Source organism: Xenopus laevis, chromosome 2L, assembly GCF_017654675.1.
Source record: "Xenopus laevis strain J_2021 chromosome 2L, Xenopus_laevis_v10.1, whole genome shotgun sequence".
NCBI classification, from domain to species: domain Eukaryota; kingdom Metazoa; phylum Chordata; class Amphibia; order Anura; family Pipidae; genus Xenopus; species Xenopus laevis.
The window spans coordinates 101,776,813-101,892,776 of NC_054373.1; the positions used below are offsets into that span (position 1 = coordinate 101,776,813).

A 115,964-nucleotide genomic window follows, 5' to 3' on the forward strand; every position below is an offset into this window, starting at 1 on the left:
ATTTTCCATGGTTGTGGGGAATCAGAAATTCCAATTCATTCTATAGATTCAGTTGGGTTGTGCAGGCCAGTTAACTTATTCCAATCCAAACTAAGCAACCTAATTATGTACCTTGATCTATGGATGAGGCATTATTATGCCAAATAGGAATAGTGCAGAAAAATTTCAAGCACATTATTATATAGTTAAAATGTAATTTATTGGAACCAAAGACTCCTGCTGAAATCACGATAAAACAGCCCGAGACCATGCTTAACCAATTTTTACAGATGGCTTTACAAAAAAGCTTTTTAGGTTTATATAATCCAGTGCATGGAAACAACTGCTAAAAAAATATTTGTATTTCATTTTACGAAGACATAAATGAGTCCTCGGACTTAGAGGAAACCATGACGGTCTACCTCTGACTCTCATGGACTATTTCCCAATCCCACTTAGACTGGCATTCAATCCTTCTCTCACCTTGTTTGTTGTTGAATTCCCACATTGTGAGGTGATGATCCCTACTGCTATGGAATGTCCAAGTAATAGATACATGCTTAGGAGAAGTTTTCTCTGATCCTGCAATGATTCACTGTTACTAATACAGCCAAAATTTTTATTTATTTTGTAAATGTTACATATTCAAAGGATAGGAGAAGTTTTTATTACCTTTAAAAATTTGTATGACACCAGACTTGAGTTTTTTGTAAACCCAAAGCACAATGTTTTTTTATCAATTGCCAATGAGTATCAGATTCTATATTGTAATAGTTAAATAACGAACATGATTTTGCTATGTTTAAAAAAATAAAGAAAACAAGCTTACAATTTGTAGTTCAAAGTGGTAGATTGTATTATTGTAATAAATAAACTTTATACAATGTTTGTAAAGTAAAAAAAACCATGTCAGAAAGCTGGGGGTTTCAGAAAAGCTTGTTCACCAAATAGTTCCTTGAAGAATGCAACGTGTTCTTCACAGTGTTCTCCTGTATGGTGAAAAGTAGAGAGGCTATTAGATAGATACAAAGGGTACAGCTATAAGGAAAGGGGGGCAATAATAGCACTCTGCATGTTGGAGGAACAGATCCCATAAGAAAATAATGAAAAGATTTGAGTTTAAAGTGGCAGTTCATCTTTAGTATGGTGTAGAGAGTATAATTCTAACCAAAACCTCACAGTCAATTTGTTTTTTGGTTGTTGGGTCAGTGATTTGAACAGCCTAACAATATTTCAGTTGCTTGCTAGAAAAAAAGGCAGAAGGAAAGCAATTCAAAACAAGAAATAATGACCAATTTAATAGTGGTTTAGATGGTGGATAAGAATGAGTCCATCTATGTATTGTGATACCCCTAAGCACTGACATGCTGCATACCTGAGCAGCCACTGCAGTGGAAGAACCTGGAATTGATGTCTGGTTTAGGGCTGCTTGTATTTGGAAGCAGCATATGCTATAATTCTAATAAACCAAGCATTTACTTGAAATGGGAAACCATGGTGTTTCTATGATATAACTCAAAGTCTGAATTTATCTCAATATTTTCTGCTACAAACTACGATCAAATCCGCTCGGGTTTTTTACACTTATTTATTATTACATTTTCCCGAAAATTCGCTTTGCGATTTTTTTCCGATTTTTCACCCGAGTTTCACGGTTTTTTTTGGATTTTTCATCCCGATTTTTCCTATTTTTGCCTGAAAACTCAGAAAACTTTGGGGTATTGCACGAAACCCAGCGCACATAAAAAAAAATCATTGGGACTTCTCCAATTGACTTGTATGCAACCTAGGCAGGTCTGAAATGCTGGGTTTTCTGATTAGGACTTTTCCAAATTCTGAGGTTTAATAAATTCTGAAAAATGTGTGATTTTTTAAAAGTCTGATTGTATTAAAACTTTTTTGCATTCAGAGTTTAGTAAATAACCTCCATAGTGTACGAGATCAATACTGGATTGTCAGCAGTGGATTATAAACAAAAACATATAAGCACCACTGTAAGCACATCCATAAGCATAGCCAAGAGTAGCTGCACAACTACAGCTACAGTAGTGCACAACTACAGCTACAGTTTACTAGAGTTGCAGCACTAACTAGAATTGAAACACGTTAAAGGAATTGTTCAGTTTAAAAATAAAAACTGGGTAAATAGATAGTATGTACAAAATAAAAAATGTTTCTAATTTAGTTAGCCAAAAATTAAATGTATAAAGGCTGGAGTGACTGGATGTCAGAAAACTACTTTCTGCTTTTCAGGTCTATTGGTTTCCACTGACTGGTTTCCCTGGTGACCAAGCAGTAGCCAATCAGTGACTTAAGGGGAGGCCACATGGGCCATAACTTTTGAATTTAAAGCTGAATTGCAAACTCACTGAACAGTTATATTCCATGTGGTTCCCCTTCATGTATCTGACTAACTCAGAGTTAGAGAGATGAAAAATAGTGTTCTGGCTATTATATTAGACATCCAGTCACTCCAGCCTTTATACATTACATTTTTGCCTAACTAACTATATTAGATTTTTTTTTTATTTTGAACAGCCTATTATCCAGTTTTTATTTTTACACTAAACTGTTCCTTTAAAAAGTCTATTTTAAATTGTAAGACCCTACACAGGTCTAATCTAAAAGGGACTTTTCAATGTGTGGCCAAAAGCTCACCAATAATTATTTAGGTCTAGATGCACATGCCCCAAACCTACAGCTCGAGGAGTAAATTCATACAAGGTAAGAACTAACCGATACCTTGAACAGGTGTAATATAATAATTGTAAACTTTGTTATTGGTAAATGTAAGACACATCATCACCTAATGTGTGCTCTGGGCACTTAATCACAGGCTGAACCAATAAAACACAACTTCCTCCTTATTTAGTAAAGTAGACAGGCTACCATCTCTGTTCAGGCACACTTGTTCACTTATTCCACCTTATAGCCGACATATGTTCTCCTATGCATTCTATTAATATTGTAGAAGTCTGGCCCACATACGGTTTGCCACATTTCATACAGGTTAATAAATAAATCACATTCCTGAAATTAATATACTGTCTGATGAGATAGCTCATGCTAGTCACTGTGGACGCAAGTTCATGAGCACAGGTTAGGCACCATGTTGAGCCATACTTGGACATTACCTTATATGCCAACACAAATAAGCATTAGGTATCTCCTTGGAATGTTACCTAAAGTTCTACTTTTTTGTTATAAACCCATAGTCACTCGAAGAGAGTCAATCTGATTTTAAACATGGGTATGGTATTTTTTGAAAAGACCGTATCTAGCGGTTTCAATTGCTTGTCACTTGGGTTAGATCATATACATATATATATATATATATATATATCGTCTAGCGAGCAAGTCACGAGAGTTCACAAAATAATTAAAACTAGAACAAATTCCCCTAGAATGTAAAAAATTGTCCTACTAGTATGTTCCTATTCCCAATTATTGTTTCCTATAAAGAGATGAGAAAACTTTATCCCCTAATCCATTTGAGAAAGGTCCCAATAATGAATAGTATTATTCTGAATAATACATTTTTCAGCACAGGTACAGGGGGAAGGTATCCCACTTGGTGGTCTTGTTGAGGAGTTAGGGAGTGGTATGGTTTCAAACAGGTTTTCCTTCTCCTTTAATTTATATCCACTCTGTGCAATACTAGACTGCAGTTGTTAGCTACAATGAATTATACAAAACTTACCACAAAACTAAGCTAGAGTGCACTACCCAGCCCCCCTGGTTCACTTTTGGATTCCAGAAGCAGAATCAGTTTTTCCGTTTGGTACATTATTAGCCTCTCAAGAAAATACAACATAGAAATATGGGGTGTTGGATTAAAGGTATACATTCCCTTCATACTTGCCTGGTGTAAAATTAGGGTTTCCTCTCAAACGCTGATTTCTTTGTTCAAAGAAACGGAAGACAGTGTAAAAAAGCATGTTGTCAGCAGTCTGTATTGCAGCATCAAGAAATTTTCGAGCTGACGCATTATCTTGACCTCCTATGCTCCTCACAAACCTCATGGCCGCCAATACTTGTTGTTTGGAAAGCAATACCTCAACAATCTCATCATTGGCTGTAGAAAGTCTCTGGAGAGACGTAAGAATTCAGGATTATTACAGTCATTGCAATGATTTAAAAAATGTATGTTTCACGCAGGAAAAGTTGCAGCACTCATTATTCAGGGATACTATACTCATTTATTAGCCTATTTATTATTGTTACATAGTCACCCATGTTAAAAAGTATAATGCAGATATTACCATGATTTTCTAAATTAATGTAAAGCAATGCATACCTTGCACTATATAAATACATGATGATCATTGGAAAGTTGTCCCTTTACAAAATTTACTTTCCATATCAGTGGTGCAAATCGGCTAGCCGTTAAAGTTTCAGCTCCCCTTTAAACTTGAACTTTTAACATAATATTTTGATTCCCATATTTAGTTCAACATTCAGAATTTCATGATTATATGCGTTAGGTCATTTATGGGCAACAATACAGGTATTCAGTTTTTAAATTGTGTTACACACCTATCAGCCTCTTTTGTACAATAGATTATGGGTTTTTTTTTTACCTTCAACATATCCAGTGACAGCTGATGTGCTGGTGGATACACACTCTCTAAGGACAGCAATAGGCAGGCCTGAAAGCAGAGTATTACACATTTTTAAAAGCCAACCTGGAAGTTACCATATAAACCAGACTTCTGATTAAATGCCAATGTGAACAAAAAAGTTTCTGTAAATTGTGAATGCAACATCCTTATAATTATATTAAGTATACGGGGTAAATTTATGAAATAAAATTAAAGGGTTCTAAACCCATGATTTAATTTGTATTACAGCAATAGTGTGCCAATTCCCAGAGCCAACAGCCCTATGCCCGTAAAATTACTGCACCCCCTTCTCAGTTTACACAGGACTGTGGAAAGCAACACTGTCCTAATAACCCAATAACACAGGGCTGTTAAACTGCTATTCATATATTAACATTAAAGTATTAAATGCAAATTCTCCAGATACCAAGTAAGTCTATTAACTATGCAGTAAAATAATGGATGAGGCCACAGAAACAATTGTACATGTAGGCTCCAGCCCAGAGAACCATTATTGCAACATTTGTGTAGTTTGTAAACATAGCATAAGTGCTATCCATTTATATATCTTTGATGGGACTTAAACAGGAAAGTTATACATTACATTAATAGTACATTAGCTGCTTGCTATGGTTAGTCCACTGCTTGCTATGGACTATGAGCAGTGCCAACTGTTGTGAATTGCAGCGAACAATATAATAATATAATCTGTAATTTTCATAAAGCTGCCATTTAAGTGTATATTGTTATTGTAATCAGTGTAGAGCAGTGTAGAGCAATGTAGAGCTATTACAATGTATATATAGTTATCAGTCATTAAGGGCTTTGCTTCAGGATAAGAATGTTACTATATACTGTAGTTGTGTGCTGCAATGGCATTAGACATGAAAATAAAGAGATGCAAATGATGTAAAATCTCATCTCATAAAAATAGACCCTTTAAAAAACCTTTAATGACCCAATTTATCATTTTAATTAGAATTTAAATTGATTTCAGTTTTCAGGAATCACAAACTGTCGTTATGTTTAAGAGAGTTGAAGAGGTGTGTTATTAGTTGCTTAGGCTACTTGGAAATACTGTAGGTAGGTATTATAATCAAGTAGGATGGGAGAGGGAGGTAGGATTTACTCAGGGCCAAGTATGTTACATACTGGGTGAAACAATTCTCATTGCAAGCAAATGTACAGCCTGTTAAGCAATACCACAAGTCACATACTGTATAACAGTGAAGTTGATGTCAACTAGCTCTGCAGAACTTGACCTACAGCTCTTAGAAGTTTAAAAGGGATATTAATGGTCAGTTTGCCCTGAGGGTTATATATAATATAAAATAAATATTTGAAGCACACTGAATTGGTTATATGTGTTAGAAGTGTAAACTCCACTGCCTCATATAAGCCGTGGTTTATTATGAACTTTTAAAAAATATTTGGTACCCCTTTTTGATAAAGGCATATATCTGTCCCATACCTAGAAGGAAATAACTGATGTTTAAAACAATTCTTGTCATCAATTGAGTAGTAGAGTCAATGTGCACACAAAAAGTTGAGCTAAAGAAAAGAGGTTCCTCAGACAGACAAAAATCCTGGTACAGGTTTTAAATATGTGCATGCTTAAAAGTCAAAAACATACCAGAGGCTTGGAGTCACTGAGAACGTGATATTGCAGGAACTGATGTAGCATGTAGAACAGATTGTGCTGTACAAGTGTTTTGATCACCAGTTCATAGAGGTAATGCTAAAATGCAAAATACACAACATAAACATAAGCTCTGTTTCACATGAAACCCAGGTGGATAACCTGTTTGCCTTCCCTACAGCAATAATGTAGAAATGCATACACAAGTATAGTAAGTAAAGGAAGAAACAGGTATAGCAAGTAAAGGAAGATACTATTACAAATGTGTGTGTATATATGTATATGTATATATATATATATATATATATATATATATATATATATATATATAGACAAATACAAGATTCCTCTGCACTCAACCCATTATCAATATATTTAAGACAGCGACATTTTGTGCATACTGCTACTGAAAAATGCCTTACCCTTTAAACAAAACAGGGATTGTTTGTCCATATATTGCAATATATTTAAGCTGGCCAACTACGTCAAAGTCATCCCATATCTGGCCAGTCCTATACTCAATTTTCATCTGATTCATTAAGAATTCTATAGTTGGCCAGCTTAAATATATTGCAATATATGGACAAACAATCCCTGTTTTGTTTAAAGGGTAAGGCATTTTTCAGTAGCAGTATGCACAAAATGTCGCTGTCTTAAATATATTGATAATGGGTTGAGTGCAGAGGAATCTTGTATTTGTCTATATGTTTTTTGTGGTCACACCCTCATTGCACCCCCGCCTAATGATTTTAAAAACTAGTGGTGAGCACAACTTTCCCTTGTTTGTTATAGTTCTACAGAAGCAGTGACCAGCTCCATGTTGTAGCTCCCACCCCCTCCAACTATAGTCAGGTGATCCCTCTGGTGTCTAATAAAAGGGCAGCCAAGTTTGGGAGTTTTACTTTGAAAGCAGCTAGCAAGTTGCAGGTAAAACGTATTCGTCCCTTTTATAAAATGTATAATTAAACCATAGAATTCTTAATGAATCAGATGAAAATTGAGTATAGGACTGGCCAGATATGGGATGACTTTGACGTAGTTGGCCAGCTTAAATATATTGCAATATATGGACAAACAATCCCTGTTTTGTTTAAAGGGTAAGGCATTTTTCAGTAGCAGTATGCACAAAATGTCGCTGTCTTAAATATATTGATAATGGGTTGAGTGCAGAGGAATCTTGTATTTGTCTATATGTTTTTTGTGGTCACACCCTCATTGCACCCCCGCCTAATGATTTTAAAAACTAGTGGTGAGCACAACTTTCCCTTGTTTGTTATATATATATATATATATATATATATATATATATATATATATATATATATATATATATATATATATATATATATATATATATATATATATATATATATATATATATATATATATACATATACACACATAGATAGATAGATAGATATAGAAGGAAGAATTCGTTGCAGAGAATGTGTTGATTCTACATGTTATATTACCATAATCTGTTGCCTTTAAAGGGATACTGTCATGGGGAAAAAAATTTTTTTCAAAATGAATCAGTTAATAGTGCTGCTCCAGCAGAATTCTGCACTGAAATCCATTTCTCAAAAGAGCAAACAGATTTTTTTATATTCCATTTTGAAATCTGACATGGGGCTAGACATATTGTCAATTTCCCAGCTGCCCCAAGTCATGTGACTTGTGCTCTGATAAACTTCAATCACTCTTTACTGCTATACTGCAAGTTAGAGTGATATCACCCCCCTCCCTTTTTCCCCCCAGCAGCCAAACAAAAGAACAATGGGAAGGTAACCAGATAGCAGCTCCCTAACACAAGATAACAGCTGCCTGGTAGATCTAAGAACAACACTCAATAGTAAAAACCCATGTCCCACTGAGACACATTCAGTTACATTGAGAAGGAAAAACAGCAGCCTGCCAGAAAGCATTTCTCTCCTGAAACGCCACATGACTTGGGGCAGCTGGGAAATTGACAAAATGTCTAGCCCCATGTCAGATTTTAAAATTAAATATAAAAAAACTTAACTGATTCATTTTGAAAATTTTATTTTTTCCCATGACAGTATCCCTTTAAGTTAACTTTTAGTATGTTATAGTAAAGTGGCCTGTCACAGTTCTCTCGTTTCATTATCCTACTATGTAACTATCTGAATCTGCGTGATTTTTAGTATATTATGAATTAACATATCTCAAGAAGAAAAATACAAAAAAAAAAAAACCAATAAGAAATTAAGATGTGTTTGACCTGCACAGGTATTTGAAACTGGTTGAGAGAGCGTATATAATCCATCAAAACTGCAATTATGAACTTGTGAGGTGCCTGCTAGATAAAAAATAAAAAATTAGAAGCATATTAATTTACCAAACTTTTCACACAATTTATCAAACTTTGTAATACCAGTTACAAAATAAAATAAAAAAAATATGCTGTAAACAAAAGCCTCTGGTTAAAAGCCTATAATATGCAATTCTAGTTAAATATTGTGGAGTTTTCAGCCACTCGACAACAACTATAATGTGCAAATAAATTAGCCTAGAAATCATTCTAAAAACAAGGTCTCTACTCCATCAGCATGCTTTAGAGGTCCAAGGAATGTATATTTAATAATAATTATTTTTTGGTGAAATCTATGCATTTCATGAGTAATAATAAAAATAATAATAATGCATTGTTATGTCAATTACATAATGTATGTAATGGATAGAAACAGACAGATCACTCACCTTCAAGTCAGTAAAGACAGAGAGAACATGGGTGTACATATCAGACTGGTCTATGACAGCCTGGCCTCGCACAGGCCTTTTCAGAAGAGCATTGCTTCTGCCCTGATTGGTCTCAACCGCCTGCAGAAAACATTATATATTGTGCATTGCAACATTATAAATATTGTACAATAGCATAATACAATTCATACTTGTTACACATGTATACTTACCAAAGTGTAGCTGTGCTCAGCATCCAGGTATTTTTTATATTCACTGTTGAGTTTGTCAAAAACTGTAGCAATAACTGGAAGCAATGCCCTGTCTGACTGAGTTAAAACTGTGTGAAAAAACAAAAAACAGATTATCCTATAAAATTGGCATTTCTTCACTAAAAATACCCATTACAGATGCAAAATGCAGTTTGTGGTTTACAGGTTAGAAACTACTGGATCTTACTTTGCAAACACACAGACAAGATTACGGATTTGCAGTCCTTGCGCTGAAGGAGGAAATCCATTAGTCTTCCTTTGTCTTGAAGCAAATGGACTATTGGCTGAAGTTTTATACGTAGATACCATAGATAACCTGCAGGTATAATAAAAGGAGATTCTTAAATGTAAATATGAGTAAATAAAACCTATTTCTGGGTGAATCATAGAAAAGTAGAAATAGGTAAAAGTAAGAGAAACGCTGGTAGTAGAAATTTTAGTAATGCTAAAAATGTGGAAATATTACAGAATACGTGTATAACAGTCAAGGAATAGTTACAGAAGGTATTAGTTCATCTGTCTAATCAGGCACATTGCAGAGAGCTGACACTGGAAAATGACAATTATAGAAGTCTCCCACATAACCTGTTCAGTTTCATTTGATTGTAAACATGACCCCAAGCATTATGTTGTTTTAAACTCATAACACCAAAGAGCAAGGGCACACAAAGCACTCGTCATTACTATTTAATCAGCATTGCCAGGAAATCTGCATGATTGTTTTGTTGTTTAACTATTAATAATGCAAACAAAATGTAGTGTTGAGATGTATAATTGTTTTACAGCCTTTATTGTTCTAATTAAAAAGTGGCTGGCCTGCTGGCTGATCTAAGTGCTAAGGACACAAGTGTGAGCAAAAGCTTGGGGAAAACTTTCCAGCATCTGAGATATTAGTGGCACAGTCACAGAGACCCTTGAGCATTAACAGTGGGCAAGATTGACTGCTTAGTATAACAATCTATTTGCAGCACGAAAATAGCAACTCGGGGGACACCCCATGTGTGAGTTGCTGGTCTTTGCTATTGAACATACCTATACAGTATATGCTATACTTGCTTTTGCTAAATGTGTAATATAAGGGAGACAGAAATTGTGCTCTACTTTGCCTTGGTGGAAAAGTTCTGTTCTTTTCCCCATGCCTAGGTCTTTATATCATAAGACAAATTCTCTCTTTTTCACTTGTCTATTATAATTAAGACTAAGGAATTTTAAGGAAAACATTTTTAAATAATTTTAAGAATTGATATGAATTACACCATATGAAGTTTTTAGTGATGTGATCATAATTGTATTAATTATTGCGTATGGTTTTATGGAATTAGGTAAGTTGCCCAGACAGTTTTTAATTAGAACAATAAAGGCTGTAAAACAGTAATACATCTTAACACATATATTATGTTTGTTGTATTATTTTGTGGTGGTCCCCATTTATTGTTGTAGCGATTGGTTAATTATAATATGACAAATTGTTAAAAAAAAATCATTATTTACAATTAGAAGTGTACAACTTTTAGATACCAAAATGATAAGCAATGTTTTAAATCAATTACTTCTCTTGTATGGATCCCATTGACATGAATGTGGAGTACCTGACAACTAATGATGCTTTTTAGCCTAACAAGAAGAAGATACCTTACTGGCGTTGTCAAGCATTTGCCATTCAAGTCAATGGGATGTGGCAAGGGCAATTTGGGGTGTTTTTCAGCTGTCTCTAAACATTCATGTGTGTTTTTAAGCCTGTCCAATACAAAAAAAAATATTTAAGCAGTTACAAGGGAACACCAGACTTTAAACAAATATACTGAAAATGAACCCTGGATTTGTTTACCTTCGCTTGCACTAATTATTATATCTGGCTGAAAGACAATCCAAGATGAGGAATCTGATAGTTAAAGAAAATGTGCCATTTGTCAAAATGATGTAATATAAGAGGAACAAAAGAACAAAATAAGGGATGGAGTAAACATCAAGCCTGCATATCAACTCACTCACTGTTCTTAGCTTTTGCTCATTAAAGTAGCGGTACCTATCATCAAACATACTATGTTGTTAACATTTATGTTCATTGTACCAAGACACAAGAGGAATTCAAGGAATTCAAGTGTGCTGCCAATGTGCATGCATTGTGTCGGATACACTGCATGGTAGATGTATCGAAGTGTGAAAAACTCACCCACATTATATTCATTCCTATGTGATTTTTAGAAGCATATTTATCATATTGGGAGCTCTATCTTTCATCCATTTATAAATATGCTTCTAAAAATCCTATAGGAATGATTAAAAAATGGGGTTTTCTGTAGTGAGCTTTAATTTCACACTTCAATACATCCACCCCATGTGTCTTTAATGTGCTCTATTTGGTATGTGGAGTATTTGTGTCCGTATTGGAAAATACTTATGCATATTTCAATTATATAGTTAATATATAAAATATCATATTATTATAATATATAATAATAATTGGTTCATTGCAAGGCACTCCTGACAGGATTATGATATTGTTTGTTCTGTATAGCAGGGCCAGAACTAGGAAAGGCAGGGAAGGCCCAGAGCACAACTAGTGGAAAGTGTGAAAAGCTATACATGGGAGAAAGAGGCTTTACTTTTATATGTGTTTTCCAGTTTTACCGGACTTTTAATTTCCATGCAGATTGTTTTCCCAGTGTGGGGCATAATAGGCTACATGAATTTTTCAATTCATTCTCTATTTGCTTTCAGCTAACATATTGGTAAAAAGGATACAGAGTTTGCAAGGCATGGGAGCCTGTGGTGCCACTGCTGAAGGACCTGCAAAATAAGGAATACAATTAGATAAATAATAATAATATTATATTATTTCCTAGATGGCTTGTAGGAGAATTAACCTAAAAAACAAATTTGTTTAGAAATGCAACATCCTTTGTTTCGGGCTTCTGTACCAGCCAAAGGCTATCAAAGCCATTTAATAATGATGCTCTGAACCTTTGGATATGCCTCAGTTGCTCCCCATCTTCTTTTCTCCTTGTTCACAGCACAAGCTCTGGGCTGCTGTCAGTTGCATGAGCTCATGGGGTGACTTACAACATACACGCAAAATATAAAATAACCAATACAAGGCAGAGTAATCAATTCAGATTCAGATTGCATGGAAGCATGGGAACCAGTGCATTTTGTATCAAAATTAAAAATCAGCCCTGTAGAATCGCTTCTATGAACTCACTTCTATTTATATTTTAATAATAAAAAGAAAGTCTTTCTTCATATATCTTGGTAATGGTAGGATAGATAATTAAACACATAATTAAGTTAAATAAAAGGGATTGCTTAGCGCAAAAGTGGTGTGAATAATGTTCTTGTAATGTTTAAATTAAGGATGCACCGAATCCACTATTTGGAATTCGGCCGAATCCCCGAATAATTGGTGAAAGATTCGGCTGAATACCGAATCGAAACCTAATTTACATATGCAAATTAGGGGCAGGAAAGGAAAAAATATGAAAAAAATCTTCTTTTGTGACGAAAAGTCATGTGATTTCCCTACCCGCCCCTAATTTACATATGCAAATTAGGATTCAGGTTCGGTTCGGCCAGGTACAAGGATTCAGCCGAATCCTGGCCGAATCCCAAACCGAATCCTGGATTCGGTGCATCCCTAGTTTAAAGGCTGGGAGAAAACAATAAAAATATCAAAAAGCACATTATTTCCAGGTATTATGGCACAACAAGAAGTGTTCTACCATTCTCCCAAACCTTATAACAAGCATTCACAAAGTTTTAGTTTATATCCGTCTCTGGTACAAAGCCTCCTCTATTCAAGGCCCCAGTTTAGCTTGCAGCTATATGGATATAGATACAATTGAAAGTAAACGTTTAGGCACCCCTTCCTTGGCAAATTACATGTTTAGTTAATTTTGTAAGTGAAAAGTAGCAAACAACTGTTGCAGGTATCAGTGTGTTAAAAAGCAACATAACTGCAAACACAATTCATTTTACATGCTTTAAACATAGCAACAGAGAAAATATCAATTGCAGCATGTAAAAAGTTTGGGCTTCCTTCTACACTGGTCCCTGGCCCTAATTAACTCATTAGGTCTTGATAGCTTTTAGGAGTGGTCATCTGTTGTCAGTTGCAGAATCTAACAAACCGGACACCCCAAAGTTTGGGCTGCCATTACCAAACATATTATCATTAAACAGTCACTCTGCTACATTACCACATTCACTGCAGCCTCACAGTTTGGGAACCACTACCTTATTACCCTACTTTTGTGAGAAGTTACCACTGTACACAGCTTAACCTTGGTTGGTAAAATAGAAAAATGGTCCATCCCAGCAAGCAAAAGCAAGGGAAATCCCCACTAGACTCCAAACAAGCTCATAATGTGTTGCCACTCTAATGTGGCTTTGTCACTTTCCAGTGAAATGATGCTGTATTCACCAGTCCCTTTAAAGGAGAAGGAATGTCTTTTTCCACTTGGAGGTACCAAATGTTAAGCACCCCAAGTGATTGTATTTACTTACCTGAAACCCCTGCACTGGCCAGGAGTTCTTCCAACGAGCACCACGGAGCGATCCTCTTCCAGCCTCTTCTTTCTTCTAATTTCCCGTGGCAGACGCATGCTCAGTAGAACAAAATAGCCGACTTTTTAGTTCAGCTCTACTGCGCATGTGCAGCTATGAGAAGTAAGAAGAAGCCGGAAGAGGATCACTATGTGGTGCTCACTGGGAGAAACCCGGGCTAGTGCAGTTTTCTGCTGATAGAAGCACCGGCCCAGGGTTTCAGGTTAGAATATTCAATCACTTGGGGGTGTATTTTCACCTCCTCGATATCAGAATATTTAATTGTGAACTAGACAATCTGTACCTGCCACAGACATTTGGTAGGGTTGTATAGAACGAGCAGGAAGCACAGGCTGGTGCAAAGTTACAGTGCCATCACTTTCTCCTTTTAACCGGATGTCAAAGATGACTGATGTCTAAGGAAAAAAAATCAATATTATAAATAACAAGGACACTATCAAAAATAAAACTAGGCTGTACATTCTACTGCATACTGTACATTCCTTACTGTAGGAGTATATAATAAAACCAGTATGTCTGAAGGCCCATTTATCAAAGTTCAAATTTAAGTGGATTTAGAGGTTTTTGAAACCACGATTAAACTCACTTTCTCTAAAATCACGAATGTCATGACATTTAATAAAAGATCAGAATATAAAAGTACAAATGTGGAAAAAATATGCTGAACAATTACAAATACTTCGAAAACCTCTAAAAATTTAAGACAATAGGAAGACAATTTCTAGCAAAAAAAAAAAAAAAAAAAGAGTTGATAATAAATAGGCCCCTTAGAGTTTTTATAGCAACTTTATTTTATTATTCATAAATCTATTGTCTCACAGTGGAACAGGCAGATGTTTTGTAGGCTGTCAAGCATTAATAGCTTCTAATGACAAACTGGTTAGTGTGCCTGGAGTGCAACATTTAGACAATTCTGGTTGACCTTCATCAGCATCTGTCGTGTTGTTAGGAAACCAGCTCGGTTAAAAGCTAAAGCTGGCCATAGATGTAAAGATTTTTAAAAGATTCGATCGTCATCGTGAGACCAGATTGCACTGGGACCGATAAAGATTTTTTAACCTGGCCGATCAATTTTCTGACAGATGTCGGCCGAAAAATTGTAAGATGTACGATCGCTCAAATCCCACTAACCGCACAATAATTTCGAAGGATTGGTCGGACTTCGCTGAAATCGGTCATTCGGCAAGAAAAATCTTTGCGTCTATGGGGACCTTAAGCATTAAAATAAACACATACTTTTGCTTTGCAAAGATCTATATTGCACAAATTCTCACAAATTTTCTGCATCCATTTCATGCACTGAATGTGTCTTACAAATTATTGCAATTGATATTAATTATATCCTACAATTAGTAAAAAACTGCATTAAATGGAGTTTGAATTCAGCGAGGCAAATGTAATGGAGGTCATATCAATCATCCAACTAGTATGCAAGATGTAGCATTATGCAGGACTTTCTGATAAATACATTGTATTCACCTCTGTATCCTGATGATGAACAACTACAAGATTATCTACTACGTTCAGAGCAAACTTTCCTGTCCGGTTAAGTTTCAGGATGTGCATCTTCTTACAAGTGCCTTCCCTGTCAAGAGAGCAAACAGTAAACCAATATATAAATATAGATGATATGTGGATTGGTTTCAGGGTTGTTGCAATATGATTAAAACAAACAAGTTTATGGTTCATTTTTTGGAGACTTTCAAGATGTCTGATAGACTTAACTTTAAATTACCGTATAGCATTTCCTTGTCTTACTTCTCCCAACCATCAGGTATGTTCTAATTTGTCTGCAAACAACCAAATTCTAAGGGGCAGATTTAGGAAAGTGTGAGTTTAGATCTTAATAAATAAAAACTTACCCACATTCGATTCATTCCTGTGGGTTTTTTAGAACCGTATTTATCAAATGTGAGTTCTAACTTTCACCCATAGATAAATACAATTGTAAAAATCCCATATGAATGAATAGAATGTGGGTGAGTTTTTATTTATTAAGATCTAAACACACATTTTGATAAATTTGACCCTAAGTATGCAATTGGGGAAACTGCCAAGTTTTGTTATAATATTACACTTAAGATTACAGCACAAAAAACATCACAGCAAAAAAGGTTAGAGCCTAAATTTAAATACTGAATCCCTATAAGATCAATATGAAAGTGTTATTTGCTATCTACAAAAGGAGAGATTGTAGAGAGGAGATTCTTAAAAAGTTCAGGTGTAACAATTTATAAATTCACCAATTTAGTGTTGCAGACAGTTTGTAGCACATAACTCCTGGAATCATGGGTAGCACATTTTTGTTGTGGGTGCCATCAGAATGTGACTTGCTACATCTAATATGACTGTTCTGGTTGCAAATATCAGTGTTGTATGGCCATTGCCACAAAAGCAACAAATAGGCTGCATGGCACAAAAGGCAATTACCAGTTGACTAGCCCTTTTTAATATCTCAGTTCGGTCAGAGTAAGTTGTCTAAATCTTACATGTTACAAGCTATTTGTAGATCTTTCAAAGAAACAGTCGAAGAGAAATATTACACTTACCGGGGTAAATTGTAAAGTACAACCTCTGCTCCTGCACTACTGGATGATTTGAAATGCCGTAAATACAAAACATAAAGCTGACCATATCTAAGAGAAATATTAGAAATGAAACTATTTTAGAGAAAATACTGCTTTACATAAACCAGTGTTCCCCAAACTGTTGTATTCTTAAAACTGCCAGATTTTGACTATAGCAGAATAGGTTAACATATGCTTAACCTTGCTATGAGCTAAATGTTTAACCATAAAGGTGTGCCTAAGCAAGTCAGGAGATCTCTGAGCTAAATGGACGGGATTATTTGAAAGATCTGGGACACATTAAAACACACAATGCATTAAAGAAGAAGTTCAGAAAATATTGTATAAGTGCCCCTGATTACCTGAGGCAATACATATTAAAGGGGTCCTCTGCTTAAAGAGATACTGACACCAGAAATGAAACCACATCTAGATCAATCATATTAGCTTTGTTTTTTACTGATAATTTTACCATAAAGTATTTGCTCAATGATTTCACATTACCTATCTGACTCCGCATGTTTGTCTATGAGGGAGCTGCCATATTTGTGCAGCAGAAGTCCATTAGCATAAGAAACTTTAACTGACAGGCTGAGATGGGACAGTCAGGTTTGCAAAACAGTCAGGTTTAGGAACTTCAACTAACAATTACTTACAAAAACAGACCTCAAAAACGATCAACATGACCTATAGGTAGCTTTTAATGTACATTCATATTTTAATAGTAATTTTTTAATGTCAGTATCACTTTAAGGAGAGGATGAAGAGAGACAGGCGCTGAGAGGGAAATTATTGCAAACATTCTCAGAATATTACTGTGCACATCATACTTAAAAGTATATGTAAATAAATGTGAACTCTGCTTCATCGTATACACATTTACTGAAGGGATCAAAGACAATTATAATATTCTATTTGGAACAGGATTGTGTCCTGATATACATATTTGTATGCCTCTCTTTGGGTGGTTCTATCTGAAATAGTCAAGCATTTTCTTCTCTCTTTCTCAATACCTAATGACACCATACCATTACAAATACCACAATGAACAGTAAAGGGGGATTGGGATATCTCGAAATCCCAAGCATTTTAATAGTGAAAAATATATGTATATGTTCTTACATAAAGGAGTAGCTTATACATTAGCCATACTTTTTATCAGTTATTTGTCTTTTTTGCAACTCAACATTTTAATATGTAATCTAACATTACATATAGAACTTACATTGTTGCCATTGCTATATCTCGTTCAGAAATTTTTGTTGACTTGGCCAATAATGGCGGCAGCTCAATTTCAAATTTCGTCATCTTTGACACTGTCCCTGCCTGGAAAAAAAACAACAATATATGTGGCAAATATATATATATAGATATATATATATATATATACTTTCCGATATAGGTCACACAACATGAGGTTTTGTGCCAGTGCACAAAATAAGAGTACAGAGCAAAAATGTATGGCTCTATGCTAAAAAAAAAAGTGAGGTGTCTACTAAATTCCTTTTACTGTTGCATTAGTTCACCCTGACCAGAAATGACTTTCATTTTAAGAACTTGTTACCTTCAGGTCTCAGGGACAGCTCTGGGAAGTGCCTTGATACCATCATATGCCAACCTTAATATGCTTGAAACTACATACATTTGACTGAGCAAGTCTACTTTGAATTACTTCTGCTATATAAACAACTTTTCCTTTTTTGGACAGATAATCCTGATACCTTACTGGCTTTCCATCATTGACACAATAGGCTGGACACTCCCATAAAATGTATACTTAGATTAGACATGAGACTAACATTGATTTTTTGAATTTGAACATTTTCAAAATGGATACTAGACTGGATTGTTTTGTTACACCTCCAGTTTTCGAACTGCATCAAACATAATTGGCTCACGATTAATAAGGATAAATCACTAACTCTGCACTTGGTCCCCAAACCAATGATGGACTATAGTAGAGATAAGAGCATAACTTACCATACTTACTTATGAACCTGATTTTAGCAGACCTAGTACAACCAAAACTAATTGGCTGTACTAAAACAAGCTTGGTTGTTACAGATGCCTGGACTGTCAGCTGCAGGTGCCTGCCAGATTTTCAACATCTGCATGCAGGTAGACGGTTCAATATTAATTATAGACTGTATGAGGACGAGTTAGCATTTTTTTTTTGCCTTCCTATTACAGATTCCAGAGGAATTTTTTTTACCTACCTTCTGATCCCTTATTCTACAATTACTTGTATATCTTAATTTGCTTGAACCTTATTCATGTACTTTGTTTTTTTACTTACACAATACACTTTGCAGAACAAGTAGCTACATGAGCAATCATTTTGTTAAATTATAGTTAAATGAAAATTACAACTCACTCGGAAATAGAAAGGTTGCAGCACATTGCACAAATTTGCAGTAGATATTAAGATCACGGTGCTCTCTGGGCAATACATATACCAGTTCACATTGATGCTTTGGCTCTTTAAGAGCTTTACTGTCCGTTTCTCGGGCAATACCTGTAGACAGATATAATATTTTAATATCAGTGTCTAAATGTCAGGAAACATTATAAAATACAATGCATACTTACATATGGTATTTACCACTTACTGTATTAAAAAAATAAATGTCTACATAGAATTGATTCCGTTCAACTGCTAATTTGAACAGCTAACTTATTTATCAAAGTTATACATTATCACAATTTTATGTTTTTTTCTTTCCTGTTTTTTGTCTTACTCCTCATCTATCTTTCAGGAAATGTGTTCCCCTGTTGTATTGTTACAAAATGAAAATAATAATTTTTTTACTATTTCACATCAAAGCTCATGCAGAGCATTTCCCTCTTTTTTTTTGTTCTTGAGTATTTCTCATTTGTAGCTAGAATTGCAGTAAACAAAACTACTGTTTAACTTTTACCCTTGCAATTATTAAATGTGATCTAACCCCCCCCCAAAACATTATTGTAAAATTGCTGAGTTCCTTTTAGCTCTTTTGCAATTTACATTTATTTTTTATACTATTGTTTTATCATAACAGCTATGAACATTCTCTAATTGCTAATATCAGGAAAATTAAGGAATACAGAAATTGAATGTAAAATGCTAAAGAGCTAAAAAAACAGCAATTTTATTTTTGGGTGGTTAAGTCGCCCCTTAGTTATCTTGAATGAAAGATTATAATGTTATTGATTATAAAAGAGAAACATATGAACATGCTATCAGTAGGTGGCCAGACCATTCCATGACTTGTGGAAAAGATAAAGGAAGATATACACTAGCATAAGTAAATCATAACATAAGCAATCAAAATCAGCAGGCATCACATTACCTGGTAGAACTCAATCCCTTGGTCAGTGATAAATACAATTTCTGTAGAGCTAGTCCAACAGAACCCCAAAATCCTTGAATTTTTAGTCTAGGAGACAATTGTGAAGCAAATGATGTTAGTAAAGAAACTATACTTTCAAAACTATAATTCAAATTAACACTGCTAAACGAATAAGGCAACGCCAAATGCTCCAGCAGTCAGATATATCGATCTGATATTTGTACATTGTCACTTTAGAGCAGTTTTGCATACAGTGCTCTCCCTAGGCTATTTTGGCCAGGCATATTGCCCGGCTGTTTTGCCCTGCCCCTCTGCTCCTCTCTGCCCCCGAACCTCCCTGAAGCAGGTAGACACTCTTCACTGTATTTGCTGAAGCGTGCAGTACAGTTGGCATATGTACAAACAAATATTTTTTCCCGCCTGGCCCAATTTTTTCCCCACCTGGTGTTTTTCTGGGGAGAGACATCTCAAAACATTGTTATCTGTGAACATGGCCTGACTCAAACTTACTCACTTATTAGTATCTGCATGAGCCCAGAAAGATGGTAGTGAAAATTGCTCTAAGGAGGAGGAGGAGGAGGAGGAAAGGTACTTGCCTGGATTACTAACAACCAGGCTATAGGTCATTGTTTGAATTACTTGCAGTCTCGCCAGACTAAAGGTTTATTAAATTCAAATAAATTAATTACTTACCTTACATTCCTGAGAATATTCTAACTGTGAATAGTCTTGGATTAAGTTGATAAAATCCTGGAAATGTAAATTGAATGTGGATTAACTAAAAGTAAGTATCATTCACTCGTAATTCTGGTACTATCTGTAATGCCCAAGATCTGTAGTGAACGCCAAAATTTCTATACATAATTGGGGATACTGTATATACAATCAAGAAATCCACATTAGACAGCATGGAAGTTCTCTAAAGCAAGTTGGCAGCTGATTGCCTCCTTAATGGGGCTAACTATCTAGTCAGGGATGTCAATTGGATTGTCTGAAAAATCTTTGATGCAGTTCAGTTTTGACAAGCCTGCATAGGTTTCCCTATATGATTATCAGTGGCCTGGGTGTTCAAACAATCTGCCTGATTTGGCCCACCACCTTAATTCCCCGTTAAGACTCATTCCCTGGTATGATTAAGATGGAAAGTGCACTTCAGTAAAGATAACCTAGCTGTTTGTATGGATGTAAAATAAGATGAGTTAGAATCCAGCTTGAAGGATGACAGGTTGGTATGAAGACAAAGAAAATCATAAAAAATTAGAAGCACAGCACCATAGCAATCATTGCGCATATACCTAACTGGCCAATTCAAATTTGAACAGAAACAATTCTTTGAGCAGCTTGCACCCCCACAAACATTCACCATAATGCAATCATTTTGATGGCCATTGCTAGCACATTCCTTTGTAAAAAAAAAAAAGACTGGCACTCTCCATACACTGGTTGCTATTATTTTCTCTCATATTTTAAACTGAAATTGTATTCATTTTCCCCTCTGTGGAACAACTCTAGGCCCAAAAGTAAACCATGCAGCTGCAACAAAATATATGACTATATTCTGACCCTGTTATGGAACAGTCACAGGTGGCATATGTTCTGCTTTTCCCAGTCTGTGTTTTGTAGGCAGGAGGAGAGAAGCAGCTATATTCCTATACGCTCCTGTGTTTAGCTACACTGATAAGCACAGCTAGCCATGGACAGCCTGAGAAGGCATGCTTTCACATTTTTTCGTGCTAATCTCCACTCCAATATTTTATGTGGACAAAATAATTAAGATTAATGATCACTAACCACAGTTCTACTGGTCCTCTGCACAGCCAGAATTTTGTTTTCAATGGAAAACTTAATACATTTAACTTCTCCTTTATCTTCCATTCTTAAAGGAAAAGAGAAACAATCATAAGCCTTTACAATATAACATATCATAATCTATACAATTTTGACAGTCTAGCAAGTCTAGCAATAAGATATAGCTACAGAGTAAAGCGGCTTTGTCATTTACCACTAAATGAAATAAATAAGAAAAACTGGAGATGGCATAATTTTGGTGTGAAGTCATTATTTATGTACAAAAGTGAACCACTCCAGTTAATTACATGGAACTCATCTGTTTAAAACATATAGAACAATAATTTTGTACAGTACAAGATTTACTTCTACTCCTGACTACATTTAGAGGGGTCGTTCACCTTTGAGATAACTTTTAGTATGATGTAGAGAGTGATATTCTAAGGCAATTTACAATTGGTTTTCATTTTTTATTATTTAAGGTTTTTGAGTTATTTAACGTTTTATTCAGCAGCTCTTCAATTTGCATTTTAATTAATCTGGAAGCTAGGGTTCAAATTACCCTAGCAACCATGCATTTATTTGTATAAGAGACCAGAATATGAATAGGAGAGGCCTGATTAGAAAGATGACTAATAAAAAGTAACAATAACAATACATTTGTAGCCTTACAGAGCAGTTGCTTTTTAGAAGGGGTCAGCGACGCCCATTTGAAAGTTGCAAAGAGTCAGATTAAAAAGGCAAATAATTATAAAACTATAAAAAATAAATAATGAAAACCAATTGAAAAGTTGCTTAGAATTGGCCATCCTACAACATAATAAAAGTTACCTTAAAGGTGAACCACACCTTTAAGATTTCACCCTTGTAAAACTGGTCTAGTTTCACTAGTTTTGTATTTCTAAGTGTAAAATAAATGTAAAACTTCAGTGCAAAACAAGGATCTTAACCACTGATTACTAAATTCAATCACATATTGTACAGTGACTTTGTTTCTCACACTGTAAATGCAGTTACATAACATACATCAAACTCATCAAACATATGCTGTTTTAGCTGAAATCAGAAAGTAAATTAAAATCTGCCAGCTACAAAAACTAATTGCAAAATGCAAGCATTTTATATTGGTCAGTATAGAGACCATATTTATCTATGAATGTTATAACATACTTAGTGGTGATTGTGTCTAAAACTGATATCCATATTCTTTTATTTAATTTAATGTACAGATATGTATAAAGGAGGCCTCCAAATGGTGACTCCCGCCACACCAAGAATGTAATTTTTATATAGAATATTAAACAGCAATAAAAAGTACAATACCTAAAGCAGATCGGACTTTTGTCTTCGGGTCCCTTAACAAAAACACCAGTGGCACCCCCCGAACGAACTGCAAATACCTAACAGAAATTGAATGCAAAGATAATTAAGTAAATGATCATTTCTATAAGGTTAGTTTTAGGTCTAGTTTCCACATTATACAAACTGACAAAGCTAAAGTGAAAATACAAAGATACATTTTTCTGAAATGCCGTTCACTTAAAACTAAACATAAAGTTTTAATATGACTCACATGACATACCGAATGCACAGTTGTGCTAAAGTGAAGGCGCTGATATCAGCTGCTTATTGGTGTGTGTATGGGACCAGACCAACAACTTAAAATCTTGTCAGGTGAAGACCGCATTGGCCTGCTAATCCTCTCCTGAGGAGCCTGCACAGGCCCCTATGATGATCTGATTGTTGGCCTGGGAGCCAACAGATCAAATCTGACCAAATGAGTGGGTTTGAATGTGGCTGGCTGTGGATAGGAATCACACTTAAGGTGGCCATAGACTCAAAGATCCGCTCGTTTGGCGACATTGCGAAATGAGCGGATCTTTCCCCGATATGCCACTAACTGCATGGCTATATCGGGGGTAATTTGAACGTTCGGCCGTATGGCCAAACAATCGAATTACGATGCGCCAAGGGGCTCCGACGGGTCGGTCGGGTAAAAATCCAACCTTCCCGATCGATATCGTGGCCAGATATCGATCGGAAAGACCCGTCGGAAGCCCCGATACACGGCCAGATAAGCTGTCAAATCGGTCCAAACGACCGATATCGGCAGCTTTATCTGCCCGTGTATGGCCACCTTTAATGATATTTTTTAAATCTTGCACAACATACAGCAACTTAGCATATGCTGTAAAAAAACAGGTATTAAAGGGGCAATTTCAACTATTTACACTTTTATTTAACAAGAGCAAAACCAATAGGACTTGTGCAGAATGTTTATTCTATTTTTAAAACTTGTATTGTGAATCAAGGGGCCATTGTTTTGGTTTTTACCCCTACCAGCTCCCCCTTTCAGTTTATTTCAGAAGATTAAAACATTGCAGTCCTGACGCATTTCGTATCAAAGATACATAGTCATGATACCTATGACTAAGTATCTTTGATACGAAATGCATCAGGATTGCAATGTTTTTAAATAAACTTGAATGATTTTACCCGACGAGTGGACTACGGAGTGCTTGCCATTATTTATGGTTTCAAATGCACATCACCTACAGCTACGGGTTCGGGGAGTCACAGGCCACTCGTCTACCTTGGTGAGTGCCGCTTTTCCTAAAACCTCTATGTATTGAATAAAAAGTGTTGTGAGGCTGGGGTATGTACACCCAGGTCATCGGGTGAAAAGGGTGAGCACGTTAACAGCTTTGAGGAGGTTATTGGTTGTTTATATTTTTTTCCAGAAAAGGCGGCAACCCTACAGGTAAGTAAATATAATCACTTGATGGTGCCTAACTTTTGGCACCCCCATGTATAAAATGACTTTCCTTCTCCTTTAGAAAAAATAAATAATGAAGACCAATTGAAAAGTTGCTTAACACTGACCCCCTTTAAGCTTCACTATACGGGAGGTTTGTCAGTGGAATGGGGATTTGATTAATAATGCCTGATCTGATTACTACTGCCTGACCTATACAAATCCCTGCGGCGACCAATCAAAGTTGCCCAGGAAGAAAACAGGGGGGACAACGTATATGGCATCATCATTATACAATACCTGCTTGTTAGCCTCATCGAAAAATACGCTGTTGACGCTGGTGGCTTTCTCAAATACGACCGGCCTGTCGTTGAGTTCCAGGTAATAGTCCTGTTCCATGGCTGTGTTTGTCTAACGAGACAGATATGAAAAAACAGCCACCTTCTCCGCCCTCCAACGCTACTGCACTGTACAGGGGCTCATTTCCACACAGCCTTCAGAGCAATTACGGATATGCAGCCGTACAGCCAGTTCCTACATCCATCAGCCATGGAGCAACCCATGTGACTTGTGACATAAATACGTCACGTGACGGACAGGGCAAAGGAGGAACTGCTGCTTCGCTCACAGGGAAAGTTTGTTATTGTTTACATAAGGTCGGTCGCCATCATGTCTGCAGACACCGAGAGCCTGGCGGTATTCGAGCGCGATCACTACGATGAGTATGACTTCTATAACCTGGAAGAGTACAGCTGTGGGGCCGGGGGCAAGGGCCGCACCAAGCGTGAAATAGAGCAGAACGGGAACCGCCATGTTCCCGCAGGGCACGAGCGAAAAATCGAAGAGAAGCTGCACAACAGCGAGGTGAAGAGGCGGAGAAGCCAAAGTTCCTCAAATTAGTATGCTATGGAGTCTTGCACCCATGCCAGGTGACTATAAATACAGCACAAGAAAGGGAATTGCCATTACAACAAAACAGTACTAAGGCGCAAGTTAGAGGCTTTAACCTGCAAAGTGGTGACCGTGGGCAGCCTGAGAGCAACACATAATATACCTTCATTTATTTTCTGTTTAGTATATATGTTTCCAAGACTATATCATTCCTGAATCTTCTGTAACTTGTATAAGTTTGTGTGAATGTGAAGGTACACTTGTTGAAGTGCCAGGTGCAGGCGTTTACCACAGCTCAGGTGCTCCCTTCTCTAAAGCAATCACTGAGCTTGACGGGATACAGGCATTTTTGAGCAATAATCACCTGATCCAGGCTTGTATTGGCAGGGTCAGTGCAATTACCATTTTAGTGTATGGCCAGGTCTGGATTGGCATTCAAAATAGGCCCTGGCATTTATGGTGTACAGAGGCCCAAACAGCCCACTAGATAATTACTGTCAATAGTATCTTACAGCAGCCCCTCTGGCATTTGCCAGAACCCACAGGTTGCCAGTCCTGGCCTGTGTATGGCTCTGTGTCATTAGCCTAACAGAATGCCACATCATCTTGCATGTTTAGGTCAGTTACTTGATGGTTAATACACAGCAAGTGTAACTTTTGTGCTTCAGGGAAAGGGAGTGGTTTAGGGCTACTGTTGAGCTAATGGAAATAGTTCTGGATTCACCGCGTAATATTTCCCACTTGCTGTAGTATATGGAATACTGTCTCTTCCTGATGCCTCTGTCTTTCCTAAGCTTCCATTATTGTGAAGATATCTGGCAACAACTTTCTTTTATACTGTTCTGTATCCTTCCTATAATGTTATAAATCATCTACAAGAAGCGCTGTGTGCACACAGTCTATCTTAATAATCATGGCAACCCACACAACTGGCACTAAATTTCCCAAAGTGTATATATATATATACACACACACACGAGTTGCTACCTAAGTTTACTCATAACTTGTATAAAGTGGTGTGATGAAACTGTAACATAAATAAATACATCAGCATCATTTTTGAGTATAGATTTTGTGTCATTGACCTGTGACTTGGGAAGGTTTGTAATCAATCAACCCCTAACACTTTATTTTTGAATCTATTTTTACTGTGTGGCACCTCAAATTTTAAAGTCATGTCACAGGATAAAGCATTCTTGACATCTCTTAGTAAGGATATGCTGGAAGGAGGCAACTGTTTTAAACAGTGCCCAATATTGCAGTTAAAGTTATATGGACAGATTGATGAAAACACTATTAAGGGCACACATAGCAATTCCAGGCTTTTTGTCACTGTCAAAAATAGTAGCCCACGAATCACTGTGTGTGCATGTGTGTTGTTCACCTTCCAACACTTTGTTTTTAGTTCAGTTAGTTTCAGATAGTTCACCAGAAATAAAGTTTTTTTTCCAATTACTTTATATTTTCTATTTGTGATAGTTTTTCTAATATTAAAGTGGACCTGTCACCCAGGCACAGAAATATGTATATTAAAAGTCTTTTTCAAATTAAACATGAAATCCAATTTCTATTTTTAATTAAAATATTTATAGCTGTTGTGAGCTCATTTAAAAATCTCAGCTGTCAATCAAATATTGTCTGCCCCTCCTCTATGCCTTAGGTAGCTGTTACAATTAGGGATGCACTGAATCCACAATTTTGGATTTGACCGAATCCTTCACAAAAGAATCGGCCAAATACCGAATCCTAATTTGGGGAAACATTTTTTACTTCCTTGCTTTGTGACAAAAAGTCTTGCGATTTCCCTCCCTGCCCCTAATTTGCAAATGGAAATTCAGATTCCGAATCCTGGATTCGGTGCATCCCTAGTTATTGATAGGTAATTGATACAGTAATTGCTAATTTTTCACAGATACTACTGAGAAATTTAGCAAATTATAACAGTTCGGCATCTGTCAGCATCCGCGCTTAAATTACTGAGCTGCCAGGCTGAAACACCAGAGATAGTTTTCGAAAAACAGTAAAAAAATAAAGATAGAAAGCAATTGAGGAAAGTCTTTGTTTCTGGTGAACAATCTGAAAACAACTCAGCTGAATAAAGTGTTTGGAAAGTGAACAAACCCCTTTAATTGCATTGGTAAGTGGGGACAGACAGGGACTGTCCAACTCAAACTAAATTTTGGATAATTTATGACCAGTAGTTGTTTCTGCATTTATAAAAGCAGTATTCAAATCTTTTCTTCAATGGTTAGACTTCATTCAATTTTAAATTGTATCTAGCTTACTGTGATCTTATTTTATGAAAATCTGCTGAAATTGTTTTGTGATAGACTAACATGTATTTCTTTTACAGGTTAAAAACAATCCTTTACATTTGACTTCAGTTACCTCTGGTGTTTCTGTTCTGCTCCATATGGAAGAATGCACATTTTGGATGGGGAGTGTCAAATGCAAATAGACACTTATTGCTTGTAACTGTGTGTAAAAAATATATATATATTTTTCAACACTCTTTTTGCTTTTAATTAATACAATATTGGTTGACTGGCATTTGATAGTAAATAGGCACCAGATTGTTGGTCTGGTGACCTTTTCGTGCTTTTTACGATTTGTAATTGCATTAGGCTCTGATTGCAATATTGTATATGTTTTCCTTTGGTTGTATGAAGCATCTATGAACTACTTTATACTGTATTTTGTGTTACTGTAGGGTAAACAAAACAAAGCTACAGGGAATCCACAACTCAAAGGAAAGTAAATGTAAATAATCATAGAAACCAATTGGTATTGCTCTGCACTTGTCAATGTGTTTTTATTGCTCTGCACTTGTCAATGTGTTTTTGTCTTTTTAAGCACTTTAAAATGAAATAAAATAAAAACAAGGTGACTTCTTTAAAACACTATAGATCTTTTGTTTGTGTTAACCGAATGATGAAAGACACATGGATCACATTTTCAGTAAAAGTGCTCTGTGAACATTTTATGTTTTATTACCTTCCTTGTTACATTCAATTGATGCTATCCTACCTATTCCCAGAGTGAGATGCAGAGTAATTCAGCAGGGTATGTGGGCACCATCTTCTGACACTTCAGGTCCTCTCCTCTGCAACTGCTGAAATATATCATGCACAGTTGAAGTTGGCACAAGGTGACACATGCCGACCCTGCTGTGTTACTTTGCATTCTTTTAGCCAGCTACAACTATAAGTGAAGACTTGTGATATCCTGGTGGTGTGGAGAGGCCTCTGGATGGGACCTAGGATTGTAGAATTGTTCTCCTTTAAAAGGGTAGCAAACCCTGCTGTACTGCACTACTCAACCAAACTTTACTGGGTTCTTGCTGGACTACAAATCCCAGAATAATGTAAAATGATGAAGGTTAAAGGAACAATGGGGGCAGGCATTCAAAGGTGAAAAGGCTCAGATTACACAGCAGATAAGCTCTGTAGAACATAATGGTGTTATCTGTTATCCACTATTTAACCTGTGCCATCTTGTTTATATGAACTATAGTAGTGTTTCTGAAGCAAACCGATCAGTTTTACAGTGCAGGGCAAATGTATGTGAAATTTTCATGATTTTAAAAACATTCATCTTTAGGTGGTACTGTCCCTTAATGCATGTAGTCCATCAACATAAGGGTTGTATTCTTAAAGCGATTTTGCACAATAAAACGTTTTCAAAATGTTTCTCCAAATCTCCACAGCCAGTGGCTGCATTAAAATACAAAAAATCCTCCAATGAGAATCCCAGCTGATCTGTTCCTGCAATTGGAGTTGGAAGCTTTAAGGGAACAGTAACACCAAAAAATGAAAGTGTTTTAAAGTAATGAAACTATAATGTTCTGTTGCACTGGTACAACTGGTTTGCTTCAGAAAGACTACTATAGCTTATATTTATATTTTTATATATATATATATATTCTGCTGTGTATCCATGGGGGCAGCCATTTAAAGCTGAAAAAGGACACAGAGTACACAGCAGATACCAGATAAGCTCTGTAGTATATAATGGGATTCTTCTGAACTTATCTTTTATCTACTGTGCATCCTGTGCATGAATGGTTGCCCCCATGGCTACACAGCAGTGTCTTTATATAAACTATAGTAAAGTTTCTGAAGCAAAGACCCCAGTTTTACTAGTGCAGGACAAAACTACATTTAATATTGTCATTCTTTGTTGTTACTGTTGCTTTAAGCACAGTTTCCCAGCACTAAACAAGTCTGTCCTTTATCCCCCATGTTTGATTCAGTGTAATATAATGTTGAGAAAAATTACACTAAAATTGCATTCTCATTAGACTGTTCTTTTTACATTTAGAATGAATGAATTTTTTGATCAGTGGAATTTTCTTGCATCTATAGTTAACTTTTTCAGCAACTTCTATAGAAAACTAGGGAGCGATGTGGTGTCATGGTTGTCTTTACAACCCCTTTAAAAGTATGTAGGACCAATAGCTTACCCCCAGCAAGACTTCCATCCCTTACCGAAAGACGCAACAAGAGGTGATATCATATACCAACCCTCCCTAGGTGAAGGCCTAGGTGGTATGTGGGTAGGTGTTATTAAAAAAAAAAAAAAAAAGAGCTGGGCCCTTCAATACTGCTGATTCCTAGATGTTCGCCTACCAACAGGATGGTAACCCAAAACTCCCAACTAAAGCTACACTGCAGTGGTTTAAAACCAAGAACCTGAAAGTCTAAATACACGGGCAGATTAAAGTTGCCGATATTGATTTTTTTTTAGACTGATTCGACAGCTTATCTTTCAGTGTGTGGGGGCTTCCGACGGGTCCCCCCGATCGATATGAGGCCAAAGATCAGCCAAGTTGCTTTTTTATTAAAGGAGACCTATAGAATAAATGAAAAAACCCTAATTTTTTTGTGGGCAATTATGAGTAATATATGGTGTTGCTTTTACATGGTGCTTAAAATTATAGCCCCTTTATTGGAGCTCCCTATAGATGTTCACTGGTCCCTGTTTCAAATGAGGGGTGGGCGTGTCCTAACGGTCCCTGCCAGAAGCACAGTAGGAGGGGGCAGCCAATCACAGCCCTGCAGTCACACAAGCACAGACAGGCTTCAGTTCCCTATCAGGTCCTGCTAGCTGCTGATTGGTTCCTTTCCTACAGTACATTGAGCTGAGTGCCGCTGGCTCCCCTGCACAGCCTGAGAATTCAGGTGCAGGAAGTGGAAGGGAGGGATTATTATGGTTTTGCAGAAATATTCAATAAAACAGCCTGAAACACTACTTTTTTAAGCAGAATTCTGCTATATCTAAAGGAGTATAATGCACTGGTACATTCTTATTTTTTACACAAAATGTCTCCTTTAACAGTATTCTGATTTAGATGAGGTCGCAATAACCAGGGTACTTGTAGGTTGTATCTAATGCTCACTTTAGAGTCACTTATTTTGCTGTCAGACATTTATAGACAAATTGATGTGACTTGACTTCATCCAGGCTGAAATGCAAACTTACTGCTATCCAAGTTACAGATAGAGATCAGCAAACAAGAAACGGATCCGCACACACGCTATGATCAGCAGTTGGGGGGACACCCCTCTTTATTATATCACCTCGTGATCAACGTTTCGGGGGGATAAACCTCCCTTCATCAGGTCCTGATGAAGGGAGGTTTATCCCCCCGAAACGTTGATCACGAGGTGATATAATAAAGAGGGGTGTCCCCCCAACTGCTGATCATAGCGTGTGTGCGGATCCGTTTCTTGTTTGCTGTTGCTAAGGGACCTGGCCGGGGTCAACGGAGAAACCAGCACCACCAACGCAGTGAGAGGAAAGGCGAGTGTGCGGTAGGAACATATATTACAGATAGAGATCAGCACATTGTATATAGCATTTAATAAATGAAAAAACAAACACACAAGATATTGTATTTACAGAAAGGAAAGTATATTGCTATTACAATCTATCCAGGGCAGGGCTGCCATCAGTGGGGGACAGGGGTTACAGTGTCCCGGGCCTGAAGGGGGCCCGGCAGTGCTGCACTTTCGAAAGAGCGCCGAAGCCTGAGGCCATTTTCGAAGTCCTGAACAGCCGAAATGCGGAAGTGTCGAACAGCCGAAGCGCCAAAAAGACTCGAAGCCACGAAAACAGCTGAAGCTAAACTCCCGAAGCGGCGAAAAGACCCGAAGTCACGAAAACAGCCAAAATTGAAGTCCTGAAGTGGCAAAAAGACCCAAGAAAGTCCTGAAGCCATGAGTTCAATTCTACTGATTACCAATTTGTGTTGTTTTTTTTTTTAATCCCCTGGCTACCAATGTATTATTTTAATATTCTATAGGCACCTGCCACCAATGTTGTTTTTAAGAAATATTCTTTGGGGCCCCAAATTTTATTTTTTTCACTTTTAGGTAGGGTTGCCACCCAGCCGGTAAAACACCTTCCAAGGCCGGGGCCGGTATTACAAATTTACGGGCAAATTTGTAATACCCTTCAAAAAGACCCCTCGGCCTGCCCCCAATCCCCTGTAAACTAAAGCTCCACACAGACGCGATGATTCTTCTTGCCATACGACCGATTTTAGGGAAGCCCGACCAATCCTTCGAAATTATCGTGCGGTTAGTGGTATTCGAACGATAGTACATCTTACGATTTTTCGGCCGACATCTGTCGGGAAATTGATCGGCCAGGTCAAAAAATCCCAGTGCAATCTATCTATGTTTGCAGGGCCAAGCAGGCAGCTCCTGGCAAATTGGTATTTTTAGTTGATGGTAAATTCGTACGATTGTTCTGATCTTTTAAAAATCTCAACATCTATGGCCAGCTTTAGCTTTTCTGACTTTGTCCCCATCTGAAAATCTCGGCGACGTGGCCACACCCCTTTTTACGTCACAGTCCCGCCCCTTGGTGGGCCTTGCCCATCGATAGCTTTTCTATAACTTGTGTGGGGGGGTTACCTTTTTTATCATTGATGTCTGTGTGGTTTTGGGGTCCCGAAAGTGTTGTTGTTTTGTTCTACAGGCCGTGATTTCTAATGGCAGCCCTGATCCTGGGTATGAAATGCAGGTGGTGTTTTTGTGGGATGGGTGAAGTCTTGCACCGCAACTCGCAAACACATGGATATTAAATCATAGCACAGTGTCCCAGAAGAAAATGTCACCACAGACAACATAACTTTTACGTTGCGAAACCAACAAAATGTCTGACACCCGCCTAATAGCGACAAACTCCCAGCATTCCTCTGCATTATTGCTGCGTCACTTTGGTGACCTTCATTCACAGAGCCGTAAGGTTCTTATTGGGGGCGGGGCGTGTCCTACTGATCCGAAGGAGATTATATAAGGTGGGGGGCAGCGTTCATGACGTCACCAGAAGTGTGAAGACTTTGAAGGACACAGAACGGTGAATACTGTGTGGAACGATCTTGAGCCATGCCAAGAGGAAGCCGAAGCCGCACATCCAGGGTAGCCCCCCCGGCCAGGTAAGCGTGTACTTAATCATAGCACTGTATTCATGGCACACGCAGCAACTACATGTTAAAAGAAGCAGAGACACACGTTCTGTTCAGGCCCACTAAAGGCTACTGGCTTTTCCTGAAATGAGCTTGTATTCTGCTCGGCCATGCTCTCTCTCCTTCCCTTCTGCTCTCAGACAGCAAACATGAAGCTCCCGTGTTTGGTCAGCACGTGGAAAATAGCGGCCGGCACATATAGAGGCAGTTGTTATAAGCGCCACTATTTGTACGTGTTTGTCTTTGTGGAGCCCTCGCTTATAGATCAGACTCATCATACGTTCCTCTCACAGGCCGTGTTATTGGTATGATGTAACAGAGAAGCAACTGCCAGTGGCATCAGTTATACAATGTATAGGCACAGGGCCTGTTGGGAATAGGAACCTATTTGATATATATAGCTATGATAGACATATATTTTTACTGTTTTCTTTATTATTCTCAAGAAGACACCTCTGCTTTATTTTCCTGCTTTTGCATTTGTACCTTATATGTGGCAGTGGGACATTTAAAGGGGTTGTTCACCTTTGAGAACTTTTGGTATGATGTAGAGAGTGATATTCTAAGACAACTTGCAATTGGTTTTCATTTTTTATTATTTGTGGGTTCATCTTTTTTCTGTTTTTCCTCCTTTTCTGTTTTTTTCTTCTATTTACTTGTTTAAAACTTTTATTGTTTTCTCATTTAGGCTATTTTTTTATTTTCTTATTCCTTTCATATTCTATATTCTATTTTTCTGCCCTTAGAATGATACTCAGTGAGACCCAGTCTGACGGTCCATTCAGAATGGAGCCCTCCAATTAATTTGATTATATTTTGTAGTTGATATGTTGAAGCATATTATATAAACACTTTACCTGGGGGGATGAATCGGTGACCATGCTGATGCCAATTTTTATCCGGGTTTGCCCTTCAATGGGCGAATCCTTGTTTCGGGCCAGTCTTATATTGAAAACGGGCCGCAATTCGCGTGCAGCCCAGAGTTTGGGCATGCCTGCCTTACAGAGCATTTGTTTTTTAGAAGGGAGTTGGCGACACCCATTTGAAAGCTGCAAAGATTCAGAAGAAAAAGGCAAATAACTTTAAAAAATAAATAATGAAAACCAATTGAAAAGTTGCTTAGAATTGACCATTCTATAACATAATAAAAGTCACCTTAAAGGTGAATCACCCCGTTAAAATTCTTAATTGTCAGGAGAGCGAGATCAAAATGAGATTTAACTGTAATGTGTTCTTTTTTTTTTTTTTTCTTACAACAGAGCCCCAGTAATGAGATCTGCGCCCCCTCCTGCAGCTCACCCGCCTGCACCTGTAGCTCCTGCTCCTTCTGCCCTTGGTCCAGCAGCAGCACCTAGACAGCCAGGTCTCATGGCACAAATGGCTACAACTGCTGCAGGGGTGGCTGTGGGCTCTGCAGTGGGACACACAATAGGCCATGCCATTACTGGGGGTTTTGGTGGAGGAAGCAGCGCTGAGCCAGCAAGGGCAGATATCACATACCAGGTAAAATTCTCTTCTGCTTCAAAATATTTTTCAATTAAGTATGTGTTTATAAATGTGGAAGGCAATTTCCCAATTGTAGTTCTGTTTTTTTTTTTTTTTAGAATTTTTATTTTATTGTTAGAATGGAAGTGTATCTTTCCTGCTTATTTCTTGCTATGCTTTCCATGTATTCATACACAAACACACTACAGGTATGGGATAAGGGATCTTTCTGTAAATTGGATCTCCATACCTGAAGTCTACTAAAAAAATCGAATTATAACCAATAGGATTGTTTGGCCTCCAATAAGGATAAATCATCTCTTAGTTGGGATCAAGTACAAGTTACTGTTTTATGTTAAAGAAAAAGAGGAAATTGTTTCTAAAAATTTGAATTATATCATTAAAATTGGGTCTATTGGAGATGGCCTTCCCATAACTCGAAGCTTTCTGGATAACAGGTTTCCGGGTTTACCTATACCATACCTGTACAATTTGTGAGTTTCGAAATAATCAGAAATGTGACTTTGGAAGTTAATGGTTTGGGACAGTGCTGGAAGATGCAGATCCATGCAAATTATCCACCTGTTACTGTCCGTTACATTTAGTTTTCAGAGCTACACTTTACCACCGCTGACAAATTGTAGGCCTGGACTGGCAATCTGTGGATTCTGGCAAATACCAAAGGGGTTGCTGTAAAATGCCATAAACCGTCACTATGACTGTTGGGAGCCTCCCTGTACTTGAAATGCCAGGCACTATTTTGAATCCCAGTCCAGACCTGACATAACTGACGGCTTAGTATTACATAAACATATTTTGAGCACCCTCCGAGCTAATTTTAATATTCCTGCTAATCAACAATCATAAAAAAGTTTATGTGCAACATCTGTCTCTCGGATATTACCTCTGGTCTAAGGCTGACGGTAAGGTGAGTGAGTTTGTTGCCACCTTAAATGAAAGTCTGTGAAAATATGGGGGTGGGGCGAATGTTCAAACTTTTTGGAAAAGTCCCACTGTATTAGAAACAATATATCCATATCGTAATTAGCTAGTAATGTTACTTTGTTGCCATTACAATGCTACAATATATCTATATTATCATTAGATTACATAATTAGATTAATATTACTTTGTTTCCATCATCAGCTGATGACAGTGCACTCCTTTTCATAAATGTCAAACAATTCAAAGTCTAGTGTGTATATTCTTCAGACTCCCAAAAAACTATTAATTCTTCTAATTGTTGAACTATATTTTCCATGGTTAGCTATTTACTGTAAGTCAGTCCTTGCATGTACCAACAATGTTTGTCAGTTTGTTTTTATCAATTAACTTTTTTTTCAGAATGTTACAGTAATAGAAATGGTGTGTCAAAGTAGTAGGTAACATGACTGTAAAGTAAATTGTACTAAGCAGAATACTTTTTTAACCATGGAAATATTTCTGGTATGATTTATCAATTTTGTTTGGGGGCAAAATACACTTATTTACAATATGATAGCTATAGGTCTGAATCAAATATCGTTTTGCCTATAAAGGTTGCTTGCTTTTTCAGTTGTTTTAAATTGTTCACAGGAACCAGCACAGCCTATGTATCCGCAACAGCAGCAATCCCAGTATACACCTTGCCAGTATGAGATGAAGCAATTTCTCGAATGTGCTCAGAATCAAAGTGACCTAAAACTCTGTGAGGGATTTGGGGAAGTTCTTAAACAATGTCGCTTTGCGAATGGTAAGCTTACATTAAAGAACAAAAGCTGGCTGTCGCACACCCAATTTAAGATGCGAAGTCTGGTGCTCAGTGGTAGAGGTTCGGCCACCTCACAATTGAATCAATAAAGAAGAAATCTACGGCACACAGGCTGCTGCAAGCAAGGAACCCCTTTGTCAAAGGGGCATGACCCCGAAATGTTGCTCACTTCCGCATTAAACGTGCAAGGGGTTCCTTGCTTGCAGCAGCCTGTGGATTTCTTCTTTATTAAGCTTACATTAAAACCACATTTCACTTGTTCAGCTACTATATATTTATATATAAAATTGTATCAAATTCTTTAATATACATGTTACATACATTTTTATATTCCTTCTATAACAAGCTATGAAAACAACCAGAAAAAAAAGGTTTTGGCATCGTGCTGGTGGATCACAACAGTCTGCATGCATGTCTTCATCAGCTGAATGCAATTTTGTTAGGCTGACTGTGTCTGTGTTATTTAACACATTCAGATTTTATTATTTTCCATTGTCATTGGTAGGACTTCTGCTTTTGACTACTATACAAAGTAACACATTTATGGTACCAGTAGTTAAGCTGGTTATACTTTTTGATTTTCCTATCTTTACACTCACTCTCATTCAAACTGGTCTATACAGACCTTGATCCAATCATTCTACAGTCGGCTGAATGATTAGGTTGTGTATGAAGCTTTTAGCCATACATCTGATGACTGGGCATACAGGTCAGTATAGTCATTGAGCAAACAAATTGACCAACATGATAATTAGAATTTGCACAGCTTTAATCATGTTTCAGTGAGTAATTCAGCCTTTTGGGTTGGAAAATACAGGCAGAATTCAATCAATGTAGTTAAAATTTGAGTGAATTTATCACTGTGTATCCAGCTTTAGGAAAAAGTATTATAAAAGGGTAGCTACAACTGAATGCTAGAGAATCCAAAATTTATGTTTACAAATAATGTGTTTTTATCTTTTTTAAGGCTTATAACAAACCTGGAACATCAAAATGAAATGTACGTACTTCTGAAAATAAGGAGCATTGCGTTGGAATTGACCTGTGGCGTCTAGGTTTTTGCATGAGGCTTTAGTCTGTTGGAACATGGGCATTTTCCCCAACAGCCAGACAAACTGCACCTGCTACCTCCTATTTCTTAGATGGGAAATGCCTGCCAGAGCCATATATAATGCTTTTCTCTCCCAAGATACAGAAAGCATCCTCAGGTTGTCAGGTGGGCACATTCAAGTGACTGGGAGGCAGCATGAACAGTTTAAACCCCTTCCCTTCCTCAAGCTAAATTATGTTAGTGGAGAAAATTGTCCATATGCCATCAGCCTTAACCTTGTCTTAAATCTCGCCTGCTCAACCATTTTTGACCATAAAAATAACAGCTGGTGGGGAACATCTGGAAATGAAAACTGCACTAGAAGATGGATATGTGGATATGATGACTGCATTGTGGCCAGTGAAATGTTTGTTGCTGTTGATTATAGCATTTCTTATTTTAAAATAAATTGTTTCCATGCTAGAATGTACCTTTGTGCAATCTTGTTTTCATTGTCTGTAGCTTTCTAGTTTAGTGAAACACCATTTATTTAAAATACTGGGTTTAACAGAGTTGTTGTCTTTGCCAATGTTCTGAATTACAGTGTATATGTGTTAATCTGCTAATTTGAGTTTGTGCAAACTCAGGAAACTCTGTTCTACTTGGGAAATTGAAGCAACACATACATTCTCCCACCAGCAATTTACATTATTACCAGTTGAAAAGCATTTGCAGATTAGTTGCCTGCAGTAGAGGAGGATTATCGCAGATGGCGAATCTCCACTTGTGTCAGTACCTTTCCACAACTTCACAAAATATTCTGTAGAAATTAGTCTCACTGACTCGTTCCTATCCACCATTGTGCCAATATCACTAACAAAGATCCTGAAACGTTGATACAGCTCTCCTTGGGCTGCATTAGTAGGCATGACAGCTCTAGGACACTGCTAAGCTTGGGGGGTGGGTTATGAATACATAAAATAACTACATAGGTTCTTGTACTTCTTTTGTACTTTCTATGTACTAGTGGTAATGTACCCCTTCTAAGCATAACTCTCACCCAGTCCTAATTTTAAAAAAAAACAAAAAAAAAAAACTAGTTGGTAAAATACATTTGGGGCGTCTAGAAGTCCTATATAATCACATACCAGGGTGCTTGCTCTGCTCTGGAAATCATGGCCAGCGTTTTGGAAGATGTCCCTTATTGGATACTGTGTTCAGACATAAAAAGAGAGCAAGTTGTAAAACGTCTTATTGATTCTTGCTGGGACAGGGAAATATCTCGTGAAAAGCAGATGTTGTTGAATTACAGGAGTTAAAGTTCTGCAAAAGTTGGAAGGTCAAGTTAAAGAACTGTAGTTCATCAAAAATGGCTTGTGAAGTGATAATCAGTATCCGGTCTAATAACCCAAAGCAGCCTATCAGATCTTTGCTTCTCAAATAGCAATGGGTTCTTCAAATTACCTGGAGCAAACACTGAACCTTTTATTACAATGCTCCAATAGCTTAAAGGTCTGACTATGTAGCATCTAAGGCTAATGCCACACAGTGACTGATTCTGGCCTGTGGAAAAGCGCAGGCCAAGAATCCGCCCCAACGCTGGCATTGGCTTTCTTCTTTGCCTGCACACAAACCATTGTTTCGGGCGGATTGCAGGCATATGTGACAGATCTGCTGCAAAAATGCAAACACTTGTATTTCAGTGCCGAAATCAGCTGTATATGCCTGCACCAGGGCCGATGCAAAATAGAAAGCTAATGTCCAAGTTGGGGCTGATTCTCAGCCTGCACACAAGTTGAGATTAGCCTAAGGAGGTAATGGGGTAAAATAGCTGCAAAGTTTAAATATCAGTATTGCACAAGTAGGCCATTTTGCATTACTAGATCTTGAATTTTGGATTAAATTATTATGCTATGGACTGGTTGGAATTTACCCATCTAAATTAATGATTACCTCCTAAATTCTTGCTTGGAAAAACATTAGGATATTCAATTATAGACAAAAAAAAAGTCGCTGTGTGGGATGCAATTTTTATTAGGCCCCTCCAGGGTGATTTTAATTGCTTCACTTCTTTAAAAATCTTACTGGCCTGGGATAGTTTTCAGAAGACTAGGAATCTGCTGAATTCCCATTCTTGGCCCATGCACCGATCTGAACTGAACACTCTCTAGGCAAGAATAAAGAGAAACAGAGGATGAGAGGAATAGTGAAGATGAACCTATTTCAAAAATGGTACAGAATATTTAATTGGTTGTATTTAGAAAGTTTATTATTTCAGTATGATTAAAGGGATACTGTCATGGGAAAAAAAAATTTTTTCAAAATGAATCAGTTAATAGTGCTGCTCCAGCAGAATTCTGAACTGAAATCCATTTCTCAAAAGAGCAAACAGATTTTTTTATATTAAATTTTGAAATCTGACATGGGGCTAGACATATTGTCAATTTCCCAGCTGCCCCTGGTCATGTGACTTGTGCTCTGATAAACTTCAATCACTCTTTACTGCTGTACTGCAAGTTGGAGTGATATCACCCCCCTCCCTTTTCCCCCCAGCAGCCAAACAAAAGAACAATGGGAAGGTAACCAGATAACAGCTCCCTAACACAAGATAAAAGCTGCCTGGTAGATCTAAGAACAGCACTCAATAGTAAAAACCCATGTCCCACTGAGACACATTCAGTTACATTGAGAAGGAAAAACAGCAGCCTGCCAGAAAGCATTTCTCTCCTGAAGTGCAGGCACACGTCACATGACTTGGGGCAGCTGGGAAATTGACAAAATGTCTAGCCCCATGTCAGATTTTAAAATCAAATATAAAAAAATCTGTTTGCTCATTTGAGAAATGGATTTCAGTGCAGAATTCTGCTGGAACAGCACTATTAACTGATTCATTTTGAAAAAAATTTTTTTCCCATGACAGTATCCCTTTAAGCTTATATTAAATTTTCATTTTTGCAATAGTCCTCTTTAATTTTTACGCTATGGGCATCCATCAGCATCAGCCAAACATTCTTAATTTCCTAATTCTTTGTACAGAGTTCTCTGGCAGGTACCCAGGCTTAGCACAGCCCTTCAAAAGAGCTCAGCCTTGTCTATTATTTATAGATAAGTACTGTAATTAAAAGACAGTCTTGCGCCAAAATCAAGCTGTAGAAGGTGAGGATTTTTCCTCTTGTATAAAAGAGAGTTAAATAAACACCCTGGAGATAACTACTCAATGCCTATTTCATTTTAGCAATATCTAAGGTAACATCAGGATGTTAGTGCCCTTGTCACCAAACGTTACTTAAAATGGAAAATCTGTATATGAGAGGTGATTTTACATTATGTATATATACTGTGATCAGAGGTGTACAGTAAGCAAAGGTTTATATTTATTAATGTTAGTGGTAACTGCAATACTGCCTGTTGTGCTGAGAGAACTGGTATAAGCAAGCCAACCATATGCACCTTGGTGTCATGCAGTTATTGCTGACCTGGTTCCTTGCCGTTTGTTCCCCCATTGACTATAACGTATTGCTTCATATGTGCAGTTTAATGCCAAATGACCCTTTCATTTAGTAAAATAAACCAGACATCCTCACCGTTACCAATAAAACGCTATTTCCAGGATTGATAAGAACCTGCTTAGGGACTGAGCCAGATTTGCCTTTGTCTCACCAGGTTGATTTTTCACCTTGTCTCCATCTAGTGCTCAAGTGAGGACACATGTCCCCAAACCCTGCTTTCTATATGTATGAAATAAACATAAATAATGACATGCACCCTACAAACATTTGATTCTCCATTAAAGACAAGTTAAAGTGTATGAAATCAAAGATGTCTGTCACGATTATTATTTGCAAATGTGGGCCTGCAGAGGGCTCCAAAGAGCTGCGTGTTTTTGATTATAAAAAAACTTATTAAAATGCAAATTTTTTGTAATAACAAAATAGCCCTTTCTCCTAATTTCTCAAAGATTTGTAGTGAAGACAAGTGGCTGCTCTTATGTAGTCAACACCAGACTTCAGAGAGAAAGATTACATACTATTGTGGTTAGTGTTATACATCCCAATGTTACGGATGATGGCCAAATGTTTTTAGCAGCATTAAAAAAAAAAAGTCTAGTACCAGAAGCAGAACTGAAAATCATTGGGCCACACAACTGAATTTATTTTTGGCTCCCCACCTTCCTCTAAACCTTTGGGATTATCAATCTGTTTTGTGCACATGTGCTAAAAATATGCATTAGTCTGCACCAGATTTTGGCCCTCTATACACTTGGGCCTTGGATATGTGTTTTTTAACTCGGTAAAATAATTGTAATACCCAAGTTATTTTTGGTGTGAGGTTCATAGGGCCTCGGTCTTTAAAGGGGTCATTCACCTTTAAATTAACTTAGTATGATGTAGAGAGTGATATTCTGAGATAATTTGCAATTGGTTTTAATTTTTTAATATTTAAGGTTTTTGAATTATTTAGCATTTTATTCAGCAGCTCTCCAGCAATTTCAGTACTTTGGTTGCTTGGGTTCAAATTACCCTAGCAACCTTACCCTCATACTGAGTATGAGAATGGACTATGAAAAGGAGAGGGCCTGAATAGAAAGATGACTAATAAAAAGTAGCAACGGTAACAATAAATTTGTAGCCTTTACAGAGCATTTGTTTTTAGATGGGGTCAGTGACCCCCATTTGAAAGCTTTAAGGAGGCAATAGAGCAAGGCAAATAACTATAAAATATAAATAATGAAGACCAGTTGCAAAGTTTGGACATTCTTAAAGTTATCTCAAAGGTAAACCACCCCTTTAAGTCAGAGACGTAACTACAGAGGAAGCAAACACTGCGGCTGCAGGGGGGGGCCAGAAAATATAAGGGCCCCATGAGGCCCAAATTAATATACAATTTGAATACATATTGCTAAAACAGATCAACCTCTAGACATTTTGATGGCCTGAAGAATAATTTTCTGTGGGGCCCAGCAACATCTAGTTATGCCACATCTTTAAGTGCCATTTTCTTGCTGGATATAGCCTTTTAATACACATGTACAGTTAGCTATAACTACCATTTAATATGCGCTGAACAGGAAGTTATTGACTTTGTTTTCTATCCTGGAGATGCATGCAATACATGTTTGTAGGCCAACTCTCACAGCTATATATTTAGACAGCAACAACAGCAGAAGAAAATGATCTTTTCCCTTTTAGCTCTTCCATAAACCCTGTGTCTTAGCTTGATGGCAGTTTCCCAAAAAAAAAGAAACAAAAAAAAAAAAAACAGATTAATAGATTGGTCTACTTCAAGCCTAGCAATTACTGCAATGCAGCAAAGACAATTCAAACTTCTGGCATTATAAGGAGCAAGAAAATACCAAGTGCCCTTAATTTAGTTTACGGCACTGCATGGGGCACACAACATGCTCTGGGTCCATAACAGGGACACAAGGAGGCTGGACAAGCAGTTACAGACACATAGTGTAGCTTCCAAATACTGATCTTTTCCAGGCTGCATAGCAATGTATTTTTGGCAAGGCATATGCTCATAAATGCAGTGTGCAGAGAGAAGAACACAAGCACAGAGCATCAAGCAGATCTGAAATCAACAGTGCATGGCTGCAACTGAGGTTCTGTTCTGTGGAGTAGTCTCAGCCCACGAGAGCCAACTCCTACATTAGAGGTAAGTGATTCTGAACAAATTGAAACCATAGATAGATTCAGAGCTTCTGATCTCCCAGCAGTCAGGATTAACGGTCATGTTTAATTCCCTCTTGTAAACAGGAAACTATGAAATCAACACAAGATATTTAGTTTTAGACTGAGGTTTCTCTATTCATGGAATATATCGAGATTACTTGGACAATATCTGATGTCACTGAATTTTTGAGACCGAAACCTCTATACACTATGCAGTCTTATGATCACAAGAATGATCTGTGCTTTAAACAGCAGACAACCTACACAAAAGACCAGTCAAAATCAGTATTTATGGGCAAGGTGGGGGAGTCTTAGGAGTGTTTGAAGTTATATTGCATTTGTCGAAAAAAAAATTGTTTTTATTCCAGGAGTCATTGCAGCACTGAACACTATTGGTAGCTGGTCTTGGTTTCACAAAGGTGGTTTGTGCATATAAGCACTAAGTGGTAGAAAATAGATAATTCATAGTGATAGGGGCCTTAAATTGGAAGCTTCACTGGGGTAGGGACTGATGTGATGTATAATGTATAATCTCTTTAATCACCGTAGATTAATTTCATATTTTTGTTCATTGCTCTGTTCCTGTTAAATATTGCTATTATTTAAGAAAATGAGTATACTTCAGTTTGGTGCCAGCAAATACCTAGCGGCTGTTAGGAAATGAATTGCTAGCTCTTTTTAACCCTCAGTGGAAGCTCTGGGTTTAGTCTTGGACTCTACAATGGTAAACAGCAGCTCTGCAACTCTATCACAGAATTCCTTTGCAACCCTGTGTATAGAAAGTTCCTACTTACTAGGTATGATTGTGTATAGTATAGTGAATAATACTGTGGAGCAGGCACTCAAATGAAGGCAATCTTCCACCAAGTAGTTGAAGCAAAGTCCACAGCCTTACGTGTTTCGTGTTACAAACACTTAGTTATAGGCTAAGACTAAGGGGGTTATTTAGCAAAGTCTGATTTTATCTCAACATTTTCTGCTACAAATTCCGATCAAATCCGCTCCGCTTTTTTACGCTTATTTATTATGAAATTTTCCTGAAAAATTTGCTTTGCGGAAAAAAAAGTCAGATTTTCATGATTTTTCTCGGGTTTTTCACCCAAAACTCAAATTTCTTATGCTTTTTTGCTCGGAAACTTTAGGGTATTGCACGAAACCCAGCGCACATCAAAAAATCATTGGGACTTCTCCCATTGACTTATATGCAACTTCGAGAGGTCTGAGATGCCGGATTTTCTAATTTGGACTTTTCCATCCTCGGGTTTAATAAATTCCGAGAAATGTTGTTGATTTTTTAAGTCAGATTTTATTTTTAAAAAATCACAAATTTTTCAGGATTTTTGCATTCTAAGTTTAGTAACTAACCCCCTTAGTGTTTCTAACACTTACTGCTCCACAGTATTTTTCGGTTTATCCGCTCCCTGTGCTGAGGGCTCAGTAACTACTTAGAGACCCTCATTCAAGTTTTATCATACTAGTGTATAGTATAGTATAGTACCAGGAGTTTATGCTTTTTTGTAAGTTATTATCATTATCTGTATATGTACCCAGCATTTACCAGAGATTGTTTATTATTCACACCAGTCCCTGTCCAAGTTGAACTTAAAATGGGCTGTCCCTATCCCATTCACAGTAGGGTCTACTATGTACATATGTGACTTTTATGGTTTGAGTTCTGGGTTTATATCTGCAAACGAAACATGCATGCATTGCAATCAATTCTGCTTCCTCTCTGAAAGCTTTTGTCGGTGCTCGGTAGTGTTACCGATATGATCAGCCCCCCTCCTTACACCTTCTTTCATGAGCTGTCAGGCCGCTTCCATGCTTTTTCCTTTATCCTATGTTGGCTTTCCTGCATTGTCAACCTTAATCTGAACCACCCTGGTCCTTAGCAGGAAGGTTTGAGACAGTTTTAAAAGTATGATTTATGTGCAGAGGCAGCTTCAAATGTCAGATGTTACCAGTGTAGCTTCTCCAGCAAGTTTACAACATGTCATATGTGACTAATATTTCTTTAATACCTTTGATGCCTTTGTAAATTATGTAAAGGTATACAAGGTAATCAATGCAGTGAGATGCAGTGTTTACTGTATACTAGTGGCAAATAATGCAATTCGTTGCCTTTTATGGTATCATTTACATGCCATGTCATTGTTTGCTTGTCACTGAGGCTGCAGTACATGGTCACTCTTAACCTCTAGAATGCCACATCTAATTCACGTGTTTGGAATTATGTAATTATCCATGTATCTCTGTGCGATACAGTGACAGACACTGGAATTTTGATTGCCACGGTTTTCTGCTGATCACTTTAGTGGTCAATATGCTTTATGCTATAGACTTAAATGTAACAACGATTCAATTTCTTAATAAAGAAAGGCATAATATATGGTCAATATAAGCAAAATAAATACAGATAGTGTTTAAAGCCCATTTCCTTAATTTAAAATTTTTACTATACTTGCGCAAACAAGTGGGATGGTCTCGGACAGCCATAAATAATTATTGGGAAGCGGCTGAACATGGTAGTGCAGTGGTGATTGGACAGGGCAATGTTCAGTGAAGATGGTAATCCCCAAGTTGTTTCCACTTTTCTTGTCCTTTAAAAAACGCAGCAAATGTTGCGCTGTCTGCAGTGTTGTCCAGCATAAGTTATTGTTTGTAGCAAAAAAAACAAAACAGCATATATCCGACTAGATGTGATTTAGTTGCTAGCACAGGACCAGGTCTATTTGGTCTGCTTGTCTAGTGTATAGTTCCAAAAAAGTGGTTAAAAAGTACAAGGTATTGTCTACATGTGCTCAATAGGGGGTAATTGGCCTAGGGTAAGTAGAACGTCCACCATTTAGTTTTAGTGAACCTTTAGTAGCAGGACTATGACTTATCTGGGCTGGCTGTGATTGGTGTATTTAGCTCTCCTATCGCCAGTTTTGAACCAAACTGTCAGCTAAGCATAAGTACAATATACACTGCATAAATTATACAACATGATATGGACTTTACATATTATCCACAAATGACACCTGCTGAGTTCTGAATAAGAAGATCTAACCCCTGTATATTGTCAGTGTCAATGATGGCAATCGTTTTTTATTTTGCATTCTTCTCCCTTTGTCCTTACTGAATTTTGTAAGACATACGCACACATATAGTAGAAACCCTATTTTATGTTTTTCAGGGGACCAGGAAATTCGTTAAAGCAATTTATCCTTCAAATCAAGACTGGAACTAGGTGTCGGCATAGGCACCTGCATAGGATAACGATGGGGGGGCTCATGGCAGATACCTCTTCTGCCTACACCTAGTCTGGGCTCTCTTGCTCCTGCTGCTGCTCCTCACCACTTGTCACTGTGCACGCACACACGAGGGGGGGGGGGAGTGAGGTAGCTGGCTGTTTAGCCGAGGGGGCCCTTTTCGGCTTGACCCGTCTGTGATTCAAGTACTCAAAAGAAATAAGAACAGGAGTCCGTTTAACTTTGGGAAATACAGTATTTACTGTATTAATGATAAGGGTTAAGCACTGCAGCAAGACCTCTATGACCTCTCAACAGAGCCAGACCAACCCAGCCAGGTGCCCCAGGCAACCTGGCCGGCCACGGCGCCGGCTAAGTGCGTGCTCTGGTGCGCATGTGCGAAACTGTGATATGGTGCACATGCGCGAAACTGCACTATGGTGTGCATGAGCTAAAGGGAAATTACGAAAAAATATCCACGGCAGTCGGGGAGAGACAGGACCGGACAATGGGGTATGCGACAGAGGCAGAGCAGGACCGTGCCTGGCTCCCCCCGCTTTGCGCCCTAGGCACGTGCCTACTCTGCCTACCCCTAGTTCCGGCCCTGCCTCTCAACTTAAAGCAATAACTGATTTGTGCATGGCTGTATGAGGTGCAGACTTGATTACTTGCAGACTTGATTTACCCCCCACACCCCAAACATACAGGCAGATTAATTGGCTTCTGACAGTGTGTGTCAATTTGATAGTGTCCTTAGAGTATAAGCTTCACTGGGGCAGAGACTGTTTTGAATTATGTATATTCTCTGTAAAGCACAGTATGTCAGCACTATTTAATGAATGAATTGATTAAATAAATAAATGCTTTTTGTGTATAATCATGTTAGCCAGCACTCAGGATACAGTTTACGATGCCCCAGATGCAAGTGCAAGGGTACTTTAAGTGGTAGAAAATACCCTTTAGTACTCATTTACAGTCACCTGTGCCCAGGGCATTGCTGAATTCTGCACTTTGTGCTGGGTTAAAAATATGTCCATAAGCAGCTGGCAGGTACAGTCCTCTGTTAAAAATGTGCACATCTGAATGATGTACATGATCACCAGTGAGATACCCACAGCCCCCATCCCTCATGAATACAGTACAGCCAAATGCAGGCACTTGTGTATTAATTGGAGAAGTCCAGATCTTTGCAGCCCATTCTGAAGCACAAAGGCTATGTGTGTTATGTGTGGGCCAGGGTGCAAAGTGTTAAAGGAGAAACCCTTAAAATGAATACATCTAAAAATGCCATATTTTATATACTTAACTTATTGCACCAGCTTAAAGTTTCAGCTTCTCAATAGCAGCAATGATCCAGGATTTCAAACTTGTCACTGCGGGTCACCATCTTGGAAAGTGTCTTTGACACTCACATGCTCAGTGGGCTCTGAGCAGGGGTCGTCACAAATTATCAAACAGAAAATGAGGTTGTCCTTTCATATAAGCTGATGCTAGAAGGCTGATTATTAAATTCTGATACTAGTTGTACTGGTTTCTGTGCTGCCATGTAGTAATTATTTGTATTAATTACTAGCCTTATATTGTGACATTTCCTTTCTATGTGTACTGTATATTTTGAGTCAGTCCCTAAGCTCAGTGACAGCAGCACAGAGCATGTGCAGTGAATCAGCAGAAAAGAAGATGGGGAGCTACTGGGGCATCTTTGGAGAGACAGATCTTTACTGCTAAAGGACTGTGGTTGCTTTGGCTGGTACAGAAGCCCAAAACATAATGTACAACATTTCTAGTCTACATCTTTAGTTAAGCTTTAGTTCTCCTTTAAAACACGGAGATTGCACTTTGAAATGTGGGCAGTGTCAAAGTTTCTATCATCGATCCTAAATGAGTCCTAGGATCTTAAAAGTAAATACAGCAGGGCCTTGGGCTGTCAGCCCAGGCCTAAATAGTATGTGGTGGATGTGGGTCCTAAATTATGAATATGTGCATGGAACCGATCAGCAAATTCTACATAGGGATGTAATAGTTAAATCGTTTTAATAGTTTAATAGCCAATTGTACTTAAGATGAACTTGTTTTTTATTTAAATTGATGTGTTGTTAATGCTGCAACTGAGAATCTGCAAAATGTTCAGCGACTGCATGTAATCTAGATGCTGATTCGAAACTGGAATGATGTAACATCCTACAAGGAACCAAATTATGTAACAGTTAAACCCAAGCAGCAAAAAAGATACAGCGTAGTCAGCTTCTGCAGGAGGCAAAAGTAGAGGTTTATACAAACAATATGATACGTTGTTGAGGGATCATGAAGGACATTCTCAGTCATTTCAGCCGCTAGAAACACAGAGAATATTCTGCTATAAAAAGGTAATGTACTGTACACAGAAATAGATTTGGTGACTGATTTGGTCAGTGTCTGTATCTGAAATGTCAGCTGTTTTTTTTTTTTAATTTTTTTAAAGATGTAATTATATGAGGTCACCTCAAAAGTTACATGATAATAAGTGCATTTATACAGATAATGACACTCTGAGGAGACGTCTAAAACCCTTTATAACACACTAGAGCCATAAATCGGGTTTAACTGGTGTTCAGTGAACTTTTGTCATTACTGAAACTTGTGTATTACAAGACATAATGGACCCCCTGTTGTAAAATATTAGGACATTAGAAGTTACCTCGGAGTTCCAGGTGGTATGATCATTTGTTTCACTTGGCAATCACATTCTGACCTATGTATTCTCTCTTTGGAAATCTCTGTACCAGGACCTTTTTTCTATCTGATTTCCCTTTTCTGCCCAAGCACTGCTTGAATTTTTTATTTATTTTTCCCTCTATCCCACAGTTCTAGTACAACAGTAAAACTCTTTTTACAATGTTTTCCACAATATCCACAGCATCTGTTTCTCTATGGTTTCTGGGTGGTCTTTCTCTTCTACAATACATGTCCCACAAATCTAAATCACCAGGGCTCACTTAGTAGTCTCTCTAATATTTGGTCTTCTGAATGATATGTCTGTAGCCATGAACCCCCAAAGTCTATATGGCAGTAGAACCGTTCCTAGGGATATATTTCCAAAGTTATACTTGCCTATTTGTCTGTCTTTCCAGCAGTGTTTGTCCCCAACAGTCTAATTTTTCAGCATAATATTCTCTATTTTAACAGGTTGGTCTGTGCAGGAGTGAACACCTTTGTTCAAAAGTAAGTGGGAAACAAAGTGAAGCAACGATTCTAAAGGTAAGGCTCTATTGGAATTTGAACCAGGAATCTCTTGATTATCAACTCCCCTTCCTACTGCGCTAGGAGGGCAGCCAGAAGGCTCATGGTAAATTTGGTCTTTTCACCCGCCTTTCTTATTCTCTCAGTGGCCCTATTGGCTGTTTAGTGCCAGTCAGTCATTAGAGTGGGGGGTGCACCCTATTTGAAAACTTCTCTCACATCATTTTCTGATCTGACCATTGCTGCTTGAGCACTGAGGCATGCCCCAAGTCTCACTTGTTCTGGCTCTTGCCATGCCTGGTCTTGCCCTAGTCCTGTTGTTATACTGCTTCTTTACCTGCTTGGCTCTGCCCCAGTCTGTCTTGCTTATCTGCCTCCTCCATCATGCTCTAGTGCAGAGCTCCCCAACCTTACTTACCCATGAACCACATTGAAATTTAAAAAAATTAAAACGTTTTAGGGAGCAACACCCCCAAAAGCATAAAAAAAGCTACTGGTTAGGGACCACTGCTCTACTGTGTTCTGCCTCTCCTTCCGCTTTGTCCCACTCCAATGGGTCCTGCTTCTCTGCCTGCTCAGGCTGTCCTGCTTCTCCATCCCACTCCAGTCTGTCCTGCATATCCATAAAGTGTTGTTCCTGATCTTTGGTGTCTCCTCTTTGTCTAGTCCAAAACTGGCCCTGAAATACTCCTTGCCTGCAGGACTCACCTCTCCCTTTTCAAGTATTGAGGATTGCCCCATTTATAATCCTTTACAATAATGTGCATTTGGATCTGCATTCAAAGAGGCGGGTTTATGTGTTTATTTCCATAGATATTTTTCTGTCAATCATTACATTTTTTTAAAGTCCACTGTGCTTCTCATGATGGCGCTACAGTGGCTTGGTTGATTCAGCCTGAAGGCCAGGTAGGGCAAAGTTTGGGAAGAATGCCTGTTTGTTTTCCTAAATACTCCTCCTTATAGGTCAGCTGAAGGACATTTAGGTGAGACATAGGATAAACATATTTACTGTCCTAGTTGTTCTTAAAACTATGCACAGGGTTCAAAATGATCATGTATTAAGATTACCCTTCTCATGTTAAGACTGCAACAAAACAGTGCTTCCCCTAAACAAACAATGTTTGAATTCTAGGTCTTATAAACATCTGCTGAAAGAGTACAAATGTGCACAAAACTAATACAGTAACAAGGATACAAAGATGACACGAGAAGAAGAATTACCAGACTGGCAAACATCACAAGACTTCTATGAGAAATATGAGCCAAAAGAGATCTTGGGAAGGTAAGGGACCGTTAGGACATGCCCACCCCTCATTTGAAACAAACAAGGATCAGAGAGCATCTATATGGAGCGCCAATAAAGGGGATATTTTTAAACATAATTTTAATTTTTAGCACCATGTAAAAGCAACACCATATATTACTTATAATTGCCTACATTCATTTATCCTATATGTCTCCTTTAAGAAAAAGCTTAAATCACTGAATTGGGGTTGAAAACAGCCTAGAAACAACTTGAATCGCTCTAATTGAGTTTTCAAGTGAAACCCTCTGAAAAAAACTCGAACATCATGAAGACTATTAACATCTTCAAATGGTTCAAGGGACATCTGCCATTGACTTCTACATGACCTCGACAGGTTTTAGCTGGAGTATTTTCAGATACGGTACAAGCTATTTCCAGTTTCGGGGTATAATAAATCTTGAAAAATTTGAGTCTTTTTTTTACAAGAATTTTTTTTTTTAACCCGAAAATTCAAGTTTTGACTGAAAAACACCCTAGAAAACTCAAATTTTTTGGCTTAAATACAACTCAATCTTTGATAAATCTGACCAAGGCAGACCATTGAGATACTTCATTGGTCTAATTAGAAAATGTTTAATTTACCACAACTCTTTATAATATATCCTTCAGCCAATTCTCTATACAAACACAAATATTATGTTTTAGGCCAATATTACCAAATTTAACTAATAACTTTCCGTGTGGTACTGTATCAAATGCATTAGCAAAGTCTAATAAGATCACATGCACTGCAACCCCAGTATCTAGGCTTCTGCTCACCTCCTCATAGAAGGAAATTAAATTAGTCTGGGAAGATCTATTGCACATAAAACCATGCTGGCACCCTAATGTATCTACGTTAAGATGTATAATAACACATGCTGAGTTCATCTTTCCCACCTTAAAACAAATAAAATATGTATCATAACTTTAGCCAAATTTTCATCTTCAGCAAAGGCCAGTCCCATTCCATGGCTTATGCGGTAGGTGCAGTTTGCAATATTCCGTTGCTTTCTCATTGTACATTTACCAAAAGGGATAATTTTTTTTAGAACCACCTGTGCTCTAATGATATATAGAGTGAAGTGTCATTTGAAGGTCATAGATGCTCACAAAGGACAAATTCTATCTTGCAAACATTTTAAAAAAAATGTGTTAGTAAAGATACAGTATATAGCTGATTAAACACATTTTCTAAGACATAAAATGGTCTTTTGTAATATCAAAACAGCAGGCACAGAAAGCTAACAGTTAATTAGTTGCTTAAGTCAATAAGTTGCTATTTCTGTTATAGTTATAGGACAGGTGCTTGACAGAATTTGGAATAGAAAATCATTTGCCTTTTACAAAGGACACCAAGATAGCTGAAAGAGAAGACTGGGATTGGCTTGTTCAGGTTAAAGTGTAATCTCAGATGCATGTATTTATCCACAGTGCAGCATTTTCCCCATAATTTCTGCATAATAGAGGCGGTGTTTTCTGAGTTGCATCTGCTGCAAATATTCCCGAAGCAATGTATTTTGATGCAAATTTGATGCAACTTTCTGAGTGTGGGTTGCACCACTTCCATGTGACCATTCAAAATAGTATGCATATTGACGCAACCTGCTGTGGCAATCCTGGAGCTACTGCCAGCCTGGACATAGCGTATAGGTCCAGGGTTTAACAGCATCAGTAAACACAACTCTGCAATATTCATCAATGGCAGTATGAACATGTGGAAAAGTTGGAATGTGATTGGATGCAAGTACCTTTTTGTCAATATGTGCTTTCTGTTGCTCTTATTTTAAAGGATAAGTAAACCTTTAAAATAAGTGAATGTAAAACTGACGAGGGTGCTATTCTTAGCACTTTTGCAATGTACATTCTTATTTATTTTCTTTTAATTCCAAGATATTAAGGGATACATGTACTGTTATTTTGAATGAATTTTGTTCCAACAGCGCCACCTGCTGGTCAGTTTCCCACCAGTCTGACCACCAAGTAGTCAAGGAAGTTGTCAGGAGAAAGAAAGAGGCTGCTCTGATGTTCTTCTGTTTAGGAAAGATTTGAGAAAGGTTTCTAATTTTATTCCTAAGCAGAAGAACTTCAGAGCAGCCTCTTTCTTTCTCCTGACAACTTCCTTGACTACTTGGTGGTCAGACTGGTGGGAAACTGACCAGCAGGTGGCGCTGTTAGAACAAAATTCATTCATATTAACAGTATATGTATCCTTTAATATCTTGGAATTAAAAGAAAATAAATAATGAATGTAAATTGCGAAAGTTCTTAGAATAACACTCTCATCAATTTTACATTCACTTGTTTTAAAGGTTTACTTATCCTTTAAGACAACAACATTGTAGGTACATTTGTAAATGTCCCCTAATGCTTTGAATTTTTTCTATTTCCTTAGAGGTGTGAGTAGCGTGGTGCGTCGCTGCATTTTCAAGCCCACTAGAGAAGACTTTGCTGTGAAAATCATAGATATCACTGGAGACCACTTAACGTCAGAGCAGATTGCAGAATTGCGGGAATCAACAATCAAGGAGATTGACATCCTGGAAAAAGTATCAGGGTTCCCTAATGTCAGTAAGTGTTCCATCAATAGCCTTCATACTTTACTAGGTGTAGGTCCAACATCCAGAGTGAAAGGACAACAATTTTTTTTGCAATAGATGTCCAAGTTTATATGACAGAGTTTTGCAATATACACTATACTAAAGTAAAGTTTTGTAGCCATGAATGACGTTTGTTAATCTTCCAGTATAAGAATGAATCCTGAAATAAATCAGGCCAACCATCAGATCATAATGGGGGCCTATGCAGGAGAGAAGACCACATTAATTAATGTGGTCCTCACCTGATGGGATTTTTAAACCTGCCCTTAGATAACTGCATGATTTTCGGGCACTTATCTGTCAGGGAAGGTCCATACACAAACTGCCATCTCAGTCTATAAGGGGCTGAATCAGCAGCTTCTCCCTGTGTATGTTCACCTTTAGACCATATTATTCTACATATTTTACATAATTTTTTTAGTAGACTGACTTTCAGTTATACTGAAACCCCCAGGTCCCAATCATTATGAACAATGGACCCTGCACCTGTAGTGTTTAGAAGCAAACACAGAATTGTTACCACCGCATGCTTTATATTTAAAAGTATTTCTTTTTTTGGATGTTACTCTCTAAAAAAAAGTAAGAAAAAAATATAATAGTTGCTTAAGAAATTAACAATTTGATTTAAAACCACAAAGTTTAAATATCTTACTAGAGGTATTTGCAGATGATCTTCAAGTCACTTCAAGTCTTTGGGGACTAGGTTATAAAAGGCAATGGTTTGTTCCCATTCAGTTAACTATGACCACTAATTAGATGTTTGTTTACAGTTTAAGTCTATTACGAGCTAATTGCTTATAGGCTACTATTCCTTTTAAGTGTTACTAGACTGAGAAAACTTTGCCCCTTTACCATGTAAACACCAATCGATTTAAATCATATCATTCTGTAATACCCATTTGTAGACTGAAATAATATCATAATAATAAACATATCATTGGTATCATGCTGAATAACCCTTAGGGGCAGATTTATTAAAGGTTGAAGTGAAAATTCGAACTTCTAGCTAATTTTTGTGACTTCGAGTTGGAACAGTCCAAATTTGATTCTAATTTGAAAAAGATTTGTAAGTTTGAATTTCGAAATTTATCATATACTGTCTCTTTAAAAAATTTACTTCGACCATTTGCCATCTAAAACCTGCCGAATTGCTGTTTTAGCCTATGGGGGACCTCCTAGAACCTATTTGGAGTCAATTGGTGGAAAAATCGAATGCGCTATTACTTCGATTCGTACAATTTTAATTTGATCGAAAACTGACCTATTTGGCGAAAAAAAATACTTGGATTTAATTTTGGTTGGTCTTTTTGAATTAGAATTTCGAAGTTTTTCAAATTCGAAATTCGACCCTTGATAAATCTGCCCCTTAGCCTAAGAAACAGCTTATTTGCTTGTATAAGCCTTTGTACATGAAATTTGTTAGGCCATTATTAATACCAAAAGATGTCATGACTGTTACATAATATAAATTGTAAATTCTTTTGGGCAGGGTCCTCTGTACCTCTTGTATCAGTTATTGGCTGTTGTTTTTTGTATGAAATCTGTATTTCCTATGTATACATCCATTTATTGTACGGCTGGCACTTGATATATATGATTACTTTATAAATGCATTAGTAATAATGATATAGTCTTACAGATGTACTATCAACTGTAGGGATTTTTACAGGACAATATAACAGTATTATGTTAGCTTAAAACATAGGGAGCAAACAAGAAAGAGAAACTGCTTACAGTGAAACCTTGATTTTACATCTCCTTTTTTAAGGTTTCCTGCATTTTACACTGTTTTTCTGTGGTCCCACCAATAAAACATTTCCCTGGTTTTACATCTTTTACATTTGTTCTGGTTCCCTGAAAAATGAAAAATGGGGGTTCTACTGTATTCCATGTAATTGTACTATTGCATACCTTTTCATTATTATTCCACTATTATTTAAATGTGCTCCTTTCCTTTTTAACAGTCCAGCTCAAGGACAGATATGAGTCCCACACTTTCTTCTTTCTTATATTTGACTTGTAAGTACATTCATTTTGATTCTACAAGTATTTGGATATTCATGTACAGTAGAGCTTGATTTCAGAGATTTTCTCTCAATTAAAAGAGAAAAGAAATACAAAGATTATATATTCTCAAAACAGATTTATAGTTCCCATGTTTAACTAATGAATATGAGGATGGAGAAAGTTGTGTGAAGAATCCATCCCAAGAACTCGCCATCCTATTCAGGTGGACTACTACATGGATGTCAAGTTAACTAGCTAGACCAGCAGAGATGCCCGTAGCAGAGTTTTATAAATACACAACCATACAAGGGGCAGGTTAGCAGGGATGCTTAATTTAGGAATCTCTAACACATGGTTCGGTTTGCAACAATAATCTGGTTTCCAAACTTCACTAGTGTCAGGACACCTGTCATTTTACTGTTATCAGGGGTCAAGTGATGTGACATTTGGCACAACACAGCTCCCTCCAGGAATATTATAAATGTAATATCTTTATAAATATGCAGATGAAAGAAGATACTTTGGACTGGGGTTTTATGAATGGGCTCAATGGAGATACTCAATGCCAACTCAGTGCTTTATTTCCATTGCAGACTTGGAAGTATTGTGTATAGTGTGTATAGTGCTTACCCCCCTGAAGTGACTGTTCGGATGTTTGTGTAGCAGCTGCTCATACAGACTGATTGGGCAGCCCTGACAAGCTCATGTTCCCTGTAACCTTTTCTGTGGCCAGCTAAAGGATATTATTTTTATATTCTGCTCAGGCTGCTTCTAGAAGGTTTTGTAACAGCTCTGGGGGAACATTTTGATCCTGACCTTTTAGGAGACAGTTCAATAAATCAGAATATCTGTTTGTATGTGCACTACATCTTGTATGTTTAAACAGTCTAAGATTTCAAGAAAACCCAAAAAGAGTAAAAAGAAAACCTATATAGTTTGTAATTAAGTATGAGAGACGTGATTGCAACTTTTCATAGAGTATAGCCATTAAATTGCAGAAAAGGATCTTCATTAACCTCATCCACCAATAAAAACAGCGAATATATGGATTTGTTAGACTATTTGGTGTTTGAAATGCTTTTTTTAAATTGTGGTTATTTTACAATTGCAAATATTTATTTAATACAATTTAATTTTTTTTTCTGCTGACTATTTAATGTTTAGTGTGGGACAATTTCCAGTCTGCTCTTTTCTTTTTAAAACTATTTAGGATGAGGAAAGGAGAACTGTTTGATTACCTTACAGAAAAGGTCACGCTGAGCGAGAAGGAAACAAGGTAGGAATTCAAAAATAACTTAAATACAATAAGCAAGAGTAGTGAATGGCCCTGGATCAGGTTAGGGTGTTCTCTTCAAGATGTTGTTACAGTACAGTTCCCAGTGTCCCCCATTATCCATGGGTCTGTATTTCAGAACTAACTGAAACATAACTGCTTGTATGTTAGAAAATGTGAATTGTATCAGGTCTGTAACAAGTGTACATTTGCCGTAGCAGCATCTTAGCAGAGCAGAAAAATTGATGCTTTGATTTAGGTATCAACCAAAGTGCAGGTAGTAAATACATTTCAAGGATCCTAGCTGCATATTGCAAGCACTGAAATTCCCCAGCCTATAGATCCTTATAGGGATCCTTGTTTTGGACAACTTTCCTAAAGCACACTTCAAGCACTGAGCATAAAGCTTGAGCAATGGGGGGTGATTTACCATCGATTTATACTGAGCAATTTCTGTATAGAAAAAAAAGCACATACATTTGTGTGTAGGTGGTCACAACTTTTGCTTCTCTGCTATTATGATATAAAAGTTTAATGAGCAAGGCCATTACTGTCTGCTTCTGCTAGGTATATCATAAGGTCACTGCTGGAAGTTATCTCCAAACTGCATGCCCACAACATTGTCCACAGGGACCTCAAACCAGAGAACATTCTGCTGGACGATGATATGAACATCAAGCTGACTGATTTTGGTTTCTCTTGTCAGATCCAGGAGGGGGAAAAGCTAAAAGGTAAATTTGTGTTTAATCCAATCACACTTTATTGTCCTAAGATATAGTACCATATACAGTGCAGCTAGGGTTGCCACCTGGCTGGTAAAAATGATGCTTGATGCCAATGTTATTAATAGGAAAAAATGGCAAGAATATAGGAAGGCCGCTATTTTTTTTCCAGAAAAGGTGGCAACCTTCAGTGCAGCAGAATGTAGAGTTTAATGGAATGAAATAAGAAAAATACACAAAGTGAACTAATAACCCAAAGATATGTAACACTCAGGGGCTAATTTGTTTTTAAAGGGATTGTTTACCTTTGAGTAAACTTTTAGTATGATGTGGGTAGTGATATTCTGAGAAAATATGGTATTGGTTTTAATTTTTTATTATTTGTGGTTTTTGAGTTATTTAGGTTTTTATTCAGCAGCTCTCCAGTTTGCAATTTCAGCAATTTGGTTGCTAGTGTCCAAATTACCATAGCAACCACACACTGATTTGAATGAGAAAAATGTGTAGCCTTACAGAGCATTTGTTTTTAAATGGGTTCAGTGACCCCCATTTGAAAGCTGGAAGGAGTCAGAAGAAAAAGGCAAATGATTAAAAAACTATAAAATATAATTGAAGACCAATTAAAAAAAATGCATAGAATTGGCCATTGGTCATACTAAAAGTTGACTTAAAGTGATACTGACGCTAAAAAAACTACTTTTTAAAGCATGAATATACATTAAAGGTTACCTATAGGACATGTTGATGTTTTTTTGCCGAGAGGTTTGTTTTTGTAAGTAATTATTGAAGTTACTAAAACTGACTGTTTTGCCAACCTGACTGTCCCATCTCAGCCTGTCAGTTAGAGTTTCTAATGCTAACGGACTTCTGCTGCACAAATATGGCAGCACCCTCATAGACGAACATGGGGAGTCAGATGGGTAAAAGTACTTATGGCAAAATTATAAGCAGCAAACAAAGCCAATACTATGTTAGATGTAAAAATGGTTTCATTTCTTTACTGCTGTACTAGCTGGAGTAATATCACTCCCCTTCCAGCAGCCTAACAACAGAACAATGGGAAGGTAACCAGATAGCAGCTCCCTGGTAGATCTAAGAACAGCACTCAATAGTAAAAATCGAGGTCCCACTGCATCACATTCAGTTACATTGAGTAGGAGAAACAACAGCCTGCCAGAAAGCAGTTCCATCCTAAAGTGCTGGCTCTTTATGAAAGCACATGACCAGGCAAAATGACTAGTTGTAATATGGCTGCCTACACACCAATATTACAACTAAAAAAATACACTTGTTGGTTCAGGAATGAAATTTTATATTGTAGAGTGAATTACCGTATATGCAGTGTAAACAGTGTAATTTAGAAATAAAAACTACACCATAAGAATCATGACAGAATCCCTTTAAAGGTGAACCAGTTAAAAATCGAAAGGTAAAATATGGATAAACTTTATCAGGAAATAAGCCCCCGGTGTTTTGCGTAAAAGAATATATCTTGATTGGTAGGACATAGATGGCGAGTTTAATAAGGAATTTTTGCATTCATTTTCAGAAAGATCTAAGTATTTTTATTAGAATTATTTGGATTTATGTTCTGTCTATCTCAACACTGGCAACCAGCAAATAGACACAAAGAGGCTTAATATTTGTAAGAAAACGTGTTTTATTACATATGAGTCTTCTTGGAATCTCTTTCCCAGAAAAGTTAGATATTGCCAACATTTCTTTGCATGCATTCTTATGAATGTTCTAACGCAAGTGTCTTAGACATACAATTTCGTATGAATTGTGAGTCACCTGTGGGTCCTCCTACAGAGGAAGCAGACTCTGGTTCCCCAGCAGCAGCGGGGGCTGCTTTCTCTACAGTTACATCACTGCAATCCAGATTTCAGAAAGATCCCTTATTTGGAAAACCACAGGGCACAAGCATTCTATATAATAGATCCTATATTTGTATTTTAAAATCAATTAAACAGCTGACCGGTATCACAAATCTAATCATTAGGTGATATATGTTAGGAATGATGTATTGAACTGTAGCCTTGTGTTACATATTTCTCATTCTCTAAGAACTCAGACCAGGCCTTCTTGATACAATGGTGCTATGTTTGTAAAGTTTGTTTTATTTTTTGTTTTATACATTGAGTAGACTTACTTATTATAATGCAATAGAAAATGTAAAAATCTACCTGTTATAAGTAGACCTAATATATCTTTGTATAATGTTTAAAAATGCAATAAAAAATATTGCTAAGAAAATAAATCAATTAAACAGCCAATTAAATTGTTGTTTGACCTGTTCCCAATTTTAGAAATATGTGGCACTCCAGGATACCTGGCTCCAGAAATCCTACATTGCTCCATGGATGAAAACCATCCAGGATATGGTAAAGAGGTGGATATGTAAGTCTTAAGTTATATAGTAGATACCAAAAAATATCATGGTACAGGGAGGGACCTGTTATCCACAATGCTCGGGACCTGGGGTTTTCTGGATAATGGATCTTTCCATAATTTGGATCTTCATACCTCACGTTTACTAGAAAATCCAATAGGCTGGTTCTGCTTCCAATAAGGTTTAATTATATTAATTAATAATGTGTAAAAGTGGGAAAAAATGGCAGATTTCAGCCTTTTTTTTGTTTTTGGCACACTGTGTTCTGCTCTGTCCATGACTAGTTTTGTCTACATTTAAAAATGTTTCTGTTTTGATGCATGAATTCTTACACCCACAGCAGTAAAGTTAGCACAGTTTCCCACATATAGTAGCAGGGCGGAAACTGCTCAGACATGTTGGAAAAATTTTTAAATACAGACAAATGTAATTGGTTTTATACAGTATATAAATATGGTTGACTGTTCCTACTACTCTATTTATAGGCAATACTATCAATTCTTCTTTGTAGGTGGAGCTGTGGAGTTATAATGTACACCCTACTGGCTGGCTCCCCCCCATTTTGGCACAGGAAGCAGATGCTTATGTTACGCATGATTATGAGCGGAGAGTACCAGTTTGGCTCACCAGAGTGGGATGATCGATCCGACACTGTAAAAGATCTGGTACTCACAGTTTGTCTCATCTAATGTTAATCACTTGGTTTTCAATTGCTGTACAGAATTGTCTTCATTAGGGCGATGCTTTGAATTTGGCAACCAATAAATAGAGACCCGCTGCACTCCACACAGGGCTCCCAAAGGCTGACTGTGTTCTTAACCACGTTTTGTGGCTTTAAAATATAATGGTGCCTTTGCAAGCAAAGAATTAACAGAAGATTTTAAAAAATCTGATGATTAAGCCCAGGTTTAGAAAACTTCTTAACCGCCATAGCCCTAAGTCTTTGTTCCAATAAACAAAATAATCTTTTTTTCTCACCTGTACAATTAATTTTTAGGGGGAAAAGGATATTTTGTTAGACAAAGGCTTGCAATTCAGAATTCTCTTCATAGATACTTTTTAACACATGATACCCCACAGAAAATACATGAAGCTAAATTTAAAAAAATCAACAGTATCATCCAACCAAAGTAAACTAAGCATGCTTCAAAGCGTCAAAATAACACTGGCAACAAATATCCCTGCCAAAAGGTAAATATTATTCCATGTAAAAATAAACACTGATGCGGATCAAAGAGCTAAATCTATAGCATTGGCAATATGGTCCTTTATAGGCAGCTTTGTATATACTTTGATCCACAGCACTTAAAAAGGGTTAAGGGTAGCGGCACACAATTCAATTTGAGGGAGATTAGTCGCCCAGCGGGATGGCACTTGGAGCGCTTCGTTTTCCGAAGTCGTCCGAAGTACGAGGAAACTTCAGGCCACTTCGGAAAACGAATCACTCCAAGTGCCATCCCGCCGGCGATTTACATTCTAGCCAGCAGGAAGGCATTGCGGGGAGATTAGTCACCCGCAGAAGAGGCGATTTGTCTCTGGCGACTAATCTCCCCCGAATAGCGTTGTGTGCCACTACCCTTAAGGTCGCTTACAGAGAGCACCAAGTAGAAGGAAGGGACATGGAATGCTAAAAATAGACAAAAGTTCAGAATAAAAATATGAAATGCATCAGCCATAAAATATGACTTTGTCTTCAGATCGCTCGACTCCTTATTGTTAACCCAGAGAGACGCCTCACAGCAGACGAAGCCCTAGTCCACCCTTTCTTCCAGCAATATGATGTAGAAGAAGTGCGTCATTTTAGCCCATTTAGGAAGTTTAAAGTAAGTACTAAGAGTGTGTCATATAATGTCCAAATAAAAAGAGATAAATAAAAGGCAAGCAACATTTCTAGCATTCTGTTAGAATCTGTGAAAAGCAGCAATTCTGCAAAAAGGTATCATCATTTATTTTGTTTTAAGAATTAAAGGAACAGAGCGTCTCTGATCGAATCAGAAATGTGTGGGCTCCGTTTACAACACAGATAATGATTTGGGTACCCCATTTTGCTTTTGCTGCATTTCAGGGACTCTAACAGAATCCCTTAATTTGTGGGGAGGCTTTCTATTGTCTTTAATGGAAGGGGAGATTTAAGGTGCCATTTTAAGTTAACTTTTAGTATGATGTAGAGATTGATATTCTGAGACAATTTATAATTGGTTTTTATTTGTGTTTTTTTGAGAAATTTAGCTTTTTATTCAGCAGCTGGTTGCTCTGGTCCAAAACTCTCCATTGCCCACAATAATGATTGCTTCATAGACCCCATGCTTGCCTTTACTAGCCATTTCTCATCTGAAAACAATCACTGCCATATTTCCTGGACCTCTGTCTTTTTAATGTTTATTGTTATTATTTATATAGTGCTAACATTTTACGTACTACTTGTTACATGTTTTACTTGTTTACTTTACTTGTTTATAATGGGTGCTCAAAGCACTCAGCTACCTGGGGCATTAGAGCTCAGCAGTATCACGCAATTTGCTAAATCTGAACTGCTGAAATTTATATTACTGGTGACATAAATAAATTGTTTTGTAGAGTCAGGCCACACGAGCAGATTCGGGGAGATTAGTCGCCCCGAAGAAGAGATTTGTCTCTAGATTAATCTCCCCTAATCTGTTTGTGTGGCCTGACCCTAAGGCCCCGTTCTTTGGCAATGTGAATCAATGTAAATTGATGATACCTTATCTCTACAGGTGGTCTGCCTGACAGTCCTTGCTTCAGTTCGAATATATCACTACTACAGAAAAGTGAAGCCAGTTACCAGGGAGATCATTGTACGGGACCCATATGCAATTAAGCCCATCCGCAAATTGATTGATGGCTGTGCTTTCAGAATATATGGACACTGGGTGAAGAAGGGAGAACAACAGAACAGAGCAGCCCTTTTTGAGAACACAGCAAAAGCCATTCTTCTGTCCCTGGCTGCAGAGTCCAATTTTTCTTAATGATGTTTCCAACATGCCTACAACTACTGACCCGGGGGTTCTACTATCAACAAAGAATTTCTTTGTCAGGAAAAATATAGTTACTACCGTGAAAAGTTTAAAAAATGTTGTGATCAATATTGTTTTGAGTCAATGAAAAGGAATGTGGGTCATTTAATGTGAAAAGTAACGTACAGGTACTGCCCATACTTTATAGGCACTAGTATCACTTTAAATAAAATTTGTACTTTGGAAATATATTTCTTCTATGTTAATGTCTGACTTTTTTTGGATTCTTGGGAACCGTGTTAGTTGTTAGTATCCCATGCATTTAATATGTACTGTGCAGAAAATTACGTGACCCCTTAATTTGGTTAACGCTGTGTCAAAAAAATAAAAATAATATATATATTATATAATATTAATAATATCAGTTGTATTTGTATTCATGGCTTGATACAGGTTAGTGAGAAATAATAAGATAAATGTAGAATATATACATTTTTTGCATACAATTATGTATTGTTGAACTGAGCTTCTCTTTTATTTTGTTTGAGATGTTTTATTTTGCAGTTTGCAGCTCTGAACATTTAAGTATGAGAGGTATTTAGCATTTCTGAACAAACAGAAACAAATGCATACCTTAGGGAGATGATCAGAACAAAGTCTGACACATTCTATTAAGCCAAATACAAAACAGGATGGAGAAAAAGGCCAATAACACCCAAGATTATAGGCCATCCATTTAAATGGTTGATACTACTTGATATATGGGACCTGTTATCCAGAATGCTCGGGACCTGGGTTTTTCCCGGATAACAGATCTTTGTTTAATTTGGATCTTCATACCATAAGTCTACTAGAAAATCATGTAAACATTATATAAGCCCAATAGGCTGGCTTTGCTTCCAATAAGGATTAATTATATCTTAGTTTGCATTAAGTACAATGTACTGTTTTATTATTACAGAGAAAAAGGAATCCTACTTATTGGATTATTTGGATAAAATCGAGTCTATGGGAGATGGCCTTTCCTTAGATCGGAGCTTTCTGGTCAGGTGTTTCCGGATCCCACACCTGTACTACTTAAATCGTCACTCCATAATGGTAAAAACTGGCAGATTCTTCAGATGCTGGTAAATAGGTCTTATAAAACATTGACAGTGTAGTCATGGCTGTGCAAAGCTCTTGCTCACGAGGAGGCTCACTCTAACCCATGCCGTTAGCCAAAAACAACTAGCGGCAGAAGCAGTAATCACATTGTGCTAAATTTCATAAATAAGATTCTCCTTGATATTTAAAATGTTGTGATCCTTTGAAACATACGCATTGCAATTCTTTTGCATGGTGAAAAAGTCTCTCTACAGTGAAATGTGCGATTTATTCAGTTCTTTAGAATAAGTTTGCTCATTTACACGTAATGAACATCTTCAGCTCCAGTTTTGCTTGGTATATTTAACCTCAATAAGAGGTTTAAGCGCAGGAGTCTTGCCATTATTCTGCATACTCCTGTGTTTCTCTAGTCCATGTGATATTCCCCATAGATCTAGAGCAGTGATCCCCAACCAGTAGCTCGCGAGCAACATGTTGCTCTCCAACCCCTTGGATGTTGCTCCCAGGGGCCTCAAAGCAGGTGCTTATTTTTGAATTCCAGGCTTGGAGGTGAGTTTTATTGCCTGAAAACCAGGTGCACTGCCAAACAGAGTCTCAATGTAGGTTGGCAATCCACATAGGGGCTACTAAATGGCCAATCACAGCCCTTATTTGGTACTCCAGGAACATTTTTCAGGCTAGTGTTGCTCCCCAACTCCTTTTACTTCTGAATGTTGCTCACAGGTTGTAAAGGTTGGGGATCCCTGATCTAGAGTAACAGACAATTTCCTCATAAGTCTATTTTTCCTTGTCCTTTCGACTTCTTTCTGCTTTTTGCACATCGGAAACTCAAGTTATCTGAGGCTGAATCTGGTGTATTACCCATCCTACAAAAAGAAGTACAAAGAAATATGCATTAAAATATAAAAAGGGAATTGTTCTTGTCCCTAAAATGGAATGGATGTTTCAGAAAGCAGTTCTGTTTTTTAAAACATTTATTGTATTTTCTTAATATATTAACCTAGCAAAATGTATCCTGCACATAACTCAAAAAAACAGAGGTCACTACTTCAGTCTCTCACACCTTGTACACAGGTTAGACTAACACAAATGCACCCCAAAGACCAAACAACACACACAAAGCTCATACAAAAAACTTGCAGACAAAACATACACATGTGATTCTACAGCCACTAAAGGGTTAACTTACATACACACAGACTAGCATTTCCATTCAGCATGCAGAGGGTTAAGGCTCACAGGTACACACTTTCGGGCTAGTGTCATTTAGAGCATCAAAGACAAACATTAAATGTTGAATATTATAAAAGGTATAACAGTGCAAATTAACAAAAAGATGTTACAAAAAGACATACATTAAAAAATACAAACAGTTTATAAAGTAAAAGGGAAAAACATGGAAAACCTATACATAGCTTCAAATATAGAATTTCCTGGTCCTGGAGGCCTGTATCATGACAGTTCCAGACTAAAAACAGGTGCAATTGGCATAGGGCCCCGCTGCCCGGATCATCACTGGGGATTTGAACTCTCATTTGAATTTCCTTGGTGCAGTAAGTTTAGTATATACAATGCAGCATTTCTACCCATATTCATTTTTAGGTTTAGTTCTTCTGCAAATGGATAGTGTTGCCCCTAACAAAAAATATAAGTAAATAGGACTTGCTCTAATTTTTTATTTTTATTTTTTGAGTTCAGGAATACACGAACAGCATTAAAATACATTACATTAAAATAATAAAGCAGTAAGTCACAGTGCATTCAGTTCCATACATACAAAAATGAGCAGAAAAACACTGCTCTACTTAAGGGGATACGGTCATGGGAATATATGTTTTTTTTCAAAAAACATCATTTAATAGTGCTGATCCAGCAGAATTCTGCACTGAAATCCATTTTAAAAAAGAGCAAACTGATTTTTTTATATTTAATTTTGAAATCTGACATGGGGCTAGACATAATGTCAGTTTCCCATGAGCCCCTAGTCATGTGACTTGTGCTCTGATAAACTTCAGTCACTCTTTACTGCAAATTTGAGCATTATCACCCCAGCAGCCAATCAGCAGAATAATAAGAAGGTAACCAGATAACAGCTACCTAACACAAGACAACAGCTGCCTGGTAGATCTAAGAACAGCACTCAATAGTAAAAATACAGGTCCCACTGCCACACATTCAGTTTCATTGAGTAGGAGAAACAACAGCCTGTCAGAAAGCAGTTCCATCCTAAAGTGCTGGCTCTTTCTGAAAGCACATGACCAGGCAAAATGACCTGAGATGGCTGCCTACACACCAATATTACAACTAAAAAGAAATACTTGTTGGATTAGGAATTACATTTTATATGGTAGAGTAAACTATTTGCAGTGTAAAAGTACAATTTAGGAATAAAAACAACACCATAAAAATCATGACAGAATCCCTTTAAGTTTGCAACAGCCATGCATGCTGCCTAAACTCCGGAAGATGCAGACCAAGCTAATAAACAACAATACAAATCAGTGTTTTGTTAGAGATGTCAAAATGAGTTACCAGTGCACAATATATAGACAACAGTGGGCTTAGTTCCCCTTCATGGAGTCTAGTATTGAAAACAGGGGCTTAGCTGGTTACCTGGTTGTTACCCGTGCTTTGTGATTCGCTGAGCCATCTACTGTATCAATCCATGAAGCTCCACGAAGAACATACATATTCTCTTTATTTTGCTTTTGGCCCCTTGTAGATGAGTACCCAGTGGCTGTCCATTCCCACGTGTTTCCATGCATGTCATATAGGCCTAGTTTATAAAAAAAAAAGATTGAGAGAGATAGAGAGGGAGAATTATAGCACCATCTACAAGAAGTTTGCTTCTTGTACCCGTGCTTGTATGGGTTTCCTCTGGGTACTCCAGTTTCATACCACACTCCAAAAGCATACAGCCAGTTTAACTGGTTCCTGATATATTGCCCATATGACTGTTATAGGAACCTTAAAGCTGCAGAATATTGTGATCTCTATATTAAATTATAAACAGAAATTGGATTTCTGAACCAAATTCATTTAGTACTGTATATAGTCATGTGGATTGTAATACCTATTCTCAGCATCACAAATCAATCAATAAGAAAATATGTTAACATAAAGAAAAAATTGTGCAAATACGTATTGGAGCTTTATTGGCTATTAGCAGGAATGTGTAGGCCAACAGCTCTAATTAATAGGAAATATTTACTGACAACCTGATTCGGGGTTGTTAGTTTTGCATTGCATGTAGAGCAGCAACGTAACTAGAGGGGGCGGGCCCTGGCACGGGATGCGCAGCCGGGCCCCCCGCCCCCCTCCATACTCCCGGAACCGGCTGGAATAAGTGGCGTGGGAGCTACCGGGGGGCCCTGAGGGGGTGCGGGCCCTTGCCCAATCGCACCCCCTGCTCCCCCGGTAGTTATGCCACTGACGTAGAGCCAATACACAGCCATCAGAGTGGAGTTTAAAGTTTCACCTACATCTTTTTTCCAGCTTAAAAAGGATCCAAAAATTAATTGATTTAACTGTTCCACTTTTTCCAGTTTTATAGCAAAACAAAGGAGCGTTGGGTAATTATTTAAAGGCTCAAAGCCTATGATTAAGTGTCAGACAGACATGAAACGCGTAAGGCTTGAGATGATTGTTTAATAAAGATTTTTCTACTTTTTCACAAATAATTTTTGGTCTGATATGCATGTGGTTTCCAGAGTGCCCTAAAACTTTCTTTTTCTTTCTGCACCAATTAATCAAAGGCTGCCACAAGTCCATTCAGTTTGGCTGCCCACACCAGTGCTCATGCACTATAACATAACCAAGGCACAGTGTAACAATGACTAAAATAAGAATAAAGGCGACTTACAAATATATAGATGTTATTACAGTCTACAACATACTGGTTTTTTTTATTTTACAAGAAAAATCTCTTTACCGTATTCATTTTGTGCAGGAAAAGCTGCTACAGGAGATGCTCCATGATAACCATCCTCTGCAGTATCCATGTCAGGAAACGTGCCCTGCACATAAATATCTCCTTAGTAAACAAACTTTCATCTGAAAAGGTGACTAGCACCATGCAAAATAATATTTCACAACAAACACAAATCAAAGAGAGTGCCTTGTGTATGTCATCAGTCTCAATCTATCTTGTCTTTTCTAATGTATTAAACTAACAGGAATGCACTGCACGTTGAATTTTTATGCAATAAAGGTTTTTTCCAGTTTTCAAAGCAAATAACGAAATTCGTGAACACCACTTATTTTTATGAGTGTGTAGGAGATTATATAAAGCATGTGGGAAATGAAGGTCAGTAAAAAAGAGCAACAAATGGTTGAGCAATGTTTACTTGTCACATAACAGTATTGTTTGATCAAGGTTAAACTTTCTGAATGTAAATTGATATATTGTTAACATTCACGCTTTGCAATGTTCGCTATTCTCTAGTGATATCAAAACACGGCTTGCAGAAAATGCTTACTGTAACGTGCTCAAATATTAGACCAAACAAAATCACATTAAAAATAAAAGAAGTTTCCATAAATGTGGAGTACCAAATGTTAGGCACCTCTGCAGTGATAGTAGTCATTTACTGGATACTTAAATGCACCAGTTTGGGGTACTTTTCTTCAATGCCCCACAGCTGATGCATTCTTAGTAGAGTGAAAAAGCAGGCTTTTTTCTTAAAGTTCAGCTATTCACTCTAGTGCGCATGCACACTCATTCGAGGCAGGAAGACGATCATTCTGTGGGGCGCGCTGATAAGTAACCCGGCCAGTGCAGTTTTCTGCTTACAGAGCCTGGGGTTTATAATCAGTGGAGGCCTAGCATTTGTGACCAAGACTTTCCTTCTCCTTGAAAAGGTAGGGATACTGCTTGTTTGTTGAAAAGTACGTGCCTTAATAAGTAAGTTGGGATTCTACCGTGAAATAAAGTGTATTTTACACAGCCCTTCTAATCTGCCCATGCTTACTCTCCTCCACCGTGAGTAGCAAAATATACTAAATTATATTTCTACCAGGATTTATGTCAATCGCCAGTGGTGAAACATTTGCATAACATAAGCATCATGGACAACACAATCCATATGTTTTATCACCAGCGATTTCTATTAATCCTGGTAGGAATGTAAATTCTGAAGTTTTGTTACCCGAGCTGGAAGAGATAGCGGTCCTGTTGAACTGATCTGTTTGCACAGCACATGACTTAAAGGACAACTATACCTTCTAATAAAGTAAAAAGGAGCACACATGGGTGTTTTTTTAAACATTTATCTGCTGATAGAAATGCACCTGTGGAAAACCCACCTATAGTACATTTAGCCTAATTTAGGGGCCATGGCCTGCAATCATTTGAAACAAGTTTCTAGAGCACCTTTCAGCATTGCAAACTCCACCTCGTAACAAATCAAGAATACAAAAAGGTATTACCTGCCAGAGATTGCAGCGATTGGGCTGAAACGTATTTCCCCATGGGTACACTTTACCTGGAAGTACACATCATTTTATCAACGGTAGACTCTGACTTTTTTTGTAAATCTATTGATCTATAAACAGAAATTTTTAAAAAAAAGAAATGTTTCTAACATACCCTTCAGTCCTCCTCTGGCAGCAAATTCCCATTCTTCCTCTGTAGGTAGTCTCTTCCCGAGCCACTTGCAATAAGCTTGAGCATCATTCCAGCTAACCTGTACTACGGGGTAGTCCAGCTTCTCTTTTATACCTGATCCTGGGCCGGCTGGCTAGAAGTGGTAACTAGAAATGTTCAGATATTTCCCTATCATTCCATTTAAGCTGCTGATTGTGACCCATTTCAGTATTGTGACTTCCTGCATCTCTCAAAATTAAAAGCATGGCTCCCAGTTAGTAACTGAATCAACAACCAATTTTTAATAATGTTCTTTTTTAAGTACATTATTTATCTAGTCTAATCGGAATACATTTGTAAATTATTCAGCTGCAAAAAGACCCTTAGAACCACTAGACAAAAGTAAGGGCACAGACAAATTGCTTACCTGACGCCAAAAAGCTCTTTCTACCGGAAGCCACCACGGAGCAGACTTCCATTCAAAAGGTAGCGAGAGAAGAAGAAAAGACAACATCAATGAACAGAATAATTAGGCTGGTGGTAGTTAAGTACAATAAATTGACTTGTTAATTTAAACTTTTATCTATTTCTAATGTTTTTTTTTTTGTGGTGCTTTAAATGGACGGATGGTTAAAGGGGTGGTTCACCTTTAAGTTAATTTTTAGTATGTTATAGAATGGCCATTTCTAAGCAACTTTTCAATAATTATTTAATTATTATTGTTTTTAAAAATGATTTGCCTACTTCTTCTGACTCTTTCCAGCTTTCAAATGGGGGGGGGGTTAGTGACCCCATCTAAAAACAAATGCTGTGTAAGGCTACAACTGTATTGTTATTGCTAATTTTTATTGCTTACCTTTCTATTCAGGCCCTCTCCTATTCATATTCCAGTCTCTTTTTTTAAATTAAGGCATGGTTGCTAGGGTAAGCTGAACCCTGCTGAAGATGCAAATTGGTGAGCTACTGAATTAAAAGCTAAATAACTCACAAATAATAAAAAATAAAAACAAATTGTCTCAGAATATCACTCTCTACAAACTCTCTCAAATGCTCAGATCCTACGTTGAGGGCTACGGAGGCTTTTCAAACCTTCCAAATTGATAACTGGATGATTTTCAGTCAGTTATGTTAAGCAGGCACATTGGTTGGCCCCATAAATGGGCTAATAAGCTTCCAGCTTGGTCTTAAGGGACTAAGTCTACAGTTTTATCTGTCAGTGTATGGCAAGCTTTAGCAAGAGTTTCGGATCAAAGCAGTTTACAGCTGTTAGCATTGCACAACTGTGGTCTTGTGTTCAAAATGTTGAAGAAATTAGTATATTTATTCTCCCTGAGTGTGTGTGGATTTTCACCCAAACAAACATACAAACAAACAAACAGGGAGGGTAATATGCTCCTGGTATTGCCCATAGAGTAAGTGGTAGTGAGTTTGTTACTTATTTGCTTGTCTAACTTCTAAGAACTAAGTGCTGCTGGGGTTAGTCTGAAAGAGCATTGATATGTACCTCCAATTTCTGAGTTACTTTTTTCTTCAGTTCCTCTGATACAAAGTCTTCAAATACAAAACTCCACCCAAATGCCTCGGCTTCAGTCTTGTATTTCTTTGCCCGCACAAATTCCCTATAATCAATAATATAAACAAAAAAATAATGTACCAACCCTGTTTCACTCTCAGCTGCGAAAATGACAGAATGTGTGAATACTTTATGAAATTAGCAGAAACATAAACTTTTATTACCATAAATATGGTTGTATTTTGGCTGAAACATATTTTTCACTCTTGTGAGGATGCAAACCTTAATGCCTAATTACTGCATGCATAATACATTTGCAGCTCCGACTCAAGCTAAGAATTTCGTGTTGTACTACCTGAATGCCATACCAATGTAACATATGCGAAGTACTAGGCTACTGAGGAAGACGCTAGTAACACAGTGTGATCATGTATCAGCAAACAAATGAAATATAAGAGAGAACACTTTCTTATTTTAAAGCGGTAGCGTTTCCTCTCTCCACTTCTTTTGCTAATACATGTGAATGTGTGTTCTCAGCTGTGGTACACAGTGGTGAGACTATTCTGTGAGTTGGGGAAAACGCAAGTCTGTCTGTCTATATGTATTTATGTGATCATACCTGAAATCCTTGTTGGTAACTGGATACTTGTCTATAGCAAAAGGCAGCACTTTCACCTGCATGACAGGGCTTTCACCGTCTTTACCATCAGTGGCCTTTGTTCCCATCTCAAACTGTCCCCCATCAAGCTGTACCTCATCCTCATAGCCTGTTGGGGATAAATAGGATTAGTTCAACTATGAATGGCATGTCTTTCATACAAGGTCTAGAACAGTCACTATAGTGTATTCACAAAGCTGATTTTATGTTAAAAAGAAAAGCCAATCAAAACACCCAGGACCACCGTGGGCCGTTTCCCATAGATATTAGCAGGATGATAGTAACTTTTGAAGGGTGCATGAAAATGTGTCTGTATGTAGAGTCCTGCAGCGGGTCGGGTAACCGCAAAAAAAACGGCCACCCTGCGGAATGAGGGAAGAATTTTCAGGTGTGGATATACACAGGGGTCGGGTTGCGGCTCCCATCTAAATTTCTTATCTTATGTAATATTGTCTATATTTTACTCCTTTTAAAGTTTTACAAAACATGTTTCTCTCCCCGCCCACTTTTTTGAAACTTCCGGTTTGCAGCACCATCACTTCCTGTTTGATGGCGGGGGTTCCAGATAACGCAGTTGCGGGTCTGGGTTGGGTAGCGGATCAAAGTGGGTAAATATGCGGGTTGTGGCTCGAGTCGCGGGCTGTGGGTCTTAGAAATTGGTTCAGCGCAGGACTCTACTGGTATGTATTACTAGATGACAAGCACAGCAAAACAACATTCTCTTCAGTAGGCAGTAGTCAGTAGGAAGGAAGCCATGGTGATCCTAATATGATAGATATTTATATCAATATATAATCAGGATCACCATAGCCTAAAAAATTTTAAAATATATAGCAGGATCACTAAATAAATAGCACTTGGCTTTACGAAGATAGATTTCTGATTTTAAGTGTTTGATCATACAGCTTCCTTCATATAACCAGCCTGCCCCATTTACAACTGCTGTAATGAATATGAATTAAGATTAGAAAGAGCCGATCGCTATTCTCTTTACTCACCCTGCGTGATCCCTAACACAACCAGACCCAGCAGAACCACAAATCTACCGCTCATTCTTAGGATGAAACTATTCCACACTGTAACTCAGTCAGCCAATCGCTTGCTTACAATGTGACCATTTTGCACCGGAAGTTAAATCCGCCGCCATGTTACTTGGGGAATTCAGTGTACAGATTGGAACGCCATTTTTGTGGAGGCGTGGGCTAACTGGTTTAAAGTAAGCGTGTACTACATTAAAGTTTATCAATCTGCGCTCACTAGTAGGGAGAGGAAGACTACCAGTTCAATTGTCCGAAATATTTGGAGTGAAACCATAACTGGCTAATTTTAAAACGGGGAGGGTGTTGGAACCGGGTTTACTTTGCACAGCAAATGCTATTCGGGTTGTCTGTGTCATGCAATGGTAGATTTAGGCATATAAAAGGGGTAGTTTTCACTTAAAAGATAACATTTAGCAATGCATGTTAAAGAATGGCCAAATCTAAGCAACTTTTCATTTAGTTTCAGTATTTATTTTTTATAGTTTTCTTCTAACTCTTTCCAGCTTTCAAATGCGGGTCACTGACAAAAATAAAAAATGTATTGTCATTGCCACATTTTATTACTTATTGTTCTATTCAGACCCTCTCGTTCATATTCTAGTCTGTTATTCAAAGCAGCACATGGTTGCTAGGATAGCTTGGACCCTAACAAACAGATTGCCCGAAATTGCAAACTAGAGAGCAGCCGAATAAAAGACTAAATAACTCAAAAACCACAAATTAAAAAAAATGGAAACGAATTTGTCTTAGAATATCACTCTCTACCTCAGTGGTCCCCAACCAGTAGCCCGTGACCAACATGTTGCTCACCAACCCCCTGGATGTTGCTCCCAGTGGCCTCAAACAGGTGCTTAATTTTGATTTGCAGGCTTGGAGGTAAGTTTTGGTTGCATAAAAACCAGGCGTACTGCCAAACAGAGCCTCCCGTAGGCTGCCAGTCCACATAGGGGCTACCAAATAGCCAATGACACCCCAGAGACTTTTTCATGTTTGTGTTGTTCCCCAACTCTAAAAAAAGGTTGGGGATCCCTGCTCTACATCATACTAAAAGTTAAAAGTGAATATTCCGTTTAAGCTCACCCTTATATCTAGCTTGTGACCATATGAGAGGTGGGTATGCCCAAACCAGTTCTAAGTTATTTGCTTTGATGCAATATTTACTGCAGTGGAGTCTAGGGGCAAAACAGACCCCCATGAGCCATGTGTTCACCCATCGCCACTGACATACAATTACCTATTCCAGACCTGCAGTGCACGTAGATGGGGGGATGGGGGCAGTGCTAATAAGTTATGCCAGTGATTCTTTGGGGGGAATTTACAAAAGACAAGAAAAAAAGTGCTGAGACAAAAAAAAAGTGTCGGTTGAGTCGGAATTTTGGCGGAATTCTGTTTTTGAATAAAGAGGTTGTATTTATACTGGTTTTACCACCACATTTACTCACTCCAAATAAAATTCCTCTACTATGTGATATGTGCAGTTTATACTGAAGCTCTTTTTGTTGGTGACCCTAGCTGAGTGCACGGTCATTTAATCCTATGGTCACTGACATTCTAGCTCTGAAAGAATTACTGCGTGGAAGGCCTGTTAGAAGTCTAAAAGAGGAAATATATTTTAGAAATCACTAAAAATAAAAAATGTAATGCACATTACAAAAATGCTCAGAGGACAGAGAAGCAGCATTCTTTGAGTTTAGATTCTCTTTAAACTGGGCATATGCAGTAAAATCCGTTTCTTAAGGTTGTCTTTCCCACCAACGTGCTAGATGATATAAAACGGATCCATTGATTTGGCCCCTGGGCCACTGTGAGTAGTAGATAGATCTTCTGATCTGCATATTCCTTTTGTATCAATGTAACCAATGTTCTCCACTTGGGGTTGACAGAGTATGCCCCTACACTCACATACTGTGCATATTCAGTGACTCCAGTCTACAGAATACAGAGAGCTGTAGATTGAAGACACACATCAATGCCACTGTCACAGGATACAGAGGTTGGTAAAATGGAAACACTTCATACCACTTGCCAAGCAGTAACCAGTGAGAGATTCTGGGATCTACAGGGACTAAACTACTAATACTTGTCAGTGAGGGTTGTCACCTTTTCTCTTGGCTAATCCCAAGCAAAGGGGGTAGGGTATCAAGGGCGGGGCAGTGGTGCTGGGCATGATGACATCAGGGGTGGCCACAATGATGTTGATCAACTGAAAAACTGAACAGGTGACAACCCTATGGTCAGTTTATAAATGCAGACTTCAGACATTTAGGTTCAATTTTATAATGAAGTAGCCAGTTCAAGGCTAATTGCCAGTCGGTTTGCCATTGTATGTTTTTAAATAACCTTGAAAAAAGGGCCAGTATACACCCTTCTAAAGGAGAACTAAAGCTTAACTAAAGAAGTAGGGTAGACATGCTGTACATTATGTTTTGGGTTTCTGTACCAGCCCAAAGAAACCACAACCCTTCAGCAGGACTGGACTGAGACTCAAAATAGGCCAAGGCATTTTAGGTACATAGAGGCCCAAGCAACCCCAAACAGCTCCTCACCAACCCAATAAATAGTAATTTTCTGCGGCAATTTACAGCAGCCCCCTGGCATTTGCCACAACCTACAGATTGCCAGTCCGGCCCTGCCCTTTAGCAGTAAAGATCTGTGCAGCTGAAAATGCCCCCGTAGCTCCCCATCTTCTTTTGTGCAGATTCACGGCACATGCTCTGTGCTGATGTCACTTACTGAGCTTAGGGACGACTCAAAATATACAGTACACATAGAATATAAATGTCACAATATAAGGTTGATTAGTAATTAATACAGATAATTACTACATGGCAGCACAGAAACCAGTGTGACTAGCATCAGAATTTAATTATCAGCCCTGTAGCATCAGCTTATATGACAGACCTACCTCATTTTCTGCTTGATAATTTGCGACGACCCCTAAACTTAGCTTCTCAACAGCTGCTCAGAGCCCAGTGTTGTAGACACTTTCCAAGTTGGTGACCCCTGTGACAAGTTTGAAGTCCTACCTAGATCATTGCTGCTATTGAGAAGCTGAAACTTTAGGCTGGTGCAATAAGTTCATTATGTGACATATGGCATTTTTAGCCATATTCATTTTTAGGGTGTAGTTCTCCTTTAAAACATACCTCATTGTTTAGGCCAATGACATATACAGCATTTTTTACGCTACAGTGAAAAGGCGGAACGGATAGTCCAAGTTAATAAGCATTGCATTGATGGATGAAATAAAAATCTTTTAACTTTATGGGGTTGATTTACAAATGATAGCTCAGTGAAAAACATACTAGATGTTTCAGATTTAATCATTTCTTTTCAATCCAGCATGGGAAAGAATATTTGAACCCTTATTTGAACCATTTCCCAGTCATTGATATCAAAGTCTTTATTTGGAAATAAGATTTATTAAACATCTACGTCAAACAAACATTTATGACTGTTGGATCAGCATGTTCAATAGAAGATGGAACGCTTTCTGTCTTATCAGATCACAGTTTAGGTTAAATTAATGCATAAAGGCCATTAATTCAGGTGAGTAAATTTTCTTTTCACAACTATATGTTACTTAAACAAAATAGTTATAATATACAGTACAGAATAATTCAATTATTATTATTTTTACCTTTACCAAGGGCAAGTTCTGCCAGTGTATGCTCCGCCAAGGAATGGGGGCCATAGCAAATACCCTCCTTGCTCAAAAATGCACCTAGGGGGCTGCCTCTGTGAGGCAAATATAAATGGATTGTCATAAAAAAATAGTCAAATCACTTGCTTGAATTCTGCATTTGCATAGTTATACTAATCAGCCTATGCTATAGTGGAACAGGGGTCATTTAATCTTACATAGAAATTGGCTGCAGCAAAGAGTTAAGACCAGACAGGCATGCTGAATAAAGAGAAGATCATTTCACTCAAAATGCTGATAATTAACCAAGAGAAAGTTAAGAGGCAGTTCCAACAATCCTGTCTTTTGATCCATATAAGGATATCGGTTTGAAGTGCTGTCAGCAGCAATCTGATTCCTACTGAAAGGAGTTATCCCATAATAATATTTTAAATGCTATACTTGGTACATTTAAACCTCTTCAGAGCAGAGATAAGTTTGCCCTTTTTCTACTACACAACTATATAGTATAGTATAGTATAGTATAATTTGTTAAGATATGGTGTAAAATATTGACAAGAGAGGAACTGACTCTGATCATCCTTGTGGGTTACTGATATGTCCAATAAACACTTCCTTTACAGCAGCCAATTACTATGAGGTTTAAAGAATATCAGTCATGTACATACCTAGCATATTCAGCTCTGTGAATGCTGAGGTGGTCATTCAGCAGTATCAAAGGTCACTATTATGTTGTCTTATTCAAAAGAAAATTTCAAAATGCTTAGTCAGGCAGTTATACATTTGCTAATAGTTGTCATCTAAGAGTCTTTGTCTAAAAGAGTGTTTTCAGTCAAACAATACTGTAACACTTTCTGGAAGTGCTCCCTGCTAACATGCAGGAAAAAGGTGCTTTACTGTTAAACAGTTTTTAAAAGGAGATACAGCACGGTACTCACCTCTTACATCAAAACACAAGTAAACTTAATAGATCCTTTTTAGAAAGATCTTTGAAAGGAAACCTTACTAATAAAAAGTAAACATTGCAAAAGAATACGTTCTTCTCTTGAACTTACGATTGTAATTAAAAAAAAGTGTGACATGACATGAACTGAAAACCTTAGGGATGAAAGGCACCATTGTCAGGGGTCACAGCTAAACAAGCATGTGGGATGGAGGACTGGTAGTGTTTATACTTGTTTAAAAAAAAATATGTGTGTGAGAAACATGTGTTGCACCTTGTATGGCTGGGATTATGATTGTTTATGGGAATCTGTGGGAAGAAGTGCCATGAAGACAGTTGCAAAATCCACTATTGTCTGCATTTTAAAATGCAGAATTAAAATTCTTTCTATATATATGTGTGTGGAAATGGAGTAGGCAGCAACACTCAGTTAACAGCTCAGTAGTGATGGGCGAATTTGTCCCGTTTCGCTTTGTCGAAAAAATTCAGAATTTCCCACGAAATGGCGAAAATTTGGGAAATGAAAACTTTGCAATTATGAAGCTTGCGTCAATTTTGACGCCGGCATTAAAGTCAATGGTCGTCCAAATAATGTTGACACACAATGGTTCTGACGTGAGCGACTTTTCTGATGTGCGTCCTGATGTGTGCCGAAATTCGCCACAAATTCGTGCCTGCCGAATTTATTCGCCCATTACTACACCACAGTAACAACTTATAACAAGGTTTGCCAATTTTTAAATGAAATACAAATCTAAAAAATAACAAATTGTTACCCTGGCCTAACTGATGCTGCACATAATTCACTGTCGATATGAGTTAGGAAAACAAAGCTATAAATGTTATAAAGTTTATATAGGCACCCTGTAAGGTGATCACACATTCAGTTCTATGGACTTCATTTCCAGTGGTGACTTTGTAGCTATAATTTGTTAACAGCGAGATGTGATTTAGTTTACAATTGTAGCAGGTATTAGCCATTAAGAAAATGGGGCAGATTTATTAAAATGTGAGTTTAGATTTTAATAGATAAAAACTCACTATTTATTCCTTTGATAAATTGTATTTATCAATGGGTGAAAGTTAGAACTCACCGTTTGATAAAAAAAACGGTGAGTTCGCTGAAATAAAATCGGTTCTAAAAATCCCATAGGAATTAGAAGAACGTGGGTGAATTTTTAATTAAGATATAAACTCACATTTTCATAAATCTGCCCCATAAACTTGTGCATATTTCCATCTAAATCACTTTAAATAAGGCTAACCTTTTTACAAAATAATAAAAATCTAGTCCTATATTGGAGTGGTCTACCGGGAACAAAACTGATGGTCTTAACCTAAATAACGCAACATATTAGCTGCTATGTAAACTAGTAAATGATATCATTGTGATTCATTTTGATGCTGTTGTTGTCCAATTCTCTCAGGAGCTCCTCAAAGTCATCTATATACCACTTGGCCTTTTCCTTCACTTGCTGCCTTGTAACGTTGCCTCCAAACCCAATGAAGCCATCCTAACACACAAAAGGAAAATAAATTAATTGTGCATATGACACATCACCCATAAAATTAGAATCCCTTTAGTTTAAAAAAATGTTTTTAAAATAACAGGTTGCCATATTTTTGGTGCACTGGACAAAGCATCAATTACAGAAAGATTATTTGAACTGAAAATGAATGAGCCTTTTCACTACCAATGGAGTTTAACTGTTTTCTCCTAATATTGACTCATTGAGATAATTCAATTGTATATATTTTAAAATACTTTTTCTTTACATGTGATGCTACTTACAGCAGGAGGGCAGGCTTCCATGTCGGTAGCACCATCTCCAATCATTATTATTCTTCTGAAACCATATTTCTCCTTCAGCTGGGCAATCACTTTTCCTTTACCACCAGACTCCGCTGTTAGCTGTGTCTCATCAAAGCCAGCATACTCCCCTTTAAAACCAATATGGTTACTGGTTAAAATGATTCATCCTTAAATATGTATCCTGACACAAATCAGCCTGTATTCCATGAAAATTGTAAGAGCTAAACTTGGTTTCTTTTCTTCCTAAGATGTATGCATTTGCATAGAAATAAAGAAAGGGTCTCATCAGTCTAAATGGGCTGATTACATTAAGGGGCAGATTTATTAAGGGTCGAATTGAAAATTCGAACTTTAGAATTTTTTTATGTTCAAAACGCTCAAATTCGAATTGTGAATTATCCAAACTCAATTTGAATTTTAATTCAAATTCGATATTTGAGATTTATCATACTCTGACCCTTTAAAGGGAACCCCTCCCCCAAAAAAAATAATTCCAAATCCTATTTGATCATGTTAGTCGAGAAAAATGATATGATTCTTGTTTCCTTCCGTCTGGAAATTAATAATTATAGCAAGCAGACAAGAGCCATTTTGTGGACACAGCTTATTATGCAGAGAATATATGTCCCTTCATATGTGTACATACACATGAATGGTATACTGTATATAAACAATATTCCACCTGCAAACCAAAGGTAATATAAAAAGACAACTGGTATTATTTTTGTCCTCTCCGGGCCATAACCCTTGACTCACCATTAAAATAGAATTTAAGTCTGTTGGCGTACACATTTGTCAGAGGGATGTCAAGCTGAGATGCTACATGCTCCACAATGCTTTGAAATCCACCAGATATGAGAAAGACCTGGACATTTCTTTGGTGCAACCTGCAGACCAGTTCCCTTAGGAAGAAGAGGATTTTGTAACATAGGTTAGAGAAAAGAACTTTTAGGTCCTCAGCATAAAAACCCCTTTTTGGCGTTATAGGTTGGTTAAACTATTAACCTTGGATTAAAGGGATGCTCTCAAAAAAAAAAGTTTTATTTGCACTTAATCACTTTGGACAACACTGATTGTGTTTTAACGACAGAACTACAGTGATAAATTATGTGGAACATAAGAAGGTCAAATAATTGCTGATTGGGTGATTTTTATTACTGCTGTAAATATGTGTGGTTAGTAAATTTTTGTTGTAAATCTGTTTAGTCCTTCAAATGCATGAAGATCTGTGGTGTTGTACAGAACAGTCTTCTTAAGCTGTTTTCTTTCTCTCTCATAATAATGTCCAGCTGTGTTTTAAAATAACATGGGAGGCCAGCGACAGATGCCCAACTGCTTTTGTCTAACAAAAAATAGCTTTCATATTATAACATTGTGTTCACTGCTATTTGTTAATGCTTCATATTGTATTAAAACAAAACAGCTTTCTGGGTTTTTTTTTCTTCAAATAATCATAAGCAATTGTAAAGGTGTATTGCGCATTAGAAATGCAGCAAATGTTTCAGGGATACAGATCAGTGCATGAATGATTAATACAGAAATATAAAAAAATGAGCAAAAAAAACAAAAAAGGTGGTTCATTTTACCTATATTTTTATATGTGAAAATTGTTGTACCTGTAGCAGACATATACCCATTAATTAACCTCAAAGGCTTTAATGTTTCCTTAATGGCAAGCCCAAGGGTTAGCTGGGGAAGTTGTTCAGCAATCCTAGTCTAAGATTCTCTGCTGAGTATTCAGACTGACCTTACTCAGCAGTGCCACTCACTTTATTCCCTCTGTGAGCCTTGGGGGGTGTTCAGTAATCAGGGCTTGCACCTGTTCTCTTGAAGGCCGGATTAATGCTAGTCTCTCTGTTAGAGCTGCCCTGAATGTTAGAGATCCCCCCATCGCTCTTCGTGTCCTAAAAATAAAAAAAAACAACACAACTAAATATAGAGAGAGAGAGAGAGAGAGAGAGAGAGAGAGAGAGAGTGAGTAATGAAGAAGCTCGCAGTCACAGGACTTATCTAAATCAAAAAAAGTGTTTATTTGGATCAAACAAGTTGTTTTTTGATCCAAATAAAAACTTTTTTTGATTTTGATAAGTCCTGTGAGTGCGAGCTTCTTCATTACTCTACTTAATTTTTTGGGCTTATTGCACCCAGGCAACTATGACCGTCTGACGAGTTGTGATATATCCAGGCCACACATGTATATAGTAAAAATATAGAGTTTTTCTTTGTCTACTATCTCTCTTCCCTCATATATTCTCTCTTTAATAACTGCAGCAATAAATTAACTAGGGAATGTTTGCTACAATGCTGGTGTTTAAAATAAGGTAACTGGGTCTAGAGAAGCCTCAAGTAAAACAGATGATAAAAGGTGCAATAATTGCTCAATAAAAGTGAAATTCTCAAGTACCCTGGAGTCAAAAAATATTTATTAGCAGAACATAATTATAAGTTACCGGGCTGCTTAAAAAGGAAAATTTGACAACATTTGGCTACCTTGACTGACCCTTGAAAATGACCCCAACTTTTTTTTAGCATTACATGCATGAAACGAGCCTATGCAGAGAGGTGATCCACGTCCCTTCTTAAATTCTCTATGTAGAGTATCATTATCAACCCAAGCGGGTCTCCTATATTAATAAGTAAACAAAACATCCCAGTCGCCTTTTCTCAGATACTTTGGAAGCAGAAAATTTGACTCTCAGTTCAAATGCCTGTGTCATTTGGTTGTTCTTGTTGAACTCCCCTTTTTATTCTTTCCCTTGTACCCTCCCCCCCCCTTTTTTGTTCCTTCTCTTTTCTACTTTCCTTCCTTTCTTGTACTATGTGCATTATAGTATGACAACTAATAATGCTGTTATACAAACATTAAAAATTCAATAAAAATCTGTTTAAAAAAAAAATGTGACCATCACATTGATAGAAACTACCAAGCTTCTAGGAAAAAAGCCTGTGTAGGTTATACTCATCAGACTTCCCAACTAACACCCAGACTTAAAAAGTAACCTGCTTCTACCTGTAACCAACTACCCTTTAAACACGGAAATTATGACACAATGGAGCCGATGAGCAGTAGCTGTTCTGTATGGCAGATTGGTTGTGTTTTATAGCAACAGCAGCAATTGAAATTAGTAAGCTATTTTATTTTAGTGCTTTATTTTTTTTTTATTTTTTTGCTTTTTAATGAAAAAACTCAAAGCATCCTTTAAAAAAAAAAAAAAAAAAAGCGAGGGGTTGTGTCCTCTGAAATAATGAAAGCACAGCTAATAACTGAACCGTTGCACTTTGAATATGGCAGCCATCCAGAAGCATCCCTCTGCTGCTTTGTCCTTGGGGAAAAAAAAGAAAGTGTTCCCATAGAGTATTTCTCACATGACCTACAAAGGTTGCTGGCGTTTTCTCAAGCTGCCTGCCCACTTTCATTCTTTTGTACAAAGATTCGCTCAGAGAAAACAGCCCCAGGAATTTAGTCAATGAATAGCATAAATCAGTAAAAAATTCTAAGCCTAAAATATTGATTCCTCTTGTCAGTTTATGTGGCATAAAATCATCAAACCTGGATGACTTCCCATGTTTACTAAGCTTTTAGTGTGTCAGGCTGTACCTCTCATAAATACGTGGGTGTAGCATACGATTCTCGCTTTTTGCGCATCCCATGCCCTCTCATTTAACTAATACCTTTGAAATGATAATTAAATATGAATTTAGCTTTGATAAAGCTCAGTGCAGGGAATACAAATATGCATGGTTAGTAAGTGTCACCATCACCAGGAAGTTTTTTTTCCTCAATGGATAGTAAAGTTATAAAATTTTCTGCTCAGAGTGGTGGTAGTAAGGGCTTCATTAGAATAGTCCAAAATATTGGGTAGCTCTAAAAACATAATTTATGACTTATTTGAAATCACAGTGCAAAATGTGCAAATTTTGTATACAAATGGCTAACTTTTAACCCACAATGTAACATTTTCCCACAGAAATCCAGTTAATAGTGGCATCTACCACAACTTGCATGCACTGCACCACTACAAACACAAATTAGTGAACGCTTTGGTTAAATGTGCACAGGTTGCATTTGTGTTTGAATGGCATTATGTCTGGTGCATGGCATCAATAACTATATTAGTGTCTAATTAACTAGCTGCAAGTTGCATACAAATGTAAGGTTCAGATTCAGTTTGAGACTCAGCTGTGGTAAATTCAGTATTCAGCCACATCCTAAACCTGTGGATTCAGTGTATTAATGTTGTTAGGGTGGTGGCAGACGTGGAGATTAGTCGCCCTGTGACAAATCTCCTCTACTGTGGGCGACTAATATCCCTGCATTGCCTTCACTGGCGGGATCACTTTGAGGCAACTTCGGAAATCCAAAGCGATCCCGCCGGCTATTTGTATTCTTGCTGGCTGGAAGGCACTGCTGGGAGACTAATCTCCCCATCTGCCACCACCCTAAAGCAATGAATAGTACATTTTCCAGATAAGGCTCTCATTCCTATGTTGGGGGTCAGGAAGAGTCTGTCTAGATGAACTCTGAAGTATGCCAAAAAACCAACTATAAGTTAAGAAGAAGCCATATCACCAGATCTATTTTTAGGATATCTACAAACGTATGTAGGTTGTCACTTACATCTCTGCCACGGCATCACCAACACCGCAGAACTTTGCTAGCTCGTCGATGCCCTCCTCTTTTATCACTGTGCTATCCACATCAAAGCAAACTGCATCTGCGCTGCGGAATATTTCCTTCATCTCAGAGAGGGAGCCCATTCTGAGTGGAACTTTCTTGCACAAACTGTGGGATAAATGGTAGTTGTGAGTTCAGTTCAGAAGAAGAGCATGGTTCTGTAGTTAGACTCCATGACAAAGCCGGCTCCATTACAGTTATACGCCAGTACTTTATTCTTAATATCATAATCCTCTACCTGTACATTCCCTTCATTCCAAAAAACAACAGCTTTTGTGCCCTCTCAGATAACTCCTGCTTTGCCATGTCTCCTTCCCTTAATATATCAATATGTGCCCTCTCCCCCCACAATACAATCACTTCCCTTCATTTCCTCAATGAAAATCTCTCCCTTTTCTGCCCCAATGGAGACAACTCCATGTATCTCCCCCAAAGCCTAACTAATGTGTTTTCCCCTCCAATTTGTGCCTGTATGTTAGCCACCCACCAACTTAGACTGTAAGCTCTACGGGACAGGGACCTTCCTCCTATGGTGTCACTTACCACATAGCACTTAAGCTCTGTGTCCTTATATAAACTCTGTGTACTGTATATATTTATTGTATCTATTGTGTGACTAGTCCTCCCTGAGTGTACTTTTATATATTGTATTTGTATGCATTGTACAGCGCTGCGGCTCCACAACAATGATTTACAAATAAGGTTATACATCCGTATGACATAAATCACTACTACTGCATCCTGCACAAAACTTTTTAAGAACCAAAAACATACTTTTCCCAAACGACACTATAACACTTTATATTGCATTTGGTTTTAGGTGTAAATAAGAACAAAAAGTATTCGCTTTATTGAATCTTATATTACTATGAGAAAATGAGAACAATTTTTACAATAGCATTTTCCAACTAAATATTCAATTGCAACACATAATTTTGATTTATTTTTACCTGAAGTTTGCTGACATGGATTAGTAGTTGAATCAAGTCTAAAAAAGACAAATAAAACAGTGGGGTTTCAGAATAAGACAATAAGAGAAAATATATATGATTGAGGAATAGCAGCTGAATATGGGTCTGAATCCAGATAATACATTTCTCTTGCAAATGAATGCATGAAAACTGGACATCTTAAGTCACAAATAACTGCCCTAGTACTAATTTACACACAGTAATAAAAAAATAGAATTAAATATATATTTTTCAAAAATGGATTTTGGGGGATGATTGTACCTTTAAAACACTTGATATTTAAGGAAATGACCATCTAATGATGATAAAGAGATGTTTCTGTTCTGCTGATACCTCTACAAATTGTAGACTTGTCTCAGATGAAGCATTATACACAGAAATAATAGTCGATAAGTTATGTAATTAAATATTTGTCAATGTAAGGGAAACCCACAACAGATTAACATAGCTTTGCAAAGTAAAGGTGTTCTTTACCAGGACATCTCTAAATTCTAAGTACTACCACCTCCACTCCACTACCTCAATGCAGAGTACTTCAGTATTCAGTCAGGCAGAATCGAGCCAGTGCAAGCTTCAAGAGCTGCTGCATGAGACTCATCCCTCTGCTTACTTATTTTGTATTACTCCTATTACAAGCAAATATCATAAATGCTATGCAAAGAGTGAGGAAGAGATGGCGCAAGTGCAGTAAGTGAAACTCGTGACTCCCTGAATCTGTCAGGCTGCATCAGCTCTTAAAGAGGTTCTAAACCCATACAATAAATGTATGTAAATGTACTCAGGATTTGGGAGGATATTCCCAATTAAACATAAAATACATGCAGTACAAAGTCCCTAAAATACAGCTATGTGTTACATGGCAAACTATTAGCAAAGTTCCCTTTACCCTATCATGGTTATACAGTTGAAGCTATATATGCCTCTGGTTGATCCTTTGTAGGCTGAGAGTAATCAGATAAAGGGATAATAAAAAATCAGAGACATGAGCCATGTGAATTTGAAAGAGCAACTGTCACCCAGAATGTTTTTACCCCATCAGAGGTGCAGGCTTAAAGAGCCCACGCTCCGGTTGGGGGAAACAAATAGCCCCCATCAGAGCTAGGCCCCCTGCACCACTGCCATGGTGTATAGTAGTGATGCATGTAGGGCAGGGGGGGACAGGGGGGAGAGTTGTAGGGGGCCCCGAGGGTAAGGGGGGCCCTGGCCACCAATTTTTTTTATAATGTGTGTGGCCTTTCTCATGTGGGGTCTTAGCCACCAATATTTTTTAATGGGGGGCCCTGGCCACAAATGTTTTTTTATGGGGGGCCCTGACCACCAATATCTTTTTATTTTTTATTAACATGTGGGAACCCTAGCCACCAATATTTTTTTGTTTTTTTACGGGGCAGACCTGTAGGTGGGGCTTGCGGTGGGCGCAGCCCAGGGGGCCCAGGAAATTTTGTCGTATGGGGCCCTGCGATTTCTGATGGTGGTCCTGGTCATGCACGAGTCGAGTTTCCCTCGACACACACTGACGTGAACCTGCCCCCTCCAGACTCGAACCTAGCCTGTTCCGCTCTATTTATTGCTGCAAAGTGACAAAAGTGGTGGGGCAGGCACGGATCTATGAATTCAGGGAAGCCGGCAGCTTGAGGTCGCGATTAGGGAGAGCAGAAGGGAACCCGGGCAGGTTGGGGTTGGCACACACATCACTAGTGTATAGAGCACATGCTCATAATGAGAGTCTCCAAGCTTGGTCATTACGTGCATGTTTCTGGCATCGGTGCCTCACAAGTTGACATCACGGACATGCACATAATGAGCGAGTCGCAGCACATTATGCGCATGTTGGTGTTTCAACATGGGCAGTATAGAGCTGGTGGGCGCAATTTTTTGGAAAAAAAACAAACAAAAAAACGATTGTTTCTTCAAACTAGAGTATGAGCTCTATTAGCCCCAACCTCTGGTGGGGAAAAAAAATCATATGACAGGTAAGACCACTAACATATGGCATATTCTTTGAATGCATAAAAACATTTATGAGTACCGTTATTTATATCTCTACGACTGCAGTATTTGGTACGCAAGTTGTGAATAAGTGGAACCACATTTTGCTTGTGATCCTGCAATGATGGACTGCACTGGGCTGCTATCACTCTGAGGAAGTGCCGGGTGATCCGGCAAGAAACGCGTAAGTCAGACAGCCTTGTGTATCCACCGCTGTAATCCACAACCGCATGTGTGTGTTCAAATAAAGCCAACCTTTTTGCATTGATGCCGTTGTCTGTGTGCCGTGTCCTGGATCAGCGCCGATAGTGACGAGAATACTGTTTGCTCTGCACTGGGCTGCTACCCCGTTTGATATTTTAATGTGTGTGTATGTATATATATATATATATATATATATATATATATATATATATATATATATATATATATATATATATATATATAGATATATATATATTATTTTATATGCCACAAAAAAAAAAAAAGCACTTAGTTACCAAGTGGACATTCTTTTCTTCTTTTTTCTGCCCTACCCGTAACTGAGAGACAACCCTGCCTGCTGGACTGAACAAGTAGAACTGGCCTTTCAGGTAAGAGAAATTCTAACTTTCCCTTAAAGAATGAACGGGGAGTGACTTAACCTCCCCTAACATGGGAGTGCGGCAGCTCCCCCCCCTGTTTGATGTATTTTTTACTTACCTCGTGTAGTTCTGTGGAAAAAACTTACCTCTCTTCCGATTGGTCAATTTTCAATCCCAAGCCTTCTGATTTGTCGATTCAAAAAAGGGGCGTGGCTTCGCAGGAAAAGCCGCGAAGACCGGCTATAAAAGGAAGAACCGGCGAACACTCTTCATTCTTCGCCGGCAGCCGACGTGAGAGGATCGTCTTGGAAATCCCACCCACCCACCCTGTTATGGTATATAATATATGAATGCATATATAATAAAAAAAAAAAAAAAATATTGTCGCAGCAGTTAATTGTTGTTTATAGTGAAGTTTCATGTGGAGGTATGCTCCTGGCTAGGTAAAAAAATTGGCGGGGCTTAAGGATATTTGTGGTCAAGCTTTAAGGCGGTCCGCTGCAGAGATCTGATGCAGAGGCTGGCTGGGAAGATATGTATGAACAGGTATTAGTATCATTAGCAATATTAATGTTCTGATTGATATGATATTTAATAAACAACAGCTGCGGCCATTCTCCACCATGCAAGTGTCCGTGTCTATGATTGGTTGTTGTAATTGGGGTTTTGTAAGCAAGTAATGCTGTCTGCAACTCCCATGCACGGAGGGGTAATATGTATTGACCCAGACTGGAAAAGCAAAAATAAATTGCTGCACCTTCAACATATGCTTAATTCTTGCCCTCACAATTGATTTTTGTGGCTCAACTGTAAAGAGCAGCTGATTGTTGCCAGCAATCCCGGGTCTTCTGTTCCTCCACGACTTTAGGTTCGCTGGGGGCTTTGAGGACTCTTGTCGGCGCTGGGGTCGGAGTTGCTGCGGACTCTGGGCTTGGGTGCGGGGCCGAGGTGCCGACTTCTTATTTTCCTCAGGCTTGTCATCAGCTGCCTGCTAGCATGGGAGAGAGCACTGGGGCAGCGCTCAGTGTTCCACAGTCCTGCACTACGAGGTAAGCTGGGGGAAAAAAGGGGATTGCTGCCACTTCCCACAAAATCCGGATTGTATGCTGTGTAATAGAATGGGCTGCTGTCACAGTTGTAGCGCTTAGCTTTTGGTTTTGGCAGAAGTCGGGTTAGGGGGAAGATGCAGAGCTGCAGAGTGAGTCGCCTTATCGCCGTTTTGCAGTACACAGGAAGTAGTGTTTTCAAACAGTATTTTTTAAATAAAGTATTGATTTTAATAAACTTTATGCAGGGTAGACCTATTATTTGTGAGGGGGAATGGATTTTTTAATACAACATTTTTTAGTGTTACTGGTCCTTTAAAGCTACACAGATAATTCCCCTTGCATAATGAACTTCTGCTAGGTAAACAGTAACAACAAAGGGTGAAAAGGTTGTATATTGATAATCGAATCTACCTTACAGCACAGGGACTAGACATGAAGTAGCTTTAGTTCCCGTTTTCCCCGTTTAGCTCAAAAAATAACACAAACCATAGATCTTTCTAAATTAAAACAATAGGCAACAAGTATGTTCAGCACAAGTACAATTCATTGAACTCAAGTTGAACACAGGTGTATACCGCACCTTTAAAAAGGGTTGTTCATGATGTAGAGAGTGAAATTTGAGACAACTTGCAATTGCTTTTCATTTTTATTATTTGGCTCTCCATTTTGCAATTTCAGCAATCTGTTTGCTAGGGTCCATATCACCCTAACAACCATGCATTTCTTTTAATAAGAAACTGGAAAATAAATAGGAGAGAGCCTGAAAGATGAGGAATGAAAAGTATCCCTAACAATACATTTGTAGCCTTACAGAGCATTTGTGTTTTAGACAGGGACAGTGATCCCCATTTGAAAGCTGAAATGATTGAGAAGTGAGGCAAATGATTCAAAAACTATAAAAAAGAAAAAATGAAAGCCAACTAAAATGTTGCTTAGAATTAGCCATTTTATAACACACAAAACTTTAACTTGAAGGAGAACCGCCCCTTTAAAACCAAATGAAACACTGGCTGAATCATTAAAATATTCAGTTGATCAATTTTGCTGCAGGGACATGAAGACCTTTGAGCAATGTGAAAGAACAAGGATCTGCTAATTAAGTAAAGAAAATTAACAAATTTCCAGGCTTCTATTTGCCAGCTACTTATTATTGGTTCTAAGTGTGATCCCAGATTATAACCTGCATGAGGACTATAATACAATTTATTTTAAACAAAAGTTCTGATTTGTATAGTGTCCATTGTAATGTATAGGCTTACATGGTTTGAAGACACGCATACATATTTTTGCATACAGTATGCTTTGCATAAAAGTGATGAAAGGGTGTAGATCAGCATGCCTACTAAGTTTTCCAGTCCAAATAAAACACGAGCCTGTGCTAGCACTAACCTGATTAAAGCAAACATTGCCAAGAGTGCAAATATTGTAATTAAAGTGAAGAATGCAGCAGTGAGTGTAAGTGTCCACTCATTAGTTAGTATAGGGGAAGAAGTGAGATAGGTGATGATGATGATGATCACACAGACTAAGATTGCATCAGCCCCTCATCCCACATATCACAGGGCACTTACACAACCCGGCTTATCCTCTGTACTGCAGGCGTTTAGCACAGCATATCACGGGCTCCTACTAGAAATATTCGATAGGGACAGCGTTATATCGCCACCACCTGCCAGACAATCGCTCATTAGCAGCACTTTTGTGTGTGCAATGGATCCCAATGCAATGAATGACTTACAGTGGATGTGCCGGCTTCTGCTTGCGACTCGCTTTCAACCTCAGACGAGTCCTTTCACACACAGACCTTTGCCTCTCCAATGCGGATAGATGTGTAGGTATGATGACCTAATTCTGTCCCCTTGGCGGCATGCTATCTAACGAAGCAGAGTGCTGACTGTGTTATTTCTGCTGCTGCTGCTGCTGCTAAACATTAAACTACCCTCTCCTGTCTGTCAGCTAACTACACTGGCTCCCTTACGCTTTGCGCTGATGTCACTGGGCTGGCTGTGGGGACAGTCACGTGACGTATTGAAGCTTACGGCAGCCATGTTAGTTACGGACGAAGAATCAGCTGACATACAGTCCCATTGGTGTACATACAAACCCCTCATAATGCCTACCACGTGCGCAGCTTGTAACACAAAAATAATTCCAAAAAGGACAGCCAGGTCACCTTTCACAAGTAGGTTCTCCATCAGAAAGCGGATAAGGGTATGAAGGGTTAACATGCTAACTTAACCCTTCAGGGTACACTTAGGAAAGGCCACTTTGAGCAGTTAAAACCTCTGGGGATAAATGTTGAGCTGAAACCCTGTTAAATGTAAGGGCTCCTTCCCTTCCGTGCTGCTGGAATCACCATCATTTGTGTGCGAGTTTTAATGCTATACTATCATGGGATAAAAAGTTTTTGCCACCTGGCCGTTATTTTACTGGCCTGGCAGGTAAAAATGATGGTTGATCCCAATGTTATTAATAGGGAAAAAAGAAATATATATAGGAAGGCCAGTATTTTTTTCCAGAAAAGGTGGCAACCCTACATGGAGCTAGACATATTGTCAGTTTCCCAGCTGCCCCCAATCATGTGACTTGTGCTCTGATAAGCTTCAGTCACTCTTTACTGCTGTACTGCAAGTTGGAGTGATATCACCCCCCTCCCTTTCCGCCAGCAGCTTAACAGCAGAACAAGGTAACCAGATAGCAGCCCCCTAACACAAGATAACAGCTCCCTGGTAGATCTAAGAACAGCACTCAATAGTAGAATCCAGTTCCCACTGCGACACAGTTACATAGAGTAGGAGAAACAACAGCCTGCCACAAAGCAGTTCCACCCGAAAGTGTTGACTCTTTCTAAAAGCACATGACCAGGCAAAATAACCTGAGATGGCTGCCTACACACCAATATTACAACTAAAAAAAAATACACTTGCTGGTTCAGGAATTAAATGTTATATTGTAGAGTGAATTATATGCAGTGTAAACAGTGTAATTTAGAAATAAAAACGACATCATAAAAATCATGACAGAGCGTGTGTCAGATGTAGGCATAATAACAGATACACAGCAGTCACACACCAGATACATTGTGAAAGTTTAGCGCCTTCGATGTCTTTTTTATTCCATCAAATATCTATAAACTTGTTACACTAAGCAAGAGTCCTTAAATTACAGTTACAGTCCGTAGTGTCATTTTTTTTAAACCTTTCAAATATTTCCTGTGTTTGGGGGGGGGGTGTGTGAGGTAGTGATGTGGGGGTCAGGTAAAACCCGCACCCGACCCTGCCCTCCCTCCACCAGCCTGCACCGACTTCTGGGTTCCTTTTATAGACCTGTGCCGCTGTTGATTTGACCAGTGCTAATTCTAACCTACCTTTACAGTCATTATTTGTATACAAATAGAAAAAAAACAGCTGCACAATTTAATCTTTTGTAAACTTATATAAATGTTACAAAACATGAAGTGTTAGTCAGGTCAGGACTGGGAGTCAAAATAGGCCCGGGCATTCCAAATACAGAGAGGCCCAAAGAGTCCTCCACCAGCCTATTAAATATTGACTGTCTATGGGACCTTACAGCAGCCCCTCATTTGCCAGAACCCACAGATTGCCAGTCCAGGCCTGATGTTAGTATTACATTTTGGCAAAAACGTCAGCCCACATTCCTTGACAAGGACAATGTATTTGCATTGTATCATGCTGTCATTTTATTTTTTGTGGTATTGTCCCTTTGATATTTCACTGGTTCAACCTAATGTTTTGTCCTTTGCCTCAATGCCTTGCTGAGAAGGCCTATGATATGATATTATGGAATGATGATTTTCCATGTTTCCTTTGGTCCAAGTTACCCTGGCAACCATGCACTGATTTAAATAAGAGACTGGAATAGGAGAGGGCCTGAATAGAAAGATGAGTAATAAAAAGTAGCAAAAACAATACATTTGTATTACAGAGCATTTGTTTTTAAAAAGGGTCAGTGATTGCCATTTGAAAGCTGAAGTCAGAAGGCATCAACTCATTCAAAAACTATTAAAAAAATAAAGGCCAATTGAATGGTTGCTTAGCATTAGACATTCTAGAACATACTAAAATTCAACATAAAGGTGAGTCACCCTTTAACCTACTACCCTTTACTTGCATGACATAGCCTTTATTGTAATTACAGTCATATGAAGTTTGGGAACCCCTCTTAATTCTTTGGAGTTTTGTTTATCATTAGCTGAGCTTTCAAAGTAGCAACTTCCTTTACATATATAACGTGCCTTATGGAAACAGAAAATATGCAATATGAATCATAAAATTAGACAGGTGCATAAATTTGGCCACCCCAACAGAGATATTACATCAATACTTAGTTGAGCCTCCTTTTGCAAATGTAACAGTCTCTAGACACCTCCTATAGCCTTTGATGATGGATTCTGGATGGCGGTGTTTTTGACCATTCGTCCATACAAAATCTCCCCAGTTCAGTTAAATTTGATGGCTGCCAAGCATGGACAGCCTGCTTCAAAACATCCCATAGATTTTCCATGATATTCAAGTCAGGGGTGTGTGACAGCCATTCTAGAATATTGTACTTCTCCCTCTGCATAAATGCCTTTGTAGATTTCAAAGTGTGTTAAGGGTCATTGTCTTGTTGGAATATCCAACCCCTGCGTAACTTCAACTTTGTGACTGATGCTTGAACATTATCCTGACGAATTTGTTGATATTGGGTTGAATTCATCCGACCCTCGACTTTAACAAGGACCCCAGTCCCTGAACTAGCCACTCAGCCCCACAGCATGATGGAACCTCCACCAAATTGGACAGTAGGTAGCAGGTGTTTTTCTAACAATGTGGTGTTCTTCTTTCACCATGCAAAGCCCTTTTTGTTATGACCATTTTAACTAAATTTTTGTCTCATCAGCCCAAAGCACTTTGTTCCAAAATGTCTAAATGAGCTTTTGCATAAAACAAGCGATTCTGTTTGTGGCGTGAGTGCAGAAAGGGCTTCTTTCTCATCACCCTGCCATACAGATGTTCTTTGTGCAAATTGTGCTGAATTGTAGAACCATGTACAGATACACCATCTGCAGCAAGATGTTCTTGCAGGTCTTTGGAGGTGATCTTTGGGTTGTCTGTAACCATTCTCACAATCCTCCAAATATGCCACTCCTGTATATTTCTTGGCCTGCCAGACCTGGGTTTTACAGCAACTGCACCTGTGGCCTTCCATTTACTGATTACATAACTTACAGTTGAAAATTACAGTTTAAACCTCTGAGATAGCTATTTGTAGCCTTTCCCTAAACCATGATAATGAATAATCTTTGTTTTCAGATCCTTTGAGGATCCCATTCTGTCACTCTTCCAAGGAGAGTCAAACAGAAGCACAACTTGCAATTGGCAAGTGGAGTAAATTATTATGCAGGCTGAGAGGTGTTTCCAAACTTTTTTATATGACTGTATATGTCTATAATACACAAGAGCCATGAATATCTTGTAAATTATATCCTTATAATACACAAAAGCCATGAATATCCTGTAAATTATATCCGTATAAACGGTGAGTTCTGATGTCATCAGTTATAAACAGTGAGTTCTGATGTCATTTCTGTCACATGACTCACTGAAACTTGTGTATTATAATAAATAAAGTACCCCCAGCTGTAAATAATAATAAATATGCACCTAACCGCCTCAAGCACTGTTTTGGTCATGTTAACTAATCCATGGTTGGAGGTTTTAACCCCCACTTGCTAAATGTAGATACAACGATACCATGATGCAGCACAGGAATAGAAATTTAATTTGGGACAGTTGGATTGAGAAAGCTCTCACCCTATTACCTACCCAGACTGTTACAGCAAGCTTACAAATGAGTAGCCAACACCACCTCAAGTCCTCCTGTAAATGAAATGAGATTTGAACAAGTTGGGCAATTTATTTTTAAATCTAACCCAACATCCAAATTGGGATCACCGCTTTCTCTTCTCTCCTTCCTTTTATTTTTTTTTCCCATCTGGCTCCTCCTGTTGATTTATCAGTTGGTAAAGTAAACAACATTAAGATGCTGGCATATAGAATTGTACCCACTGAGTGGTCATTTTCATAAACATGTAAAGGGATACTGTCATAGAAAAACATGTTTTTTCCAAAACACATGTTAATAGTGCTGTTCCAATTCTGCACTGAAATCCATTTCTCAAAAGAGCAAACAGATTTTTTTTATATTACATTTTGAAATTGACACGGGGCTAGACATTGTCAGTTTCCCATCTGCCCCAGTCATGTGACTTGTGCCTGCACTTTAGGATGGAATTACTTTCTGTCAGGCTGCTATTTCTCCTACTTAAAGGGATACGGTAATGGGAAAAAACATTTTTTTCAAAATGAATCAGTTAATAGTGCTGCTCCAGCAGAATTCTGCACTGAAATCCATTTCTCAAAAGAGCACAGATTTTTTTATATTCAATTTTGAAATCTGACATGGGCTAGACAGTCAATTTCCCAGCTGCCCCAAGTCATGTGACTTGTGCTCTGATAAACTTCAATCACTCTTTACTGCAAGTTGGAGTGATATCACCCCCTCCCTTTTCCCCCCCAGCAGCCAAACAAAAGAACAATGGGAAGGTAACCAGATAACAGCTCCCTAACACAAGATAACAGCTGCCTGGTAGATCTAAGAACAGCACTCAATAGTAAAAACCCATGTCCCACTGAGACACATTCAGTTACATTGAAAAGGAAAAACAGCAGCCTGCCAGAAAGCATTTCCCTCCTGAAGTGCAGGCACAAGTCACATGACCAGGGGCAGCTGGGAAATTGACAAAATGTCTAGCCCCATGTCAGATTTCAAAATTGAATTTAAAAAAATCTGTTTGCTCTTTTGAGAAATGGATTTCAGTGCAGAATTCTGCTGGAGCAGCACTATTAACTGATGTGTTTTGAAAATTTTTTTTTTTCCCATGACCGTATCCCTTTAATGTAACTGAATCAGTCTCAGTGGCTTGGCTTTTACTATTAAGTGCTGTTCTTAGATCTTCCAGGGGGCTGTTATCTTGTGTTAGGGAGCTGCTATCTCGTTAACTTCCCATTGTTCTGTTAGGCTGCTGGGGAGGGGATGATATCACTCCAACTTGCAGTACAGCAGTAAAGAGTGATTGAAGTTTATCAGAGCACAAGTCACATGACTGGAACCAAAAATGGCTAGTGCAAAAATGCCTGAAACTTCTTCTATTGACCTCTGTGGGAACCAGTGATTCTTAATAGTAGTGATTTGGGGTTTTTGCCCCACCTCCTGAGCTACAAAAAGAAATCACTTGTGAGTTGGTATCCTTACACTGCTAAATGTCAAAATAAATTTACAGTAGTTTTCATTTACCAGTGATAATTTGTAGTAGTGCAGTAACCCAAAGCAACATATTGTCAGTTAGTTATGATTGCCACAGTTATAATATGTCATTCAAGTAAATGTTTGGTTGCTATGAGTTACTGCAGAGGTGCAAACTTCCCCAATGTAAACGAGAACCCTTTATTTACAGAGCTGGTAAAACAATGGCCAGTCAAGTATTCTGGAATAATTCCTTCCTCATACCTGTTTCAGAGGGGAGATTTAGCTCACTCTAATCCAGTTTTACCACTAATTAGTGATCTCTGATTCACATCTAATTTTTGTTTTGGGGGAGGGGCAAAAGAAGTCTGGGCGTTATCTTTGCAACTCCAGATTTATTGTATATTAATTTAAACACATTTTTATTGTTGTAGAAACTATCTTTACTATAAATGGAATGGTGATTGCATCCTTATTGAAGCAAAACAATTCTATTGGGTTTATAATTGTATAGAAGACCCAAGGCATGCAAATTACAGAAAGACCCCTTATCCAAAAATTCCCAGGTTCCGAGCATTCTGGACAACAGATCACATACCAGTATATCCAGGAAAAAAAAAAAAAGAACAGTAAATGCTAAGTGAAGAGCAAAGTTTTTAATTATGTACAAAGACAGAAGGGTTCAGCTTGTACATTTCAGTGCCATAAAAAATGAATAAATAAATGTTGAACGTTTTCAATAGGTGCTATCGTTTTACAGCTGTGGGATTAGATTTTACAGAAAGTTTATTAAGCAACTTCAGCAAATCAGTGGGAGCAAAGAGCAAATGATATCAGATTTGAATAAACTTTCTAATTGAACCGTAAGAAAAGTGTCACAACATGGCTATATTCATCCTTTTAGAGAAGACATTCCTGCTCTCATAATCTCATCCACCAACAGGATATTGCTTGCAATCACAGTGCTAAAAGAAAAAAAAAAAAAAGTTAGGAAAGTTAGCATGAGCACAAAACTTTACAAAAATAATTTGTGTGACAACGATTTACTAAGAGAAAAATACCTTATAGCAGGGATATATATATATATATATAGATAGATAGAGAGAGATACAGTAGAGATAGATATATAGATAGATAGAGAGAGAGAGAGATATATAGAGATAGATTCACTGCCTTAAAATTCAACTCAAATTATTACTATGAGTCGGAACATAAGTGATATTATATAATACATATTCTTATGAATGAGTCAGCCATACGTTTGCTATGCCAAGATAAAATGTATAGGCTTCTGTAGATGGGTAAATCCAGGGCCACCATCAGGACTAGGGGGCCCCCGCTGCTGTCAGGAAGCTGCAGAATAGTGTGGGGAGGGCGGAACTTCTTCTACACGTCTTTCCCCTCCCCAGCATGTAAACTATTGGTACTTTCCCTAGAGCCGCATGGTGATTGGATAAGTCTATCCAATCCCTGTGTAGATCTACCGGGACTACTAAGTGCTATAGCTCCGCCCACCCTACCCAATTCTGCAGCTCACTGAGAGAGAGGGGGACTTAATGTTTTTGTTGTTTTTTTTTTTAGTTTATTGAACCCCTGGCCACCAATGATTTTTTTTAAATTATATTCTACGGGTCCCCCTTATGGGGTCTCTGTCATCACCCTTTTTTTTTAATTTATTGGGGGTCCCTGACCACTAATGAATTTTTTTTTTTAACTTGTAGGGGGGCCCTGACCACAAATGTTTTTTTGGGGGGTGGGGTTTGGGGGCCCAGAAAATTTTGCCGTACGGGGACCCAAGATTTCTGATGGCGGCCCTGGGTAAATCTGTACAACTTTCATTTTCAAACTACACTAGTATAATGCACAGTAATACACAGTATAATGTTCCTTTAAAATAATGTTCCTTTAAAATTAGGAGCCCTTACAAAAAAATGTTCTAACATCCAAGAAGTGAAAAACTCAGAACAGCAAGAAAGGCATTGGTATCAAGATTACCAGGAATGAAGCAGCTGCTTCTTGACACTGTAGTTATCCCAAATTCCTGCCTCGGATGAAATCATTGGTTCACCTAGAAATGCAAAAAGAGTCAATCTTTCTGAGAATAGTAAAAACTGAAAAGGATAACTGAAAGGCAGATTATAGTGCATGAGAAGGTTCTCTTTCATTCAGGTCATTGTATATCTATGGTGATAAGTCAAATTGTGAAAGCTACTTGGATGAGAAAAAAATAAATAAAGCAAGTTCAGTTGAATTGGCTTTTCTCTTCCCTAGATTGGGGAACACAGACCCCAATGGTGTCTGTGTCCCCCAATGTAGGACAAGAGAAAAGGATTTAACGGTAAGTACAAAAATGTGTTTATTACTATTTTAATTTGCAGAAAAGTTGATTTTTTGGTGCTTGAATAGTCACCCCTAGCCAAATAACTTAGCATATCAAATTCTGCTAGAATTGTACCACTGCTGAACAGCCACTAAGGAAAGCTGAACAAGGACTCTGGGAGCATTCTGCAGTACCTGGACCAGCCAGTAGGACTAACTTAATTTTGCCATCCACCTATGTGATCAAATGAATATCCAACAGATTGATCATTGTCAAATATGGCACTATTTGCGCTATGTGGCCAGCTATTGATAAACAGAATGCAAAAGCCAAGTTCAAGAGTGTTAACTATAGAAACAATACAGCTTACAAATTTACTTTTTGCAATAAAACAATATATAAGAAAAATGCTTAAATATGTATTTTTTAATCTGGATAGGATGTTGACCCTGCCTTCTTACTATATGCCTAATGTATATTATAACTTACTTAAACATTGTAATATTGATGCACTACAAATACATAATGCTAGGAAAAACAAATACACAACTGTTACACAATATAATCATCTAGGAGGAAATCATGGTTTAGCTATAGGTTTTCTTGTGGCCTATAGGACAATGATTTTACACAGAACATACCTGCCTCTATATTAGTAAAAAAGGCAAGAGACAAACTTGAGTGTTAGTTATAAGACAGCATTGTACTGTACTTCTGAATACGTTTAGAAGGAAAAGCCATCTTCCAACGCAGAGGAAAAAGTACATAGATTCATTTAGCACAGATTTAAGACCAAGGGAGCTACAAAGCACACTTGGGTGTTCTCTATGCCATTAGCATCCATTTAGGTTTTTGTTGCTGTACAGTTCATTCAGTATATACATACCAGTGTTTAAATCAACACCAATGAGCTGGCCTGATTCTGCAAATTCTGTCTGAAGTTTTACAAGGGTCTCCTGAGGGTCATAACCAGAGTTTTGGGCAAGCACCTTTATATAGTAGAGACAAAAAGAAAAATGTACAAATGAATGCACTTTCTGGGTGGCAAGAAAAGATACAAATAGATTTTTTTTATATTTCTCTGCCACATACTATATTTTGAACAAGGTTCCCCACCCACACACTCCCTGCATGGCAGTAAAAATAACATTTGAGGTGATTTTCTGTTTTGGGTACACCTTAAGTGTACAGTTTGCATGCAGAGGTGTATAAATGGGGATAACAGTGGTAAAGCCGATTGTTTGGCATACAGAATGAGGAAGACATCTTAGAAAGATGATCGTTCCAAAAGGTCAGTTTGTAGACTGCATGCAACTACACACTAGAACCAGGCAGGAACATCATTTTTTACCATTATTGTTTTAGCCTTATAGTCAGAAGAACTATACACAAACATTTAAAGGGGAACTCCAGCTTCCAAACCAAAATTTGATAAAGAGGCCCACATAACACAGAAACCCCCAATATACACATCACAGTTACCAAGTTTCTTCAAAAAGTATGAATAAACGCCATTTTCTATACTGAAATACAGCTCTCTCTTTTCTGCATCATTTGAAATTCTGGCAGGGAAGGAGGGACTGAACACTGCTCACTCCACAGCTTACAGAACAGCAGGCAGAAACTACATAACCCATAATGCATTGCACTGTGATGTTGTGTTCCTTATTGAAATCAGGTGTGCAGGGAATTGTGGGGTTTGGAGGATACAGGCTAAGGACAGCTGGCTGCTGATACAAAGTAACAGTAGTCAGCCAGCTCAGCAAAATAGTCAGATAGATCAGCAGGAGAGCAGGGGGCTAGGCTTAGGGAATTGTTTCAAACCATTAAAAATCATGAAAAGTCTGCATATTTTTTAATGGATGTTTATTGCAAAGTTGCTTGAAATTATGTTTACTTTTTGAAAAGCCTAAGTTATGTTTGTGACTGACCTGCTAACTATCCAAGGGAGAGAAGTCCTTGGCCTTATCAAGAGACCAGCCAAACATTATTCCAACAGCAGTCCATGCAAACAAGAACCTTTACTGCAAGAACAATTATCTAATTATTATCAAACAAAAAAAATTCTGCTCCAACTATACCTTGGGAATGATCAGGAGTGCATCAGCAAAAGCCTGAACACCAAGTTGGGCACGTCCTTTCACACTAGGCTTGTGTTTCACAAGAGCATTAGCGATTGCTACTTCCAATGCACCTGCACCTGGAACCACAGCACCTTTCCAGACAATTAAAGAGAGAGTATTAAAGAAAGTTGACTTGGGCTTCAGAAAACATTCAACTTTTTTTGTCTAGATTTATTAGCCAGAATAAGAGTATCAGGTTTATACCAACAGCCCCCCAAATACAATATGAGATAACTTACCATCTTCAATTGCATTCTTTACAGCTCGAAGTCCATCCCTTATTGCATCTTTAATTTGTGTTATTGTGTGCTTATTTGGCCCCTTGATTAATAGTGTCACAGAACGTGGGTTCTCACACTGTTCTATAAAAGTGAATTTTTCTTCCCCCTAGAAGAGAATTAAAGAAAAAAAACATGGAAAATCTAAAACAATAAAGCCACACTTCTACAAAGACCATGCCTTCATTATCATTTCCTAAGCAACCCCTTTGCCAGTGGAGTTTAAGTATATTACTGCAACAACAATCAAAGGATTTTGTATGATCAGAACCTACCAGTGTGTATTCATAGACAAGACCCGCATGTCCTAAGCATTCAGGTGTGAGATCATCCACAGAATTCATGGCATTGCCACCACAAGCCAAAGTCAGTCTGTTAAAAGGACCAAGATTGAGTCATTGAAATTGGTCTTACATTCCCAAAATAAAAGCACAATTGGGAAGAGAATGTAGAGTTTGTTCAGCCAAGTAAAGTTAAAGGAAAATTAATTTAAAAACAATCATTTTGAACTCAAGCACTTATCTGCAACAAAACCAATAGTGACAATTGTATAACTGCTTGGGAAAAAAAAAAGGATGATGCATTCATTAAAAGTTGGAAAAAGCTCTTCAATGTATTTGTTTCTAGAGAATCCAGAAAGACCGTACCTAAAGCGGAAGCCTGCAATTAGAGCATACGATTCTGCCTAAATTATTTTAAAACACCACTCTCAAGCCAAATCAAAAGCAGTGGGGGTAGTCGACTATTGTTAAAAATAATTAACTGCTTGGGGGAATATACCAACAAATGAAGGCATTAAACAAATGTTGACTTTTTACTACTTTTTGCTAACCTTTCCATATTTCTTCTCTTTGCTCTACGAAGTGCCACAATCCCTTCTTTGGCAAGGGCATCCAAGGAAAATGGGTCAATTCCCTAAAACAAATAAACGCCATTTCTTGCAAATATTTTTCTACAACAAACACAAGATCACATATTAAAATCGCATAGAGGAGAAACTCAAAGCTTACCCTACAAATTACCCTCTTCTGGCATATTGAAAAAAAATATATATATTTTCACATTGTGTCCCAAAGACCAGCCTCATCTGTTGGTGTAATTTTGGAGCCAACCACAATTAAGCGAGTGGGCGTTGGTTGAACGTGTGGGGCGATGTTGAGATAGGACTGTGCGTAATTGGGGCAGAAGTTCATTGATCACAGATAGGAGGAAGCAGAACTGCCCCTGACAAATACGTGTCACAGTCATAACATTGTACTCAAAATTTGGCAAACGTTTCAAGCAGGTGGCATCTTAACGGAACAAATTATTTGTCACATGCAATATTACAATCCTTGTGCATAATTCAGCACTGACTCTGCTCGAGTAATGTTTTAGGCTGCTGGATTTACAGTGCTAACAATAAGTAACAGGAACAGTTATTGGCAATGGGCTGGAGCCAAAGATAATGGCAGAAATGAAGGGGGCAAAGCATTAAACAAGAGAACTGCAAATATCAGAATTATTAAATGCATTTGCATCTGCAGGCAAACACACAGCTTAATATATAAGCCAGCAGCTGTGCTTAACATCAGATAAAAAAAAAAAGGGAAACAAAAACCAATACTGCATCACCTGCTGTAGCCCTAAATTAAACACATGCAAACAGAATAATTTCTGCATGATCCGCTTTAGGATATAAATCAGATTGTACTGTGCTTCTGAATACGTGCAAGAGAATAAAATCTCTTACCGCAGAGGAAAAAGGACAGACATCTATTTAGCACAGTCTTAAGGCCAAGGGAGCTAAAAAGCACACTTGGGTGTTCTCTGTGCATTTAAAATATTGTCAGAGTAACCTTACCTTTTGATTTATCACAATGAAACCTTTGCCAGTATCTCCACACACTTTCTGCTTCAGGGCTATGATTTTATTTACCCTCTCTTCAATAAACTTTCTCTCCGCTTTAACCAGCTTTTCACGTTCATCTGCACTTTTGTAAAAGAACCCAGAATTCACTTCTCTGTGAAAATAAAACGTAATTTGTCAATAAACAAAATGTGTTCATTTCAAAATAAAATTAAATACAAGGCCTGAGGTTACTAGAACTGTTTAAATGCCAGGGATCGATTTGTGCTCCAATGTGATTTTTTTTGTTTATAAATTTGCAATTAGACATTAAAGGGATACCGTCATTGGAAAAATGTTTTTGTTTTTTTTCAAAATGCATCAGTTAATAGTGCTGCTCCAGCAGAATTCTGCACTGAAATCCTTTTCTCAAATGAGCAGATTTGTTTATATTTAATTTTGAAATCTGACATGAGGCTAGACATATTGTCAGTTTCCCAGCTGCCCCCAGACTTGTGCTCTGATGAACTTCAGTCACTATTTACTGCTTCCCCCCCGCCAGCAGCCTAGCAATAGATTAATGGGAAAGTAAACAGAAAACAGCTCCCTGGAACAGCACTCAATAGTAAAATCCAGGTCCCATTGCAACACATTCATTTACATTGAGTAGGAGCAGTAGCCTGCCAGAAAGCAGTTCCATCCTAAAGTGCTGGCTTTTCCGGAAAGCACATGACCAGGAAAAATGACCGGAGATGGCTGCCTCCACATCAATATTACAACTAAAAAAAACACACTTCCTGGTTCAGGATTGAAATTTTATATTGTAGAGTGAATTATTTGCAGTAGAACATTGTAATTTAGAAATAAAAACATCATAAAAATCATGACAGACTCCCTTTAAACTGCTAATTAGTTCATTTGAGGTACTTATCCTCAAAACCAGGCATGACGATAAATAAAATGAACCTCAAGATGCAAATACGGTCTCACAATCAGCCTGCTTTCTGGTGCTGAACACATCAAATTTTTTTTTCAGTTTCACAGGAGAACTAAACCCATCTTGTAAGCATAGGGATCCTACAAAGTCTCCCCCTCTCCCCCATAAATGGGCAGAAAAGGAACAATAGTGTTAACATAACCGATTGCAGAACATAAATTTGCATACAGGGAGCCCATTAGTCCTAGGCTTGCACTGTATAAGCTCCTGGCCAGCTCTCAAGTGCCTCAGACATGAAGTGATGCAGCCAGACATAGGGCTAGAATATACATACGTTTTTTCATATTCCAGAGACACATTGCAGGTGAGGATAAAAGCATCTTCAACACGCTTCTTCATGTCTGGATGACGACCTCCATGATCTAAAACAAGCCCTCTTATCAGCCTGCAGTGGAAAAAAAAATTGCTTTAGTGTCTTCCACAGTTAGAAAAATATATTACAGAAAGTGTGTGTATTAAAAAAGTATTGATTACAAAAAAATAATCATTCCCCCCACCCACTAAATAAGTCTGTTCGTGTACAAAATGTAAAGCAAGCTATAGACCGAAGAAGGGGGTATTAATAATGATGGGAGTGTTCTATCCATGTAACCCCAGAATGCTTTAGAGAGATAGGAGGGGGGAATCAAGTTAGAAAAAAAAAAAATGCTTTGACTCATTTATAATACAATATTTGCATTCTGCAAGAAAAAACGGCAGATATCAAGCACAGGTGTAAATTTTCCCCATTAACTCAATTCATTGCCTGTAGAAAGGAGCTTGCAATTATGTATTGGCATATGGGTCATTTTCTCCTCTGGCATTTATACACAAGTTGAGAAAAGCCAATCTGCTTCCTGAATGCGTGCGCCGACGGTATAGGACCACCCCATCGGCAAGCAAACAGCAGATCTTGGATGTGCATTTTGCCTGCAAAACCCATTGTGTGTGCGGAGGGGCTGATCCTGTGTTTGAGCAAATGCAGCATGTCGGCTTTTCTATGCTAGCTCTTCTGCTATTAGTCTAAAGGCAAAGTAACACTGTCTAAAGGCAAAGTAACACTGTATCTCTTTCATTAGGGGTATTGCCTTGGGAGTACTTTTCATTTATTTTTTTCAGTTCAACCTATGCATTCTAATTCTGCCAGAATTTGTGTAATTTCACCTCAAATAGAAAGGAGAAGGAAAGGCTAAAATTAAGTAAGCTTTATCAGAAAGGTCTATTTAAATACACCAGTAAACACTCAAAGTAGTGCTGCTCTGAGTCCTCTTGTCAAAAGAAACAGCATTTTTTTTTCTTCCTGTTTTCAGCATAAACCTCCAGGACATGGCATCCACATGCCCAGTTTGCTCCTCTCTTCCTCCCACCCCCCCTCCTGCTGTAATCTGAGCCCAAAGCTATGAGAAAGCAGGGAGAGATCCAGGCAGGAAGCAATGTCACCCCAAGCTAATATGGCAGCTGTATCCTAAACAAGCAGAGAGAGCTTCTAGAGCAGTTTACTCAGGTATGATAAAGCATTCTGCAGAATAAATAAAGTGTTATAGCTTGCACTATTGTGGCTAATCTATTGGCAAAAAACGGCCTCTGTAGCTTTCCTTCTTTAAGTTAGTGATTTTTATAAAATATCATAGAAGCACTTCCAAATCTTGCATATATTATAGCTTGTAATTTAAATCAAACATCATTAGGTACAAGGATAAAGCATAATAAATATAACAGTTTGATGCCCAATACACACAGGATTACTATTTCTGGTACTAGAGGCACCAAAATGAAAATGTTTTTTACAGGCCAGGGGCCACTTATTCCACCCCCTGCTCTTGCCCGTGTGTGTGTGTGGGGGGGTATTGATGAAATGACAGGGGAGTAGAAGGGCAGCTCCCAGACCTTCTATAGACTGTAAAATTTATATATGTGGCCATTTACTGCCCAGGTTGCAGTTTGTGGCAGTTGAGTGGTCAATACACGCGTTTGCAAACATGAAGAAAAAGCACTATAATAAGTGTGCACTCAGCAGAACTGTGGGAGGCAACATTATGATGCCACCATCGACAGCACTAAGACATTTTCTGTAGCATGGTGTCTGACTGCAAGAATCACAGCAAGATTAAGCAGAATTCAGCCATGCGCAGCTTCTGAAACTCATTCACCAAAATTTCATGAACAAGGCAGCATCTGTCTCCTGCTTCTTGCCACCACAAACAGAAAACTTGTACATTCCATGAGACAGTGATTTAATATACCTTAAGGTGGCCATAGATACACCGATAATACTGTAAGAAATGAATTTTCGTGTGATATTTGTTGCGTGTATGGAGGGAAACGAGCTGATTGATATCGGCAGATGGCTTGGATATTGGTTGGCTTGTCGATCGGGCTGGCCGGAAAATTTTGATCAGTCTGGACATCAGTTAGTGCTGAATTGTCAGATACAGGCAGAATTCTATGGTTTCTATCTGTATATCTAACTATTCAGCTCTACACCCGTGTATTGAAACAAAAGTTCTTTTCCAGGAAAGATAACATCTATGGCCACCTTAACAAATAGGTATACTACAGCATAAACTGGTAGACAAGATAAATCGCAGCCTCTGAAAGACAAAAGGTTGTACTCACGTAGTATCACTTTCTGTTTTGTGTTTCATCTCCATAACTTCAACCATGTACAAATCTATAGGTTCATTTGGTTGTCGAATAGCCAAAACAGAGTCCACAACAGCCTGACCAAGAAATAAAATAAAACCACATTAATAACAGGAAAAAAATAATGCACTAAAATTGATCAGAGTGAAAGAAAATACAAATACGTGGGCTAGTTTTTGTTTCCGAAAACAAAAACAGCAACACAAATCAAGCTACTTACTTCGGTTAAAATGTCTGCTAACCCAGCATGAACCTTGGTGCGAAGTGAAGTCCTTGCCACATTAATTAGGGTCTCCCTGTCCATTTCTTTGGACACTTTTATTTCCTCCAAAACTTCAAGTGCTTTGGCCTTTGCTGCTTCAAAACCTTCAGTCACTATTCTTGGGTGAAGACCCTAGTGAAAAAACCAAACATTCAAAATAAAGTGTATTTTGAAACATACACAAAGTACGCCAATATAAAATTGTCTAAACCCCTCCAAATAAGATCAAGGGCTATTTAACAGAAACAGATCTGCCAACACTAGATGATCAGGTAGCCACAGATTTAGACACAGACATCACGCAATCAGAGGTTGAAGCAGCCATTGCAGCCTTCCCAGCGGGAAAAACACCAGGGACTGACGGCCTACCAATAGAATGGTACAAGCAACATGTCAAACTTATAGCCCCGATCCTGGTAAAAATGTATAATTAGGTGAAAAATGGGAAGCCCCTCCCAGACTATGAGGGAAACACTGACAATCTTAATCCCGAAATCTGGTAAGGACCCCCTAGACTGCTCATCATACAGACCAATCGCACTGATCAATGCGGATGCCAAGATATTGGCAAAAGTATTGGCATTGAGACTGGCCCCACATTTATCAGACATAATCTCGGCAGATCAAACTGTCTTTATGCCAGGCCGCTCTACAGATATCAATATAAGGAGACGGTTTACTAATATTGCAATACAACATGACAATGCCGGAACTAGAGTAATAGCCTCATTGGATAATGAAAAGGCTTTTGATTCTGTGGAATGGGAATACTTATGGGCCACAATGGAAAGGGTGGGTATACGTTCAACATATATTAAATGGGTACGAGCGCTATATCACAACCCAATAGCTAGAATAAGAACTAACATGAATGTATCAAAGGCAGTTCCAATAAAAAGGGGAACGAGACAGGGCTGCCCCCTCTCGCCTGTTATTTGAAATAGCAATGGAACCGCTGGCTTGTCGGGTCAGAACTGCACCAGCCGTAAGGAGTCTAACCATTGGAAAAATGAGCAAAACTATCTCAATGTACGCAGATGACACACTTCTGTATTTACCTAACTCTGATCAGGCTCTCACACATGCTCTTTATTGATAGCCATACCGGCTATTCGGGGCTTAGAATAAACTGGTCGAAATCAGTTTTATTTCCCATAGACAAGCTCCCAGACAATCACCCACAACAATCGCTAGGCTTAAGATGGGTAGATAAATTCAAATACTTAGGTATTTGGATCCATGTAAACCTAGAAAAATACAGCGAGTTGAATATACTTCCTCTTATTAAACTTAGAGAAAAAAAAAGGATTTATGGGCCAATTTACCACTCTCACTAATTGGAAGAATAAAACTGTTTAAAATGGTAATAATCCCAAAACTAACATACATTTTTAGACAATCACCAATAGGGATTAAAAAGTCTATCTTTGCAACAATAAAGTCCCTAATGATATCCATATTTTGGAACAAACTTTCCCCTAGACTAGTCCTCACGACGCTGCAACTTCCCACCTCCCAAGGAGGGCTAGCTGCCCCAAACCCCTATCTATATTATATGGCGGCACAATTGGCCACTTCACCCAAATCAAATGAAGCAATATCTCTGGAAGCACAGGTCCTAGGCTCATACGAAGAACTTAAAAATATTTTATATAGGGGTAAAACCTACTCCGCTAAGATCACCCCATTGATGAAGGCTACAATTAAAGTGTGGAAAACAGCCCTACAATTTTATCCAGAGGCAGAACATCACTGCTCAGAGTATACCCCCTTGTGGTGTAATCCTCAACTAATGCATCTTAAGCAAGTCCCAGATCCACAACACTGGGCACAATATAACAAAGTACATTGTGGATATTATAGCTGGAGGCAAATTGTTAACATTTCAGGAGCTGAAAGAGAAATTCTCTCCCAAACAAATTCCTATTTAGATTTCTACAATTAAGACATGCTTTTAATTCTCAATTCCTGACCCAATGTATAGACACCACCTCGAAATAGCTTAGAACAAGTAGTGCACAATAAAGAGTTGGCCAAACCTTTATCGCAATTCTATAAGAAATTGATTCAACAGTGCAAATCCACTTTAAAAAAGGTGTTAAGCAAATGGTAACAAGATATCCCTGACTTAACAACTGAAAATTGGGATGAGACCTTGGATATGCTTTATGAGGGGATAATAAGCGCTAAAGATAAAATGACACAATTAAACTACCTACACCGGACATACCTTACGCCCCAGAGACTGCATAAAATGCACTCAAATGTTAGCCCGGTGTGCCCTAGATGCGCTTTTTCACCTGCAGGCTTCTTTCACATGGTATAGGACTGCCTTCCATACGAAAGTTCTGGGAAGCAATTATACATCAGATTCATGGGAAAACGGATATTCCTTTACCAAAAGAGCCTAAGGTATTATTGCTTAACCAACTAGAGGATGTGGTCCCTGTACGAGCTCAGAGGACTCTGGTGTCAATACTTTGTATGTTTGCAAAAAAGGCTGTTGCAATGAGGTGGAAATCGCAGTATGGCCCGACACAAAAAGATTGGGAACAATTAATTGATGAATCCATAGCTCTCTACAAGCTCACTTATATGAGATGGGGATGGCCGGAAAAATTTAGCAAAATATGGGATTTGTGGGTGGACACAGAACCATATGTAAATCCCCCCCCTGAAGGCTTAACTCATCTCACCTAGCTATATTTTTAAAGGTTAATTGTAAATGGTAATAAAAAAAAAATGTCTATATCTAGGTCTGATTCTGATCGACGCAAGGCATTTAAATTTAATCTATTGGAATGACAACACCAAGCCGGTTTTTCTCTCTTTACCTTGTTTTTCTTTATTTAATTGCCGACATTGTATCCTTTTACATTTGTTCAACGCTTATGATATACCTTTTGTATACAAGGATATGTCTGTAACTTTCTATGCAATCTTATGGTTTAATAAAAAAAAATTGTCTAAAGGTGGCCATACACTGGCAGATTAAAGCCGCCATAACGGTCCTTTAGACTGATTTGACAGCTTCTCTGCCCGTGTAGGGGCGTCCGACGGGTCTCCCCGATCGATATCTGGCCAAAAATCGGCCTGATATTGATCGGACAGATTTGATTTTTCCTGTGATCAAGGACTGCATACATAGTTGATGATGTCCTACGATCCGTCGGAGCCCATTTCCTTCATATAACCCGATCGCTCGTGTCCTAGGGCCAAACGTTCGTATTAACACGATATCACCCTGCCGTTGGTGGGAAAAAATAAACGCTTGTTTGGCAACCATCGCCAAACGAGCAGATCTTATCTATATGGCTACCTTTACTTAGTAGACATCAATACTTAATATCAATATTTAAACAGGTCATAATCTTAATTTGGAGCTTTCATATGTGAAATACACATGATTTAAAAGAATACTGGCACCTTCTACAAAAACACTAAAGGGCCATGGCAAACAGGGAGATTTGTCGCCTGCTGTTAAATCTACTCTACTGGGGGAAAATGCTCCTGAAAATGTGCACTCAGCAGAACTGTGGGAGACAACATTATGATGCCACCATCAACAGCACTAAGACATTTTCTGTAGCATGGTGTCTGACTGAAAGAATCACTGCAAGATTAAAGGAAAACTATACCCCCCAAACAATGTAGGTCTCTATTAAAAGATACTGAGTAAAACAGCTCATGTGTAAAACCCTGCTTCATGTAAATGAACCATTATCATAATAATATACTTTTTTTAGTAGTATGTGCCATTGGGTAATCATAAATAGAAAATTGCCATTTTAAAAAATAAGTGCCGCCCCCTGAGATCGTAAGATTCACTGTGCACACATACAAACCACATGTAAGGTCACATGAGCCAATTAACAGACAGAGTTCTGCCTTTTGCTTCAACACTTCTTCCTGTTACAGTTAGTGTTGTAGTATTTCTGTCAGGTGATCTCTAAGGCAGCACAGATAGAGTCACAAAATGATGGTTCAAGGCAAGAGATGTAAAAGGGCAATATTTATGTAAATATATATTCCAGTTTGGTAAGATTCTTTAATATGTCATTCAATTTGATATAAACTATCTGTTGCTTAAGTATTCATTTTGGGTATATAGTTTTCCTTTAAGCAGAATTCAGCCATGCGCAGTTATAGACTTCACACTTTTCTAAAAACCCATACACTGTAGCTCACTCATTCACCAAAATTTAATGAACAAGGCAACATGTCTCCTGCTTCTTGCCATCATTTATGTGTATGTTAGATGTAAATTTTGAAGTGCTTTACAATAATTCAACAAGCAAGGGTTACAGAATAAAAATAGTATCAGAGGGGCCTTTTAACAAGAGCTTACAGTTGAAAGCCTTGTACAAATCTCTAATTTTCACTTTACCACAAGCAGAAAACTTAAGAATTTAAATTCCATGAGACAGCTATTTTATATACCTTAAGATCGCCATAGACGTGGCAAATGGGGAGATTGACGACTGCTGTTAAATCTACTCTACCGCGGGTGAAAAATGCTCCTGAAAATACACAACACTTTCCAAAATCAGTGAAGTTTCCTTCTGAAGCAACAAATCTTCCTATCTGCCATCATCCTAATCCTGAAGGACCAAATTTGACATCTTTTATCACTCTGTGTATGACCACCTGGCTATAATCTGTGTATCTATGACAGAAAATATATAAGCCATCCACTACAATTTGGGTGCATTTTGATAACCAAGATAGGTAAAAACAAAGCATCTAGTAAAACGCATTATGGGTATGCATTTCATAAACATTCCCCATATATTACTACTTTCCTTGTTCCTTTGTTATTTATATAAACACAGTGAGATTTACCCATAAACAGAAAGCTATTCCGAAGGTGCGTGCTTCTTTCACTTTAAAGGCTAATGCAAAACACAAATATTCACTCTACCCTAGCAGGCTAAAGCTATGTATATTTTACCACATACTAGGTCCTAATTTTGGATTCATTATATAAAATAAATATTTGCGTGAAAACATGAATTCATACCTCAGAGATGTAAAGGTCTGCCTGCTTCAGTAGCTCTCCGATGATCAGAACATTTGATGTGGTTCCATCTCCAGTAATGTCATCTTGTGCTGTAGCTACTTTAGCAATCAATGAGGCTGTTGGATGTTGAATTTGCTAAAAAGTAATTAATTGCGGTGTTATGAATCTATTTTACAAACATTTATCACAGTAATGGGCATTATATTAAAACGTATACTGCAACATACGGATACAAACAGGAATATAATGTCAGAGAGCCCTGTCTAAAAAAAAAAAAAAAAAAGTCTATAATCTGAGTAGCACTGCGCTAGGTGTTTCCTCTCCAGATATTTGGCTGAACCATGAGATCTTATCTTTAGCATGATTTAGCAATTATTGTAATATAATAAATTCACCTGGCCCCTACCTAAAACGTTGAGATTATAAATTGTATTCAGTTGTAATTCTAATGACACCCAGTAAAACCTGGTTGCATCAGGAAAAAAAGGTACAAAAGAAATTTAATTTTGCATGGTGTCTGACTGCAATGGCTACTGCAAAAGCTAATGCAGAATTCATCCATGCCACCAGCATTAATAATAAAGAAATTCATTATTGCTATCAGTTCTTTGCCACACTTCACACACTGTATTATTGTAAACGTATGGGTCCTGGGGTTTTCCAGATAACAGATCTTTCCGTAGTTTATATAATAAGGATTCATTATATCTTAGTTTGGATCAAGTACAAGTGACTTATTATTACAGAGAAAAGGGAACTAATTTTTAAAAATTTGGATTATATGATTAAAATGGAGTCTATGGGAGAAGGCCTATCCATAATTCAGGGCTTTCCATATAACAGGTTTCCATATAACGGATCCCATACCTGTATTAGGTAAACACAAACATCAATATAATGGAAAGACAGTTTTTAAAACGTTAACGCAAATTTGGAGAATCTAGCAGATCAAGTTACTATGGGATGAATCGGATATTGTCTGACCCACAGAAACAAATGCATTGCTTGGTACACTCACCATTTCATGAAGCAAGACATTGCCATCTTTGGTAAGCTTGATGTCTCCAGCACCAGAAACAAGCCTGTGGAAAGCAGGCAATGACAAGATAATGAACTGCTAAACCTCAAACAAAACATACCAAAACCCCATCTACAAAGCCTAACTACATTTTAAAATATTTACTCAGTAAACGGCTATACTATGAAACGAAATAGATTTGCTATTATTTAAGGGGTTTTAAAAAACTAAATGGAGTGCTGTATTCATATTTACATTTCTTTATATAAATAGTGCTGTGCAGCTCACAGTTAAAAGTAGCATTTACCTAAAGAGTAAACTTTGTTGCTGAACATCTGAAATTTTGCAGACTTCCTGATTAAGGCTCTGGTAAACCAAGATGCTTTCACTTGTTACAAAGTAAATTTTTGATGAACTTCCCTTCGAGGTCTCAGCAACTCAAACATTTGAAATAAGCATTTTAAAATCTGCCCGGACTTCTGCAGTTTATGGTTAAATTCCATCACTTAAATCCTATGTTTTAATTCGTTTTAGCTGAACTTCCCTTTAAAGGTCGCAAACATTTGAAATAAACATTTTTAAAGACTGCCTGACTTCTGCTGTCTACGGTTAGCTTCCTTCATTAACTCTTTTGCTAATTAATCCTCTTATGACACACAAAGGCATCATAGATCTTTCTAGTAAAATTAGATTGTGACAAGATTAACGCAGACGTATTAATTTAAACTAAGTTTTAAAAAATGCTCTGGCAGTGGTTATTTTTTTACAGGCCTCTATATCCATCCAGTTTAAGCTTAACTTATGGATGTAGTCTTCATTTAAATTAAAGGGGTTGTTCACCTTTAAACTAACTTTTAGTATAATGTAGAGCAGTGATCCCCAACCAGTAGCTCGCGAGCAACATGTTGCTCACCAACCCCTTGGATGTTGCTCCCAGTGGCCTCAAAGCAGGTGCTTATTTTTGAATTCCGGAATTGGAGGCAAGTTTTGGTTGTATAAAAACCATGTGTACTGCCAAACAGAGTCTCCTGTAGGTTTCCAGTCCATATAGAGGCTACCAAACAGCCAATCACAGCCCTTTTTTGGCACTCCCATGAACTTTTTCGTGCTTGTGTTGCTCTCCAAGTCTTTTTACATTTAAATGTGGCTCACGAGTAAAAAAGGTTGGGGACCCCTGATGTAGAGAGTGATAGTCAATTTGCGATCGGTTTTCATTTTTTATTATTTAATTTTTGATTTATTTAGCTTCAGCAGCTCTTCAATTTGCTTTTTAAGCAATCTGGTAGCTACGGTCCAAATTACATTAGCATCCATGCATTAATTTGAATAAGAGACTGGAATATGAATAGAAGGCCCGAGTAATTAAAATTGTCAATACATGTGTAGCCTTACAGAGCATTTGCTTTTTAAAAGGGGTCAGCGACGCCCATTGAAAGCTGCAAAGAGTCAGAAGAAAAAGGTGAATAACCATAAAACTATAAAAAATAAATAATGAAAACCAATTGAAAAGTTGTTTAGAATTGGCCCTTCTATAACATACTAAAAGTTAACTTGAAGGTGAACCACCGCTTTAAACTACACAGAACTGACAATTCATTGGCCAAATATTATAGGATACATCTGAAAAGTCAGAAAATTGTATAAGGTTGAGGGGAATGAAGAAACTGCGAGTGGCTCACAACACATCAGAAAGACATCCCTTCTCTAAACTATAGATCCACACATGTTTTATGAAAATGCATCAACACACGGTGTATGTTTACACATTATACTTGGTGGATCTACACCCAGTATATATAAAAAGCTAAAAATGTATTATAGCTGTGGCCAGAAAGGGGGAAACTTTCCATGCAGACCCACAGTGATGGCTGCAATACTTTTGCCCTGAAAAACCAAACGACTCTGGTCTTGTATCTCTGCTAAAGCAAAACGAATGCTTTTTTTAAAGGCAGACAAAGACTACTACAGTAAAGATCTATCCAGAAGTTGTAAAGAGAACGGGCATTCGCTGAAAAGTACTAGCAGGTACTAGAAAGTACTAGCAAAAAAAATCAGGGCAGATATAAGGATAACCATACAATTTCTGTAACCTGGTTCAGCAATAACCTGGATGCAACCACCCCACAACTAAGGATACTGGCTCTGAGTTATATTACTAGCCATGTGCTTATTTTGTTCTGAAGAAACAAGATCTTGAGTGTGTTCCCAAGAAAAGAAAATCACTGGAGAAGAATTATATGTGATACAATTGTGTGTGTGTGGGGGGGGGGATCCCTCTGTAGGACTTTCTTGGGGTGATTGAACATTAAGGCCCTGGCCTACTTTAGAATGGTGATTACATTGGTTGAAAGATAGAAGCAACTAGTAGAAGCGATAAAGCAGATATTAATATCATGGGTTTTAAGGATTGCATCACAAACTAACAGTATCGGTATTACTCTCACAACCCCAGTCACAGCCCATGTGCCACCATGATAAGTCTCGCTCACATTTTCATGGTGCCTTTAGGCCCGAGGTTGGTCCGCAGCACGTCTTGGAGCCCCCGTGCCGCACTGATGTTCACCGACAGCGCCGCCTGAGCTCGAGCCACCTCGGCTTTCGGATTGAGGGCTTTGATAGCGGACATAGTGTTGACGGCAAAGAAAGGCCCGGAAACCGAATCCGAAGTAATTGAGACAATGAATCACGTAGCCGCTACCAGATTTCCCCACCACGCCGCTCCCGAGAAGAAAAGGGGCTGGAATTCCAGAACAATCTAACGTGCTACGTCGGCACGGAACGCCCAACAAAGAACCTAATTGGCTCAACCACCTGCTCCTGCAAATTTATTGGGCAACACATTCGAAATCTCGCGTGATTTCTGTGACAGCGTTCAAACTGCCGAAGGGAAGTGGCGGTAGTGCAACCCGGGCAATAAGCGATTGGAGTTACATTGGATATGTAATAGCTGCATTATTTCTGCTAGATAGCTTGTCTTTTATCTCACACCGACATGGGACGTGTAACCCTTATTACTTTACATTTAGCCTGAGAAAAACACAGAACGTGATCTATATCAATAAACGCTGCTCAATTGTGAAGACTGATGTTTTTAATGGCAAAATCCCAGTGGGCAATTTCATTGAATTGCTTGTGGGCAATGCTGAGAGCCGGTGTTAGGCCGGGTGCCCCAGCCAATCCAGCCGGTCACTTAGGCCCCTGCCGCAGCAGTGCGCAACACCGGTAGCGGCTATTTTAGGAAAGGACCTGACTTCACGGTCATGTGATCCTACCATGTGACGGCTCCACTGCGGCTTACCTATTCATGAGCGTCAAATTCAAACATGGGAAAGTGGTTATGGGTTCTAGTGGCGGGCTGTGGACTCTTCACAGGACCTGCAACTAAATTCCCAGGGTTACCAACTAGTATTGTAGGTTTAGTACGGGTTACAACCTCTACCTCAGGTTTTGGGCCAGTTCATTGTGTAGCTGGATGTTTGTAGGGATTGAAGGGATCACTGGGCCTCTGAATTTCTGTGGGGTGAGGGGGGATCACAGTGAATTATTGTCAGCTAGACTCTATTCAATATTTACACACCCAAATGCAGCTACAATATTGTTGTTGGAGCTGGGTTTTATTTTTACCATTACTCTGGCACAATTACAGTGCAAAAATGGCAAGATAAAAATGAAAGGCAAGACATACTGACAAAGCTATAGTAATATTATATTCATTCACCATAAACAGCTTTGCTTTTCTGCCATGCACTGAAAGTCTCCCTTAATGGAGAATAATGTAATGGACAACTTGGGAACAATAAATTGTATAGAAACTGTTGCCTTGGTGTTTCATGAGCTGACGGAAAATGTGAGCGAACAGTCAAGTAATAGAACATGGGATAACGTTCATGAGAGGGACTTCTAGTGGTGTAACTAGATGTTACTGGGCCCCACAGCAAATTATTTTTCAGGCCCTCAAAATGTCTAGAGATTGACATATTTTACCAACATTTATTGAAATTGTATACGAATTAGGGCCTCATGGGGCCCCTATACCTCCTGGGGCCCCCAGCAGCCGCAGGGTCTGCTTCCTCTATAGTTACGCCCCTGGGGACTTCTATTTAAAGGGGTTGTTCACCTTCAAACAAATAGTTGGTTTCAGATAGATCACCAGAAATAACGACTTTTTCCAATGACTTTCTATTTTCTATGTGTGACGGTTTTTCTAATATTGAAGTGTAAAGTGTAATTTCTCTCCTTCTGAAGCAGCTCTGGGAGGGGGGGTCGCCAATCCTGTAAACTGTTGTAAATGGATACATTTAGTTGATACATTTCTTATCTTTGTCCCTGCTGAGCAGAATCTCTGGGTTTCATTACAGGCAGCTGTTAGACTTGATACAATTGTTGCTAATACTCCAGAGATGCTGCTGAGAAATGGA

The 115,964-nt window shown here is 38.0% G+C and overlaps 6 protein-coding genes, 1 long non-coding RNA gene and 3 other non-coding genes across 14 annotated transcripts; 3 read left to right on the forward strand and 7 right to left on the reverse strand.

The window, feature by feature from the left end:
* Window positions 1-581: 581 nt before the first annotated feature.
* rmc1.L (regulator of MON1-CCZ1 L homeolog) lies at window positions 582-24,628 on the reverse strand. 2 transcript variants are annotated; one of them, NM_001114775.1, is given in 20 exon segments: window positions 582-968; window positions 3,842-4,067; window positions 4,560-4,628; window positions 6,214-6,318; window positions 8,462-8,536; window positions 8,941-9,060; window positions 9,153-9,259; window positions 9,379-9,507; window positions 11,020-11,073; window positions 11,937-11,981; window positions 14,038-14,149; window positions 15,234-15,339; window positions 16,304-16,390; window positions 17,547-17,647; window positions 18,696-18,836; window positions 19,651-19,737; window positions 20,344-20,400; window positions 21,442-21,526; window positions 22,762-22,838; window positions 24,494-24,609. In NM_001114775.1, coding segments are annotated over 20 exon segments (1,962 nt in total). In that variant the 5' UTR covers window positions 24,593-24,609; the 3' UTR covers window positions 582-888.
* A 356-nt stretch (window positions 24,629-24,984) lies between these two features.
* On the forward strand, window positions 24,985-28,067 carry LOC108708333. Its single transcript, XR_001934437.2, has 2 exons — window positions 24,985-25,122; window positions 27,438-28,067. It is a non-coding gene; the product is annotated as an uncharacterized LOC108708333 (long non-coding RNA).
* Window positions 28,068-32,425: 4,358 nt separating this feature from the next.
* Window positions 32,426-37,309, forward strand: chchd2.L (coiled-coil-helix-coiled-coil-helix domain containing 2 L homeolog). Its single transcript, NM_001092246.1, is given in 4 exon segments — window positions 32,426-32,528; window positions 33,818-34,061; window positions 35,619-35,775; window positions 36,761-37,309. Coding segments are annotated over 4 exon segments (459 nt in total). The 5' UTR covers window positions 32,426-32,478; the 3' UTR covers window positions 36,769-37,309.
* A 4,912-nt stretch (window positions 37,310-42,221) lies between these two features.
* On the forward strand, window positions 42,222-62,455 carry phkg1.L (phosphorylase kinase, gamma 1 (muscle) L homeolog). 3 transcript variants are annotated; one of them, XM_041582256.1, is made up of 11 exons: window positions 42,222-42,481; window positions 48,897-48,932; window positions 50,083-50,232; window positions 52,631-52,806; window positions 54,800-54,854; window positions 56,053-56,118; window positions 56,683-56,846; window positions 59,147-59,237; window positions 59,741-59,894; window positions 60,927-61,052; window positions 61,965-62,455. In XM_041582256.1, exons 3-11 carry the CDS (start codon window positions 50,150-50,152, stop codon window positions 62,214-62,216), a joined length of 1,167 nt encoding a protein of 388 aa, XP_041438190.1. In that variant the 5' UTR covers window positions 42,222-42,481; window positions 48,897-48,932; window positions 50,083-50,149; the 3' UTR covers window positions 62,217-62,455. The 3 variants fall into 3 exon arrangements, with proteins under 3 accessions (XP_041438190.1, XP_018102420.1, XP_041438191.1); XM_018246931.2 differs by having other exon boundaries at window positions 42,223-42,481; window positions 48,897-48,968; XM_041582257.1 differs by lacking the exon at window positions 42,222-42,481 and adding an exon at window positions 47,930-48,097 and having other exon boundaries at window positions 48,897-48,968.
* A 1,102-nt stretch (window positions 62,456-63,557) lies between these two features.
* Window positions 63,558-72,210, reverse strand: LOC108708335 (inactive C-alpha-formylglycine-generating enzyme 2). Its single transcript, XM_018246933.2, has 10 exons — window positions 72,062-72,210; window positions 71,025-71,172; window positions 70,397-70,511; window positions 69,320-69,364; window positions 68,896-69,046; window positions 68,736-68,791; window positions 67,240-67,324; window positions 65,922-66,084; window positions 64,057-64,174; window positions 63,558-63,741 (listed from the first exon to the last, which is right to left on the reverse strand). Exons 1-9 carry the CDS (start codon window positions 72,114-72,116, stop codon window positions 64,078-64,080), a joined length of 915 nt encoding a protein of 304 aa, XP_018102422.1. The 5' UTR covers window positions 72,117-72,210; the 3' UTR covers window positions 63,558-63,741; window positions 64,057-64,077.
* A 3,281-nt stretch (window positions 72,211-75,491) lies between these two features.
* On the reverse strand, window positions 75,492-89,635 carry psph.L (phosphoserine phosphatase L homeolog). 2 transcript variants are annotated; one of them, XM_041581017.1, is made up of 7 exons: window positions 89,342-89,439; window positions 84,128-84,165; window positions 83,121-83,285; window positions 80,272-80,406; window positions 79,259-79,404; window positions 78,482-78,630; window positions 75,492-78,203 (listed from the first exon to the last, which is right to left on the reverse strand). In XM_041581017.1, the coding sequence occupies exons 2-7, from the start codon at window positions 84,142-84,144 to the stop codon at window positions 78,060-78,062; spliced, it is 756 nt and encodes a 251-aa protein (XP_041436951.1). In that variant the 5' UTR covers window positions 84,145-84,165; window positions 89,342-89,439; the 3' UTR covers window positions 75,492-78,059.
* A 6,084-nt stretch (window positions 89,636-95,719) lies between these two features.
* On the reverse strand, window positions 95,720-114,730 carry cct6a.L (chaperonin containing TCP1 subunit 6A L homeolog). The gene is made up of 14 exons (XM_018246934.2): window positions 114,036-114,730; window positions 111,547-111,610; window positions 110,529-110,663; window positions 105,467-105,640; window positions 105,220-105,323; window positions 102,899-103,009; window positions 101,643-101,802; window positions 100,632-100,714; window positions 100,075-100,171; window positions 99,761-99,908; window positions 99,480-99,613; window positions 98,285-98,387; window positions 97,074-97,146; window positions 95,720-96,043 (listed from the first exon to the last, which is right to left on the reverse strand). The coding sequence occupies exons 1-14, from the start codon at window positions 114,170-114,172 to the stop codon at window positions 95,971-95,973; spliced, it is 1,596 nt and encodes a 531-aa protein (XP_018102423.1). The 5' UTR covers window positions 114,173-114,730; the 3' UTR covers window positions 95,720-95,970.
* On the reverse strand, window positions 98,098-98,231 carry LOC121400253. The gene has a single exon (XR_005965660.1). It is a non-coding gene; the product is annotated as a small nucleolar RNA SNORA22 (small nucleolar RNA).
* LOC121400254 lies at window positions 101,485-101,616 on the reverse strand. The gene has a single exon (XR_005965661.1). It is a non-coding gene; the product is annotated as a small nucleolar RNA SNORA22 (small nucleolar RNA).
* Window positions 110,954-111,092, reverse strand: LOC121400250. Its single transcript, XR_005965657.1, has one exon. It is a non-coding gene; the product is annotated as a small nucleolar RNA SNORA15 (small nucleolar RNA).
* Window positions 114,731-115,964: the final 1,234 nt, after the last annotated feature.

Excerpts from the sequence above, each read along its gene's own strand:
- psph.L (XM_041581017.1), bottom strand. Across the intron at positions 80,407-83,120 it reads GGTGATGCCGTGGCAGAGAT|GACACGAAGAGCGATGGGGG; the intron begins GTAAGTGACAAC and ends TTTTATTTTTAG. Across the intron at positions 78,631-79,258 it reads ACTTAAATTCTATTTTAATG|GGGAGTATGCTGGCTTTGAT; the intron begins GTGAGTCAAGGG and ends TTGGTTTTAAAG.
- rmc1.L (XM_018244679.2), bottom strand. The coding sequence starts at position 24,592 with ATGGAACAGGACTATTACCTGGAACTCAACGACAGGCCGGTCGTATTT. Across the intron at positions 15,340-16,303 it reads GTACTTTACAATTTACCCCG|GGAAGGCACTTGTAAGAAGA; the intron begins GTAAGTGTAATA and ends CTCTCTTGACAG. Across the intron at positions 9,508-11,019 it reads AATAATTAGTGCAAGCGAAG|GTTATCTATGGTATCTACGT; the intron begins GTAAACAAATCC and ends TTATACCTGCAG.
- phkg1.L (XM_041582256.1), top strand. The coding sequence starts at position 50,150 with ATGACACGAGAAGAAGAATTACCAGACTGGCAAACATCACAAGACTTC. Across the intron at positions 50,233-52,630 it reads CCAAAAGAGATCTTGGGAAG|AGGTGTGAGTAGCGTGGTGC; the intron begins GTAAGGGACCGT and ends CTATTTCCTTAG. Across the intron at positions 54,855-56,052 it reads TTCTTTCTTATATTTGACTT|GATGAGGAAAGGAGAACTGT; the intron begins GTAAGTACATTC and ends AAAACTATTTAG.
- LOC108708335 (XM_018246933.2), bottom strand. The coding sequence starts at position 72,116 with ATGAGCGGTAGATTTGTGGTTCTGCTGGGTCTGGTTGTGTTAGGGATC. Across the intron at positions 68,792-68,895 it reads TGCCAGAGGAGGACTGAAGG|GTAAAGTGTACCCATGGGGA; the intron begins GTATGTTAGAAA and ends GTGTACTTCCAG. Across the intron at positions 66,085-67,239 it reads TCCTGCACAAAATGAATACG|GCCTATATGACATGCATGGA; the intron begins GTAAAGAGATTT and ends TTTATAAACTAG.
- cct6a.L (XM_018246934.2), bottom strand. The coding sequence starts at position 114,172 with ATGTCCGCTATCAAAGCCCTCAATCCGAAAGCCGAGGTGGCTCGAGCT. Across the intron at positions 99,909-100,074 it reads TTGTCTATGAATACACACTG|GGGGAAGAAAAATTCACTTT; the intron begins GTAGGTTCTGAT and ends ATTCTCTTCTAG. Across the intron at positions 99,614-99,760 it reads AAAGAATGCAATTGAAGATG|GTGCTGTGGTTCCAGGTGCA; the intron begins GTAAGTTATCTC and ends TTGTCTGGAAAG.